The 144,179-nt window shown below is 42.9% G+C and overlaps 3 protein-coding genes and 2 long non-coding RNA genes across 14 annotated transcripts in view; 3 read left to right on the top strand and 2 right to left on the bottom strand.

Moving 5' to 3' along the window:
* CRTC3 (CREB regulated transcription coactivator 3) overlaps nt 1-10,008 on the top strand; it is an 82,876-nt gene extending 72,868 nt beyond the window's left edge. The window contains exons 11-16 of one of the 3 annotated variants that reach the window (XR_005651841.1): nt 1,103-1,401; nt 4,243-4,443; nt 4,532-4,612; nt 5,901-6,003; nt 6,457-9,406; nt 9,811-10,008. Coding sequence is in view for 2 of the 3 variants with exons in the window: in XM_039858237.1 (XP_039714171.1) it covers nt 1,103-1,401; nt 4,243-4,443; nt 4,532-4,612; nt 5,901-6,003; nt 6,457-6,665 (893 nt within the window). In the remaining variant the exon portion in view is untranslated. Of the gene's footprint in view, nt 1-1,102; nt 1,402-4,242; nt 4,444-4,531; nt 4,613-5,900; nt 6,004-6,456 lie in introns of all 3 variants that reach the window. The other 2 variants (XM_039858238.1, XM_039858237.1) reach the window with 2 other exon arrangements.
* A 17,224-nt stretch (nt 10,009-27,232) lies between these two features.
* Nucleotides 27,233-32,602, bottom strand: LOC120599278 (uncharacterized). 2 transcript variants are annotated; one of them, XR_005651845.1, is made up of 3 exons: nt 32,496-32,602; nt 28,205-28,381; nt 27,233-27,436 (listed from the first exon to the last, which is right to left on the bottom strand). It is a non-coding gene; the product is annotated as an uncharacterized LOC120599278 (long non-coding RNA). The 2 variants fall into 2 exon arrangements; XR_005651846.1 differs by lacking the exon at nt 32,496-32,602 and adding an exon at nt 31,924-31,996.
* A 16,274-nt stretch (nt 32,603-48,876) lies between these two features.
* BLM (BLM RecQ like helicase) lies at nt 48,877-110,077 on the top strand. Of its 2 annotated transcripts, none has more exons than XM_039858156.1 (22): nt 48,877-48,975; nt 57,961-58,062; nt 58,999-59,690; nt 60,824-60,986; nt 63,216-63,340; nt 66,613-66,745; nt 67,038-67,732; nt 69,542-69,733; nt 71,787-71,905; nt 72,762-72,875; nt 73,809-73,907; nt 74,113-74,261; nt 82,612-82,718; nt 84,086-84,246; nt 88,023-88,218; nt 90,415-90,605; nt 94,381-94,528; nt 98,732-98,931; nt 99,343-99,535; nt 102,067-102,189; nt 104,180-104,381; nt 107,434-110,076. In XM_039858156.1, the coding sequence occupies exons 2-22, from the start codon at nt 57,965-57,967 to the stop codon at nt 107,609-107,611; spliced, it is 4,278 nt and encodes a 1,425-aa protein (XP_039714090.1). In that variant the 5' UTR covers nt 48,877-48,975; nt 57,961-57,964; the 3' UTR covers nt 107,612-110,076. The 2 variants fall into 2 exon arrangements, with proteins under 2 accessions (XP_039714090.1, XP_039714089.1); XM_039858155.1 differs by lacking the exon at nt 48,877-48,975 and adding an exon at nt 52,782-52,893 and having other exon boundaries at nt 107,434-110,077.
* An 8,228-nt stretch (nt 110,078-118,305) lies between these two features.
* On the bottom strand, nt 118,306-122,554 carry LOC120599258 (uncharacterized). Its single transcript, XR_005651839.1, has 3 exons — nt 121,893-122,554; nt 118,937-119,027; nt 118,306-118,399 (listed from the first exon to the last, which is right to left on the bottom strand). It is a non-coding gene; the product is annotated as an uncharacterized LOC120599258 (long non-coding RNA).
* Nucleotides 122,555-141,274: 18,720 nt separating this feature from the next.
* The window catches only part of FURIN (furin, paired basic amino acid cleaving enzyme), an 11,343-nt gene continuing 8,438 nt past the window's right edge, over nt 141,275-144,179 (top strand). Inside the window, exons 1-2 of one of the 6 annotated variants that reach the window (XM_039858182.1) lie at nt 141,281-141,416; nt 142,340-142,443. The gene's annotated coding sequence lies outside the window, so the exon portion shown is untranslated. Of the gene's footprint in view, nt 141,417-141,812; nt 141,959-142,339; nt 142,602-144,179 lie in introns of those variants that run through there. The other 5 variants (XM_039858180.1, XM_039858183.1, XM_039858181.1 and 2 more) reach the window with 5 other exon arrangements.

The following is a 144,179-nucleotide window of genomic DNA, read 5'->3' as shown; positions in this document are numbered from 1 at the left end:
ATTTTATTGAAATTCATATATTTAGCTCTAGCTCTAATTCTAATTCTAATTCTTATTGGAGCCAGCCGAATCTCTGACCTTTACAGAGAGTTCAATGGTGGAATAACTACTTGAGGTTTTATCAGAGATGTCCTTCCTACCTTTTAAAAGTCATTTGCCAACTAGAAATGCCTTATTTTGTCATTTCTTCATTTCTGTCATTTTCTCCTAACACTTGATTTTTAATCAACATGTAACAATACATAGTTCTGCTCATCCTAACTGCAGGTCCAAGAATGACGGGCTGAATTTGAAACATGGGTATTGCCAGCTGAGATACACAGCAGCAGCAGCAGCAGCAGCAATGTAGCGAAGCCACTCCATGCCAGGCCCTGTGCCAGGTGCCAAGGATCCAAGAGGGCATAGGACAGGGTCCCTGGCCTCCTCGGACTGGTGCCCTAGCAACCTGTGTCATGAAAAATGCCTTTCCCAAACTCTTGCTCGTGCTAAAATTCACTACCCTCCCGCCAAAATAAAACTAAGCACCAGTAAAAGCTTCCTTTTCCCTGAATTGGAATAGACTGTGATGAACAATTTCTTAACAGCCGGAAAAACAAAGAGAAAGGAACCGTGGGGCAGGAGATCTGGAGAGTGTCCCTTCTCATGACTCTCTGATGTGCTCAGGGTATTTGAAGGGTCCACTGAGGCGGCTCCCTGAAAGTCCACCTCTCAGTAAAAGGGTGCTCTCCAGAGTCAGCAGTGCACCTGGCACAGAGGCATCAGGGCTTTTAGCAGACTTCGTAGTACAGCCTTGGGTCCTTGCCCTGGGTTGGAGCTGAGCACACTCACACATTCTCCTCCGCTACTCACGGCTTGCCTCGCCCTGTTCTCCCAGTGGTGGCTTACACAACCTCTTTCTTCAACAAAAACCATTCTTTTGCTGGCATCTTCTTGCCATCGGTACCTCTGATACGTTTCAGTAGGAGAGCTGCCCAAGAGCTCCTTCACATACAGGATCCTCATCAAATACGGATCATAGGAAGTTACGTTTTCTTTAATCTTTGGAAAACAAGCGATTCATCTGAAATTGTGACAAGTAACTTGTGAATTTGTTGTCTTCTAGGTCTCCAGAGTTCCCGGAGTAACCCCTCTATCCAGGCCACGCTCAATAAGACAGCACTTTCGTCTTCCTTCAACAGCCACCCACAGACGTCTGCCTCCAACGCCTCCGCTCTTCACCCTTCACTCCGGCTCTTTTCCCTCAGCAACCCCTCACTTCCCACCACACACCTCAGCGGCCCCTCTCGGCGCAGGCAGCCTCCCGTCAGCCCTCTCACGCTTTCCCCTGGTCCTGAAGCGCACCAGGGTTTCAGCAGACAGCTCTCCTCGACCAGCCCACTGAACCCCTACCCTGCCTCACAGGTAAAAACAAACTACGATGAAACAAACTGAAGAATACATTGCTTTCCTTCTTCGTGATTTTGGATTGAGTCCCTTACACCAAGCGTTGTCCATGAGGTCTCAAATGCAGTCAGTTCCCACTCTTATGTGAAATCTGAGAGAGCAGAAATGTGAATAATTTGGAATGCATTGACAATTTTCTAAGAGCAGATTTGTTGTGTTGATTATTCCTAAGCAAACGTCGAAGTTTGCTGTCACTGTAGCTCTTCAAATTGGGGTTGGGGCAATGGGTAAGCTGTAGAAGACACAATCCAGATGTGCCTATATTAGCTAAGGGGAACCCGGCTGGGATTTTAAAATCAGTATGGAAAATCAGTTGGCTTTCTAAGTACTTCAAACCACAAGGGAAAGCTACAGAAGACGTTTAATACCTTCCTGAAGCTTTGATATTAGACCTCTTCCCTAACTACAACTACAGATTTGGGAAACAAGACTTTTACTGTTCATGAAATACTAGGTGTAATAAGGATCATATCACTATGAAAGAACCCAAAGAAGTCTGTTTAGAAAGAGGCTGAAGTCCCAAGCCTGTTACAGAAATTCAGGGGTTGGAGTGTCATATTTTGACTTGTAGACTTTGTTTTTCTTCTAAGCACTTAGGGCGGTTCTCCTTACCAAAATCATCAATGAATATATTTTTAACCTGTTTGTTACTCCTTAGATACATTATAACGTCATTTACTCACCGCTTCTCCATAAATGAGTAATGATTTAACAAGGAGTGGACAGAACACAACGGAAGCTTTAGCAGATCCAGCTATTAGTCATTCTTTACGAATTACTGGCTACGGGATCTTGATTGTATGAGTAATCCGTTTTGGGAGGGGATAGCAGGGTATTTCATAATTGTTTTTTTAATGGTTCTGTTTATGTTATTGGATTGCCTTTGATTTTATTTTGCAAGATTATTTGATAGGATATAAAAAGTATTACTCTGCCTTCCTGGATACATTTTAAGGAGACCTTATGGATAGAACACATCCTCTTTCAAATGTTTTCCTTTTTTTGTTTACTTAATAATTAGATTTAAAAAAATAAATGTTATTCATACACAGAGTTTAAAAAGTCAGGTAGTGGTAAAGGACTTGTTATGAAGTTGCAGTTGTTTCCCCTCCCTCACTAACCATATTTCTCACTCCCTAGAGATGGCTACTTTCCACCATTTTAGCTAGTCTCTTTGGTACAACCATGTTATTTCATGCTTATTTTGTTCTAGATTTTTAGCATTAGGTATTGTCTGATGACATCCTACCGTGGAAGATGAGGCTTTAGTTCTCTTCCAGCTCTCCCGGTCCTTCCATATACACACACACATATTTCCTTCTCATCCTCCTCATTCTTCACAATGAAGTTTGTTATAATTTTGATTAGAGCGGTACTCAGAGTTCATTGTTTTCATAGTTATAATAATATAGTCAGAATTTAACAGTATAATAGATTATGAAATAACAAAATAAACATTTTTTTCTTCCTGGGAGTTAATAAATATCATAATGTTTTTTAGCCTGGTTTTCTATATATGTATTACTAATTCAGCCCAAATTCTCAGACTCGAGTTGATCTCCTCTCCATAGAGCTGAAAACAAATCCTCCAATAACTTTACAAGAAAGTATACGTGGCGTGATTTAAAGATGTCTTCATTCTCCCCACCATGTCATTAATAATTGGCTGGATATAGAAAACTAAATTTGAAATCATTTTCTCTTGAGATATTGAAGTTATTAATCCTTTGCCTTTAAGTTTCTAGAGCTGCTGTTGAGAAATCCAGTTTCATTCTGACTCTTAATACTTTGAATGAACTCTCCCTTTTTTCCCCTCTAGAGGCTTGTAGGGTCTTCTTATTGTCCCCAGTTTTATGAAACTTCAAGATAATGTGGTTTGACAGGAATCTGGATATTTGGTAGATTTCTTCAATCTGGAAACTCATATCTTACATTTCTGGGAAAATTTCTTTAATTATTTCTTTGATGGTTTCTTTCCCCGAGAGCTGACTGAGTTGGGAAAGAAGGATAGAGGGCTCAAGTTCAATACTGTATTTTCAGTAAGTGTCTCACCTGCAAGGGTTGGGTATGCATTGTCCAGAGACCTTTTGTTGTCCTCTCTCCAGAGTAGAACACTCCAGTCTCTGGGCAGGCAAGGGCTCCAAAGCCCAACTGCTTTTCACGTCCTTTGACAACATCCTCCTGGTTCGACTGCATCTTCACCCCCTACTGCCCGCTCGGTTTCTCCACTGCTAGTTAGCATTTGGCCTTCTCAGCTCTGCCAAGCCAGTCACTACTTCTCCATCTGCTTTTCATTTTCCAGATTTTGTTGCCATTTCCTTCACTTCCACTATCTTTGTCCTTGTCTTGTTTATTATCATTTTATCATTATTTAGTGTCGTTTATGAATGTTTACTGTTGTTTAACGTCGTTTTGGTGTTTTTAGTAGAGTTTTGGGAGACAGTAGAGCTAAATGTTTTTTTTGAGTCTTTCATCTTTAATCAGGAGTTTAGGCTTAAAAAAAAAAAACATGGTTTTTACTGAGGAAACTGATGCAGTTGGCTGGGTTTTTTTGTTTTTTGTTTTTATTTTTTAAGACAATAGAAATTGTCATTGAATGGGAAATGCTTTGAGAGGAAGTGAGATTTGAGAAATACTTTGAAGGAACAGAAATAGGCTTCTCAGAGCGCAGCCTAGAATGCCATGGCGAAGTAGATCTCAGGCTCTTTCCTCACCATGACATTTCCTAATCGTAAAGGACTTACTACTACAAACTCAGAAGCTAAGCTAATTAGTGGCTTATTTTTGTTTGTTTTACAGATGGTGTCATCAGATGGAAGCCCACTTTCCTTCCTGTCTGCAGAAGCTCAAGCTCAAGCGTCCCCGCCGCCCCCTTACCCCACACCTCAGGAACTCCCCCAGCCTCTTCTACAGCAGCCTCGCACCCAGGAGTCTGCTGTTCAGCAGCCACAGGCAGCCTCATCACTGCCACAGTCAGACTTTCAGCTCCTCACAGCCCAGGTGCGTCCTAGCAGGAACACTGCTCAAGAGGGAATGATTATTTTGTCTTGAGTTCCAAGCTGAATGGTCCCCTTCTTATTCCCTGAAGGGCTCATCTTTGACCAGCTTCTTCCCGGATATGAGCTTCGACCAGCAGTCCATGAGGCCAGGGCCAGCCTTTACTCAACAGGTGAGTGATTGCCCGGACCCGCCCCTTCTCAGAGCAAGAACTGTTGTTCAGTGTGCAGAACCCACACCAAACAGACTGGATACTCCAGTTTTCTGAACTCGGATGTGCTTGACAGCTAGGTGAACCTAAAATCTCTTCTAGCCCTAAAATACTGGTGCTGGCTGCTTTATTTACTGTCAGGCCTCAGCACAGGAAGAAGTCACAGAAGACTTAAAATGACACTCTAGTCATAGAATTGTAGAATTGTTCATACTGGAAGGGGCCATGGCAGTCCACTAATCGGTCATGTTGAGGAGACTGAGACACGGGGAGGGGCTTAGCCTACAGGCCTAGTTGCTGTGCCCAGCAGTGTGTGGCCTCCCAATAGAGCTGCTGTTGGCAGGGCTCCTTCCCTAAGGTATTTTCATTCATCCATTTCCTTTTGCTTATTAATATTTCACTGACACGAACCATTTTTGATATCCCTAGATTTTATAATGTTCTGTAAGTATGGATTGGGCTCTAGGATGGATTAAGGACAGAAAGAGTATTTTTTTATAACTTACTAATAACAGTAAAATAAACACAGACAGATATCTACTGAGAAGGCTATGGTAAAGCCTCACGGTGAGAACCAATAGTCCTTGCCTCCTTGTTGTCTAGAGGAGCCATTTTAGTCTTGGTGAGTCAATGTCTCCCTGAAAAATAATAGAAACTCCTACTTTTGAGAGATTTTTAAAAATAGTTTGGAAAATTAATTTCTGGAAAGGCTCCTAAGTTCTAACCAGTCTTCATAGAGGCTTTCTCATAGAGAGGGGCTTGCCTGAGACTCCTCCCTCTGTGTGTGAGAAGGAAAGGATACCACTTTCTCATGTTTCTGGAAACAAAAGAGGAAAAGAGCCCATTGGCTGCATCAGTTCCTTAGTCATCCTTGGGGAGCCCTGACAGGGTGTTTGCAGATGGCAGTTTCCACAGGCCTCAGGGTGGCTGAGGAGGCGGGGGGGTCTGAAACCAGAGGGGCACAGAAGCCATGGCTGTTGTTGTCTCCCGGGATGGCTTAGTGGGTCGGGCAGTAGATGAATGGGGACCAATCACCTACACTGTGAACCTGGAGGAACCCTGCTCCACCCCTGCATCTGCCTGCCTGAGAAGAATACTGTCACGGCAGCAAAGCAAAGCACTCTGGGATTCTAGAGAGAAGGGACTAGAAGACAGTTTTCATGTCTGGTTTTGCTATGTGAGCCTGTTGCATCATTCACTCCTTGGAAGCAGAGATTGTTCCTTGCAATGTAACCTCTGATGCTTCCAGGTGCCCCTGGTGCAGCAAGGTCTCCGAGAAACACAGGATTCATTTCCTTTGAGATCAAACCTGTATTCCAACTGCGGGAATTTCCCAAACACCATCTTGACAGGTGAGTGTGGGCCGCCCCTCAGCTGCTTCACTATTTTCATTTTGCTGGGTTTTTACAGATTCCATTGTAAGATATTTTAAACAACAACATTAGATAAAGGGAAAAAACGAAAGTCCCCCAGCTCAGCTTTACCTTTTTGAGTTGTAGGTGTCCAGCTCTAGAGACCATGAAGCAGTGAGTCTTTTTTGAAATAGTTAGTTTTAAGTGATCAGCAACTTTTCAAACGGAGAAAGCCTGCAAATAATTGAGATTTGTGGAACTGACTGGAAAGAACGGAGATTCCACAGCAAAACTGGAGGGCTGGGAGTAGTTGGGACGTAGTGATCACTGTCCTGGTTGGGAAGATGACAGGGACAGCATTTGCGGGATGTCATCAGTTGTGCCCTCTTTGTAGCCTGAGGCCCTTACGCCTCCTAATCTGCTCTTGTTGTTCCCTCTCGCTGCTGCTTCCAGAAGACTCGAGTTCCAGCCTGTTTAAAGACCTCAGCAGCGCGCTGGCAGGCATGCCCGAGGTCAGCCTGAACATGGACACTCCGTTTCCATTGGAAGAAGAGCTCCAAATCGAACCCCTTAGCTTGGACGGACTCAACATGTTAAGTGACTCCAGCATGGGCCTGCTTGACCCCTCTGTTGAAGAGACGTTTCGAGCCGACCGACTGTGAACAGAATGGAGTGGAACAGGAGCCTTTGGATCTGAAACAGCTAAAATAGAATGGAATATAATGGAGTTGCACCCCTGGGCTTTAGTTATCTCGGGATTTGGACGCAGAAGGAACCAATTCCTCGGCTCCTGGCTTCCAGACGAGGTCCTGTCCCATACACTGTGGCTTATGCTCACCACAGAGCTGTGCGCTGCCTCTCAGGCCTGTGGTGCAGGTTACGTTGCTGCGGGCAGGCTGCTTCAGAGCTTCCAGTGAGCAGGTCATCACCGTGACCGTCACATCTTTTTCTTGGCCATCGAATTGGTCAGTGTGTTAAAGTAGAAACCATCATGGAATGGAGGCCCCAGGAGCACTGTGCAGTGCTCAAAACCACTGATCTCAGTCAACACTGAAGAGAGGACTTGGCCACAGTGGGTGGCAGTTAGGTCTTCGGAAGTTGGCTTAGCATTGAACAACGGTACCACAGCACCAGCTGCCTTCTCTGATCCAGTTGTTAGAGCTGGGCACCTGCCGGCTGGTGGCAGGGATGTTCGGGGCAAAGTGGAGAGCCACAGCTCTCCCAGATGGCTTCATTCTAACATGAAAAATTGTCACCACGAGTCTAAGAACAGACTTAAGTTCAGCAAGCTAAATGCTAATTTGTTTTCTTTTCCATTTATAACCTCTCTTCTGCTGCTTCAGTTCAACTTTTCCTATGGACAGAAGGAAAAAGATTATTTTATTCAGTTACTTAAAAAAAGTTCCCTGGTAATGGACGAGCCTGAAAGGAAAGAACAGTGCTTCTTCTTGGTGGCCGGGGAAGCAAGAAGGGGGCCTGTAGGTCTCTCTCAGACACATGGCATCCTTTGGATAAGCTTTGGACAAACTCCAGACATGTACAGGCCCCCCTGTCTGCACATCAGCTGGAAGGAATGGCCAGAGGCTTGAATCAGACTCAGCCAGCAGCTGAGCAGCAGCAGAGCCAAGCTCTTTCTCTGTGGAACGGGAGTGATAATATAACTCCACTGGACCATGAGCTCCTTGAGGGCAGGGACTGTGCCTTGTTCATCATTGAACCCCTAGTACCAACAGGTGCCTAGCACTGAGCAGGTGCTGTGTAACTGCATGTCGAATGCATGAATGAATGCATGGATGGATGGATGAATGAATGAATCTGCCTGCTGTAAGGCAGTCTAATATTTAGCTATCTACATTCCTTGCCAAATATTTTCAGAACATTAGCTTTTCTAACACTTGTGCCTGTGGTTGAGCATGCACTTTAATATGCTTTTAACACTAGGTGACCAAATCCACCGTTAGACCAGGTACCTTTCCTCGAGATTATGGTCCAGCACAGGTAGGTGCAGACCGTCTTCTGGTGCGTACAGAATGGCTGAGCAAGCTAGCACCTAGCACTGAGGCCTCCCCAGTGCTAGGGCCTCAGAGGTCCTGGCAGGCCCCATTTAGAAAGATCTTTCCTCTCAGATCTAAATTGCTTTAAAATAGAGATTCATTCTTTGAGGTGGAAGAAATTCTGTAGTAAAATGACCATCTAATTCGTGAAGCCATCATTAGTCATTAATACCTTAACATAAAATAATATTACCAGATTTCCACCACTGCCTGCCCCCTCTAACTTAGGCTCGGCCAGCCCCTGATCAGAAACTTGACAGGTGGGTTTGAAGGGGGCGGAGGAGACAAGGCCTGCCAGGTACCTCTTGGGAGGGGTCCGGGCAAAATGCGGGCATGGGAGATGAGGCGGGGAGGACAGGAACAGTGAGGAGAGGTGAAAGATGCTAGAACCTTTGCTTGGACAGCCATTGCTCTTCCAGGAGAGACCAGGAGTGTCCTTGAAGGTCACTAGGCTATTCCCAGCCTAAAGAAGCATGGCCATACTATGTGGGTCTGAATGTGACACATCTGTGCCTTCTGGCAAGAGGAATCTGTCACAGGATCCTGCGCTGTTAACCTCTCCAGACCTTGTCCCATTCTGCTTCTGTCTTCAGAAGGATTGCCTGCCCTTTGACCTTTCAGCAGCCTTGATGGTATACCACTCCATCTTCTTCTGTGGAACCCAGGTCTTCCCACTTCCGATCAGCTCCCAATCCCCACTGTTGAATTAGGAAATCAAACCAGAGTCCTTGCTGAGCATTGGCTCAGGAAGGGGCAGTCGGCCTCCCCTTCTCAGCTTTATTCCCAGTTGAACGTTCAGGTCCCTTTATACTTGAGATCTCGGTGGTGGGGGGGCTGGGGTGACTTTGTTAAAGTAAAGGGCCTTTCCTCGTAATGGTTCACAGCACCCCAGTGTGCCAGCTCCTTGCTGCCTTTCCTATGTCCAAGGCCCCTGACATTTGGTCTAGGAGTGGTGCTGGTGTTGTAAGAGATTTTTATTAGAAGTGGAGGTCCCAGCATAATGCATTCTTTGCCTAGTGCCTTACCCATGGGGATCATCAGTGTTGGGGTCCCAGCTCTTTTTCTGCAAGGCAGCCTCGCCTTACAACTGGAGCCCCCGAGACCACATGATGATATACACTGCTTGGAGGGCTTTCTCCATGTGATTCATGGACATGGAGGCTTCCAGGAAAAGTGACTTGTTTGGGGGAATATAATGATGACAGTAAGGTTTAGCACTGAATTAAATTTGTCCTTAGGTCCATCAGTCCGATCTTTTCCTGTGAAAAGGTTTGGGGCATTATACAACCTGCTTTGCTTAGATGGTATCAAGGACAACCACGGACAGGTGTCGCTCTGACCTTTGGCGGGTAAGTCTGCACTCACTGCTGCCTTTGCAACAAACCAGGCATGGTCCTTGGCCTCTGAAGTGGCTGCATACTTTAGAATAAACTATTTTCAATATTTAGTTTTGTTACAAGGAATCGATGGCTGTACAACTCTCATTTACTAGCAGTTAAACAGCATAGAATTAAAAACCTATCTGTGTTTCCATTTTTTCTTTCTGTACGGTTGTGGTTTTTAAGATAGAAGGTGTTAGGAGAAAATTTTCTTGATCATATCAAGATGAACATAAACTCTCCTTTGTCCTGTTTCATTTCTCTTATGTCTGCTGTATATTACCTGAGTTGAACTGTTGTGTACTCCAGACTATTTGCATATTTGAAGACATTTCCAATTCTGATTCTCGTTGGCTCTTCTGATTTATGCACAGATGGTTCTGAGGGTGTTTCCATTGCTTCGTGATGGAACCATTACAGCAACTCATCAGACTTCCCGCCAGTGTCCTAACTCCCAGGTCCCCTGTTCAACAATATTTAAAGATTGGAATTTGTATAAAGTAGCTTCCAAGTTTTATAATGCATCATTTTACATCTTTCGTAATTAAAAGCACAATAAGGTTGTATCTGCATTTGGTGTTTTTCTTCAGCCTCGGATGAAATGAATTGGGGGAAAGCCTTTCTCACCACCTCCTGTGCAGCTCAGCCTGCAGTTAGGAATTTCTGGTCCTTGGCTTGGTGGGTCCTGTACTGACCTGCTTGTCATGCGTCTTTATTACACATGCTGTTGCATCCATTCGAGAGAAGCTCAGAAAGAAGTAGGGCACGCGGTTCCTTTGAAGCTGTGAGTACCAAGGACAGAGGGCATCCTGGCAGTGCCTCAGTGTTCTGCCTCCCTCGGCAGCGCCCCTCCCAGTCCCCTGCTCCCGCCGCCATCTGAAACCTCCTCGGAGGTTCAGGCCACAGATGCTCCTCCCCACAGTGCTCTGCTGTCTTGTACTGGCCTCAGCCCTCTCCCCCAGCTTGCCAAGGACTTTGGCTCGGTTTTCTGCCCCCGCCCTGCCCCATTGCCCCATGTCCCAGCAGGGTTCGCAAGCCAACAGCCTCACACTTCTCTCAGAGACCCACCTCTTTGGCCACACCCAGGGCTTGTCATAAATGTGACTCTTCATCTGAAATCTTACTCAGAAATTCCATCTCTGACCCTGACCCTGACTTCCTGCCTGGTCCACACACGCTCTTTGACCGCACGGAGAATTCTATCCCTTGTCCTTTCTTCTCTCTTCTCTTGGCTGCCCTTCCTCTCCTGGCTTCCCTCCTTCCCAGGCCTAGTCCATTGGGACAGTGGCCTCTATGACACCCTCACCAGCCCCCCTCCTGCTCTGACTCTCAGCCTCTCCCTATTAGCCCTGCTGGGAAAAGACATCGTCCCACACTGTCCACTAACCCAGTCTTCTCCTGCCTCCTAGGGGCACGCCAGACCTCACCGCAGGGCCCTCATTTCTCTCTGACGTCTAGAAATTCGAGGACATGGTGGGAGGAGTCAATGTCAACTATTATAAGTGTCATCTGTTGCGTGAATATGCTGTCTTTTTGAAGACAGGATACACAAATCTTTATTTTTTTTTGCACAAATATTTAGAATTACTAAATTTATACAATGCTTGCTTTGAAATACCAAACCTTAGATGAGGGTGTTTCTTTAAAATTGATCTTATTTACGTCCAATTTGCCTAATGAATGCCGTACCATTTGCAAGAATGGAAATTAGGGCTTTGCATTAAGGCAGTTGTATGTGACTGTGTCTTGATGTGGACACTAGATGGGGCTGAGACCATAAGAGTGGCTGTTAGGACTCCAGAGCACCAGATAGATCCACCCACTCTCTCACATTTCATTTCGCCTTTGGACTGGGCTGGCACCAGTGTTGGTAGCTTGCATCGTATGATGGCAGAATGTAAACAAGTCTCTCCAGTGACCACTCCACTGTGGATGACCAGGCACTGCACATCACATATCCCTCACCGGAGCTGGAGAGTGAGGCAGGGTGAGGGTGACTTCTTGGGTTTTACAGATGAGGAAGCAGGCCCAGAGAGGCTCAGTCCCCAGGCCGAACGTGGTACACAGGCTCGACACCCTCATGGCCTGACTCCCAGGATCGGTGCCTCCCCACCTGCCGGATCTCCGCCCACAGGAAGCCCACCGATGGGATGCAGGGTCCCCTTCCCCGAGGCAAAGGGCCGGGCCAAGGAGCCAAGGATTTTTTTCTTTCCCAGAAATGTATTGTAATTTTTTTTCAAGAAAAGGCTTTGCTTTTATAATAGTAGTATATGCTTATTATAAGAAACTGTAACACTGAAGAGTACAAAAAAAGTGTTCAAGTGGTCCAGAGAGCGGTAGAGACATCCTCTATGCATGGATTCAGAGAAAAGGGCACAGGTAGATGGAAATTCTTATAAGAAAGGACTCACGAATACATGCTCTTTTTGGAAAAAGTATTTAAATTTAACAGAACAAAAAAAGGAGCTTAAATGTACCTAAGAAATTGCCGAACTGCAAATAATTGTGCTTCTTAATTATTTTCTAAAAGGAAAGAAAAATATCAAGAGGCTGGATTCACTCTTTAAACCTGTTTCAACTGTAGATGGCATCTCTTGACAGCCTGCGATTTAGGATGAGGAAATGAGCTCACCCACTTCCTACCTCCAGCCCCACTCCCAATGCTGTGAGTTCTTATTTTTACATTGTCAAGGTTTGTACTGTTTGCATCCTGTCCTGTAACCATCCTTCCCAGCATTGTTTGCCCCCAGTTCTGTGTGTGCGTGGATCCCCTTCTCACGGCCAGTCCTTTTAGAATGCGTTTCCCAGTCTTCCATTCCTGAGTTCTTTATTTGACTCACCTCTTGGCTGCCTTGACTCTGTCATCAAGGAGTCTGTTTAAGAAGGGCTGCGTTGGTCACAGCTGCAGGAGTGCGGCTGCTGGGCTGCAAGATTGGAGACCAGAAGCCTGAAATGCAGGCGGATGGGTTATGAAACTGGCTGATTTATGCCCAGTGAAACGAGCAAATCCCCAGTGCAGGGACAAGCACTACACTTTCCAATATGACTCCTTGCTGAAAACTGTCTTGAACTTGTATGTAGTGACACACAGTTGAAGTTTTAGAATTTGAAAATAAAGAAACTGAATGGGGTAAGGGGCCCAGAGAGTGCTGTATTCAAAGAAAGGACATACAGGTATCTAGCTCAGGGGATCTCTATAAGCAGTCCCCCCACTGCTACCCTAAAAACCCCTACCCCGCATTTTATCCCTTGGACAGGGGTTCCCTATCTCATCTTCACTTGGAAAAAGCCAAGGTCTAGGTCCAGTGACACCTCCTCATGAAGCCTTTGAGGTTTGGTTTATTGTTTGGCCAAAGGATAAGTATCCCTCTAGGCTCCTTTGCCCTTGGACTCTGCTCTGTGACTTATGTTGGCCAGTGAGATGTTTGGAGATGAGACCTGGAGTTTAGCCTTGGCATGGGCTTGATGACAGAACTCGCCATCTTGGGCTTCTGCCACTGCCGCAGCAAGCACAGCTTCCCCACTGTGTAGCCCACTGGTTCTAGAAGAAGGAATGACAGGGCAGACTTCAACCAAACCCATGCCCAGGAGCCAGTCTAGCCAGGCCAAGCCCCAATTGGCAAGGCTGACCCAGTCAGTCTGCAGATACCTGAACCAGAAATAAATGCTTATAACAGTAAGCCATGAATTATGGGGTCATTTGTTATGCAGCATTGTTGTGGCAATAATTGACCGATAACTTTCTCTGTTCATTTTTTTGTGTGTGTGTTTGAGTTGCATTTTGTTCCCACAGCTTTATTAACTGTAGGCCTAATTTTATTGTAAAGAGTCTGCTTTTCCCCTGACCTATGAGCAATTTGAGGCAAAGACTATGTCTGATTCAATGCTGACTCCCCAGTGCCCAGCTAAACGGTGCCCAATGTCATCCTTTCCATCTGCCCCTTCTCCAAGACAGTCCCGTCTGAGTAGAGAGCCTAAGGCCTCTGCTTCCAAACTTCACCTGCAAGTTTGGACAAGAAGGTTCAAAAGCCCTAAGCTTCAGTCCCCACCACTAGGGAAAACACTCAGGACACCCTTACCTGGGAGCACCACGGACCCCAGTGGCTGCTTTTCTAGTCAAGCTAATATATGAAAACAGGGAGAAGACCCCGATAAGTACGTGGGCGTGGGAGTAGGGAGAAAACTGAGCTTTTGATCCAAATATAAACAGAGTCTTGGAGTATGGAAACCTCATAGGGCTCCCTTGCAAACTGCCCAAACGCCCAGGGACGATGAGGGCCATCTCACTCACGTAACAGAGACCCACCTAGGAGAATGAGCACCAGAAGCCAGAATTGTGGGACAGTGAGGGGAAGCCGCAGAGTGGGTTTTTCCCAGCTCTGCCCCACAGCTTCTTGCTGTGATAATCTAGGTTCCACCTGGTCTAGTTTCTTTAAAATTTATCATCCAACCAGGATACTTTTTAGAGTAAAAGGAGGCCCTTTTAATAATTGTGCCAGGACAACAGGCATAAATAAGGATGTATGGTCAGCCTGTGAATAGCAACAAGGCCTAGAGGCAGTCTTGCCAAGTGCGTGGGTTGTGGAGTTACAGAGACCTAGGTTCAAATCTGGCCTCCACCCTTTTTGGTTGTGAAGCTGGGGCAAGTCCATGGCCTCTTCATGTCTCAGTTTCTTTATCTATAAAGTGGGGTGATGAGACCCACCCCATTAGGTTGTACCTGCCCCTAATAAGCACTTCCTGCTAGCATTCTCACTGTTCCTCTCTTTATTGCCTGAATATTTAATATTGCTAGACCTTGGAAACACAACAAAAAGATTTGTTGAGAAGACTAAGCCCATACTCTGAAAAGAGCACTGAACATAGTTTTCTCAACACACAGAGGGCTCCAGTCTGACCCTCACCCTCCTCTCTAAGGAGCTGGAGTGGCCCACCAGTCTGGCCAGGCACCAGCAGCCATTCTCGGGTCTTCTCCACGCACCAGGTTCTTGGTTCAGGAGCCTCAGGCAAACCTCAAATGATGCTTATTCTTCACCTGCTCAAAGCCTGGCCTTGTAAGTACTGAATCTTCCTTAACTGGTTTCTACAGGGGCTTCCTTTTCCTCCACCAAGGCCTGCGCACTGCCAGGGGCTGGTTTTACTGGTTACAGGCAAAACCATGCAACCTGGAGGCTACTTGGCCCCTCCCCTCCCGGAAGCCAGGCTGGCACAGACCCCATCCCATGTGATGCTGGCTCAATCCACTCAGCCAATCATATGTTCTCTCCCAGAAATTAAAAGATCGAATGAGAGAGACACAGAGTCTGGAGGTCGTTGAAACTGACCCACATTGGTGGCAGTGCCCTGGAGAGAAGGCTCCCTCCAAGGCCCCTGAGTGGCTACTTTTCGGCCATCAGGAGCCTGGCTGCTCAGCAGCAACTCCAAGTACAAGTGTGGCCCACTCACTTCCTCTTAAGTCTTCTGGATCCAGGAGTTGCCTAAGTAGCTTGCAAAGTCTGAACTTCCCAGGGAGCAGCCTGGCAACTCCAGCAGCTCTGTCTCTGACCCGCTCTAGGGGGCTGGCCTGCCGTCTGGACTCCAACCTGCCTTCTCTGTCTCTTTCGGATCAGGTGGTGGCAGTGGGAGCTGGTGAAACGTGTCACTTCTTGTTTTAATTTCTTTCTGAAGATAGATCTCCCTGGCCAACCTCTGGGGAACTTCCAGTGTTACACCATCACATACCTCTTGCTGCTGTAAACAGCGCTTTTTAACCACTTCCCACCCATCCTGAAAGTCAGCACGCCCCACGGCAGGGCCCCGGCAAATACTAACTCTGTGGAATGTTAATGTGGGATATGCACAGATAGTGCTCCTGCAGGCCTGGGTACTGGCTGATTAAACACAGTGACGAGATGTCTTCACCAAAGGACTTCCCAGAGGTTTTAAACTGCTAACCCACTTCCAAGAGGTTGACATGGTGGCCAGTATTTCTCAAGCTTGTTTGACCCTGAATTCTGTTTGTAGGGACCATCTCGTGAGGCCGATGTTCTGTGAAACACACTGGGAAAGGCATGGAAACAGGTAGGGATGGATGAGGGCCAGAAGTGGGAGAGGATTAGAAACTTTGAACGGCCCAGATAAGGAGAGTGGAAAGGACGAAGCAAAAACTAAGAAAGAGCACAAGCAAAGGATGAGAGGGCACCCAGAACTTCCAACGCGGAGGGCCCAGTATGCCTAGTCTCAGGGAAGAATGAGAGATGCCTCTGACTGAGCCATGAATATTATTATGACGTCTGTTGAGTACCAATATTAATATAAATAAGTGGCTGTGGAAGAAGCCACCTGAGACTTTAATACCAACTGGAGAGGGGGCTGTTGCTTGTAAAGAGCGCCCCCTAGTGGTCTCCCACCACCTTTAGAAACCATTATGGGCACCCAGCCCAAACCATGCTGACCAGCAGCCTCTGGTCTAGAAGTTGATTTTTTTTTTTCCATTTCAAAAATGTCTGCCTGGTCATCTAGTTAGTGTGAAAGAGAGTGCGGCTCACCAATGTGAGCTTGTTAAAATGTCTTTGGCAAAATGATCATTATTTGCAGATGGCATAATTCTAGGCCTGAAAGCTTGGAGAAAATCAAATTTAAAACCACAAGAAACAATAAGAGAAATCAGTTATATGATTATGTAAGAATTAACGGTGAAGAGGTTCAGTCAAGACGGCAGCTTGAGCACTTGCGCCAACCACCCGTTCTACCCAGCCCTCTAAACATGGCTGAAAAAAATATGTTTAAAAAAATCTATGATAGGGCTAGCAACTACAAAGGGATAGCTTCATTATCAGAAATTATGAGGAATAAAAGAAAGTGAAAGGTAAATAGAAGGGATTGAAATGAAGATAAAAATCTAACATAAATGCTCGAAGAGGACCCCTGTAAAGGGAGGGGCTGGCCCTAGAGGTATGGCCAGTGCAGGGGAGGCAGATGTGGGGGGCAGGAGAGGCCAGGACAGCTGACAAGGCCACTAGTGAGGTGTGGCAAGGGCTTGCTCCTCCTCCATCCCACTGCACTCAGCGGCAGGCAACAGATGGACTAGCAGACAGCGGAGAGATAAGGACAAACTGGGAGGACCCATTTACCACATAGGGGCAGGACACAGGGCTCATTTCCTTCATAAACAATGAGCCTTTTATCAGTAAGATAAAGACCAACAGCCAACAGAAAAACCGGGGTCAAAATACGATCAGGCAGTTCACAGGGGAAAAAATACAAAAAACTGATACCCATATGAAGATTCTGGATCTCACTCGTAATTAAAGAAATGCTCATTAAAACGAGATATATATGGTTCACTTTAAGCAAAGATTTGGAAGGGCTGCCGATGCTCATGGCTCGTGAGGATGCGTGGGAAATAGGGCTCATGTACACTGCGGATGGGATGTAAGTTTGTACGGCCTTCAATTTGACATTTGCTATCAAACAATTATTAAGATACTGGAAGAAAATATAACGTAATTTTTTTTATATTCTTGGAGTGGGAAAACCTAACTAAGCAAAACACAAAATCTAGAAACCATAAATCTAAAAACTACGTATTTGACCTCATGAAAATTTTAAACTTCTTTAGGTTTAGAGACCATATTGAAGATAGAAGACCAATGACAGACGATAGGTGCAACATGCATATAACCCTAAAATAGGAAGAGCCCCTTCCTTTCAAAGGATTAAGCTTTGTATACCAATATATAAATAGTCAAAGGATAAGAATAGAGAGTTCACAGGAGAAGAAATTCAAATGGCCCCTGGTTGAGAAATGACACCTGTGCTCACTAGGAATCAGAGAAATGCAAATTTAAAAGTCCATACTACCTAGTATTGGCAAGAGGAAAGGCTCCTGGACCCTGGTAGAGTCTTAACAGGCCGTTGGAAGCACATACGTGGAAAATGTGCAGATGAACTTCTAGGAATCTGTTCTTGGGGAGCACCTGCTCAGCTGCACTTGGGTATGTGAACCAGTACGATCATCACAGAACTGTTTGTATCAGAGAAACACCGGTGATAATCTAAATAATAAGAGAGTTGGAAGAGAAAGGGGAGTTCACTTTTGATATTTTTGAATTGTTGGAACTTTTTAATATTTTTGAATCTATTGCCAAGAAAGGGGAAAAGGCTACATGTCTGATTTCAGGAAATTAGTAGAGTGAGCGGAAAGTCCAGCACCTCCAATCGCTAAATCCCATTAAAATGTCCCTGAAATCGACCCAGATGAATTCTCAGGCATAACAAGAAGGAACACGGAGGTGCTTGGCTCCATGTGATCCAACCCCTCCTGCTGGGAGGAGATGAAGAAGTGGATTCCCTTAACACAGCCCCATCCCACATGGCTGAAGAGGCCGATGTGGGTTGGGGATCTGGCCATAACCACACGGAGGAGTGTCGTGGAGGCAGCTCCCGCAGCCAGCCCGTGCCCTGTGCCATATACAGGCTGAGCGCTCTGCACAGTCCAGAGGAGAGAGCCAGGCAACAGTCCAATCCTCCAACATCAGGTTCAGAATGAGGTCGACCACTCACCCATATCACCCCAAGTGGGTGTTTACGGTGAGAACACATAAACCTGAGTACAGCCCGGATTCAGGAAGAGCCATGACCATAGTCAAGTTGGGCTGCAGATCTATGCTCTGTCCTCCTCCAAATAGCTTGAGTGACTCAGCCCTCCCAGCGTGCAGCTTCTCTCTCTGCCTCCACCATTTGGTCTCATTCATGACTCTGTGCCATTACTCCTGCTGACAGTCAAAATACTAAAGCATGGGCACCCGCCAAGCAAAACAGACACCGGCTGTGAACAATGGATAGAGGTAGCAGATTACCCCAAAACTCAGTGCCTATAACAACAAACATTATCTCGCACACTTATGAGACAGGAATCTAGAGCTGCTTAGCTGTGTGGTTCTGGCTCAGGGTCTCTCATGAAGTTGTAGTCAAGATGTCAGTTAGAATCTGGATCATTTGAAGGCTTGACTGGGGTTGGAAGATCCTCTTGCAAGATGTCTCATCACGAGGCCGAGGCCATTGGCAGGAGGCCACCATGCCTCCCCGGCAGGCAGCTTTCCACAGGGCTGCTTGAGTGTCCTCACGACATGCCGTCTGCCTTCCCCAGAGGGAGCAATCCAAGAGAGCAAAGCAGAGTCTCTTGAAGATGGACACCACCATTGGGATGCCTGCTGCTGCTGTAGGATCTTTTATGACCTAGCCTCGACAGTCACACACTGTCATTTCTGCAATATCCTAGTGGTTACACAGATCAGCCACATTGTGTGTGGGAAGGACTACACAAGGATATAAATACCAGTGGGGGCATCAGCTACCACAGGTGCCATATCATCCCCCTAATGGCATCCCACCGCCCTTAGAATGGAATATAAATGCCTGGCCTTGGCCTGCAGGCCTGGCGTGAATCGGCCCCTACCCACTCTTCATTCTCATCACGTCCCTCTTTCTCACGTGCATTCAACTCCAAACACACCAACTTTTCACCTGTCCCTCAACATCCCACGCTCATCCTTTATATTTTTTGTTCCTTTTGCGTAGAAGTCTCCTTACTCAGATCTTTGTGTGGCTGGTTCCTTCTTATCTTTCAGGTCTCAGCTCAAATGTCATCAGACAGCCTTTCCTGACCACCTCATCAAAAAATAGTCCCTACCCCTTCCTGTCACTCTCACATCACCTGGTAGGTTTTTCTCCCACTGTTACAAATGTGTAGACGCCACGTGAATGATGATACGTAATTACATTTTATGGTTTGCCACATGCTGTCGGCACCGATGTCATGCCACACTTCCCTCGGGGATGCTGTTCACATCACCGTGTGTTAGCTTCTTCCCAGCACTGACCTCTATCTGAAATTAGCTTGCTTATTGGATTAGTGCCCTTCTCCCTTCAAGTACCAGTAAGAGCCCTTGCTTATAAGGGCTCCTGTCTGTGGCTGAAGAGGAATAGATCAAAGGATATTAGGTGCCTCACAAAATTTCCAGGAAAGCAGAGAACCAGGCTTGGAGGCCATTTGCATTGATCAGTCCTCATATGAGCCCTACAGCACACACATTGCTGTCACCCCAGCGGTCACATGAAGATGGACACCACCATTGGGATGCCTGCTGCTGCTGTAGCATCTTTTAATCTTTATCGGTGAAGATTCCTTGGCACTTGCTTCTCAGTGTCACTTAGCCTCATACGTGTGCATCTGACTGGTGGTGTCTTATGTCACTTGCTGTGCTCAGTCTACAAGCAAGACTGGGAAACTATCTGGCTTCCACCACGGGGAAATGCAAGTTCATTAGGTGGGGATTCTCCGAACATAGGGCAACTGTTCCACGGTTTGGGGAAGCCAAAGTTTGAATTGGTGACATATATCCTCCACAGTCTACTCCTTTAGTTACGTAAACCTCATCAACCCCACTTCCTCCCTACTTTAACTTACAAACAACAACGGAACCCAAAAGCAAGCCAAGAGCTGTTTCTCAAAGAGAAAATAGTTACTTGTGAAAAGAGTTTATGGCTTCACTCCAAAACCTAGGGCTTTCTGCCATTCTCTGCCCATCTTGCTCATGTATTTATTCATTGCTTGCGCGAGCATCCCTCCGGGGAAGTGCTAGGACAGGAATCGTGTTCATCTCTATAGCTTCAGTACCTAGAACACATTGCCTGGCGCGTCATCGGTACCTGTAAATGTTAAGTGAATGAACTGTGTGTGCGAAGGCCCTCTAACACCAAATACGGTTGACCGGTGTAGCCAGTAGGACACTGCAAAAATGACAGTGTGATTTTGAAGCCTCAGCTCCCATTGGCAACTGCCTCATTTTTTGGCTATTCCCAATTTCAGATGCCAGAGAGGAGGAATCTCATTGGCTCATCCTGTCATAAGTTGTCAAGGGGCCTATAAATTGGAGGCTCTAGGAAGAGACATCTGCCCGCTTTAGTCAGACAGCGGGACTGTGGCACCTCAGACGTGCAGTTCGCATGGCTAGGGCACATCTTACCTGAGGACTGGATTCTAAAATCTCCATGTAAAGCTTATGAAAACCCTTAAATTACCCATAAATTTCTCTACTGTACAGTAACACCTATCAAAATTCCAGTTCAGCCAATTTTTCTTTCCAAGTGGGAACAGATGGCTGTTTCTTTTTTGCTTGAGCACCCAGATGAAGTAGTTGGTTTGCCTTATGGGTCTTGTATGAAAAACACACATCTTTCGACATTAAAGTCCCACTCCTCGTGATGACATGCTCACAGTATAAAAGGCACGTGGGACCCTAGACCCACACAGAACCACAGGTCCCCAGCGGACGTTCCACCTGTGCTCACAATGGGGCATGCACTGAGTAGAAAGCGAGACAGCCTGTACGGCACTATTTAAATTGTTCCCTCCTCTCCTTCCCGTTTTCCTCCCTCTCCTTCATTTTGAACACATATATACTACACACACATACTACAAGATTTAGAGATTTAAAAGCAAATCCACTTGTGCTTATTGTACCGACACATGAATTGCAAGGAAGTCTAAATATAAGAGGAAGAAAATGAATCTGATCCCAGCAAGAAAGCCCTGAGCACAGAAGTAAAAGCAGAAAGCAGTGAAATTGTGTTGATAATCCTATTCTCTGAAAAGGCCTCACATGAAATGAAAGATTTTAGGAAATAGCTATTACATATTCTCAGGGCGATTAGACAAGGACGGTGCAGGGGAACCAGGTGCCCTGTCACATTAGCTCATCACTGGAAGCTGTGATTAATAGGATTACAGGAGACTGAATTATTAAACAGAAGACAGACAAGAGAAACCTAGGTGGCAAGTGGGGGAAATTAATGGGAAAATGAAAGGAAAGCTGGGAAAATGTCCGATTTTAGGAGTAAGTGGGAAGATACAGTGTGGGGGGAAAATCCCTGACGTTTCTGAATGAATCAAGTAGAACAGAATCAATAATCAGAACTTCCTTATTCTCTCTCTCTCTTTCTCTCTTACACACACACACACACACACACACACACACACGGGCAGTGAGTTTTGTCTGTTTTCTTAATTGCTGTCTCCCCAGAACTTAAAATAGTGCCTAGCACATAGTAAGCTCTTAATATTTGCTAAATAAAAGAATGAATGACTTTATAATGAACCAAATGGCTCATCTTATACCAATTAAAATGAGAAGCCAGCCTGACCCTACGATAGATCCTAGTAAAATTCCTAAATGTGATGGAAAAATAAATACTTCTTTTAAATTTCAAGCAGAAAAAAACAAAGTTGACTTTCAAAATTTTTGATAATCAAGACAGCTTTGAACTTCTCAGGCAACAGTTGCTGCCTGAGACAGTAGACTGTAAACCACAGAATCCTTAAGGAAAGAGTGCCTCCCTGGACTCCTGATGCCCAGGAGACAGCTGAAGGAAATCCTGGACCAGAACCTCAGGAAAATAGCCTCAAGGGCCTTTGGTGAAAGGCAAAGACTAAAGGACACCTGAAAAGGAAGAGCTCTGGTCACTCCCACCGAGGTGGGGCTTGCCGGGCCAACTCAACTTTCCCCACAGGACAGCTGGGGAGTTTGCAGCCAGCTCGCCACTGGCAGCTGCAGCTCTGTGACGTGGCAGGCCTCTTGGCCCTTAGATGGTGCCCTGCAGGACAGTCTTCCCAGTTCTGTGAGCACTGTACAGCTGGAATGAGCTCAGGCTGGGCACACATTACCACCCCACCCCACCCTGAAGAAGTGGGGCAGGGACGCTGGACGCAGTGAAGGGGCTTGAAAGCGATGACATCTTTGGAGCCCAGCGTGTTCATTGTGACAAGAAAGGGCAGCCCACATCTCCCTCTCTCAGACTCCCCTATGGCTCCCACTCTCGTGAGCATGACCCTCTGAAGCTGGAGCCACCTTGTGTCCTTTGATGAGAGCCAGAACCGCAGTGAGCCTGCTTTCTCCCCTTCCTCCTGAGCCTCAAAGTCCCAGAGAAGGCACAGCTGAAGACACACTCCAGCCCTATGCAGGTGGGCATAACAGCCAGCCACGTGGCGGGAAAGGGGCCACCCAGGGGCCTGGAAATGGGGAGACCCCTGAAGCCCAGATCTTTGGCCCCCTGCTTTCCTTCCTCCTACTCCTGCTACTAGGGCCAGGTTATATCCACGATCTCCTGTTTGTATGACCCCTGTTCATTCTTCCAGCTGTGTTTATTGAGTAGCTACTGTGTGCTACAAGCTGGTTAGCGGAACAGTCTCAACACCTGCCATTGTGGGGTTTTTACTGTGCAGAGATGACCAAGGCATATCTCTCCATGGATCAACCGTTCGTTCCCAGCTCCTTGAAGCTCCAGAATAATCGCCTTGGACACAGCGCCCAACCTGTGCACAGTAAGAAAGTGAGCAGTACTTTTTGTACCTTGGGGACAAAAATAAAAACCCAGTCACTTAAGTGTCACTCCTACAGCAGCAGTGACTTGATGACTGGAGTTAGGAAAAAAAAAATATCGTTGTCTGAACAAAGAGACATACTTAGCAAGTTTTATTATACTGAGTCACATGCTTAATTCTAACCATCCCTTTGGGGGAAAAAACACACTGAATGCCCCGTCCCCCAAAAAGTATAAAAATAAATTACCAGAACAGACACAGTGCAGCAGCCCTAGTTCCCTTCAATGCCAAGCACTGTCTGGTCACTGACTCACGCAGGGATTTTGCTGAAAGAGAGTCTTCCACCAGGCTAAGAAAAAATGATTTACCTGATGAGAATGGCAGGCCCAGCTCCCGGATCTGGGCAGAGGGGCAGCCTGGCCTGGGGTTGGGGGGATGTGTGGGGAGCCAGTGTGGGGCTCCTGGTCCTTTTGTCTTCCTTTCAGTCTATACTTCTGTCATCTTTTTTTTTCTCCTTATTTTGTCTTTGTCCTTCCATCCTCCTGTCATTTGGTCTCTGTCTCCTGGCCTCTGTTGGTCTCGGCCTGATGACCTGTCTCTCTCAAGACCAGATCTCTCATCTCTGCTTCCCCAGCATATCTACTTTTTCCTCTCTCCCTCTCTTCACACTCCAGCCGAAACATGGCTGGCCGTCTGATGACCCTAACAAGTTTGGTTCCCCGTACTAACTGACCCTGTCTCTAGGAGTCCCAATTCCAACCCCTTCCCAGCCCGGAGCCCAGGCAGAGAGAGCAAGTGGCTCAGCCTCTGGAGTACTTCCTCCGAGCCAGCCATCCCTTTGAACCATGGCTCTCTGTGAGTGCTCCTGGGTGTTGGGGGAAGGCGCAGGGCTTGCTCTTGGGAATGGCAGTGGGTGTGAGAGTTCTCAGATAAAGGACAAACGGTGGGGACAGGCCTCAAAAAATTCTTTTCTGTTACCCTACAAAAAGAGGTGCTCCTGGAAACTCCTGGAGCAGACCCCCAATGTAATGCTCCCTTTTGCACTTTTTATAAATATATGAATTCCCAAGGCTTAAAAAGGACATATTTCACATGTGACTGTGAAATAAGATAGTAAAAATATGTCCCTGTTCTACATGATTCAAGCTGAAAGTTTTTCTAAATGCAGCATGTTGCATTAGCAGCTTCATGCAGCGTCTTCCTCATTTAAAGATATTATAATTACATACCATGCATTGACATTGCTGGGAATCTATGTAAAAATTGGCCCAGGAAGCATCTAACCAAGATATGCAATTTCCTTGATTTAAACTGGCCAAGATTGTGTCTGAAAAATTCTACATATTATCGGAGACAGCCCTGGGAACAGAGCTTTCTCTTATGAGCTTTGTCAAGGCCTCCTCCTCGCATTCCTGTGAAAGTGTAGGACCAAGAAGCAGGACCAGGAAGACACATCTTCAGCCAGGAGAAAACACTTCAAAAAGACATAGCTTCTCTAACATGGGCACCATGACCATTCGTAGGTTTCAGGCACTGCAGTCTGGGAGAGAGACTCTAAGATCTGAATGTTGACTGAGGAAACCACAAAAGGGAGATGTCTGCATTAGCTTTGCAGAAACTAAATGCAGCAAAATTCTCCGATCCTGAATCACAGAGACGCTAATTGTAGTCCAAGAGGCTATTTCTCATGGAAGGCATTTGGCGGTTGTCTGTTTCCTGGGAATTTCTGGAAGCCATGGTTTGTCTAGTTTCCGGTTATGATGTGAGAGTCCTAGGGATGGGTGGCGGCCGGAGTCATCCTCTTAGCCCAAGCAGAGCGGCTCTGATTTGATCTGTGTTATTAATTTTCCCGATTTAATTTTTATTTGGTCCGTTATACAATAAGCATCGGTTAAATAGTAACAGTCCCCTAATCCAGCCCTGCAGAGTTCAAACTTTTTAAGTTCTTTTAAGTCATATAATTCTTAATAATATGTTCATCTGATTATTGATCGATTTTTCAGTTCGAACTGTCATCTCCCGATTTCCACCCTCCTCCTATGAAAGATGGAGATGAAGCTGTCTTATGGTGCACCTCTCCCCTACACACTCCCACACCCACACCCACGTCAGAGCTGCCCCAGGATGCAGTGCTGCAGACGCTGGGGAAAGGGAGGCTTTCACACAGGAAGAGGCCCCAAACGTCAAGTGGCAGTAGGAGGCCGAGAATGATGAGGACTGATAGAGCCCACTGGATAGAGCAACCGGAAGTTGGTGAGGTCCGAGGGGAGAGCTGCTGTGGCGGGTGGATGGGAACCACAGATGTTGGACTCCAGAAAGGAAAGGAAGGAATAGGAGATGAGAAAGTAAAACACAGTGCTTTATAGACAGTGCTTTCTAGAAACTTGGCTCTGAAGATAGTCCAGGGGCCCTGTGGTTAAATTCAAAGGCCTGAAAACCGTGTAATACCATCATGCAGCTATATTGTTTTCTTCTCTTTCTGGAACAAAGATAAACAAAACAAATTATGACTGTTTACGATTCAAAGTCCCATCGAAATCTGTGTTTCTCTTTCACACAAAGACACAGTTAACATTTTTGGTACAAATTGAATATGGAATGTTTTCAAAACTTCCTAAGAAAAAGGCTTGTCCCAAAATTGTGCCAGTTACTGAACATAGAGGGGCCAGCCCTGATGAGGAAATGGAGCTGGGATTGGAAGGTGCTTGCTAATTATCTCTGCTCCCAGAACAGGCTAGAAAGAGATTCGGGAGATGCTCTCCGTTTGAAACAGGGCATTTGGTTGTGGACACGCTGTGTCAGCTCCCCCAAAACTTGGGGATCCAATTCTCCTTGGATATTTTTTTAAAGAACCCAGGAGACCGACACCAGTGTGGCAATAACCAGATCTGTGTGATACCGTTGTAGAAAGCAAGGGAACATAGAATATACCCATTGGACTGGTGTCCGGGTTTCTTGGTGTCTAGGCATTTCTGCCTCATTTCTTATTTTAACAGAACTAAAATTCAGGGTGAGCGTAGAGAAGGGAACTTAGGGGAACAGAGCAATTGAAAAGAGTAGGAGGGGAGAAGAAATCAGGGGGACTACTTTTAATGGAAAAGACCTGAGCTTGTTTAAATGCTGATGCAAAGCGTAGGATTGGGAGGGAAGAGGCTGACGCCAGTGAGAGAGGCTTACTGATTTGAGGTTACAGAACCAATGGGTTCTTCGCTCTGTTCAATAGGAAGAGAGGGAGTGTGCTCGGGGCAGCAGCAGGGAGATGGGGTGGGGGATTGAGAGAAACTTTGGAGAAGCTGATTAAAGAACTGACCCGGAAGAGAGAGAGCAGGGCGGTGGGCCTCAGCATCCACTCTCCCCTTCTTCCGTGGCGTGGCGGTATTTAGCAGTCACCCAAGGACCAGAAGCAAGGTTGGGGATTTGGGGTCTGCTGGTTTGCTTGTTTATTTTTCCCAGTCTGGCCACGTCTATCATGCGCCTCCTTTTTAAATCGGTGAGAAGCCCCCCAACACCCTGACAGAGACGATGGTGTCTGCAGCCTGAGCAGTGCACACAAAATACCAGGCTTTGCTCTCTGTAGCAAGGGCGACTTCTCCCAAGACTCCAGACCCACTAGCACAGAGGTTCCAGCACCCTCGATGGGCCCAGTCTGGGAGGTGCTGCCGTTGGCCTCAGGATCCTACTGGGGAGATGGTGGTCTCTGCACTACAGCGCGGCGTGAACCATGCCCTGCAGTGTCTGTGATACCATGCATACCGACCTTTCTTTGTATGACTGTTTTTTACAAAGCTTTTGTGAAACCTGATACACAAAAAGGCATAAGGAATAATCCCGCGAATGGACAGCCCACAGGACAGTGACGAAGTGAGGGGGCCTGGACCAGGACTGACCCCTCACAGCTACTCCTGGCCAACGTTTCACCACTATCCAGGTGAGGAGGGGTTACCATTTTATACCAGAGTAAAGTCTTTGCGGTACAGTGCATCGCTTTTAGAGGTGGTATAGTACATTCTAGCTGGTAAATTGCACTGAGTCCATCCTGTGGCGAGGGGTTAGTTTTTGCTAACAAGTCAGTGCTCAGAGAGGTGTACCCACAGGCTTCCGTTCGGATCAGGAACATAAAATGAAATCCCTGTTAGATTGTTGGGACGTCTTGGAGCACTTCCTAAGGGACAGATGAGTGAGAGGCTGTTGGTTGACATTTAACTATGGTTCCAAATTTATCGAACATCTCCTTGCAATAATGTCCAAGGCAGCCTGGAAGTAGACTGGACTTCGCGGCCGGAGGGGCTGCCTGTTTCCCAGGCTGTGCCGCTGGCACTCTCCTCCCACCCATGCTGGGCCTAGGCCACCTGCTCGTACTGTGGGCCAGCTGCCCACACTCCCTTAAAGGGTAGTTTTTTTGTTCAAAACTTCTCTCTCCATTTTTTGTTCTCGGTATGGATCACATGGTATATTAGTCTGCTGGAGCTGCCGTCAGAAATCCCGTAGATTGGATGCTTTGACAGAAATTCATTTCTCACAGTTCTGGAGGCTGGGAGGTCCATTATCAAGGTGCTGGCTAGGTAGGTTCCATTCTGAGGCCTCTTCTCCTGGCTTATAGATGGCCACCATCTCGCCGTGAGCTCACATGACCTCTTCTTTGTGTGCATAGGGGAGAGAAAGAAGGAGAGAACTCTGGTTTCGCTTTTTCTTCTTATACAGATACCAATTCTGTCAGACTAGGGCCCTACCTTTATGTCTTCATTTAACCTTAATGACCTCCTAAAGACCCTAGCTCCAAATATAGTCACATTGAGGGTTAGGGTTTCAACATATGAATTATAAGGTGATACAGTTCAATCCATAGCACATAGACAGCCCAACCAACTGCTCATAATCTGAACTGACTCCATAGAGTAGGAAGGGTAAACCTGTAAGTATTGCAAATGTTCTATATCTAGGTGGTAGTTACATAGGATGTGTGTGTTTGTTTATGTGTGTGTGTAAAAATTCATTCAGGCATACACTTAAGATTTACTTTACTATATGTACGTTATGCCTTAAACAATTAAAACACACACACACACACGAAAAGAGAATCCAATTAAATCTCTGAGGCCTTTGGGAATGAAGAAGATGTGGCCCATGGTGTCCTTAGGCTAATAGGTGACACCAAGGACCTAACCTGCAGGAAGGGCAGGAACCGAACTTTTTTTTGAACATTTTGGTTAGTCAGGCCAGTTTGGGCTATAAGAAACAGAAATTCGTTCACTGTCTTCCATGAATCCAGAAGCATCTGAAGAGCTAGGCTTCACAAGAGACAGAAAATTGGGGTGCTCTCTCATTTTTAGCGCTCTATCTATCTCTCTTTATGTCTCACATAATTTCTGCCTACGCATCTGCCCCAATCCCCTCTTTGGACTCACTTTCTCTCTTTTCTCCTCGTGATTCCAAAACAGCTGTCACAGCTGCATAGTCACTGTGAATCTCCATCCTCAGCTCCCAACATCAGTTCTTCCTTCCCTTTGTATCTCTGAGTTCCACCTCCTGAGCAGGCCATCTGATTAGGTTTCAGCACAGTCTCCAGACATAAAGTTTAATGGCTGCAAATATATGGAACCAGGAAGAAGAAGGTCATGTGCTACATACAGTTCAAGGCCATGTAAGGTCCAGATTCTGGGTCGGGATAACTTCTTTTCAAAATTGCTGTAGAGGGGCAGGCAGCAGTGATGAGTATCTCCGGAACAGGTGCCACTTGGGTAGCTGTTGGGATTTTAAGGATTTCTACATATTTTCCTGTAATATCTTTGGTTTTGGATTTAGAGTAATGCTGGTATCAAAAAATGAGTTGGGAAGTATTTTCTTCTCTTTAATTTTTCTGGAAGAGTTTGTGTAGCAGTGGCATTATTTTGTCTTTAAATGTTGAGTGGAATTCACCAGTAAAGCCACGTGGGCCTGGAGTTTTCTTTGTGAGAAGGCTTTTAGCAACCAATTTAATTTATTTAATAAATATAGGGCAATCCAAATTATCTATTTCTTCTTGAGCAAGCTTTGGTAGTTTGAGTCTCTCAAGGCATTTGTCAATTCATCTATGTTATTAAATTTATTTGCACAAAGATGTTCATAATATTCCCTTATTATCTTTTTAATTTCTTTGTAATCTATAGTGATGTCCCTTCTCTTATTCTTTTCTCTCTTTCTTTAATTTTTATTTTTCAACCAACGTTGACATTCAATATTATTTTATATTAGTTCGGGTGTACAGCATAGCGGTTAGACATTTATATAATTTACAAAGATCTCTCCGATTACTCTAGTATCCACCTGGCACTGTACATAGTTATCACAGTATCATCGACTACATTCCCTGTGCTGTACTTTACATCGCTGTGACTATTTTGTAACTAACAATTTATACTTCTTAATTCCTGCACCTTTTTCATCCAGCCCCGCAATGAGACCCCACCTCATTCTTGACCTTGGTAGTTTGCATTTTGGGTTTTTTTTTTTCAATTATTTTCCTAATCAATCTGACTATAGGTTTATCAATTTTATTGATTTTCTCAAAGAACCAGCTTTTGGTTTTATTGATTTTTCTCTCGTTCTCATTTTTCTTTCATCGATTTCATCTTTGACCTTATTTTTTTCATTTGCTTATTTTGGATTTAATTTGCTCATCTTTCTCTAGTTTCTTAAGGTATAAGCTGAGGTCATTGATGTGAGATCGTTCTTCTTTTCTAATATGAGCGTGTAATGCTATGGGAACTCAAGTCCGTGATGACATTCCTGACCAGTGGGTCAAATCTCATCTAGGCCAGTGTAATTGTCAACTCTGGCTATACATTAGAACTACCCACTAAGCTTCTAAAACTACCCAGACCTGGGCCCCACCCTAGGCCAACTGAATGAAAATCTCTGGGCATCATATTACTAGTTGTCAAAACTCACCAGGTATTCTAATGAGCAGCCGGAATTGTAAATCACCACCCTAGGCCAGTGCTTCTCAAACTGTCTATGATAAAGGCAGTTTTGTTTTTTGTTTCTGGTTTTATATTGCTGTTATCTTATTGCCTGATACTTTTGTAACATGCAATACAACTGAACCACGTGGCTTCCAATGGACTCTCTTATAAAAAGTGGTACTTCCCGTTGCCTCTTAAACCCAGGTGTTCTCATTATTCTTTAGCATTAGCAACAATGGAGGAAAGGAAGTTTGTGGAAAGATGGTTGGGCACATGGTTGTTTCAACAATGTAGTCATTATGTATCATTGTAGACCAATAACAAACTTGTAGACACTGGTCCATGACCATGCTAGTAGTAGTGCTGTCTAGACATTCTTGATTATATGTTTCAATAACTTCCTTTTATTGTTTGAACTCACGAATGAGAAAACTAAAACAATTTAGTAACAAGTTTGATGTTCTTTATGTGAGAGGAAACAATCCATGGACTGGGGGAGTGCAGTGCTTCACAAGCGGTGGAGCACACTTCCCCAGGGAATTGTGGCAAGAGCGAGTTTTATAGGGCAAAAGAAGCAGCAATGGAGAAATGGGGCATGGGTGGCTGGGGTTGCACATCTGACCTTACTCAGAAAGGTCAAGGAACAAGGAGATAAGTATAGAACCCAGAGTTGGCTTGGCGTTTGGGGATTGGCTGACTGGACATACGGCGTTTCTGGTCACACGGAGCATTTACAGGAAAACAAGTTTGGTTTGTTGACATGGACTTCTGGGCAGGAGCAGCTCCATCTTGGGCCTAGAAATTAATTTCAACTCTTCTGAGTTGGGTTTTCGGTTCTAGAGAACAATTCCACCTGAAGCATGCCATGGATGTATCCGACTACTCTGCGATCACCTGTTCACACTTCTCTCTCTCTCCCTCCCTCCCCCCTCCGCCCTACTCCCACCCCCAGCCCAATGAGCTGCAACCTGCAACCGTCACAGAGTATGTTTACGGTAGTGGTTCATTTGACAATGACAGTGTGATCACTGTGCACCCTCATTCTGGCTCCTTTTCCGGAGCAGCTTCCTTTCCTCCATTGTTGATAACGCTAAAGGGAAATGAGAACACCTGGGTTCAAGAGGCAATGGGAGTATTTTTTTTAAATAAAGGAAACCTCTAGAAGCCACAAGATCCTGAGGTAGCTTTTCATCTTTTGACCACAAGGTTCTCTTTCAACTTGCAGATGTGGATTTTAACATATTTGCATTTTTCTTTGTAATGCTCCAAATCATCCCATATTTGGCCAGAAGAGAGTCCCTTCAGGTCAGCTCCTGTATCCTTTAATTCTGACCCCATAGCCTCTGATGCCTTCGTCGCTCATCTATCCCAGCTCTGGATCGGCCGTTTCTCAAGAGCCTTGATTCCTTTTAGTGGAGAATGGTATTTAGAGACTAGGCAAGACATATGTACTGTTAAAACACAGCAATTACATGATTTTTCAAAAGATCTGTTTTTACCATATCTAGCATCCTTTTCATTAAGTCAGTTAATGACCTGAAACCACCAAGTCACTGGGGATTTGGGATCAGTTTATATTAGAGTAGACTTTCTCAACCTCAGCTCCTTAAAAATTTTGGGCTAGAAAATTCTTTGTTGTGGGGCCTGTCCTGAGCACGGTAGATGTTTAGCAGCATCCCTAGCCTCTGCACACCAGATGCCGGTAGCACCCCTCCAGCCATGGTAACCAAAAATGTCTCCAGACACAGCCAAATGTCCCTCGGGGTGGCAAAACCATCCCCCATTATGAACCACAGGGTGGCCTTCTGGGATTCTGTGGAAAACTTCTTGGAACAAACCAGAGAAAACCTGGCCCCTGATGCAACATCCACATCAGTCTCCTGCCTCTGTTTACTCATGTGTCTAACTGGGCTAATGGCTACAGGATAAAACACATCATGGGAGCAGTTTGACCTCCAAGGAGTCATTGACACGAAAGTGAGGAGCAGACACTACGTCATGGCAGCACCTCGCTGAAGCCGCATGTCGGATTTTGCTAACTGCTGAGACGGTGCAGCATCTGATTGAACTGACTCAAGTTTTGAAGATTGCTCAAACTCCGGTGTTCCCACCAGGCCGTTTTTTAATGTTAGCCTTGTTTAAGATTTTACTGTCACCAAGAGAAAGTCCCACTTAATTCATACCAGCTGCTGAGTGAGTCGTCATGAATCAATACAACGCCGTCCAGAAACCACCAATATGAATCATAAGGACAAACAGGACTTTTTCTCCCTGGAAAACAGTGACTAAAATAGTGTCTTACCCTTTTAGAAAAAAAATTTACAAGATTAAGACAAGGCTTAGGGCCCTGCTTGTGTAACCCATGTGTCAGTGGGCGTGAAATGATTAAAATATAGGTCCCCAGAGAGACAGTGTATGAGGCCTATCTCTGAGCCGGGCATATGCCAACTATGGGACAGAGACTTCTATACTGGGGACTCTTGGTAGGGGTGCGGCAACCCCGGGAAACTGCTATGCAATCCCGTTTCCATCTGAGCTGCCAAGGTGTCTGAGAGATGAGAGCTGGGACTCTGTGGTGGAGGAAGGGTCTCTAGGGAACTGTGGACAGTCTTCCAGGAAAGGGCAGATCTCTTCCCGATGGAGCGTTCCCGTCCTTCTCAGACTCAGTACTTTAGCTTTCTCCTTTCTTTTGTGAGGGACTCATATCCTTCCAGTGAATTTCGTCTGTAGTCAGGGTCAGTTTTTTGTCACTTACCACCACAGCACGAAGTCATTTCTGTAAAGGCACTGAGAGTTGCACCTCCCACATCTGTGTCTCATGGACTTGTGCAAGAGCTACAGCCGTGCTGGATGATATTTATGAGGTGCAAGTTAGAAGGTCTCTTCTTTGTAAAGGCAAAATGGGAACAAGTGGGCTGAGAGCTCCCTCCAGTTACTGCATTACCACTGATAAGGACACAGTGACTCATCGACGAGGGACACCAAAGGTGGACTAGTAGACCACCAAGACCTACAGCAACACAAGAAAGTGAGACTGTTAACAGACACCCTCGGTGCAACTCAGGTTTCAACAGTGCTCTGCTGAGGGGTCCCCGTAAAGGCCCCTCCCCCTGGGTGGCCTCTAGGGACCTGTCCTGCCTCCACCTCTGGACCTCTCCATTCTCTGATATGTTTGTCTGGCAACCCTACTATGGGTCACCTAGCTCCCCCACTCCTTAAATGACGATCTCAATTCTTCATTCTTTCGACTCTCCATGACCCTGCCATCTCCCTCACTCTGGGCAGGAGATGCATATCTTATTCCACAGAAAAGTTTCGACAGTCATATGGGGACTCCTTCTACTTCCCAACACATAACCTACGCCTCCTCCGCTCTGTGCTGCCCTGTCATGCATTGTAGGCTAGTTAGCATCCCTAGGCTCTGCCCACTGGATGACCCCCACTAGGAGCACCCCCGTCAAGACAATTAGAACTGTCTCCAGACATTGCCAGGTAAGAACCATTGACCTAGACCAACCACTGGCCACTCTCGCATTTGTGACTCATGTCCGATTCACAGGAAGTACACACATCTGACCAGCCTTCACCTACCTCTCCACTGGAGCCCTTCATAAAAGCCCAGCAACTGATGTGCAGCCACAGCCACAGCCACAGCCTCCCCTGCAGATTTGTAGGTGTAAGCGACACCCCTGTGTCTCCCTGGGTCCAGGGACCACCCTTCAGATTCTCCAGGTGGCCCCTCTCCAGTGATTTTGGGAAAAGTAGGAAGCACGCCTCCCCTCCCCATGGGCTCCACAGTGTAAACCTCTCCTACAGACTCTACCTTGTAATCTCTGGCTCCTCCCTCAACCTGTCCAACGTCTTTATTCTCTGGAGGGGGTGGTCAATACAATGACTCAGAACTAGTTCTTGGACACCTTCCTTCCTGGTCCTGCTTAGGTGGTCTGGCATCCGACACTGGAATGGGGGAGTGGCTCCCCGTCTTGTGAGGGGGGCGCCGCAGCCAACCTTGAGGCAGAAAGAGCTCATATCAACATCCGAGTGCCCATTAGAGGAGCCTTCACTCCTCTCAGGATTCCTTCTCGCTCCTACTTATTCAACCTCTCCTAACTTAAACCCTCCCTCTGGCACATAAGCATGTTTAAATGCACACACACACACACAGCTTTGACCCTAAAGCTTCTTACAGCTACCACCCTAATTCTCTCCTCCCCTTCAAAACCAAACTTCTGAAAAGCAGTCTACATCCACTGTCTCCCTTTCCTCACCTACCACTCATTTCAGTCTGCTTTCCACCCTCAGAAACAGCTCTAAGACGGACAGGGATTTCTGTAGAGCTGAGCTGAGGCCAGAGAGTAGGACACAAGCCACAGGAGCAGCAGCAGGGGACAGTGACAGTTGGCATTACCCACGGTTAGGTAACACCAACACATACCTGCCTTCGTTCTCCATTCATTCATACACTTATTTAATCTTTACTGAGCACCACTTGGGCCAGGCACTGAGGTCAACACTTGGTATATACCTTATGAATGATACAGACATGGTCTCCACCCTCATGGAGCTAACCATCTACTTGGAGAGGTGGGTATTAGTCAAAGAGTCGTGAAAATACAGAACGTCAACTGAGATGTTTCATAGAGGAAAAGTAGAGAGTGTATAATGAGACCTGACCTCATTGGAAGGTCAGAAAAGAGATTTTTAGGCTGAGATCTGACTGATGAGTAGCTAGGCCAGGAGGAATGGGCAGGAAGAAGGTGAAAAGAGGTGGGGGAGAGGAGTTAAGGGCAATCTCCTCACCTTCCCCCAGCCCAGGGGCTCCACAAAGTGGCAGGGACCAGCAGAGGGCAGGTGGGAAGGGGTGAGATGCACTGGAGAGAAATTAGATTTTTTTTTTCTCTGCCTCACAGTCTTTGTGCCCTGCCTTGTTCGTGCCTCACTGAAGGATTTTAGCACCCTTGGTTCCTTGTATGTGGTTAACCTTGGTTCACCCCTTTCTCTCCCCTCTTCTCCCGGGGCTGTGTGCTTCATGACCTAGCTCTCACATGTCCCTTCTCTAACCTGAGTAACTCCACAGAGTTCTACCTAGGCCTTATTCTCCTCCGTACTCTTTTTTTCTTGACGTTGTCTCCAGTCCCTTCTAACAGATCTCCAGTCCCAGAGCTCTCTCCTGACATACAGATTTATAGCTCTATTTGCCCAATGACCATCTCCACCGGATATCCTGTCAGAATCTAACACAGTGGACCACGGTTAGAAAATGTCTCACTTTTGTTGAAAAAAAAGAATGTATAAAATTATATAAAGTTTTTATGTGATTTTTCTCCCAACCTTGCTTAAAAAGGGATGGACTAAAACAAAGAATCTTGAACAGAGCATAAACATTCATTCAACCTGGACTTACAGAAACTTAGTACAAATGGGTCAGTGGTGAATAGCCTCCCTTTATGCTGATGAGGAAACTGAAATTTAACAAAGAGCTTTGATTAGCCGATTAATGAAGTTGGATAAAGCTCCCAGTGAAGCTAAATTTAATGCCCTGGTTTATATCCCAGACTACAGGCTTCCTCTTTTATGATTTCTTCCAACTCAATGTAGTTGGACTGTTCAGGCTGGATGATTAGTATATGAGGGGATTATTACACTATTCTTCTGTGTATGTTTTAAATCTTTTATAATAAAACTCTAAAAAGGAAGTAACATCTCTCATTTTTTTGAAAAAGTCTGTCTAAACTGGTTGATTAGTACTTATCTGCAATGTAATCCTTAATCTGGTTCGAGAGAATTGCCTGGACTCATGAATGTGATTTTTGCAGGAAATCATGTGACATGAAACATATAACTATGCTCTGAAATTGCAAATGACATCATCAATGAGTTATTTTTCTTTGTGGTCCTTTTCTTTGTTCTTCTAACCATATGTGTATATAAATGTGTGTGTGTGCTTGCGCACTCTGAGAATTTCTGAGCAGGGAGGAAGTGGTTCAATCTGCTTGTCTCTGAGCAGCTGTTGGCTTTTAGAATAAAGAAGTGACTCTGCCTAGTTTCTGATTCAGATGCAATATGAGACTTTCATCCACCTCGTCTAAATTTAAATGCCTGCCTTCTCCTGTGAAACTTAATCCTCTTCCCCCATAACATTGTAGAAAAAAAAAACTTGGCTTCCCAAGTGTTTAGATTAGAGCTGCAAGAGGAATTTTAAGTGTTGAGTACAAGAAACATCAAGGAAAGATGGCAAACTGGCATGGAACCCTGAAGCAGCTCAGAAAATTCCATATGACAAAGACACCGTGTGGCATGTGTGGGCATCTGGCTGAGAAAGGCAGTGCACTGGAACCTAAGCGGTGGCGGGCATCACTGTCGTGTACCTAAGGACTCAGCCCTCCTATTACTTCAACCAGAGCTTTTATTCCTCCTCACACTTCTCCCACTCCTATCTTCATTTCAGCAGAAAAAGATAATTTCTCTTGACCAATATTTGAAGTATTCAGTATTATCAGTGTGCATATTCACTCACTTTAAAATTTTTTGATATGGTTTTTTCTTTTTTGATATTTTGATATAATTTCAAACATATAGAAAACCTGTAAGAACAGGATAAGGATCCTCCATGTATCCTTTACCCTGGCCCTACCTTTATTTTCTCTCTCTCTTTTTTTTTTTCTCGTTAAGTCTTGCCAGAGTTTATCAATTGTATTATTTTTTTCAAAGAACCACAATGGTTTTCTCTATTTTTATATTATTACATGGTTTTTTATTTCACTCATTTCTCCTCATTTTTATTTTTTTTCTTTCTGTTACTTTGGGCTAAATTTGTTCTTTTTCTAGCTACTTAAGGTGGAAAGTTAGATCATTGATTCAAAACTTCTGTAATGTAAACATTTAAAGCTGCATATTTCCTCTCTAAACATAGCTTTACCTGCATCCCACATATTTTGATATGTTGTGTTATCATTATCTTTCAGTTCAAGATACTTAAATTTTTTCCTTGTGATTTCTTCTTTGACTTGAATTAATTAGTAGTGTATTGTTTGATTTCCAAACATTTGGGTCGTTTCTAGCTTGCTTTTTGTTATTGTTTCCAACATAATTCCATTGTTATCTGAGAACATACTCTGCAAGATATCAATCCTTTAGTATTTATTGATTTACTTTATGGATTTACTTTATGGTCCAGCATATGGTCTATCTTGGGGAATGTTCCATGTGTCCTTGAAAAAAAAGTACATTCCGTAGATGTTGGGCATCGTGTTCTAGACACAGACACAGAGAGAAGATGGTGTGTTCACATGATGTCGGCCATGCCTCAACCTCAGCCTCATGCAGTAGGGAGTTCTGAGGGGTAAGTTACACCTAGGAGTTTGTCCCTCCACAAACAAAAGAGTTTTGTTTTGTTTTGTTTTTTACTCCTGCACCAGTCAGTAGCCACTCACACAGAGAGGCACATACATCCCCAGGCAATTCGCTTCCTTTATGCACTGGTGTGCAAAGCCACCCTAGTAGCTCAAGGGTGATTTTCCTAACAAAGTCACAGGTGAAAGCAATTGAAAATAAAGGGCACAGAAGCTAGAGGGTAACAGAACTGAAATGGCGAAAAAGATTGTGATATAGTGATTTATAATAAGAGATATTATTTGGTCTTTGTCCCTGTTCCTGGCACAGAGCTCCTAAAATCCTTGGAATTTCCTAAGTGATGAGAGTGATAAAGGTGTCTTTTAAGCTTATGTTAATGTGGTAACTTGGGAAGCCCCTAAGTCACCAAAGGATGGGCTGGTTGCCAGAAGAACCAACCTTGTGATTAGAGGTTTAGAACTTTGAGTCCCACCCTCCCACCTCCAGGGAGGAGAGGGGGCTGGAGATTGAGCTCAATCACCAATGTCCAATGAGTTAATCAATGGTGCCTACATAATGAGGCCTCCATAAAAAAAAAAAAAAAAAAAAAAAACAAACCCAAAAGGATGGGGTTCAGAGACCTTCCTCTGGGTTGAACACCTGGAGATGTGGGGAGAGTGGCAAAGAAGCTCCACACCCCATACGTTGCCCTATGCATCTCTTCCATCTGGCTCTTCTTGAGTTATATCCTTTAATAATAAACCGCTAATCTAGTAAGGAAAATATTTCTCTGAGAGAGCCACTCGAGCAAATTAGTCGAACCCAAGCAAGGGGTCATGGAAAAACTCTGGTCTATAGCCAATAGGTCAGGTGACAACCTGGACTTATGATAGGCGTATGAAGGTAGGAAGGCAGTCTTATAGGACTGAGCCCTTAACATATGGGATCTGATGCTATCTCCAGGTCGATATCATCAGAATTGAGTTGAATTGTAGGACATCCGGCTGGTGTGGGAGAATTGCTTGGTGTAAGGGGAAAGAAAACCATGTTGGAATTGGAATCAGAGTTGGAGGGACCCAAGGGGATATAGGTGAAGCACCAAGAGTATTTGCTATGGTAGGATACTTAAGAATGGAAGGCCTTGACATACTTTTTTTTATAAAAAAAAACAAAACGCTTTGCATTACCATAGTAAAATGTAACTTAATATATGATTTATTTTAAGTGGGTTCCCTGGGAGTGTAGTGGGAAGTTCCATAGTCCAACCCATTAATATTTCAAGGTAATAAAGTCTTATCTCTTCGAAAGCTATGCATCTTATACTTGCAAGAACTAAGAGTAAGATCTAGATTGTTTGACTTAGGTTTCTGCACCTGTTGTGGCCAATTTTGTTTTCAAAATCCTATTTTGTCATTTTTATCCCCCTGGCTGAATCTACCATGAAAGTAAGTAGTGAAATTCTTGCTGTTTCTGAGAGGCTTCACTGACTTCCTTTCTAATTAGACTTATAAAGTGTGTCCCGTTTTATTAAAGGACAGGTATTTCACATCTGAGTGTGAAACCTTTTCATAGCTCTTCAATGACAGCAGTATATTATATCTTGCATATGGCAATATGTAGTCTATGTATTCTGTGAACATACATTTCTATTTATGTGATCTGTATTTCTTCTTCTGAATGCAAGTCAACAGAATAACCCTGTTGTAGATTGGGCCCTTCCACTACATGCTTTGTGGATGAAAAAGGGGCCACATACTAAACCTGACAAGCTCAGGGGAGGCTCTCAACCCAGAGACTCAAGTAACCACACAGGGTTACTAAATTCCTAACAAAAGCAGATCATGGTAGGTAGTCACGTCCTAGGCCTGTAGCTTCTTTGACAAAGGTCAGTCTTGAACTTTGAAACTGTCTGTCATCTTTGTGCATCTAAGATAACATACTGTGAAATGTCAGAGTGATCTTTCTTGCCAGACCCCTTGGAGACACAACTGCCAGCACCAGAGCATGAGGCCACATTGACTGTATCGTTACCTTGTTGCCCACATAACATCTCTACGGTGCTGTAATGTTAACTATCCTGTACCCACCAATGTAAAAGAAGCAGGTCTGTTTTACCTTTTGTCAATCTCAGAGATTTCCCCGCTTTGCTTTCTCCTGCCTCCCTAACCTACCACCAGTGAATTTCATGTAACCCTCCTAACATCTCCTCCTCTGATTCCAATATATAAAATAAGTTTTGAAACTGCCATTCTCCGGAGCATTTTCTCAATCCATTTCGATTTTGCTTCCTGGTAATTGTCATTAGTGTGGGTCAAATAAGCTCTCATAAGACTTTTTCTTAGGCTGGATGCTCTTTCCTTGATAGCTTAAAAACAGGTAGGTGTGACAGTACTATCCATGATCCACAGTGGAACATGCTGGAACACAACAACAATTTTTATTAGACTTTCTCTGTCATGCCCCCTTTATTCACGTGAGACATTCCATGGATCATGTGAGTGAAGTGAAGGTGAAGATTCTTGGGCGCCATCAAGTGGCCATCTAGGGAATACCTAAGGTGAGCTGGGTGAAGACCATCGGTCTACAGATTTCTCCTGAATTTGGGGCCTGGTTTGGGAGCAGAGAACATCCAAGAAAGTTGTCAGAGGAACCTAGCTGGAAAATAAAGCACGGCCTGAGAAGAGAGAAAATGGTTGCAGTAGCCAAAGCATTTTCTGCTTGAGTATCTCGTAAGGCTTCTTTAGAAGGTAGTTGTAAAGCATGAAAAGTCATTAATCTAAAGACATTTAGAGATTTGTTTCTCTTCATTGTTTTCTCAGTTGGCCATAAATATGAAGAACTCAAAGATCAGCTGGAATCAATGAAAATATTGGCAGATTTATTGCAAAGGTATATGTTTTGATGAAAGCAGTTATTTCATCAACTGTGCAGATGTGATACATCAAAGGGGAACATCACCCTACCTCATGCTCTGAAACCAATGAACAGATCCGTCTCTGTAAAAGATGACAGATATCTTTGAGGCCAATATAGGTTCAGTCATGTGGACAGTAACTGCATCAATTGCAAACACAATGCATTAGTCAGGGTTCCTGACAGAAAAGAGGTGGCACACTCCAAAGGGGACATTTAAGAGAGTCTAATGAAGGGATTATTTACAAAAGCAGGGTTTAGGGAACCAACAAGGGATGGAATTAATGACAGAGGGAAGTGAAACGGCCCCCTCCCCCTCCCCCAACCCCGCCATTCCCATTTAGAGAGCAGCCAAGACAAAATTAGAAGTCTCCAACAAGATAGATGTCCTAGCCACAGAACACAGGCTGGAGGCACATCTGGTGCTACCAATTGCACGCAGAATTATAATAGTCAATAGGGAATTGTCTCCATTAGCCTTTGTACAAACAAAGGTAATTTTTTTTTTTAATAGGGGAAAAGAAGGAAGTACTAGAATCATGGATACCTAATGCTGGGGCTCACAGGACTTAAGGGAAGAAAAAGCCTTTTTAGATTTAAGTAATACCTAAGTAATTTAATGTTGTTAGCTTAATGTGTTAGATGCAAAAGAGGTTTTATATTTGAAGTTTAGATTTGAAGTTTATATTTATGATTTAATATTTACTGTCAGCAAAAAACAGACATGCCCAAGAGTGTATGCATTTGTGAAACTGGTGAGCACAGGTCCCTTGAGGATGGCTACTTCTCTAACAGAAAATGAGTGTCTCTTTTTTACTGATTTGTCATGTGCAAGTAATGGGCTTGGGGACAGGCATAACTAGTTTATTTTAGAGGCTTTTTGGCCCTTGAGGGCACAAGAAGAAAAGGAAATTAAGAAATCTTACTTGAGGCCTTTAGTGAGGGGGAGGCCAACAGAAGGCTAACATATTGGATCAGAACAGTTTCCAGGAAATGTTATGCTTTTAAAATTGTTTTTAAGAATTAGTACAGGAGTTCCAGGCTGAAATTACAGATTAAACATGCATATCTAGATTCATTCCCTCTAAAATCCCTACTAAAACCATAGTAAAGTTATATTTTTTTTAAACCATAGTAAGTCTACAAGGATGAGGAGGACAGAGAAAACAACAGTAACAAAATTCTGGAATTTTAGACAGAAGAAGAGAAATAGTGACTTTCCTAGTAGACTCAAGAAGGGACAATTCCTGTGATAGTAGTGGGCAAAAGTGAAAACCAAGCCAGTTTATACCACAGAATCCTAATAAAGCAAAGCCTTTTTAGACCCTCCAGGTACCTCTGGAATTGCGAGTGAAGGAAGGTCTAAAATACCGAAGATTGGATAAAATCAATTTGCGAGCAATAGATCCCTAGATCCCATTACCCACTGCATACCTTCAGACTTGGTTTCCCATTAGTGCGTTCATTGTGACAATATTTCAGTTCTTTGAGCATACTTTCTTATAGATTTTTGACCATATTTATAATAATTTCCTTAATTATCGGCACCATTTTTAGGCCAGTTTCTATTGACTCTTTGTTGTTTTTACTATGGGTCACATTTTCCTGTTTTCTTGCATGCGTAGGAATTGTAGATTGTTTAATACTGTGGATGATACATTGTAGAGGCTCTAGATTCTGTTATCTGCTTGACCTCTAGTATCTGTTTTACACTCAACTATGTAGCAGCCTCTCTCTGGGAAGCCTCAGGTAGTCTTTCCCTACACATGTGCATCCCAGCCCTGACCTGTAGATTGCACCTGAACCCTGATCTCTGCCTCTTCAACAAAGTAGGGCATCCTTACTCTGCTAGGACTCCAGCTTGCTGTGCTGCGGTTGGAAAACTGTTCCCCAGCAGAGGGCCAAAGCGATCTGGGGACACATCTCATGAGTTCCCCTTCTCCCAAGGATCACTGTCAAGCCTTGCCTATTGTCCAGTGCCTAAGAATGGTCGCTCATATCCTTTGTCCAGTTTTATGGTGGTTTGTGGTAGGAAGGCTAATATGATATACCAGGGATTACATCATAGCAGGAACCTTTACCTGATACATTTTTATTTCCTTCTGGTGTCCACCCTACTCTCCTCTTCATCTATTTAAGCCATTTCTGTTTTTTGGCTCAGATAAGAGATGAAGAGTAATGAAAGCAGAAAACAAGAGTCCGAAAACCAAAGCTTATTAAGAAGGTAGAGTTCTCTAAGGAGACCAGATAAAAGCCCCGTAAGCAAGAAGAAAAAGAAATGAGGAATGGATTTGTGAGAGCAGTGATGAGGTAGGTTCAAGAAAGAGAGGCTTGGGGCCCTGCTTCCTAGGCAGCATCCCCGGGAACATGACAGCAGAGATGGCTCTACTGTCCAGGGTGTCTAGGCAAGCAGTGGCACAGGCAGCCTCTCCAGGTTTCCATGCCCTTATTTGGCACTGAAGTAGCAGAAAGACCCCAAAGGCCCCCAAACTGGGAACAGAAATTGAGGAGAGAGTTCACTGAGGAAGGCATATGCACAGAAACAAGATACTTCTTTGTGACTGATGAGCAAGATGATAAGGACCAACCACCCTCCAACCCACACTTTGGCACAAGGTAAGCCCCTAGAACTTAGACACCATCCAGCAGAAAGGAAAGAAAATCCCCAATTCCTGAGATGAATTTGCTGTCACTCTAGCAGATTAGGAGCTCAAAACATAAATTATTATATAAAAATAAAGAAAATACTATTTATTGCACAGGCGAGTTGGTAAACCGACATTCATTTTATAATAGCAAAGGCCACCATTTATAAGGACTGTATGGAGAGCTTTATTCCATTGTCTCATGTAAGCTCATCTCATTTAATGGGAGTCCATTAACTCATACTCCCTTTGATGAGTCTTCTGACACAGCAGATGTACCTGCCGGAGGAAAAATTAATAATAAAAATGTACATTTACTCTGTGCCAGGCATTATGCTAACGGCCTTATGTCACATAATCCTCATGCTAAATTTATGAAACATGTACTACCACCATGTACATTTTACAAATGTGGAAACTGAAATTCAGAGTTGTAAAATGAGGGTGGTTTTTATATGCAAACCTGCTAGAAGCTTTACTTTGTTACTTGCAATCTGTGAGGAGAAAACTAGATTAAGGCGTCTAGTGGAAGCATACACAATGTGATTTACAAAGTGAGTTTATTTACAGTTTAAATACAAAAATTCCCTTTTATTTTTTAAAACAAACATTCTAAGATTAAATGAATCTTCTTGGCTAAATATTGTATTCTAGGAAGACGTTAAACAAGAACTTTTTAGTTAACATTGTTCTTTCTATTCTTTTATCTTTCTGTACTTTAGTTTGGATATTTTCTATTGTCCTATCTTCAAGTTCACTAATCTCTTGCCTCTGTTGTATCCTGTTTGTTGTTCAGCCCATCTGAATTCTTTATTCCAAATACTATATCACTCAATTCCAGAATGTTCATTGGTTTTTATATATTCCAATTCTCTGTTGAAGTTTCCTACCTTGTCACCATTTTGTACATTGTTCCCACTATTCTCTTTAACATATTTAAATAGTTGAAGTCCTTGACATCCTGATCAGGTGTGGGTCTGCTTCTGGTATTGTTTTTTTCTCTAAGCAGGCACATTGCCCTACTGTATTAGTTTCCTCTTGCTACTATAATAAATTACTACAGATTTAGTGGTCTAAGACAATACTGATTAATTATGGTTCCGGAGATCAGAAGTCCAAAATCAGTGGACTAGAGCCAAGGTATTCGCGGAGCTGGTTCCTTCTGGAGGCCGTAGGGGAGAATCCGTTTCCTCCTCTTTTTCAGCTTCTAGAGGTGCCTGTATTCCTGGATTCTGGTCCCTTCCTCGAATAACTCTAACCTCTCACATTGCCTGCTACTGACTCTGACCCTACTGCCTCCCTCTCATAAGGACCCTTGTGATTATACTGGACCCACCTGCATAAGCCAGGATACTCTCTCCATCTCAAAATCCTTAGTCACATCTGCAAAGTCCCTACATTCACAGGTTCCAGGAATAGGACAGAGACCTCTCTGGGAGGCCACTATTCAGTCTACTACACTTGCTTTTTCTATGACTTATATATTTTTTTGTATTATTATACCAAATATTGTGCATAAAAGAATAAGTTAAACATATTTTCCCTGCAGGGTTTACCTATCCTCTGTTAGACAATGTAGCTTAAAGGGATGATGCCTAAATCCAATCAGGAATTGAGCTGATTTGTGGTGAGTTGCAGCTTAAGTTAGACTCAGTCCACTTCTGTTTTGAATTATCTTGAGAGTGAGACCTGTCTTGCGTTTGTTGCAGGACCTTCCCTCCAGTGAGACACCATCTTCCAAACACCAAGAGACTGCTGATCTCACTCAGCCTTCCCAGCCCAGGCCCTAGCCAGGCTCTCCCTTACCCACCTCTCCTCTCCCCCAGTCTACCCCAGCACTCAGCAAATATCCTATGGGGAAAAAAAGAGCCTCATATCTAGATTTTAGTCTGTAACGATACTCTGAGTGTCCTCAACAGTTCGGTGGTAAACCAAGCCCAATCTTTAGCCTATGCCTAGACTTCACAAATGACCCAGGGAGAAAAACTGACCAACAATCTCAGCTCACCTAGAATGTATCTGATAGAATAGGATTTGTTTATCCTAAGGCTTATAAAATCCATTGTAACCTCTAGTTTTTAGCATTTTTAAAATTCTATCATACCATGAATAGGTAACATTTTCAAATGTGCAAATGTCAAAATATATACACAGGGAAGTCTTTCTATGACTCTTTCTCCATCTACCCAGTTCCCACTCCCCAACACCTATCCATGGTTATTAGTTTCTTATCAGAAAAATGTAAATGCATATATACAAATACAAGCAGATACATATAAACATTGTTTTCTACAAACAGTAGAAACAGTAGTATATGATGTCTACTATTTTGTACCTTGCATTTTTTTTTTTTTAAAGTATGAAAGAGGCTTTATCAGCTCCTGTAACTGAAAACTCCATGGCATGGCTGACAACACCACAGGATCTTGGGCATCAGACAATCATATCAGAGCCATTTCTTTCCCTCTCTTGCCTGCACTTTCCTCGTTGGTGGCTTTATTCTCAGGTTAGTTCCCAGCCCCCTTCTGTGAGGCGCTCCCCTCCCAGTCCCAGCTCCAGGATGATATCCTAATAGTTTGGCAATCCCACGGGAAAGGACATGCCTCCCATGTTCCCAGTAAATTGTAGCAAAAGTCTTGGGGAGAGCTCTCATTAGACAAGCTGGAGTCACAGGCCCATCCCTGAACCAATCACCGAGGCCAAGCTTGGGAAGACATGTTGATTGGCCAGGCCTAAGTCACATGACTACCTCGGAAGCCCTAGACAAGAGCAGTCTCATATAGACCGAGAGTTGGGAAGGGGTGCTCTCTGAAGGGTTAGCAAGGTGCCGTGAGCGGAAGATCCTCTACAGGTGAAAACAGATGTCTAGTGCAAAAGGTGCTATTTTGTTGTCTTTTTTTTGGCTCTTTCATGCCTGGAAGCTGCATGTGTGGTTGAGGCCACCTAGGGCCTGCTAGCGTTGGCTGTTTGCAAAATACCCCAGGGTGGAGAGGGGCTGCTCTAACAGTGTTTTCTTTGGTTCTGTATTTGTCTATTTGGCCTCTATTAACTACAGGGCAAATTAATAACCAAAGTTGTCTACTCGATCCTGTGATACTGCTTTTGCAAACTTGGACAGTCATATTACAAACCCTCCAACAAATCCCAGGTTCATAACCACAGCCACCTCCTTTATGTAACCCCACACAACACACCAAGATTTCCCCTGCCCTAAATCAACCCAGGGCCAGGTAACAAACATCTAGGGACAGGGCCTATGCCCCAAGTCTTGCTAGAATTATTCAGACTAGGAGTTTATCAGGTAAACACTGAAAAGAAAAAAATAAAAAAAGATTAGGGACAGACAAAAGACATTTAAAACAGGGGAAAAACTTTACCCACCTGGCGATACACCAGCTTGGTTGTTCTAAAAGATTTTAATAGGGGAAAAGGGGTGGGGGGCAGGGAAAAGGGGACAGATTAGGCTGAGGACAGGGAGAGGCTGCTAACAAGAAGCACAGGGCCTTTTCTCATCTCTTTCCTCTTATCAGCCAGAGACAGAAAGTAGAAACCACAGCTTCATGTGGCTAAAAGCCTAAAACAGGAGACAGGTAGGCAGGGAAAAAAAGAAAACAATAAAACCCTAATACAAAGGTAAAAAATAAAAGGTAATTAAATAAATTATGTGTGTATTTTTTAACATAAAATATGACCCTTAATTTGACCCAATTGGAAATTCAAAATTTATATACAAAAATTTATATACTAAAAGTTTATATAACAAAAAGATAAAAGGGTGCTCATTAGCTTTTGTGTGTCTACAACTTAGGTTCTGAATTAACTCCAGCATTTGCTAAAGTGCACCAGTTGACAAAACTTTATTGATTTAATCAGTACTGGGGCTCAAATTATATTTATATCTGGGGGTCCCACTAAATGTAAACATTGTGCCTCTATAATCTTAGTTAAGTAACTAATATAAAATAGAGGGAAAAAACAGGAATGCCTCATATTATAGCCTTGTCTAAATTTCCCATAGTTATAATACCCATAGCTCTAAAAATATCCCCTATTGGGCATACAAACTCTAACATAATGAAAAAAAAATTAAAATCTTTGGCACTTACAAATGGGCTTGATACAAGGGGACCCCAATGACCCCTCTCCTTAGTTAAAATAGTTAATGAAGGCCCAATGTAAGTTAAAATAGGGCCTTCAAGGATCAAAACTTATTATATAACACCTAATTAATAAAGGGGTGATAAGCCCCACTGCTTCTCCACCTGACAGCCCACTTTTGCCTGTTTTTAAACTTGGAAAAAAACTTAGGGTGTTGTATTTGTTAGCCTAGGTTATCATAACAAAATACCACAGATTGGGTGTGACTTAAACAACAGACATTTTTTTTTTTTTCACAGTTGTGGAGCCTGGAAAGTCCAAGATCCAGGTGCTGGCCGATTCAGTTTCTGGTCAGGCCTCTCTTCCTGGACTGTGGACAGCAGCCTTCTGAACGCTAAGTCCTCACATGGCCTTCCCTCAAAATGCCACAAGTCCTATAGAATTAGGGCCCACCCTTATAAACTCATGTAACCTTAGTTACCTGCATAAAGGTCCTACCTCTAAAAACAGTCACATTGGGTGTTGGTACTTCAACATATAAATTCTGGGAGGATGCAAACATTCAGTCCATAACAAGAGCCCCATGGTGGATAATGTTACTGTAACATTAATGCTCTAGTCCCACCCAATGGGGCCCTATACCCAATAATCAATAGCATTAAAATTACTGACTCTATCTGAGCAACAACCAGTAAATATTTTGCTCTGATAAGTTTGGCTAATATGTTCTATGGAGTGCCTATCTCAACAACTTTTCAGCTGCAATTTGCCTTCACCTCTCAAGGGACACAAGATCACTTTTCCAAGCATGGGGTACCTCAATAGCTTTGCCATCACGTAACAATTTTTGTAGATGAGAGCTTCACTGCATCCAACTTTCTCCAGGAACATAGGTATGACATCATATTGATGACATCCTCCTCCAAAGGAGACTCACTTAACACTCATTATGGACATTAAACATCTTTTAGTTGTTTTGGGTCTGGTGGCAACATAATCTTCCCTGACATCTCTTACCCATCTCTCAGGTGTGAGGACACCTTTTGACAGCCTTACTTAACCCTGCAGATCTGCCTATGTGTCTCTCCTGAGTGCACCCATAACATGTCCGCTTTCTTGTGTCTTACGTTTGTCATTATCAGTGTACAGGTGTCAGCCTCCTTCACAGATGTTTAACACTGAGTTCCAGGAGGAAGTTCTCCAGGGCCTAGTACAATGCCTGGTACTAGAGGTGGGCACAAAGTTGAAGGATAGTGAAGAAAAAAAAAGAATTTAGGCAGTGCGTGGAGCAGGCAATTTCAGCTGTCACCCCTCATTTGGTTGTGACACGGATCCTACTTAATGTTGAGTTAGCGGCTTTAGTCTTTTGGTAAATTATTCATAACTCGTACTTTGTCTCTACCCTGCTTCCTATTTGACCATTTTGCCATTAAAAATCTGCTTAAATTACTGATTTTTTTTTTTTACAGAGTAATTTAACAATGAATTTTTTGTAACATTTAAAAATTGGCAGACTTCACACATAAAAAAGGACAGCTTTTCAGCTTTTCTTAAAAGGGAAATGAAGGGAGGAATGAAAGGAGAAAAAAGAAAAAAGTAAGATCTGGCATCACAGGGCCACATTCTTGCGTGGCCACAATCGGCTGGAACCGCAGCCTGGCTTCTCACTCAGGTATTGCACGTGTCCCTGAAGGGATCTGAGTTTGCGACCCCTTCCCCAGTCAGTGACCACTTACAGTTGTTCGCGTGCAGGACTGCGGGTGGGGCAGAGGCCGGCGTTACAAAAGGGGTGGAGAGCAAAGATCGCCGAAGCCCCGCAGACAGAAGGTCAGAGCCTAAGAGCCGCGGGCGCAGAGCCCTGCAAGTCTCAGGCTCCCCTCAAACCCCGAGGTTTTCATTCCCACCACAGACCCGGCTCCCGTGCCCGATTTTAATAAACAGCCCTTACTGACACTAGCAAATACATCAGAAATAGAGCCCCAAGTAGCACCGGGATCCCGGGGAGTTAACCGTAGTCACCTGATCTCCCATTCTGGGCTCTGATTGGACTTTAGGAACACGTGGCCTCGCCCACGGGGGCGGGGACAGGTGCCACGGGGCGACGGTATTGGTCAGTTTCCCCAGAGCGCAGCCAATCGGAATTTGCCGACTTCTGGCGCGAAGTGAGTCAGCGCGCGGCGCGCGGGCTGAGGCGGTGGCGCGGGGAGTTTGGGCTCCGGTTCCGCCGGCTCGGAGCCTCAGGTAGAGGTGAGTGCGGCTCGTGGACTTCGGACCGGTCCGCCCCGGCCCAGCTCGGCTTCCCGGCCCAGCCGGACAGGAATGCCTCGCCGGCCCTTCCTTTGCTCTCCCCAGTTCGGGTGGCTGAGCCCTGTCGCCCGACGGGCAACCTGGGGGAGAGCAGAGACGATTCCCTGAGGCAATTGGGCCCGGGGCGGTGGCGAGCTGTGGCAGGGTCGCCCAAGACTTTGGGGCCGAGCCGGCCTAGCGCCCAGTGTGTAGTCACCGGCTGGGCTCAACCCAGGCCGCTACCCCTGCCCCTGTTTTCCTCAAAACTCCGCACTGTTCTGTGGCCTTCCACAGTCGTGAAGCGGGCTAGTGTATTTTGAGTGTCTGCTGTGTGCCACGTGCTTGGCACCCGCTGTCTTAAAATTGTAGCTTCACAATCCGCCAGTAAAGGGAAGTGGTTAGGGACCCAGACTGCGTCAGATGCCCGGGTTAGAATCCCCGCTCTTTCTCGTACCAGCTGTGTGATTCCGTGGTTACTTCAACTAAGTACCTCTACTTGCTTGCGTCACGTGGGAAGAACGATTGCTTCTACATCTTTTTTTTTTTCCCCCCTCAGGATTAAACGACTTAGTATATGCAATAGATGTCAAAGAGTACTTGGTTCATAGTAAGGGCTCTATTGTTACTCAGTAGTCCTTACTGAGTCCTTATTGTTACTAAAATCGTCTTTATTTTAGACAGGGAGAGTCCGAAACACAAAAAGGATTTGCACTAGAGCTGACTCCAAAGCATCTTCCTCAATATCAGGCGTTCTCCCATACCCCTCGCCTGCCCTTAAGTCACTCAAAACTTTGGCCACCTAATGTCCTGAGAATCTGCAGGTGCTTGACAGCTCCTGGTGCCTCCCTCCAGTGTAGGTGGCACTCCTGTGTCCCTCTCAAGCGTAAGGACCAGTCATGGGAGAGACTGAGAGATCAGAAACTGAAAAGGAGGAGGTGTGGGGAGTAGTAAATAGAGGTGGATTGAACCAACATTTTGTTAGCTGGGCTGCTGTCAGAAAGTAGCTTGTAGTCCAGTGGGAGGAGAAATTCCTAGAGAGGTAGCTGTTGTCTTCATTTTACTGATGAGGAAACCCAGAGTCAAAAAATTGGGCAAAGGCCATAGTATTGATGTGTCATAAAAGAACAGTATGCAGGGAAGTTAAACATCCGCTTTAGTATAGTCAGTATGATCTATGAGAAGGGAAGGAATAAAAGGGAGGAGATAAGGGGAGTGAGTGGGAATTTAACTATAGTTGAAATGTTTTATGCTTTAAAGGAGAAATAAGACAAGTTAACTTCTTAAATGTGGTTGGTGGGTACATGGGTATCATTCTGTTTTTCGGTCCTTTTCTGTTTGAAATGTCTAAAATTAAATGAAATGTAAATATAAATGTGTATATTAAATATAATGTTACTATTAATTAGATATATATTTATTTTAGTACCTATGTATTTTTTATTTTTTTTAATGTATTTCCCTTAAAAGGGAAAAAGGGGTAGAATAAAGTAATTACAAAATACTTTTGGGAACTAAACGTTGAAAGCCCCTGTCAGTCTCCATTGCCTGATACAAATCATTGTACAAGTCATTGCACAAATAGTGCATAGACTGCCCTTCTTTACACTTTCACCCTGATTGGAAAGTCCTGTTTACTTCAAGCTTGTCTTTTATTTTTCTAAACATAATAAGTTTAATTGCTTTATATTCTTATGCCTGGTACTATTTACTTCTTTTTTTCCCCCAAGAGTTTAAATTAAGTTTATTGGGGTAACATTGGTTAATACAATTATATAATTTTTAGGTATACATTATAATTTAACATCTGTATATTCTATTGTGTGTTTACTACCCAAAGTCCAGTTTCCTTCAGTTACCATATTCGATCGCCTTTACCCACTTCACCCTCCTCCAACTCCCTCTTTACCCCATCTACCTACCCCACTTCCCCCACCCCATACCCTCTGGTAACTACTAATCTGTAGTCCATGTCCATGAGTCTCTGTTTGTCCTGTTCATTTGCTGCTTTTAGGTTTATATCCCACATATAAATGATACCATGTGATTTTCAGCTTTTTCTGTCTGGCTTATTGCGCTTAGCATGATTATCTCGAAGTCCATCCATGTCGCAAATGGCTGTATTTCATCTCTTCTTATGGCTGTGTAATATTCCATTGTATATATTGGTTTACTTCTGTTACAACTAGTTCTCATTCTTGTTTCCTTGTGTGTTTGGCTATTTTTGTCTGTTTGGTTCACATTGTTTTGGAAATTTATCTGTGGGAATTATTTAAGGCTTAAGATAAAAGTGTATTTCTCCAGAGATGTTTTTGCATTTGCTTCTGCCAGGTGCCTTGGAGTTAGGATCATTTTAATCTAAATTTGTGACTCGAGTTGTTTTTTTTTTTTTTAATTATGCAGGTTGATAATTGTTTTTGAAAAGATTCTTGGGCTTGTGGTTTCAGGGTCTGTCCCACTCAATCCCTCAGCAACTGGTAATTTTACTTATAGATAGATACCCTGGGATGGAAGTGAGGTTTAATTTTGCTTTACCTTTTCCCAAATGATATAGCCTTTTGGGGTGCTGGTTTTATAGGGGAATACTTCCAACCTTGGGTGGACCCTAACTTTGATTCAGAATATCTTTTCTTCCAAATCTATCAAAACTGATGTTCAGATTCTCAGGATTAGACAGCCGCCCTCACAAGAAAAGCAACTTCAGTGCCCTCCTTACCTTTCTGGGTTTCTACTTTGATTTAGATTTTGACCTGATAATTATTTAAGCTTCTTGTCAAAGATTTGATATACTTAATAATTTCTTATTTTATCCAGCAACAATCTAGATTATTTATCCAGCAACCATCAACAAATCTTTTCTGTAAAGGGCCAGATAGTAAATATTTTAGGCTTTGCAGACTAGGCATTCTCTGTCATAACTACCTGACTGTGGTGCTAAATTACCCAACTATGGTGCTAAAGGAGCCATAAGCAGGATGTGAGCAAATGGGCATGGTTGTGCTTCAGTAAAACTTTATTTACAAAAACAGACTGCAGGCCAGAGTTGGCCCATGAGTCAGTTTGCCACTAGAGTATCTAGATCTAGAGTATATGGCTTATTGATTATCCCAGTAACATTTTTTAAATATTCTTTTCCCTATTTTGTTGTTTTTGCCATTACACATTAAACATATTTTGGAGACTAGGGTTTTTTGTTTTTAAAGATGAGTATCATGCCAGTTTAAATTATTGTTACATTTAATACGATTATAATATTTCTAATGCTAGTTGCCACTGCAGTATTATTTAGTATTCGTGTGCTTTGGTCATGAATTTTAGAAGCATTTTTGTTGAGTTTTGTGAAATATTCTGTGGTGTTCCGATTGGAATTTTGTTAAACTCATTTAATTTATGAAGAACTGTTGTCTTTGTGATATTTGAACCTTTCATTTAGGAACATGAAATATTTCTTTACTTATTCATATATTTTTTTATTTCTTCCAGTAATACTTGGTCATTTTCTTCATATCATGAAGATGTATGTCTTTGTTAGGTAAATTGGCAGTTTAATATTTTCATTGCTGTTATTAATTGAATGCCTTTTAAAAATTGTATTTTCTACTTATTATTACCACATGAAGATGCATTTGACTTTTGCAAATTTACATTTTATTTAACCACTTTACTAAAGTTTAATTTTCTATTATTGGGACTGTTTTTCTTTGGATTGTGTTGCTATCCAATTAAATTATCTACATATAATGATATTCATGTTCCTTGTTTTCTAGTATTTTCCTTTTTGAATGTTTTTGCACTGGCAAGAATGTCCAATAGAGAGTGAAAATAAGAGAACAGTCTTGGTTTTGCCTGTATTTTTAATGGATTCACCCCTCTTGTAAAAATGTAAGATATTATATTGGATCTTGATTTTAAATACTTCTGATTCCGTTTTAATGTATCTATTAGACATGGTTTGAATTTATCAGATACCTTTTCAAAAATGCATTGATGATACTTACTGTATGATTCCATATATACAAATGAAGAAGTTCAAGAATAGACAAAACTCACGGAAATAAAGTCAGATACTGATTCCATTTGGGGTGTATTAACTACGAAAGACACAGGAAAGCATATTGAGGTGCTAGAAATGTTCCGTACTTTGATTTGAATGTTGTTTACACAGTTATATACATAAGTAAAACTGTATTGAGCTGTACGCTTAAGGTTAGTGTACTTCTTGTATGTTTTACCCCAATAGAAATACATTTTTAAAATTTTTTGATTTTATGTTAATTTTTATTAAACTATTAAGATGATATATTAGTGGTTTCACTTAATTTTAAACCAGCTTTACATTTCTAAGATAAGTCATAGTTGATCACAGTCATAATCCTTCTGCGACATGCTTTCTATATTTTTTAACATTGTTTTTTCTTTCATTTAATAAATATTGATTAAGTGCTAGGTGCTTAGAGATGCCGTGGGTTATAAAACCATTAATGGCCCATATTTGCATTGTGTTTACAACCTAGTAGAAGAAATACCAATTAAATAATTACAAAAGTGAATGTAGAATTGCAACTATGGTAGGAACTGGAATTGAGAGGTATTTGTTGTTATAAGACTGTATTATAGGGAAGTTTTTCTTTATCAAACATATATTGCCTACTATCTGACAGATACCATTCTGAGTACTCCACAGATATTAATTCATTCAAATACCAACCATATGAGGTGAGTTGGCATTATATAGATGAGGAATCTGAGGTATCATTATGTCCAAGAGCACTTAGCAAATAAGTGGCAGTCAGGATACAAACCCATGCTCTTAATCATTCTTATGTGACTACCTAAGTATAGAGTTTTCCTTAAGGAATTAATGGTTAAATTGACATGAAGGATAAGTAGGAACGAACTGTGTCAAGAGGGTCTGAAAGAAGGCTTGTGTTTCAATGAGGAGCATGTAGTCAACTGTGTCATATGCTAAAGAGGTCAGGAAAGTGAAGAATTGAAAAAGGCTATTGGATTAAGTAACTTGGAGATCATTAGTAACTTGAGTTTTGCATGTACTCAGGATAGAAGCCAGATTTGTGTGAGGGAGTGGCAGGCAGAATGGATAAGTCTTTCAAGTTTGGCCCTGCCCTGACTTGGAGAGGACAGTATATATAGGGGGATAAGGAGTCAAATAAATGTTGAGTTTTGGGGGCTTTTTTCCCCCAAAGAGAGAAGCTCTCACATGTTTAAAAACTAAACAAGTGGAATGGAAGTCATTGGCTGAGAGAAGAGTAAAAGTTTTGAGAAGGTGATTAGATAAGGTGAGAGAGTAAGTTGACCAGAGAAATGTAGTTTTCAGGGAAGTGTTGCAGGGACCCTTTGAGGTTGAGCATAAACTTGTTTCTTATTTTGTTCTCAGGATGTTTTAAGATCAGAACCATGCTTGTTTTATAGAATGAATTTTGGTACTTTTAAAAAAATGTTTGACATTCTTTCTATTTTGACCGTTCATCTTGATTTCCTGCTTCTTGTATTAATATTGATGACTTGTATTTTTATCAAAAAATCTATTTAATTTAGATTTTCAAATCAACTATTATACTTAATGTTTTTATGTATTTTTCTCTTCTATTTCTTTTCTTTATATTTTACTTTTTACTTTAATATTTTGTTTTACTATTTCTCCATTTACTCTTCTTTCCAAAAATGACCTCTCGATATTATCAATTCTCCTAATTTTTCTTTATTGGCTTTCTTGCCATTAAAAAATGTTTTTATTTGAATTGTTATTCTGTGCTTTTTCTAAGATCTCAACATACGTATTTATAGAGAGACTGCAGGGGAGAGAGAGAGAATTAATTCATTATTTTTCTTTCCTTTGGCTATATCCAAATATAGCAGATTCTTATCAAAGGTATAGACTCTTGGTGGGACTCAGAACCCCCTGAAACAGATTACAAAATTTGTTCATTTTCCCGGACAGAGGGTCTCTCTCTTTAATCAGATTGTTACCAGAATCCAACCCAAAATGTTAAGAACCACTGCTGCCACTAACAGTTCAATGTGTAATATTTTAATTATCACTCTTTAAAAATAGTATTTTATAATTTGGGATTTTTTTCTATGTTCCAGTTGTTTTATTAAGACCATATTTTAACATTTCTAAAATTTGCTTATATTTTTCTTATTGTTTTTATTAACTTGTGCCTCTAGTTTGAAATGGTGTAAAATCTTTACTTTTTTATGTATTATATTTTTCTTTGACAGTTTTTTGATTGTTTATCAACATTTTTTAAAGAGATGATATTCTCTAATCTTCTCATTTTATCCCTCCCAAATACCTATTAGTTCTGGAATCATAGGAGGCTAATTTTAGAAGGAAACAGAAATTCTCTAGCCCGACTTTCTTATTTTAGAAATGAGAACACTAGAGAGAATCATTGAATTCTTCAAAGCCACATGGTGAATTTGTGGCAGAAACTGATCAAAGAACCTGGATTTTTAGTACATTTCTTATTTCTACTAGTCTTTTCTTTTTGTAGTAAAGTAATACTGATCTCCTTACAAATTCTGCCTCTTTCTGTTATTTCTTCTTGTATTTTTAACAGTTTTAGCTTTCTACATTTTCTTGCTGTGTTGTTTGGGTCATGTAAATTAAATACAGTTTGGGCTTTTTATCATCTGCATTTATTCCCATTGGTTTGAACTCTTTTTTGATATAATGTGTAGATCCTTTTTATATCTCTTATCCATTGTTTTGTTTAATTTTACCTATTATATATAATTGAAAGATAAATAAAAGTCTAAAAGAAGGAGAATTACTTTAAGTATATTTTTTTAAAAAAGATAATTAAAACCTATGTAATAAAAACTGTAATATAAAAGATCCTTGGAAAAATATAAAAGACCTGGAGACCATCTGATACCTACTAATTAATAAATTTCCATTTCTTATGGGAAATAATGGGATTATAAATTTTGACAACTATTTTTCTTAGGTAAGCCACACAGAGATCTATATGCCTCTTCCCGGAAAATAAACAATATATGATGATAAAGGAATAGAACATGCAATGTTTATGAAATCCCTGTTAAAAGTCTGTCTAGAAATTGTGTTTGCTTGTTTCATTTGACTAGAGAAGAGGGAATTGCTTGTCCTTAGTGCCCTCTTGAGGTCAAGTTGAGGTTCCTAAGGTTATCTCAAGCTCACCATTTGCCCTGGGGAGGGTAGCTCCTCCCCTTTGAACACTAACCTAGTAGGGTTCACAGAGCTTGGCTGCATGTTTCAGTAACCACCCCCTAAGACCACAGAAATGGGAGGTGTCTTTGTACATGCAGGAATTATGGTCTTAAAATATTCTCCATTAAGAAATATCAGGGCTCCTTGGAGGAAGTGGCTGATTCTAAGTCTGGGGGGAAAAAAATGCACAGGATAAACCTGGAATATCTTGTCATTCCAGATAGTAAGGAAACTCTCAAAGACGACTAAGGTAATGTCAGAAGGACTGAAGAACCTATCTGAAAAGGCTTCCACTGGCCAAACATGAAACGATTTGAGAATCAATAACTGTATTGAAACATATCTAATATGTTTAATCTGTGAGTTTATAACTATACCAAAAACAGTTGACCACCATTGGAAGTTGTTAGAGAATGAACTCATTATTTTGAAAAGTCATAAACGAAGGGAAAGAATTCAACATTTCTCCTATCCTTCCTATGCGAACTGGACTCCTGGGTATATTTCAGCTAATCAGTGAAGAAGGAATGAAAAAATTAAAATATCACCATTTTGATAGGTCAACTTCCAGAATGATGAAGTAAGGACTTTAAGATGTCTATAGATGAAACAGTATTGGATGGGTTGATAATTGACTCTGGATGGTAGGTATGTAGGAGTTCATTATACCCTTCTGTCTACTTTTTAATGTTTTATTTTGGTAGGAACTTGATTAAGATATAATTCAATGTCAGTGTGAATTATTCAGTGTTTATTAATAAATTAGCTATTTTAAGCATTTTAAAGAGGAAAAAGAGGCAGAAATCTTTTCTTCTTCCGGAGAAGGTGGAACAAAATAAAATCTATACCGTAATCATCTTCCTTATGCTCAACACATGGAGGTTTCTCAATTGAATATAAGTTTCTTCCAAGTTTTTCTTCTTTTCACTGTTATCTAAAATGAAGAGTTAATAAGCATAGGCAATTTTAATTAGTGAGTGGAATGTAATTTATGTAAAGCTTCATATTTCCACAAACATCTAATGTTAACCCTTCCTCCTAAGATATATGTTGTAAAATAAAAGTTGATCTCTGTTAAATATAGAATGGGAAAGGGGTTATATAACTATCAGCCAAAATGAGAATTTTTTACTATCCATTGATTTTGGCTATCCTAAACTGTAAATTATCCCAGACAATAGCTCAGCAATATCACAGATTGTTGCACAAGGGATAAATTTGCTTGACAAAAGTATTCTTTTAGGCTGAAACTAGATTATGAAGCACGGTATCTTGCTGGTGAACCATTGCTCTCATTGGTGGTGCTCTTCCTTCTTTTCCAGATTTTCCTCTTAGGTAGAGAATTCAGTTATTCATTTGCTCTTTGGGTTTTCAGTATGCTTTGATCATTTTCTCCTTCCTCACTCCCTGTCCAGTTTCTATTTATTCTTCAAGCCCAGGGCAGGTCCCATTTTTCTGCAAGCCCTTTCCTAATAATCCCTTCCCTAAAGTCTTTTGTGCTTATTTTAGCAGTGGTGGAAAGCAGGTCATTTTGCTATTCAAGTGAGCCTTCAGTTAGTTAAACATTATATATTTCAAATGTCACCAGTTGTAAATGTCAACACATTTATTGACCAAAAAAAAGCCTCATTTACTTTGGGCACAGTTAGGACAGTGCTCCCCCGGCAAAAAAAAATATTGTGATTAATGCAAAATACATAACTCCACTAATAGTTTTTTTCCTCACTTTGTAGGATCATGGCTGCTGTTCCTCAAAATAATCTACAGGAGCAACTGGAGCGTCATTCAGCCAGAAAACTTAATAATAAATTAAGTTTTTCAAAACCAAAATCTTCGTAAGTATTTTGGTTGGTTTGTTGTCATACATGCATTAACACATAGTATCATACAACTGAGATATCTGCCCTTTCAACCCTTTCATTATATATATGAGGAAGTGAAGGATGACTTTGAGAGTTCAATGATTTTCCCAGTTTGCAAATTAATGGTAACCATGTGTTAGCAGCACCAGGTAATAAATTGCACGGTGCTTTTGCACAGTTCCTGGCACATAATACTTACTCAGTAAATGTTTTTGAATGAATGAGTGAATGAATGAATGAATAATGAATCTTGTAAATTTGGGCCAATAGGTATTTTTAATATTTTAATATAATTTTATATCCTTTCCAAAAAGAGTTTATAAGGAAACTATACAGCTCTCCAGTTCTGTTATTTCCTCTAAGCTATAATCCAAACTCCTTTTAATGATATCTGATAGTAGTTTGCATTCTTTATGTGCCTTTACCAGGTTCTAGACACTCTTCTGGATGTTTAACTTAAAGTCACCGTTGACCTTCATGTCACTAAATCCAGAGATGTCCAGGACTCTCTTACTTGTCCTCCAGATCTCAGCATAGATAGCAGTTTTTAACCCTCTTTCCCATAGAACTATTAGAGTAGCAATGAGTAGCCACATTTTTTTTTTTTTTTAATTTAATGCTGTCCCCTCTCTCTGGAGTTGCTATTAAGAACTACCAGCCTGAGAAATAAAGTAGTGGGAATGGCCTGGATACTCTCAAGACTGAATAGTGGCCCTTGAGTATGAAGAATCAGAGCATAAGCATAATGTAAGTTCCCTTATAAATGTTAAAGTCAGAGAGGGAAGTAGAGTCTTTGCTCATTTGTGATACAATGAAGGTAAGTTATATAAATTAGTAAACAATGTAGAGCTTTGTATAGTTTTAGGTTTGTTAAAATTGATCTAATTCCGATTTTCAATTATTTTTCAGAGGTTTCACTTTTAAAAAGAAAATATCTTCAGCCAATGATGTATCTGTGACTAGTGTGTCAGTAGCCAAAGCACCTGTGTTAAGTGATAAAGACATTAATGTTACTGAGGACTTTTTCTTCAGTGAACCTTTAGCCCACACCACAAGTCAGCAGACAAAGATCGATGACTTTCAAAATGCTCCAGCAAGACAGCAAACCAAGAGAGCTGGTTCACAACCATTACTGGCAGATTTGGTGCAGGAAGTTTTACATACTACCCAGAGCACACCGATTATAAAGGAATCTCGTGATCCTACTTTCAAGAAATTAGAATTTAGTTCTTCATCAGATTCTTTTCTTACCATCAACAATTGGGATGATATGGATGACTTTGATACTTCTGGAAATTCAAAAGCATTTGTTACGCCACTCAGAAATCACTTTGTAAGAGTAAGCACTGCTCAGAAATCAAAAAAGTCTAAGAGAAACTTTTTTAAAGCACACCTTCATAAAGCAAATACAGTAAAGGTTGATTTGACTTCTTCCTCCTCTGAAAGCAAGCAAGTATATTCTACTAAGGAACAGAAGGCTGACTCCAAATGGTTAAATAGCGGTGTGATTTGCATTGATGACAGCCCCAATTCCCAAGAGCTTATAAATGAAGATTCTCAGGATAGTCACTCTTTAAAAACTCATTTAAGAGAGGAAGGAGGTAAAAATTATATTTATTTTATCTTCATTTCAATATGTCGATTGTATTCATTCATTCAGAGCTAAGCTTTGGGAATAGTAGCAAATATGATACAGCTTTTTGTTCTTAGGATCCATAGAGGTACTTATTGAACAATCTGTTGGCTACGTTCTCAAGGCAGAACATACTGATAAAATGAAAGATTTTATTCTGCTAATACGATTTTTATATTAACACCAAGGATAGCTCTGTGATATTACATATGAAGAAAATAAAGTCCATAGAAGTTAAAATGACTCATTAATGGTCTACTGGCTGGTTAGTGGTAGAATTGGGAAGTGAAACTAAACTAAGCCTCTCTATTATAATTCCTTTATGGCTTGCTGCCACCTAATATTGATATATATAATATGATCTAATCATGCTATTGAAGTATTATAAATAGCATTCAAATGATTTTCTGTTTAGGTCTCGTAGTTATTGGATGTCCAGAACTTGATAACTGAGATTAGCCATATGTGGAACTATCTACCTTATGAAATAGTTGTAAATATGAGACTAAAATTTCTAAACACCTGAACCCCATTAAGGTTACTTTAGAGTGAAAGAGGACTAAAAAGTGATGATAATTAAGCAAAACAATAGTTTAATCAAATGTGTTACTGTTTATGAAGAGAAAATTTGGTAAAAGGTAAACTAGAGAACAACAATTTGGCATTGTTTTTTTCCTCAGAGTCAGGAGAAAGACACTGAATCTGGTAGATTTAAATCACTAGGAAGCCTTAGTGGTAAAGTAGAAATAGTTTATCTGCACAAACAACAGTGTTTATACAATTATCAGACATATTTAAATATAAGTAAAAAATAGAAAAACAAGAGTGATTATACTATGGTTTCATAGTATAACTGGAGACAACCATAAAAACCCTTAAGCATCTTCAGCCTTAATCCAGCATTCATTGGACTTAGTCCAGTTGACTCAATAATCATTTATGAAGAAACAAACCAACATTAATGTGTTAAAAGAGACTGGTCACGGAATGGTGTTATTGTTTATGACTTTCCAGAAGCACTCACTTTTCAGTGCTCATACCTTGTTCTTTCTGTCTCATCAATTATTAAAATAACCTATTTTTACCAACTGCTTACTTTAGATAATAGTGAAAAGAAGAAAAACTTTGAAGAAACTGAATTATATTCCATCGAGAAATCACCATGTATTGAGCTTGATGAAGATGATTATGATATAGATTTTGTTCCACCTTCTCCAGAAGAAGAAATGACTTCTGCCTCTTCTTCCTCTTTAAAATGCTTTAGGTAAAGTAACTAATTAATTAATAAACATTATTATTTGTTTCTTGGATATCTGAAATAATTTAATTTAGTTATATGGTTTCTATATAAATTAATTTCATGCTTCTTCACAGTTTATTACCTCCAAACAATTGTATGTAGTTGATTTCGACACGAGGAATGTATTCTTAAAAATATTATATTTCCACATTCCTGGATCTGAAATGACACAAAGCTAACTCCTTATTTGGGAAATTATTTAGTAAGTGATATGCGCCCCTCCCCCCCTTTTAAATCCTACAGATTAGAATTGCCATTTTATTTGTCATTCACTGAGTTTTAGTAAATTAATGTCATGCTTGTGTTAGTAGTGTTATGGGAAAAATTCAGCTCATCAATAACTATTGTTACCTCCATCCTCACCCCAATCTAAACCACAGTCCAGTCGAGTGGTGGAGTATATACTATGATATTAACCAATATTTTGATGAGAACTAGATCCCTATATGATATCACCTTAATTAGGAAAGGAAGGCAGGAAGTAGTTTGTGTGCATAATTGAGTTTCTCAAGGTTTGTATTTTAACAGATGTGTTGGGATGTTTGAAGAGGCAAGAAAGGTTGAAGCGTTATTACAATTTGATGACAAAACTAAAATACTATAACTGCTCCCCCTCCTCCTCTTCCTTCTGATAGAAGTTCAGACAGAATTGTACAAAGTAAAGAACTGAGCAGAAGTTCATATAGAATCTGGATTCTAAGTCAGCATCCTCATTTAGGGAGGGGAAACAGCTTAGGCCCAGGGAGGAGTAGGTGATGACTCAGGATAATAAAATTAATGGCAAATGGATTAAGATCCAGTGTAGTGCTATTTCCTGGCTTTTTTCTTTGTTTCTTGAAAAAGTGTATTGCACAAATAGCACTGTGACCACTTTAACAGGATGCTTACTTGTAGTCTCAAAATTCCTACAAACCAAACATTTTCTTTAGCCATTTTTTATTCTGATTTTTTCCTTAATATTATTTTTAAAACATTTTTCATATTTGTATTTCTTTTAATGGCTACATAATTTGAGTTGCCATACCATAATTAACTTTACCTAGATCTTCAGCACTTGGAAAGGGGTTATTTCCAAGGTAGATTCTATTTTCCATTGCAACCTCATATACATATTTATATATATTATAAAAAGAATTTTCACAAATGATACTTTATGTGCAGAGCACACTTAAATTTTGTTTTTATTTAATTTTAAAATGCTGGTTGTGACTTCTGAATTAATTTCAGAAGTGTAATGGTCAGATAATATATAACAAAAAGAGAAATATGTTTTTGTATCCTTGTATTCTTAAACCTCTTTAGCTGGTGCTCTAAATCCTTCATCTTCAGGCCCCAAATTACCTTTCACCTTTATCACCAGCTGGAAAACATTGCTAAAAAAAGTAAAGCCCTTTCTTTAATTATATCATCATTTTATAAAACTATATAAAACATGGTTATCCGTCCTGCTTTAGAAAAGTAAAGTTTGATTCCTAGATATCGAATGGATAGAATTATCTTTTTTAGCCCTTCTGCATAGTCTGTCATTTCTCATACCGTCTTTCAAGGTTTCTTCCAATCCTACCCTCCTGGCAAAGCCTTCTCAAGTTCCAGAAAGTGTGATCTTTCTTTGGATTTCCACAGTACCTTCTCTTTAACGATTAGTACTAATTTATTTTGTTACTGTTAAAATATTTTTATATGCAGTCAAACTGACCATGTTTACATGTGTTAATATATTTTTGTATGATCTGTAAGAGTTAATTATATGTACAGATCCACACACATATATGTGTTTGTATCAGAGAAGGCTGGATAAAATGTTTTGGAATCTCAAAAGACAGAGATGTTAATAACCACCTGCCAAAGAAATCAGAAAAGTAACACTTGGATTGGGCCTAGAAGAACAGGGATGATACGGGTGAGAAGAGATTGGAATGGCGGGTTTTTCTAGCTCGGAGAACAGAGGCAGAAATTCTGAAGTAGACAGTGCAAGGCTCATGTGAAGACTGTTAAGTCATGCGATTGGAGCCTGGAATTACTGAAAGGGCATAAATAGAGATAAAGTTGAAAAGGTCTCTTGGGCCACAAGGTGAAAGACTTTGAGGGCCAGCTAAAGAGGCTTTAGAATAGAGAAGATATGAAAACATTTTTCTCTTTTCTATTATATATCATCTGACCAGTTGGACTGGTTTTATATTTTTTAATTTGTAGTATGTTAAAGGACCTTGACACCTGTGACCAAAAGAAGGAAAGTTTTGGCACATCAGAGGATTTGACAAAACCTGAGAAAATGCCTACTCAGCAGTCTAACGAAGAAAGCAGCACAGACTGTGACGGTACAAAAAAGTGTTTTACACATATCACATATTTCAACTACTTACTTTTGAAAACAAAGTTAAGGTTATATTTTTACTTGTGACTATATAGTATAAGATGGCAAATTTATAGTTCCTTTTGCTGTAATATAGTCATCCCTGTTCATTGGTTAGCCAGGATTTGCTTGAACAACTTGTAAAATCATGTTCTCAAAAGATAATTCATTCTCTATTTTGAAAACACTACTTGTTAGAAAGTTCTATCTTATATTAAACCAAGATTTGCCTTCCTATAACTTAATCCTTGTGAAATAGGTCTAAATATTCCAGAAGTTTTTTCGTTTCTTTGTTTTTATTTTAAGGCTACATATTATTAGGTCTTTTAACTCTTCTGTGTAGATATAGATTTCTAGACCTTTCATCCTCCTATTTCTCCTCGTATAGACTCTGGGTTGGGGTCTTAAAGATTAATTTTTTTTGCTTGTTGGATGTTTCTTAATTCATTTAAAATTTTTTCTATTAAATATCTAGTATAAATAATCCGATAGTGCTATAAGACTTTGAAAAACAGCAGTCTTTTTTCCCACTACTAATTTCAATTTTCCAGAGCCTCTTTCAGTCTAGAAATCTGTGTCTTGTTTTGGAAATTTTTCTGGTTTTTCCTTTTATTTTCTTCTTTTTGTTTTCTCTTACTTTTCCTGGAACCTCTGTTATTTGGATATTAAGCTTCCATTAATTGTCTTTCTATTTTCCATGTCTTGCTTCTCTGCTTTCTGGGAGAGTTCCTCATATTTATCTTTGACTCTTCTATGGAGTTTTTAAAATCAGTTTCCAAGTGCTCTTTTTAGTCTTTAAATATTTCTGTAACACATTCTATTCATGTTTGCTACATGCCGTACTTACTGTATGTATACACGTGCACACACGCATGTGTAGTGGTCTCTGTGTTTCTGCTTGCTTTGGATTTCTTTTTGTTAAGTGCCTTACAAAGTTAACTAATTTAATCCTACACAATGGCCCTTTAAGGTACTTTCTGTTATCCACATTTTACAAACAAGGAAACTGAGATACAGGAGAGTTAAGTAATGACACATGGTCATAGAATTAGACAACAGCAGAGCTAGGATTCGAACCCAGCAGCCTTGAGGATCTTAAGTTTGCACTGTTTGCCTCTGCACTATAATGTTTCTGCATCATTAAGTTTCACTGATAAAATGATTGGCAGAGTCCTACAGAATATCAATATAGGCCTCCCTCTCAGCTGACAGTCCATTCATCACCACTTCTTGTTCAATAAGTTACAAATCTACTTTCAGGCCATGTTTCTGACCTTTGTACTTGGGGATGCAGAAGTCTTGGTCATATAACTCTCAGAAGTTCAAGGTCTGAGACAGCAAGAGGGAATGGATGGATGGGACATTAGCTCTAGAGAGATGCAGTCCTGAGATACAAATCTGTCTCCTCCTCCTCCTTCTTCTCCTTCACAGGACTGTGTGGCTGTGGGAAATTAGTTAAACTTCTCTGGACTTCAGTTTCTTCTGAATAATATCTGCCTTGCCGGGTAGTCGTCTAGATTCAAGGTAAAGTACCTAGTGTACTTTGGCCTTCAACAAATGATAGCTATTGTTAACTGCCAGTCTAGTAATCCTTTCAAAGAAGGAAGGACATTAAGATGGCTGGTTTATTTCTATGAACTCTTGCTAACTCTACAATTGTTTCTAATCCTTCTTTGAGCTCACAAAGCAGCCATTTGATAACATGTTCTAGAATTTTGCCTTGAATTAAATCAAGATCACCAGCCTGTAGCTTTTGCCAATCACTTTACAATTTTTTTGAAAATTAGAACAGTGTTTGCTTGTCTTCACTCTCACATGTGCTCAACTCTGCTATTCACTAGATGCCTCAAGTATCATTGAGATCTTATTTGCAGGTTTCCTTTGTATTCTGAGGTGTAATCTGTCTGACAAGGAGACTTGAGCTCCTTTCCAATGGCTGTATCTCTTTCTGAGCCTGTCTTGGCTTTCATTTCCTTCAGATCATTGTTTATTCTCCTCCTTTTATGCCCATTCTCCTTGCAAAGAAAACAGAATTAAAATAGGAATTCAGCAGTTCCACTTTTACCATCTTATACCTCACATTCCTATTTACATCAGTCACTAGAAAAAGTCCACATCTACCAGTTCATTCTCACATGGATGCTTGTTCCCACATTGCTCTGTACACCTCTGATTTGTTCTTTCTTTCTCTCCTTCCTGCCCTTTAGAGCCTTAACTGACTTCTCGGCCAGCAGTTTCCCAGCAGCCTCATCTTCTTCTCTAAATACTTCTTCCCCTTATTTCTCTGATTGTCTTCTGCAAATGCTGTTTCCTCTGCAGCCCATCTAAACCTCTTATTTCTCCTTTGTACCTTAGGCCCGAGGAATGGAGTAGGCATCTTTCTTCCTTGCTTCCAATACATTTTTTTCTTTCCTTCATCTAAAACTTTGCCTTCTTTGACATTCTGTTTTTTAGTTGTTATACGGCTTAAACAAAAATATGTAGAGTAGGCTGGCTGGATTCAGATACCCAAATATTGTAATCAGGGATTTCTCTCTTACATACCTGCCTTCTCTCTCCTCTCTTTCATCTCATCTCTTTATCTCAGCCTTTCATTATTTTCTCTCTGTTTTCTGCTTTCTCTTGTACTAGCCTTATTTCCAAGCTGCGTTTCCCTGTGGCAGAGAGGACCACCGCAGCTTCTCCAGCTTGTTGAAAAGAGAGGCCCTCTCTTCCGGCCAGCCAAAATACTTCTAGACTTGACTCTCATTGAGCTGCCTTACATCAGATGCCCACTGAGGCAGTGGGGTAGGGTGGTCTCCAAAAAGAGTCTGGGTACTCTGCCGTTACCATTGAAAGAAAGCCTGGATGCCAGGCAGACAACAGCAGTGGCGGGGCAAGGCGGGGGTCTTGCCTGTGCAGCCCTTTATGATATACTTTGTGTGGGTGTGGTGAGATTTACACCTGAAGTTAGTAAGAAATCATAGTTAATTGATAAAACTTTCTATCCTCCAACAACCCTAGTTACCCTAAGAGAACTATTAATTAACATGAAATTAAATGATAACATAGTTATGAGCTCTCATGATATAAAATAGAGACGATCTGATTTGAAATTGGTTCACAGGCAAATAATTAGGACAATATATGGTTGTGTATAATCTTATTTTTAAACTACTTCAGATTTGACACACATGACTTCAAAAATCTTGTCTTTTGTTTTCAAGGAAAAATATTAACAATATGATTACTTTATAGCTAAACAGATAAATTTACAGCAGCAGCTTATTCGTGTGATGGACCACATCTGTAATTTAGTTGATACTATTCCTGATAATGAGCTGAAATCTTTGGATTGTGGGAACAACCTGCTTCAGCAGCGGAACATAAGGTATCTTGATTTTTCTCCTCCTGAAATATATCGAACTGTACTTCCACCACTCAAAGTTAGAAATGTACAGGGCAAAATTTCCAGGCATTCTGAATAGGATAAATTGTCACTATGTTTTAAATTTATTTACTTTTTCAAACTGTTCCTTTAGCATTTGTATTCAAGTTTTTGAGATTGGAAAAAAGAGGATATATATTTTGCCATAATTTGAGATGAAACTAAAGATATACTTGTGTGGCCTACCATGATAGACTACTGGTACTTAATATGGTGTTCTGTGTTCTCTCTTCAGAAGGAAGCTCCTAGCCGAAGCAGATTTTAACCCAGGCGATGCCGGCGTTCTTGGTGTAGTGTGGAGGTGTAGGCCTGATGCGCTTGGTAGCCTCATGGGGGATGTGGCATCTGTTTCCTCACCTTATGCATTTCCAAAGGGTGATTTCTGCCCTAGGGGGAATTCTGATGAGTTCAATTTTCCACTTGTTCCCTCAAATTCCATTTCTACTGGGGAATGTTTAGTGACTACTACCCCAGGAAGGGCAGGATTCTCAGCCACCAGGAAGAATCTCACTGAAGGACCATCATTCATTTCCCATGTACAGCAATGCTTTGTGAGTAGTGACCACGCTGACACACCAAGGATAGAAAAAAGAAATGAAAGCTCTCATTTCCCAAGAAATGTTCTCACAAGCACTGCCATGACAGATCAGAATGAACACATTGCTTCAGTAGACTTAGAAAGAGAAATCCAGGCTTCCTATGATACTGATAATTTTGACATAGATGGCTTTGATGATGATGATGAGTGGGAAGATATAATGCATAACTTAGCAGCCAGCAAATCTTCCACAGCTGTCTATCAACCTATTAAGGAAGGTCGGCCAGTTAAGTCAGTATCAGAAAGAGTTTCTCCATCCAAGACAAACTGTCTTCCAGTGGCATCTACCCCTCAAAATAAAAACTTCTCGGAATCAATTCAGAATTGCAATGGTAAGTTTAAAATAAATCAAATGCTTATATTTTATATGAAAACAAAACTGTCTAAAATCGTAAGTAACTGTGTAAGAAAAACTATAGCAAGTCATCACTGCCTCAAAACTACATTGTTTCTATGCAAATTTCTTCTGATAATATGAATTACAAATCAATTTCAAAAGCAAGTTGCTCTTTTGTCTCTGTAGCAGCTGTAGTTTTATAAAATGTGTAATTATAACCTATTGTAGTAAAGCTCTAAAGTCATTACAAATGTGCTTTGCCTTTAAATTAACATTTTTAGTCCCTAAAACAATAAAGCTCATGAAGGCCAAGTTTTTAATGATTTGGGGGATGGGCAAAAGCAGAGCTGAGTTTATATGTTAAAAATGTGTGTGTATTTTTAGAATTCTGGATTAATGAGAACCGATCAGTTTATAAAGCAGAGAATTGTGTTTTGTGTCTTAAAATATTAAAATTTCAGACAATCTAAGAAAGATATGAAGTCAAATTTCTTAAATCAGTCAAATTCTCTTTTGCCAAAATATTAAAATTTCAGACAATCTAAGAAAGATATGCAGTTAAATTTCTTAAATCAATCAAATTTTCTTTTGGCTTAGAATCTTTTTAATTCAGTCAACAAAATATTTATTGAGTGCCTACTATGTGCCCTGTTCTGTGCTAGGTTCTGGTAATAGATGAATAATGAATATTTCCTGCCCTCCTAGAGCTCACAGATTAATGAGAGAAGTTTTTAGAGGAGTGAAATTAGCCACTAATAAAGGCTGCAGAGAAAAACCAAAATTAATTTAAAACCATTGCATCAACCTTATAAAGTTATTACAAGTGTTTTTTTTTTTTAACACTCGTGCAAAGTTCTATAAAGTATAGCCTCCCTATTTTTGCTATTGATGACTTAATACCACAGAGGTTATTCTTACAGTTACACTGTTGAACTTTAACCATTAATGGATTTATTTTTGTATCATGTTAGAATGTGTCATACCTGAAGTTCACAATTATCTTTGAGGCAGTCGAGCATTGGGGTTGGAGTTATTGCTAAAGCTGGCGTGAGCTCCTCTCGTTCTCTCTGCTCATCCAGAATTGCGACAGCAAGGATGGAGAACAGGGGGCGGATGTGAGAGACATTGTGGAAGGAGAATCAGGAAGCTGAGATGACTCTGAGGTTTCTGACCTGGTGACTGGGAAACTGTGACACCATTAACATAGGGAAGTCAGGAGACAAGCAGATTTGGAGAAAAGCTGAGGAGGGCTATTTTAAGACTTGCTGAGCTTACAGTGCTTGTTGATAGTCATTCAGGCAGAAATGTCTTTCAGACAACTGGAGATGCATATAAGACTTGGAACTTAGGAGGGGATCCATCTGGTCTTAAGAAAGATCTAGGTATTCTGTGTACATAGGTGATGCTTAAGATAATAAGATTAGGAAAATTCCAAAAAAGAGCTTCTAAAGAGCCCAGCCCTGTCTAAAAGACGCCTAAATTTAAGAGGCAGGTGGAAGAAGTGGAGCCAAGAACAGGGATTTAAGGCAAGTAGAAGATCCACAATCGTCTTGAAGGTCAAGAGAGAAGAGGAAGGAGAGAATACAGAGTAGCGGTGGTGCTGTAGAGAAATCAAGGAAAGACCTGAATTTGGCCCTTAGGAAGTCTGGTGGCTTTGACACTTTGCAGGAGGAAATCTGGTAAATGGTTAAAGAAAGAATTTGCTGTCGGAAAATGTATGCCAATGATTGTCAGGGCAAAGGGTAAATGCTAAAACTGACTTGTGACATTAAAGCACTGATGTTACTTAACACTATTTTTTTAGATGAGTCGGCACAAAATTTACCATCTAGACATCTGAAACATGAGCGTTTCCAAAGTCTTAGTTTTCCTCATACAAGAGAAATGATGAAGATTTTTCATAAAAAATTTGGCCTGCATAATTTTAGAACTAATCAGCTAGAGGCGATCAATGCTGCACTGCTTGGTGAAGACTGTTTTATCTTAATGCCCACTGGTATGTATTTTTAGATATAAATTGGCAGGAATCCGTTGGCAGATGTGAAATGAAAGCCCTTTAATAGAAGTAAAAAAAAAAACACCGACACAGTATTTCTATCATTTAGGGGCCTCTAAATCTCTTGTGCTGTAGTAAAAAAGTATATTTACTACATCACACCCTCTGTTCTAGTTGTTGACATAATAACATTTATAGCCCTTTAAGATTTTCAACTCAAAGCTCATTGTGTTGAACTGATCTAGAATTCTCTTTGGGAGTTTTTCTTTTTCCTGGTCTAAAGTAATCTGCAGCATGAACAAAAAATATAAGACTGGAATAGATACATGACCATTTCTGGCAGTTTACTTGGTACAGTCTAGTGTTGCATGGTAGTTAAAATCATCAGCTCTGGAGTGATGGCCTTTAAGCTGCCCTTAAAGTGCAGCTCTACCACTTATTAGCCGTGTGACCTTGAGCAAGGAACCCCATTCCCTGAACCCCATGTGTGTAGTGGGGATAATAATAAAGCACCTGCTTCACAGAGTGTCATGAGAATTAAATGAAGAACATTTTCTGTAGTTCTTTCTTGGCCTGTTTTGAAGAGATCCAGGACTTTTCATTGTGCTATTAACATTTATAACAGCTGTTCACTGATTTATAGTCATCCAAGTCAGAATATTAAAAAAGCAGTTAGAATAAGAGCATGGGAAATTTGGAGTTTCAATACATACACATGTAGTCTTCTCCTTGCCTTATTGTGACCATAATTACTACCATCATTGTTAAATAGTGTTGGCTAGGCATCTGAATTTTTTCAAACCGATTTTAAAATTCAGACGATGTTAATAACATTTCATATTTCACTGACTTGTTCACTCTGTGTCTTCTGTTTCAACTCCAAGTTGGTACTCCAAAACTAAAGCAGGAAAGTACCCTTGCTATACTAGTGGTTTCCAAGGCTTTTCACAGTCTTTTGGAGTTGCAAGGGGGCATTTTTAAAGTTCTTTCCACCCCAATTTCAACCTCTTGATTTATGTATATAAAGATTCCAAATAAGGTTCTTTCAGGCCAAATTTTGTGAGCCACTGAGCTAGTACATTTTACAGGTGATAAAATTGAGGCATGGTAAGGTTAAATGGCATGTCTAAGTCACATAACCATTAAGTGGTAGAGCAGAAAATAGAACTCAGCTTCCTGCTCTTGCCTTGACATTTACACATATATACCGAAGTGAAATTTACTTACTACATATGCAGAAAAGATGGAATATACTGTTTAGTTTTAAAAAAATTGAAGTCCTAGAAACTGCCTGTTACAAGTTTCTACCATTAATAGGTTGGTGAAGTCGAAAATAGGGATTAATCATTTTAGTTACCATAAAATGTGTCCCAGTTGTCTCTCTCTTTTGAATTAGAGTTACATGGAGAGAGACTCCCACTGCTTTGGTTTTGAAATTTCCTTCTCTTCATCTTCTGTTCGTGCACACAAATGTAGTTCTGTTTTGTTTCGTTTCTTTTTTTTTTTTTTTAAAGGAAGATTGGGACTATTACTTTACTTATGAGAGTATGGGGAGTAAAAGTTCTGATATTCATACTAGTGGTTTAAAAAAACTAAGATTCTAAAAGTTCATTAAGAAATATTCTGGTTCATTAAGAAATATTAAACCATAGGGTTTTGTGTTGTATCTTATCACATTTTAACTCTTTAAAAATTAAATATTATATAAAATAATTATTTTAATATTGGTATCATCTAATCAGAGTAGCCCCTGTACTGCATTTGGATTTCCCAAGTAGACTTTTAAAGCACTTCTGTTGCATTTAAGTTTTCTGCCGATTCTTGCTTTTACTGTCATATATACCTACATGAGATGTCTTAAAAGATAAACGTTTACACATTTAAATTGCCTAAGTATTTTGGCTCATTTGAATATGCAAATTGTTGGTATCATGGGAATTATCCCTTGATATTCTATTAGTTAATTACTTTAATATTATATGTGGTTTACTTTGTAACTTTTGCCTTCAAGCTCTCAAGAAAGAACTGACATTTTTTGTCATTTCTCTTTCAGGAGGCGGTAAAAGTTTGTGTTACCAGCTTCCCGCCTGTGTTTCTCCTGGGGTCACTATTGTCATTTCTCCCTTGAGATCACTTATAGTAGATCAAGTCCAAAAACTGACTTCACTGGATGTAAGTTAAAACAAAACGCTACCTATTATGTAACAGTTTATGAATTATAAGAATAAAGCACAATAATCACATTAATTTGTACATTTAAGCACAAGTCGTTGAAAATTCTGATACAGATAACCTATAATTCAGTCTGATTTTATTCTGGAAGAATGTATTTTACTAAGAACTTTTAACTTATATTTTGCTGATGTAAATTATTATTTTTTAACTAATCTGAAAGGATTTCTTTTTTTCCTACTGCCAGATCAGCATAGTTCTCACTCCCTTAATATCTTAAATTGCACACACATGCACGTGCCCACACACATATGTCCTTTTTCCTTCTGGTTAAGGTTAAGAAAGTGTATGAATGCTTTCTACTAAATCCTACATACTGTGATCAAACAGAACTATATTCAGGGTTGTGAACCGCCACCCCTCGACAAGACCAGTGGCTTGATTTTCCTTCCAGAGAACATCTTTGTGGAGTGACGATAGCCACTGTTCAGCCATTTGTGATGCTGCAGCTCGTTCATCTTCGTTCCACGTTGAACCCTGAAAGCACGTTTACCTAGAGAAGCATAGTGGTGCATTAGGACTAGAATCTCTTGGATGCTGAATTCATATTTATCTTATTTACAAATAAGCAAAGGAAGTGAAGAAAAGAGAAAAAGAAAAGTAAACAATGAGAAGATTTCGAGTTATAGTTATTAAAGGTTTTTAAATATGTACTGATTATTTGTTAGTTATACTGAGATTATCTTTGACAAGTTTGATATATGACTTGTGAAATATTTACAAAAGCTAGGGATAAATATAAGCTGAAGTCAGATTAATATGTAAAGTTTAAATTGTTTACTACTTTTATACTTAGATTCCAGCTACATATCTGACAGGTGATAAGACTGACTCCGAAGCTACAAGTATTTACCTCCAATTATCAAAAAAAGACCCTATTATAAAACTTCTATATGTTACTCCAGAGAAGGTTTGTATTTTATCATTATTTTAAAATATGATAGTAAAGCTATGTTAGAAAAAAAAAATCCAATTTCCCCCCCATGACATAGAGAAAAACCCAGTCTTTCCCCGCTGTGTTCCTCTCCTTTAGTATTCACATAGAATACTTCATTCTGATCAACAAATGTGCGGAGGTTTTTTCCTTACACTGAGCAATTCTATCGATGATTCCCCATTAGTTATTACTATAATGGATGCCAAATGATTTTTTAATTTAGTAGGCATTCTACTGTAAGGAAGAGCTTTCCCTTTACCTACATATTTATTTATAGCAATATGAAATCGTGGATTTTTAATTTATGCAGTGGGCTATAATCAGTTATCATTATGTATTGTGTTGTTCTAATTGTCTTGGATTTGGCCAGTGGGAGATGTCCATCAAAGTGGCTTCTGTGTCATTTTGACATGTCTCTGTCAAATGTGGGTGCCAGATATGGTCGTTGATACTGAGATGTCATTGCTTCTAGGCTCGTTCATGGACAGAACTATGAAATATATACATAGACAAATATATATGTACATAAGTATATATACACATAAATTATATATGTATGTATGTATCCCCTCTCCCCAAGTAACGTGCACACAGGTAACATATCCATAATCCTGTTTTCAAGGTAAATGTGTGGTGGGCCTCAGATATATTGAGGACTAGGAAAAAAATTTTAGAACCACCAACTTGATATATAACTGTTTGCTAAATGGGAGCAAATATTCTAAAATATCTCTGCTATTTTCTTTTACTTCTGTTAATTCTCTTCATAGATTGGAATAAGAACCAATTTTCTGTGAAGGTCTTAATGCAACTTAAGTTGTAGTGGAATTTAAAAACAATTAAATCCTTGAAGTTATGTGGTATTTACATGTTTTTAAATGTCTAATTAATCTATTTCCGGTCTAGGTCTGTGCAAGTAACAGACTGATTTCTACTCTGGAGAATCTGTATGAGAGGAATCTCTTGGCACGGTTTGTTATTGATGAAGCACATTGTGTCAGTCAGGTAAATACTGTTTTATATGTCTTGAAATGTCAATAAATATGTACTATATATATTTTCAGGACTGAAGAGATAAAAACATTGGGCGAATTATTCTGCTGTTTCACTGAAGAATAATGTGGTTCTTAATACAGTGGCAGTGTTTGCTTTGTATATACGAAAGAGTCAAATAGTCTGAAAAGTGATGTTTTTTTTTCCCCCCACCTAGTGGGGACATGATTTTCGTCAAGATTACAAAAGAATGAATATGCTTCGCCAGAAGTTTCCCTCTGTTCCAGTGATGGCTCTTACTGCCACAGCTAATCTCAGGGTGCAGAAGGACATCCTCACTCAGTTGAAGATTCTCAGACCTCAGGTGTAAGTTGTTGAAAGTCATAAATTTAAAACCCTGGGGTACCAGTTCTCGGATTGCTACACATTATAGTCACTTATAGAGCTTTAAAAATCCCAATGCCCAGGTTGTAGTTGATGCCATTTAGGTCAGAATTTGGGGGCTGGGAGCCAGTATGTTTTTAAAAATCCCCGTGATTTCAGTGTGCAGCAAAATTTGGGAACTGGGGCCCTGGGGCTTTCTTCACTTACTGGAATGAAAACTCACTCCCAGTACCTATTTTGTAAGGAGGAAAAAAGTGCATGCTGTCTCTGTTAGATGTGACATAGTCCCAGTAATAAATTAGCTTTTATTTATCTAATTTTGACCCCCGTATGTCCTAGAGTATATATACATCATGAAATGAACCAATGGCCCTGTTTGGTCATTTTCCCCTGAAATTCCAGTTACATCCAGGTTGTTGAAAACAGTCCAGAAACTATGTATAACAGCAAAGGGCTCCTTCTTGCCACCAAAGCCACAATTATTCAATAACAAAAACTACAACAGAAAAAATATCCACACATTTATAGGTTGTACTGGATTACTTTATACCTGTACATGAGTTTGTTAGACACAAGTGCATTCTCTGATAGGTTCATTCCATTAAGGCAATGTTTACTTAATGGCTGTTGTGTACCAAGGTTAAAATACTTTTTCCTTCCAGTTTGTTAGTGGGTGCTTTGAGTTTGAGGAATGTCTGTAGGAATAATGACTAAAATATTGGGGTGAATTTTTAAAGCACACCTTTCATTCATTTACAATTAAAGATTGTAAGCTGGCTCTATAAATATTGTAATAAGTAAAAACAGTAACAGCATCTCTGAGGGTTATGAGAACTGGAAATGCCATATGAAGGATATGAAGGGGTCATGAAATTAAGGTAGCTACAAAGACCTTTTCCGACACAACTGGCGTTCTTGAGTGCAAGAATTTTAGAGCCCTCAAAATTTTGTGTGTGTGATCACAAAATTAAAAAATATTTTAATTTAATCTCACCTGCAGAGTGGCATTTGTATAAAATTTGGGGGGAAAATATATTTTGCTTCGTAATTGATAAACATATTTAAGGTGTCATAGTTTAGGTTTTAGTGAGTAACCTGTATGCTGGAAATTTACTTCTACAAATACTACATTGATCTCTGAAAGCCTTTCTTTTTTAATAGGCAATGTTTTTAGGTTTTTTCCATCAATTTAGGTCAGAGGCAATCTACTGTTCTTTTAGGTCAGTAAAATTAATTTGCCAATGCCCTTAGTTAAAGGAATTGATGTAAGTTCAATTCACCTTTTTAGTAACTCTTTGTAGGTATAGAATTTATCATTGGTGTTTGAGTAAACATTGCGCATACATATTTAGAGGCAGACACCTTTAATATCTTTTCCTAGTAGGGTGAGGAGATCTGCTTGGAAAAGCAATAGCTTATACATTTCCTGAGTCTAGCATGTGGTGCCCTGTGCATAATTGGCTTTCAGTAAGAATGAATAAATGAAACATATGGAGGAATTTTGGTAAATGTGGGTAAAATATGAAAATTTAGGCAAGTCTGTTGATTCTTTAATATATTTGGTACTTCTATATTTGGGAAGGTTTAAAGCCCTGAGTGGAAGTAAAAGATTTTAATGAACACTTTCTGGTACATTTTTCCCTGATCTTTTCTGCCAGTAAACCCTTTTTGGATTAAATTTGCCCAACTGCTACTGTGGCATGGCCTGGTGAAGGCAGGTATCCATACAGGTAGAGCCATGGTCCCCATGCTCCTTTGATACTGCTGTTATTCTTCCTCCTTGGGAAATACAAGGATGGTTAATAAAATAGACTTTATTCCTTTTCCTTAGGGCCTTAAGATATGAACTGAGAAAGAGAAAAGGCATAGACATGTAGACAGTTAATAGTAATACTTTAATACAAAAATAATAACAGTTAACACTTAAATATTTAGCCTATACAACGTGCTGGACACGATTCTTGACATTTTGTGTGTATTAACTTACCACACAAAAGTCTTACAAAGTAGATACTTCTGGTTTTCTCATTTTATAGATGAGGAAACTGAGGCACAGAGAAGTTAAATAACTTCCATAAGGTCATATACCTAGCAGGTATTGGAGTGAGGCCTTAAACCTAAACAGTCTGATTTCAGAACCCTTTAAAATCTACAACAAATTGTGGAATGAAGTTAGTGGTGATTAGAGATATAAATTATGAGTGCAGGAACTCAGCAAGACAGGATTAGCTATAACCCAAAGTAACAACTAACTGTTAATGAGGAGGAGTCAGACAGGGTTTTATAAAGGAAGCGGACTTTGTAGGATGAGCGGTGTTTTCTAAATTTTAAACATCTGTATTGAGATACAATTTGTTCCTAAAAAATATACCATCCTATGATTTTTTTGTTTGTTTATTCACAAGGTTGTGTAATCCCACCACTACCTAATTTTAGAACATTTTTGTCTCTTAAAAGAAACTTCAAATCCATTAGCAGTCAGATCCCACTATCCTCCATCCTCCCAGCTCTAGGGAACCTCTAATCTACTTTCTGTCTCTATATTTTTGCCCACCCTGGACATTTTATATAAATAGAATCATGTACTATGTGGTTTTCATGATTGGCCTCTTTCACTTACTTAGCATGTTTTCGAGCTTCATTCATGAAGAAGTATATATCAGTACTTCATTCTTTTTTTATTGACAAATAATATTCCATTGTATGGATACTCTACATTTTATTTATCCATTTATCATGTGATGGATATTTGAGTTGTTTCTGTTTTTTGGCTATTATGATTTATGCTGCTATGAGCCTTTGTATACAAGTTGTCATGTTGGACATATGTTTTCATTTCTCTTGGACATATACCTAGAGGTAAAATTGTTGGGTCATGAGGTAACTACATTTAACTTTTGGAAGAACTGCCAGATCGTTTTCCAAAGCAGCTGTGCCATTTCATGTTTTCTTCAGTAGTGTAGGAGGGTTGCAATTCCTCTGCATCCCTACTGACACTTGTTACTGTATGTTTTTTTGATTATACTCATCCTAGTGGATATGAAGTGGTAAATAAATGGCATTTTAGCGGGTCAGGAGTGAATTAAGGGCCGAAGCTTCTAGCATGAAAATACAGGTCAGGGCCAAGGAATGGTGAATAATCCATAAGTTAAGTGGCAAAATAATGAGAAGGGATGACCGTAGAAAGGTGGCTTGAGGCCAGGTCTAGAGGGCATATCATGATGTATTTATTCTGTAGGTATTTTGACCTGGGAAGTGACTCGATCTAACCTGTATGATAGAATGATAACCCTGATAGTGGAAGGTGAAGTAGAAAAACAAGAGATTAGAGGCAAGATAGCTCTTTTGGAAACTTATTGCAGCCATTTAGGAGAGAGATGATGATGGTGGCAACAGTAGAAGAGGAAGGAAGGGACAGCCAGGAGAGAAAGCAGAGCTGAATCAGCAAGGCTGGCAAGTGATGGGATGAGAAAGATGGACATAGCGGAAGTTTATACTGATTTCTAGTGTAGGTTTCTAGTGTAGCATTAAGTGTAAATGCAGGAGGGGAGAAGGGTAGGGGAAGGGATGATAATGAATCTGATCATAGGTTTTGGTGTTTGGGATGTTTAAGGGCTGAGTGCAAATGGCCAAGACCGTAACCTTCATACTTTCTTTGGTCACATGTGCCACGTAAAGAATTTTGGAAAACTGTACCACTGTACAGGTAAGTCTGACACCTAAAAATTGTCAACATCAGTTTAAATAAAGAGAACATGGTCTGTTGTAACATTTTTAAACAAAATTGTTACCTAGTCTTTTTAAATGTATCCAGTAGAATATTAGTATATAATAGCAATTCTGTACTTATCACTCACTTGCAAAACATATTCACATTTTTTAACTCTTTAACAGATGTTTTACATTTTTTAACTCATATATCTTCTTCAGTTTCCACACAGAATTTTACCCTAAGATAATATAATTTAATGCATGAAGTCTTGTTGCTTACTGTATCATACTTACCTGCAAGAAAAATAAGTATGTAAATTAAGAATTGTTTTTTAATTTTACTTATGCCAAAATTTTCTTCTGGATTGAATTATTATATTATAATTATTAGTACATTACTGATCAGAATAGCTTAAATATATTTTTTAAATAAGTTTTGATTGGTAATGTATAACTCAATGAGAGAGGACTTTTTTTCAGTTACATCATATATCTCTGGATGAATCCAATCAGTTCACATCTCTTACTTTTATAGATATAAGCATTGAGAAACATTACTCACATAAAAATACAGACGGGAATGGAAAACATTTTTTTGTAGTAATAACACTCAATTAGTTGAATTCCTTCTGATGTATATGCCAGAATTACATAATGATCTGTCATCAAAAATTATTTTTAATATTTCAGCTGACAACTGCAAATTTTGTGGACAGCAAAGAATAGTAAACCATCTGACTTGCAAAATAAGTCAGATCATTAGTTACTCACTTTACTTTTTCTGGGAAATACACCCTAAAATATGTTTTACCAAGACCTATCCAATGACCATTAAATTTTCTTGTTACTCTTTCACTTAAATGAACCTTGTATCCATTATATTTGGAAGAGTTGGGAAAATCAAAATACTGTAAGTTTTAGTACACCTTTCCTAATATATTTTTGACATATATTATTATTATATAATATGCTTTTAAATAATAATTTTCTCAAAATGTCATAGCTGCTGATTACTTCTTTCAAATAATTGGATATGACTGCCATGTAACCTATTGGCAAATCTATTTTTCATTGCCAAACCAATTGGCCAAATTAGACTTATTTTCTTATATATAAAAAAGAAAATTAATTGTTTTTTAATTTACATAAACTAGTACATATCCTTGTGACAAAAGTTTTTGAGTTCCAAAAGCAATAAGAGTGGAGCACAAATTGATTCCATTTCCTGACACATCACTTACAATGACGTGCATTTGACACCCTAGACCTAATAATATTTTCCATTTTAAGGGCAACATGAGTACGCCCTTAGTGAGGATATAATGGAATCCCAAACTTTTTTTTAAAAAAATAAAATCATTGTTGAGATATAATTGACCCACCATAAAATTTACCCATTTAAAAGTTAGAATTTAGTGAGGGATTTTATGTTTTCAGAGTTGTACAATCATCCCCTAAATCTAAGTTTAGAACTTTTTCGTCACCCCAGAAGAAACCTGGTGCTCATTAGCAGTCACTCCCCACCCTCCACCTCTTGTTCATGCCCATCTTCTTTCACTTAGAATAATGTTTTCGAGGGTCATCCGTGTTGTAGCATGTGTCAGTACTTCATTCATTTTTATGGCCGAGTAATCTTCCACTGTATGGATATTCCACATTTCATTTATCTATGCATCAGTTGATGGGAACTATCTCTAACTAGAATATTTGGTAATTCCAAATATCCCACTTTCCAACAGGCCAAGGAAGATTTGTTCTATGTAATGAACTCTGAGAGACTTACCTTTTTTATTTTGACAAATTGTGGGAATACTGCTTTTAGTTAGGAGCTTAGCAGTCCTTTTGCAAAAGAGGTATTTGTTTTGGTTATAACTGGATTTGAGCAGTTCTCTTGGGTGTATACCCAGGGGTAGAATTGTTAGTCATATGGTAACTGTACTTAACCCTTGGAAGAACTGCTAGGCTGTTTTCCAAAGTGTCTGCACCATTTTACATTTCCACCAGCAGTGTATTGGGTTCTCATTCCACAAGCATGTGACCCAGACTTTTTTTTTTTTTTTTAATGCATGAAACATTCTGAAATTAAAGTATAAAATGCAGGAAAAAATAATAAGGCCATTTTTGTGCAGTCATTGCAGCATTTCTGTCGGTCGGGAGACTTATACACCAATCCCAACTTAAGTCCAAATCAACTCAAGTAACTTTTGAGATTATCTACATCAAGGGTCCCCAAACCCTGGGCTGTGGACTGTTAGGAACTGGGCCGCGCAGCAGGAGGTGAGCGGTGGGCAGGAGAGCCAAGCTTCATTTGTATTTGCAGCCACTCCCCAGAGCTAGCATCACTGCCTCAGCTCCACCCTCAGATCGTCAGACATTAGATTCTCAAAGGAGCAAAGTGTCAACCTTTTTGATACTTTGTCCCTGGTGTCAAAAAGTTTGGGGACCACTGATCTATGTCATTTGTATTCTTGAACAATTCTTTTTATGCCATAATTTTATCAAGAGTGCACCTTAGTATATCTGAAATCAGAACATCGCAAAAGAGGCTGAAATACTTCATACCTGATGTTACACTTTACTCCTAACAGAAATTTGTAAAGACATGAAGCCCCACCAAGAGTTTCTGGTTCTTTGATTAAAGAAAGTTTCGCCTACAACTGTACTATATTCAGTTTGTTTTGTTTGGTGTTCTGGAGGTTTTTACATCCGGAACAGTGCATAGTAGTAAAGTTCAGAATGGGTCAAAAGCAGAGTTTATTTGTTTTTAGAAAGTGAGAAGACAATTGTGAAAAGAACACGGAGGGGCAAGAGTAACCAGCAGGATGTCTTGACTGCAGGAGCATCCTCACATCAGTCTTTCCGGAAAAAGCACATGTGAAGATGCAGGATCTGGAAATCGATTCCTTTAAAATTATGCTTACTCATGTGCCTTCAGAAAGTCTTTGTGAGCCTTTATGGGTATGCATACCCCAGTTTTAGACCACCGATCAAAAAAGAAGTTAGACTGTGGTTTAGAAATCCGAGGTCTAAGAAAAAGGGGTCTAAGCTGGGGGCAAAAGTTGGGACCCATGGGAATGGTATTCGGGTGCTGTTTAAAGCAGAGAGAATGGTGTCCCTGAAGAAGATAATGTGGGGGAAGAAGAGGAGGGCCTAGCATTTGGGGGCTCATTGTCACTTAAGGAGTAAGCAAAGGAAGAAGAGAAGATGAAGAAATCAGAGGTAAAGGGAATGTAAAATAGTGAGAGCTAATAGAGGTTTTCGGTAAGGACAGCCAACAGTGTGGAGTGACTGAAAGGTCAGCGAAGATGAGATCTGAAAAACCAATGTGAAGGCCAGACACAGGTGGAAGGTTACCACTGCCTCCTGTGTGACCCTCTCACCTGTACAGAGGCCCTTCAGGAACGTGGCTGCCCTCCACATGTGAGGCATTCTTTAGTTCTAAAACTAAAGTTTTTCCTACCAATGACAACAAAAGTCAAACCCATCTAGTTTGGATTTAGACACAAAGACAGAAAGCCAGTGGTTTTTATTCCCCGTCTTTCCTCCTGAGCCCCATCCCCTGTAACATTAGCCGCCTCACCAAAGCTGTTGTAGTTTGTGGTCTCTGCTTCTTTCTGTCCACCCAGGCACTGAGCAATCTTTATGCTATAACACTACCTTGTTCTACAGTGTTCTCTCTCCTTCCTGTGGAGATGTTGGGACCTGTGGCAGTGGAAGGTCCCTGCAGGGCCAAAGACTTTGTAACAATTCCCTCACCTTTCTTTAGTTTTAAAAGCTTTCATAAAACAATTTTGGTAGAATGATGATGGGAAGATCCAGAATGGGAGTGACGAGAATGAAAACGGATGTATAGTTAGTTGGTTGGGGACATAAATGTCTTCTGAGAAACTTGCCATTGTGGGGAAAGAAAGAGGTGGGCTGCCAGCTACAGTGGAGCATAGGGTCAAGAGAAGCCTCTGTTGTTAGGATTGGTGGTCTTAGCACATATTCAGAGATGAAAGGGAAGAATTTGCAGGAGGGGAGATAATGGAGAGGAAGAGCTCCCTGAGGAAGTGGGAGAGGAGGTGGGATACCAAGGGCCAAAGACCAGAGGGAGAGGAATGTATCTGTCTCAGCATCACCCACGTTGTCTTCGGGGTGCAGAGCCGAAGTACAGTGCTCCATGCTCTGTAGGGCTTTAGCTCATATGGCTGCCCTGCAAATGGCTGTTCATGTACACAGTCAAAATTTGGGAACATTGGTGGCTTAAAAATGTATACGTTTTTTCTTGTGATTTTCTTAATCTTTTAAATAATGTTTTAGCCATCTCCGCTTTTAATCGACCTTATCTCGGAGACTAGGCTCCTGACTTACCTGTCTTTTCTGCATGTTGTTCTCTTCTATAGGTCTTCCAGTTCTTTGTCAACTAGTCCCGTAGACATTCTCTGTTTGTCACCGTTCTTTTCATTAACCCATAACCTGACTTCCATTTTATTGTTCTATTATGTAAACTGCCAGTGACAGTATTAAATTTAACGCAACCTGATATAGGTTTGCACTGCAAAAAATCAGTATTTAATTTTTGAAGGTGGCTAAAACTACATTTTCCCTAATAAAATTTTATGTTTGGGACTTTTTTTAGGTTTACCATGAGCTTTAACAGACATAATCTGAAATACTATGTGTTACCAAAAAAACCTAAAAAGGTGGCATTTGATTGTTTAGAATGGATCAGAAAGCATCACCCACGTGAGTACAGCCATGTGATGAATTATGTCTAGAAGTAATAAAGGTCTTTTTAGTACCACAATAGAATATATAATATTGCATATTAAACATTCCTTATTATGCTAGCACTGACTATTTATAGAGCAGAATATTACAACTCTCTCAATTCTGGAAATTGTAAAATCTCATTTGGTTTGATAATAATAAATCCTAACAAAAAACATATTAGCATACTCCCTTTTACATCCCTATATTATAATTTGTGTTTTCAGTGTCTTTGTTCTGGCTTCTATCAGTGTACGAATTACACAGGTCTTTGTTTTAGTGCCTTCTCCCAGGTGCATCTGTCTTCAAGTTATATTAACTAAAACAAGATTATGAAATTCATGGTAGTTTTCCATGTAACCCCTTTTCCACTTTTCCATGGAGAATTTTTTTTGTTAAACATCTTTATTTCATTTTTTAAAAATCGGTATACACATTTGCTTGAACAAATCAGATAATGCAAAAGTAGACCAGGGAAAAGGCAGTCATACCCCTCTCCAGGCCCCGTCCCAGGCAGCCGATACAAATAGCAAATAGCTTAGTGTGTGTATATCTACCTTTGACTCTGCTACAGAGTGAGGACTTTTTCTTTAATACCTTTTATTTTCTGATTTAAAAAATAACATACATAAAAACAATGAATATAATAAATACTCTTTGAAGAAAATTTAGAAAGCATCAAAAAGAAAAAAGAAGCAAAAGATAAACCTTAGCACAAGTCCCTGTTATTACTTTGCTTGCTTCCTTCTAATAATTTTTGTATGCATTTTTCTTTCTCCATTAGCATACTATACCTACCGTGTTTCTGTCCTTAACCTGTTTTATATCTTGAGCATTTTCCCATGTCTTATTAAAACTTAGAAAACACTTGATAGTTATACTATATTTCATTTCATAATTTCATATCTTAATTATTCCTCTAATATTGACCATTAAATTTTTTCTAATTTTTAAAATTATAAAAATACTTTTTGCACAAGTCCTTATATCGCTTTATTTTCTACATTGGTTTTTTGTAGAAGGAAACTGAACCAAGGCAGAAGCATTTCTAGGGTTCCTGATGTATATTACTACATGCTTTCCACAAAGTTTATGTAAAGGTGCCTTCCTGTTTCCTAGCCAGGGTTTGTCCCAGTCCACCTCAGGAGTCATTCAGAGGGACAAGATTAAAGGTCAAATCTTGTCATTTCCAGTGTACACAAGTTCCTTGCTTGAATTACTCTACCTATGTGATTTTCCTCTACTACAAGAAAACCGTGGAGGTCTGTTTATGGTTCATGTATTTCTAAGAACATAATGTAAATGGGTTGCTATTTATGTTACAAGTCCTCATTTCTTGGCAGATGATTCAGGGATAATTTACTGCCTCTCCAGGCGAGAATGTGACACAATGGCTGACACCTTACAGAAGAATGGTCTTGCTGCTCTTGCTTATCATGCTGGCCTCAGTGATTCTGCCAGAGATGAAGTACAGCACAAGTGGATCAATCAGGATGGCTGCCAGGTAACATTTTTAAGATGAACAAAGAAATAACTATTTTATAGTATCTAAGCAAACTTGCACATGTAAAATGAAAATTGTTTTTTTACCTTTTGTAGTACACCTCAAAATAAAACAAATTGAAAAACATGATTTTTAAGATTTCTAAAGTTGCTCTTTCTTTCTTAAATAAAAAAAAGTTTTTTATTGAGATGTAGTTTACATATCATAAATTCACCTTTTCAAAGTTTGCAAGTCAATGATTTTTCACATAGTCACAAGTTTATGCAACCATCACCACTAATTCTAGGATATTTCATCATCTTTAAAAGAAACCCCATACCCATTAGCAGTCAGTTTCTAATCCCCCATTTCCTGGCAACTACTAAGCTACTAGCTACCACTAATCTGTCTCTCTAGATTTTCCTATTCTGAACATTTCATGTAAATGGAATCGTACCGTCTGTTCTTTTGTGACTGATTTCTTTTACTTATCATAATGTTTTCAAGATTTATCCATGTTGTAGCATGTATCAGTACTTCATTTCCTTTTTGTGGCTGGATAATATTCCATTGTATGGATATACCGTTTGCTCTCTCCATTCATCAGTTGGTAGACATCCGGGTTATATCTACTTTTTTGGCTATTGAACGTTCATGTGAAAGTTTTTGTGTAAATGTGTTTTCAATTCTCTTGGGTGTACACCTAGGGTGGAATTGCTTACTCATATGTTTAACTTTTTGAGGAATTGTCAAACTTTTCCAAAGCATCTATAGAATTTGACATTCCCACCAGCAATGCATGAGGTTCCAATGTCTCTTCCTCCTTGTCCACACTTATTATTGTCTGTTTTTTTATTATATCTGTTCAAGGATGAATTTGAGGAAAAGGACTAATGATTTTTTTTTTGTAGCTTATGAAGTTTTTAGCTCTCATAATGCACACAAAAATCATTACCCTAAAGATATAGAGGAAAAATATCTCTCAAAATTGTTTTCTAAGGGAAAACAGATGAAAATCTTACAGGATATCAGTCTAGTACTCTCAGAAAGATGTGAAGAGACTTATATGAAGTAGAAACAGTTTGCCATAAGAAGATCACAGGCTACAATGAAGGGAGAGATAAAAATGCAGATAAGAAAACGGAAGAAAAGCAAAACAAATAGAATTATATATCAAAACGCAAATGGTCTGACTCAGTGCAGTCATTTGAATCAATGATGTATTAAATAACTTGAGAATGTGAAGGGGAAGAAAAACAGATGAAAATTGAAGAGGAGAAAAAACAAATTTATTTGTTGGTGACAGGGAATAAGAGTTTAGCCTAAGAATAATAAGTGTACCCAAGAAAAAAATCAGGGTAGTTGATATAAATACAGTAGTCAAATGTATTACAAATATATAATGAATATGTAATAAATTTAAAAGACAAACCACTGGGGGAAAACTTACATGTTGATAGTTTAGCACTTTAATTTACAAAGCTAAAAAAACAGTTAGATTAAAAAAAATGTGTGAAAGAGAACGTAAGCTTAAAAACAGCCCAAAAGGAAGTAATCACTAGAAATGATTAAAAACCTAAAGAACTCAACACTTTTATATCGATAAAATTAAAGGTAACAGCATACTAGGCAATGTATCATCAGCAAATAAAACATTTTGATATGGAAAACATGAGTCTTAAATAATAAATTACCCTAGGCTATTGAGAGACTATTGGATAGGAAGAACTACAAAAGGCCAAATTCAAGTTTATTTTAAAGAGCAACTTTGCTATTAAAAGAATTCAAATTTAAAACAGGAGATCATTTTCACCTCTCATATTAGCAAACTTTTACTAACTGTTGGGAATAATGTTGTAAGAGGCTGATTCCTATAGTACTCATGACAACCTTTCTGAAAAACAGTATGGTAGACTCTATCAAGAGCTTCAAGTCTGAAATGTGGGCATGGAATTTGTATCAGTGTTATCTTTAATAGTGAATACCCTAATAGCTATTTACTACTGAATAGTCTAAAAGTCCTGAGAGAATGATTGTGCATATTATGGTACTACATTCCCGCCATTAAAAATGGTTTATGAAGAATTTTTAATGATATGTAAATGTTCACTGTTACTGATGGACAAAGTTAATGAAAAATAGAATTTAAAAGTGTGTGATCTCAATCATAAAATAGAATTGAATAGAAAAATAGACAAGTAAAGAAGCCAATTTTTTCATGTTTTTAAAATCTTTGTACATAGTGTAGTCTACAGTATACGTGCATATATATACATATTTTTATATATAAAAAAATACTGATCAAAACTATGGTTTTAAAAATTGGTGAGGGTTTTTTTTTTTCTTTTTCATCTAATTGTTTCTGCTCTTAGACCAGCTAATCTAACTGGACAGCCTAGATAGATTTGTGAAATAGAATAAAACTTGGTGGTTTTTCTTTACAAAGAAATGATTGTAGCCTGAAGTTTTAAAAGCAACACAGAAATAAAGAAGGAAGTAACAACCGAACAAAGCCAGTTTTCCCCGTTACAAGAAATAAGGACTTCAAAGAGAGTTGGCATCATCAGTGGCCTTGAGCCATGTGCCCACCCAGCCTGGAGAGATGCACCCGGGCTTCTTGGAACCCTGTGGGCCCACCGTGCAGGCATGGCTGGGACATCTCTCCCCACAGCCTCTCCACCTGCTCTCCACCATTAGAGGCTTCTGTAGACTTCCTCTTTCCAGGGAGCTTTGTCTTTGATCAAAGCACTGTAAATTTAGATGGATGACTAACCTAGAGTGCAGGCTGCTGCCATTCCAGCGTTGATAAATGTACCCATTTGCCATCCACATGCTCCATAGCTTGCAGTTCCTTTCTCTGGTACTCGCAGTCACTGAAATCATGTCATTAGCCTCAGTCTGGCTGCCAGATAGTTCAGTTGCTTTTGAAATACTGTTCTTGCAGTAGCGATTCATTTATTTAAGTACTAAAAAAAGGCTTACAGCTTTATTTATATAATATAATTTTGCCTAGAGATATAATGTTTTTGTCTGGGTTAAATAGGTCCTAAATTTGCAACTGAAATGGATGTTCTTGAAAATTATTTTTTTACTAAATACTGATTTATCAAGCTCCTGAAATTTAACTATCACCTTGCTTGCACTTAGTAATTTGCATAGGCCAAGATTGATGATCCCCGGCCTTTTTTTTCTTAGAATAAGCAACCCTCAGAGTTCCAATAAAAATTTTACATTTTGACTTTGAAATAAGCTGATGAATAAAAGGAGCTGGTATATGATCAGCTGTTGCCACTGGGAAAATGGATGGTAAACACTGGAACATGTGAGAATGCCATTATTCCTGAATCACTGAAAAAGCTAGCAGCAGTGACTTCTGAAAGCTCAGGCCCTGAGCTCCCGAGCAACACGTTCCTGATCACTGGCCGGGATATCCTGGCTCTGTGAGCAATGCCCCTCGCACCTCCATGTCAAAACCATAAGAGAACAGTGACAACACCTGGAGAGGTGACTGCTATTGATTGTAGCTCCCTTATGTGATAATACCAACTCACACAAGAAAGTGCCTGCCTGCCATACCAAGCTTCTCTTTACCGTCTTGGGTCTTAGTAGAACTACAAATTGTCAATATGAAAATCTCATATTAGTCATGATAAATAATGGGACCAAGTTAAGATATTAGATTATTGTATAGAGTACATTTGAAAGTAAAATAGAAGATAAAGCTTTTAGAAGCATCTGTTATTAAAATGTTTCTTTAAGTGCATTATGAGTCTAATAAGCTTTTGCTCTTACACCAGGTTATCTGTGCAACAGTTGCATTTGGAATGGGGATTGACAAACCCGATGTGCGTTTTGTGATCCACGCATCTCTCCCTAAATCTGTGGAGGGCTACTACCAAGAATCTGGCAGAGCAGGACGAGATGGGGAAGTATCTCACTGTCTGCTTTTCTATACCTATTATGATGTGACCAGACTGAAGAGACTTATACTGAGTAAGTCCTCTTCAGTCTCATGATAATAGTAATCTACTCCTGCTGTTGTGGTAATTTAGGTCCACTTTTCCTTAAATAGTCATAGAAAAATAGAGGTTTTATTTTAGTCATTTTTATGATAAAAGTATTACGTGCTTGTTATATAAACCTCAAATGATAGACATGTATCAGACAAGATTTCCAAACCATGTTTTGAATACACTCCTGCCCTAAGAAATAACTCCAGTTATTTGTTGCCTTTCTGTCTTTCCAGACCTAGTTTCTACATGTATCCTTACATATAATGCATTTTTCAAACATGCAGAAAGGTAAAATGGGAAAAATAATGAACTCTCACAGGCCACCATCCAAGTTAAGAAATAAAAGCTTCTACATTTCCCCCTGCTATATCATCTCTCTACCTGCCGATTAGAGATAAGCAATATCTTGTATTTGGTGTTTACCTTTACCAAATGTATGTATTTTACAATGTAAATAGGATTATGTTATATGTGCTTTTTTATATACATAGTGACCTGATTTTTTTCAGTCAACACTAGTATAATTATGACTCCAATTAATAAGCATAGCTTGACTACATAGAATTCCATTGTATGGTTATTCGTATTTATTTAACCAAATCCCTTTTAATAGATACTTAGATTGTTTATTGTTTTTCACTGTTATCAAAAAATAGTGCAGTATTAAATATCCTTGTACAGATATCTTTGGGCATTTGTGCAATTATATAGGATAAATTTCTAAAGTTAGACTTGCTGGGTCAAAGTGAATACATATTTTAGAGTTTTATTATGTCCTTTCCCATTTTTCTACTGGGTCGTGATAGTTAAGTACATTTCCTAAATATATGTGCCTATTTTGAGACCACTTTTGAAAGAACTCTGGTAGAGATACTGAGCCTGGGAAATGGCACTTACCAAGCCCTGTGCCAAATAATGTATCACCTTATCTGCTCGTAACCACTGGCTTTTGAGATAGAGTTAGTCCCATGAGAAAGTGAGCTTCAGAAAGGTTTTGTAACTTGCCCCCGACAGCACCAGTGTGGTGGCAACAGCAGCAGTGGTAGGTGGAATGGTAGTGCTATTTAGAGATAGCATTTCTCTAGCACTTACCATGTGCTACTGTCTTAAGTACTTTACATATGTCATATCATTTAATCTTCACAACTAAAAGATGCTACTATCACTCATTTTACAGAGAAGGAAAATGAAATACAGAGCTGGTAAGTGGCAGAGCCTGATGGAACCCAGCTTCTTCAGATTTCAGAGTCCATGTCCCCTGCACTGTACCAAGATGATTCTCAGTGAAAAAATGAAACTTAAACCTAGTGTGTCCATTTGTGTTTTTAAGCAGAACCTATATCAAGTTAGGTCCAAACATTTTAATAAGTATGAAAGTCCTAAACACTTAGCAGCCATTTGGAAAATATAACTCATAACTAGGAGAAAAATTTTTTAAATTTTATTCTTAACTAACCACAATTGTTTACAAATGGAAAGTATGTACATGTTATTCTCAAAACTTGGAATCAGATTGGATACCACTACCCTCATTTATTCTCTGCTTCTCATTGATTCTCTGGAGGTACTTGTTTTTTTCAAGAATTGCCAAAAATTCAGCTTCACAAAGATGTCATTGAAAGGAATGTAGCACACCAAGAACTAGCTCAAATTAGTAGATTGTGTGATGCTCAACAGATGTCAGGTATTGCTGCGTCTCCCGAAAATATGAAATACCCTGCTAGTGCCCTGTGAGTTCACTGCAGCACCCTGGGCTCCTTGGCACACAGTTTGAGAACCACTGCCTTAATCACTGTGACCCCAAATACTCAGGGAGGTGCGTGGCTCACTAATTAGTTCCATGCTCTGCTTTCTTTGGCTGTTGAGCACGTGCTTGTCTGATAAATATAGTAAACATAATGCAAATCATCATTGGGAATAACAAAAATTTGCAAAAAAAAATTTCATGTACTCCTGACAATGTACATTTATACCTATAAAGCCAAAATTTTGAGGGATGAACATAAATATTCAGTTAATTATAATACAAAATGAAGTCACGTTGATACATATGCTATTAATTTTATTTCATTTAATATTTAAAGCTATATGAATCTATTCTAAATCTTTCTGTGATAGTCTCTTATATTTTTCTGCTCTTATAAGTATATTTTGCTATGTTCTTCATCTCTTTTAGTGGAAAAAGATGGAAACCATCATACGAAAGAGACTCACTTCAATAATTTGTATAGTATGGTACATTACTGTGAAAATATAACAGAATGCAGGAGAATACAACTTTTGGCTTACTTTGGGGAAATTGGATTTAATCCTGATTTTTGTAAGAAATACCCAGATGTTTCTTGTGATAATTGCTGTAAAACAAAGGTAAAATAAGAAAGTTTTAAATTCTTTGTAAGGAAATTGCCAAGATTTTTTATTCTCTTAATTTACAAAAGTTAAATGACAGTAGTAGCCCTCAAGGGATTAGACAAGGGAAAGAAGGCTTCCTCCCTATAGTAGTTTATTGCTCAATTTTTTTTTTAAACACCCACAGCACCTGGTATTCCTAGGTGGTATCCCATCCAAGTACTAACCAGGCCCGACCGTGCTTAGCTTCTGAGATCAGTCTCTATAGTAGTTTAGGATAGAAACATTTTAATATTCTGTGGAATATCTTTAGAATTAGAAGCCCATAAAAAATATACTGGATCTATCCAAAATACTTAGGTTGTATATATACACTGATGGTTATGGGATTTTAGAAATATCGTTAATCTGTAAATATTCAAAAAATCCAACATGGGCAGATAGAATATTTTTAGTTCAACTCTAATCTGTACTGAAAGACCTCATTCTCAAAAGAAGTAAAATAACTAACTGATGTACAGTGTGTTTGGATTCAGATCAATTAGATTACTCTATAAATTGGTTTTTTGAAAAACTAAAGAATAATGGCAATAGCTTCTGTATGAGTTTGCTATCAGATGTTCTAAAAAACCTTGAGAGGTAGTTAAATTTAATTATTGGACACTTTATTGTACCTATTATGATAATTCTATGTTTAAATGTCTACTGTACTTTCCAGTTTCACACTTGATATATTACTTGAAATGTTCGTGTAGGGTGCTGGGCATTCACAAATGAACGAGGTGTGAGCAAATTCATAGACTGGAGGGGAGTTACATATATGTATTAATATCATCATACAATGTGGTCAGTGTAGTTACAAAGATACGTAGCACTAGCCAGAGCAAAGGTGACTGTGACTTACTCTCTCGGGATGGAATCTGCGGACTCATGGCCATCTCCACTCACTGTACCTCACTCTGCAGACATTGCTAATCAGGTCCTTCATTCAGTAAGTATTTATCGAGTGACTGCTTTATGACAGGCACTGTTCTAGGAGTTTGGGATACATCACTGAACAAAACATAAAGATCTCTGCCCTTAAAGAGCTTACATCTAGCAGAGGGAGGCTGAGGACAAATAATATACATAATAAGCACATGTTAAGAGGTAAGAACTGTGGTGAAAAGCACAGCAGTGCAAGGAGTCAGGGCTAATGGATGGAATGTGGAATGCAATATTAGATAACGTAGTCCAAGGAAGTCTTATTGTGAAGGCGATGCCTGAGCAAAACCTTGAAGAAGGGAGTTAGCTGAGCAGCTCTCTGGATATGGGCATTCTTGGCTGAAGCCAAGAACAAAGGTGCTGAGGTAGGGACGGGGGCGGGGGAGGCATGCCTATTTGAGGTATAGTAAGGGAGACTGTAGCTGAACAACGAGTTAGAGAAAAGGTAATGGCAGACCAGAGCAGTAGCTGGAAGGCTCCGTAACTGAAAGAAAGGAGTGACCCTCAGCCGAAATGTTTAGGGAAGGCTGTCTGGCAGGGATGTTCATATTGAGTTATTGTGTCTCTTGGATCCAGGAATTCTGAAAAGAGGCTGGTGGTTATACATTTGGGAGTGGTTAGCTTATAGATGGTAATTAAAGCCATGAGAGTAGATGAAATCTCCAGGGGTGTAAGTTTAGACAGAAGAAAACCAAAGACATTAAGAGATTGAGGAAAAGAGAAAGAACTAGGAAAGGAGACCAAGAAAGAGCTAGTGAGATCAAAGGAAAACCAAGAAAACTAAGTGTTTCAGGGAGGAGGGAGTGCTAACTAGACAAGTGCTGCTGCTAAGTCAAGTACAATAAGGACAGGGAATTCACCACTGGAGTTAGTACCGCAGAAAGCATGGTGACTGACTTGACCAGTTTCGGTAGAGTAGAGAAAAATTGGAGACAGTGAATGCTTCAAGGATGAACAGAGAAATGAAACAGTAGCTGACAGAGAAGTGGGGTCAAGAAAAGACATAAACATTTGTATGCAGATAGGAATGTTCCTTCAGGGGATGAAAAACTGATGTGTATGGAGAGGGGAGAATTGCCGAAGCAATGTCCTTGAGCAGACGAAGAGCTTGGGGTCTAATACGTAAGCAGAGAGATTGGCTTGCTTGGGTAGTTCATCTCTAATAACAGGAAAGATGAGAAAATACGGGGCAGATGCTGGTGGTAGGTGTAGTGAAGCAAGTTTGTGAAATCTCTCATTCTGATTGTGTCAGTTTTCTCAGTGAAGTAGGAAGCAAGGTCGTCAGCCGATAGTCAGGATAAGAGAAGGGATTGAACAGAAAGAAGAAAGTATGACACAGTCATCTAGGACAAGGATCAGCAGACTTTATCTTAAAGGGCCAAAGAGTAAATATTTTAAGTTTTGGGGCCTTAGAATCGTAATCCCTGCCATAACTACTACTCAGTTCTGCTGTTTTAGCCCCAGAGCAGACATAAACATAAGTGCATAAATTTTCCATGGCTGTGTTCCAATAAAATTTGATTTATGAAAAACTAAGGATGTATGATGGTTACCTGGTAGCATTAAGGGTCTGCTTGAGGTTTATGGCCATGTATTAAAAGTGCAAACCATCAACGTGGTTGTATGTGTTTCTCAAGCCATGTTCAGCTACGAAGGTACAGGCATGGATGGTGGAGAACTGCATCTAATGCGTTTTGTCAGACAATGTGATGAAGTGACCTAAGGGCAAGGCAGCTGAAGGTTTATAAAAGGCAGTAGTGTAATGATTGGCTGTGGAATTCAAACTGAGTTAGAACATCTAAGGATGAAGTTCAGTGGATAGGCAATTCCAGTGGACTGTTGGAGTGAAAATACTAGATGGTGTGAATTGGAAAGGTAGGAGGTAGTGGTCAGAGAATGAAGGGTTGCCATTATTAATTAGGCAAAGGTAGTGGGTGTGACAATGGGAGTGAGTGGCCGAGGTATGTGGAAGACAGGATCATTGCAGCAGAGGAGATTAAGATGCTGAAGGCCAAGATATAGAAGAATCATTTCTGTGTGCTAAGTCACCAAGAAGTAAGGCAGGGATGACGGAGAGAGTGACAGGGCACTCTTTCGTGATGATTATAGATAGAACCTCAGAATTAGTACTAATTATTTGTGTAAGACAAGAAACCTAATAGTCTTCAAGTTATTGGAATATAGCAGATGAAAAACGGATTAGAAGATGGAGGAACTAACTGCATATTTAGAAGGACAAAATTGTGATACAGCTTTTGAGAACTTCAGGTGGTTAATATTAGTTCATAGAGAACTACGATAGATTAAAGCAGAGAGATCACATAGTAATGGGGGGCTTTAGAAAATAGGCAGAGTTTGGAGACACCTGAGGGGAATGAGAAAGGGAACGGACAGAAAATAATAAAAAGAATTGACTGTGACACCAAATGCCCAAAAGAGATTAGAACTCATAAATTTGCTTGCTTTTCATCCTGGGATTCAGTATTCAGTGACAGAGCACTGTTCAAGGAAGTATGAAGGTTCTTGTTTTGTTTTTTTTTAAAGAATATTCTTTAAGGTACTATCAGATAATTGAAAAACAAGATGTATGTGTGTGAGACATAGTAAAATAGATATAGTAGAGTGCTAATTGTTCTAGACACAAGGCTAATATAAGAACTTAGAAAAGAATAATAAACATCTGGAACTTCCTTGGTTTTTGGTCTGAAAATAGTTTATTATGGTTTAATATTACAGTTAGAATTAAACCTTAGCTATCTTGGTATCATTATCTTAATTATAGTGGAAGGTAATCTCTTTTTATTTATAGGATTATAAGACACGAGATGTGACTGATGTTACAAAAAACATTATAAGATTTGTTCAAGAACATAGTTCATCACAAGGAACAAGAAATATAAAACATGTAGGTCCTTGTGGGAGATTTACTATGAATATGCTTGTCGACATTTTCTTGGGTAAGTCAACTGATTTGTTATATATATAAAACGTCTGTTCCCATTGTATCCGTTGAAATTGAACATCTAAAGAATTCATTATGTACATAGAAAAAATCTCTTTTGTGTATTTTCTTGCAGAACTTAAGGATTTCAGAGTAAAACCTTTTCAAGTAACGAAAAAATCAGCTTTAACAAATTATGCCAATTATTGTTATAGAATTTATAAGTCACTAGGATAAGGAGTTCTCACATACCAAAAAAAAGTCATAAAGCTTATACAGTTTCATCTGAGTGAGTGGAATATAACTTGCTTAGGGAATTACCCATTGACTGGCTTTCAGTTCAAGATGGCAGCATGAGCATAAAAGTATCTCTTTTTTTTTTGCTTGAGCCCTTGTTAAAATAATGGTAAGGAAGTAAATTGAGGAATTAAATCCATAATGGCAAGGAGAACCAGAGAGAGACCATCATCAGAGTACAGAGTTTTTTAAAATCTTTTAGGAAATGGAGAGAAGCATATTGACAAGTGGAATTAAATGCAGTAAACCACAATGCAAAATAAATGTAGGAGAGAACTGTAGCAGAGGAGGGACTATCAACCAGGCAAAACCCTATTATCAGTATGCTTAAAGTCTCGAGGTCCAGAGAGTGGGAGTGAAAGCAGGGGACGCAAAAATAGGAGGGGGCAGTTAAAAGAGTATGCCCACAGAAGAACTGCATAGAATACCAGCCTGGCACTGATTCTGGAACTTATAAAACTGCCTAAAGACAAGAAAGGCAACTGAGAGACCAGATCCCCCTAAGTGGCATTTGAGGGCCACGCAGCCCACCTAAAGTCTGGTCCCACCTACTTACTCTAAAGCAAACCTGATAACTGGATATCCCCATTCATGGGAGGAATTTGGAGAGAAATAGATCTAGATATAACAGAGGAAATGTACCTAAAAAGTTTAACCTGGACCCTGAAGGTTTTATATAAATCGACAATCAAGAGAAAGACCGAATAAGTGGAGTACTTGACCCTGGGGATAGAGATAACTTAGAAAATAGACAATAGCTAATAATAGAACGTTATGGAAAAGAAAAACGAATGAGAAATAACTATTAAAAGTTTTAAATGGTTGACAGTAAATTTAGTGGAAATGTTGGAAGATAAAGTCTAGGAAGTCTAAGACCTGAACAAAAAAAATATATGGAAAATAGAGAAAAAACATAGATCAGTTCTTAAGAGATATGAAATCTGAAAAATTTTTTGAAATGGAAAATAGAGGGAATTATCAAACCAAAGATATAAGAAAATTTCCCAGCGTGAAAGAGAAAAAAGCTTTCAGATTAAAATGCCCACTGAATGCCAAATCAGATGCTTTATAAGATGAGATTTAAGAATACCAAGACTAAAGAGATATTGGGGATGAAAAACTTCCTCTACCCTGTTATATTTAGTATTTGGGGGCCTGCAAATTAAACTGGCGAAAGACAGATTTAATCACGTATGGAAGGGAGTTCACAGAAAAATGTAACTCAGAGGGGCAGTTAGACTTTGGGGCTTGTGTACCATCTTAACAGGGGAGGATGAGAGGGGAAAGGACACTTAGAAGATAAATGATTTTTTGGAAAGATAAATGGGCCCTTAAGAGAATAGATAGGAGGGAGATATGATAGCTTTTGTGGCAACGTCTATTTAAATGTGATGTGGAGACTTCTCATCTCCAGTGATAAGACTCAGTCTTCCTGGTGGCTCCCAGGGAGGGGATTTATGACAGTTGAGTTCTTTAGGGGATCTGTGCTATCTGGCAGGTAAGAGATTTTTATATCACCATGGCACATTCTGGACCCCTTCATCACTAATCTCGAAAGCTTTGGAATGCAAAAACAGAAACCAAAACCAAACTGGCATCAGATTAATATCAGCAACCCTGGAGACTAGAAGGCAAAGAAAGTGAGTGCACATCATAAACAAAGGAAGTGACCTATGGGTCCAGTGAGAAGAAGTCCCAGAAACACAGCTATGCGGCAGGTTTAGTAAACATTCTGTGTAGATTGTAACAGAAAGTCAAGAAAAATGGGTCCCAAGCAAAATCGAACTAAAGTATAAGAATAAAGAAATGAAATTTTTTACTGATGACAGTGAACACAAATATTACTTCTTAAAAAAAAAAAAGGAGAAAGGCACTTAGAAACTCCAGGGGAAAGAATAGACAGGAGAGCCAAGGTCCAATGTAAAACAAAGGAAATTATTACACAATTTTGAGTAATTGATAAGATCTACCAAAAAGTAATCCATTTGTCTAGATCCAGTAAACATCTTTCTTAGGGTTGTACAAGATGACATTCCAAGTGAGGAAGGAAACTTGTCGTAAACACCGTTGATTCGCTACAACGGTTGAAGTCAAACTTGTCGTAAACACCGTTGATTAGCTACAACGGTTGAAGTCAACGAATAGCCTTAAACATGGTTAGAGAACAGGACAGGATATAGGTGCTAATCTTGATGACATAAAAATTAAAATACAGTAAATAAAAATAAAGGAAAGGAGTACACAGAAGGCCTGGAATGCTGATAACCTACATAGAGTGGAGGGAGAGTGGTCAGCGGTTCCATCTAAAGCTACAGAATTATTGAATAGATGAACCAGTATTATATAACTAGCAAAACTGGGGGCAGGGTAAAGTGACAAGAGTGATGTGAATGAGATAAAGCCTCATCTTTCATAGCTGGGGCATGGTCAATAGATGAATGTCAGGTGGTGCCTGGCTAGTGGAATGACAGCAAGGGTTAGGGCTCAGTGTGGAGGTAACCACAAGGACCGAAATCAAAAGCTGTCTTGGAAAAGGGAAGTGAGGCTGGGGAGGGCAAGGTGGGACAGAGGAATGTTGCATAAGAGTGATACACAATCAGTCTACATTGCAATATGTAGAAAATCAAAAAATACAAATAACTCTAGAAATAACTGCTAATATTTTAATGGGTGTTTGCTCACAATCACGTATTTATCATATTGTACATATATCATTTTTACATAACAAGATATAAGCATTTTCTTAATTTTTTATTTTCAAGTAGTTTTTAATTATATTTTAGCATAGTGATGAAACGTATCTAAATGATCTTATTTTAGGGCATATTTTTCTATTGTAAATCATGGTGTGTTAAATAGTCTTTTAAATACACATTTAACTGTATCTCTGATTCTACCTTTCATTTAGGTACCTAAAAAGATTACTAAATCAAACATTTTTATGACACATTTTTCATTTCTCATTAGCTCTTTTATGTTTTTAAGAAAACTGTTTCCTCCAGCTTTCTTAGTTATCCTCACTCCAGGGTTGGTCCACATCGCCCAGCTCACCATTACCAGAGCAGTAGTCCTGTAATGTGACATTCAGGGATAGAAATCACTTGAAAGAACAACTTAAATCATTCAACATATATGACCAGAAATCATCTGAAATTTATAATAATGTAGTTATTTGGACCTCTTAAAATAGAGCTAAAGCTTTACAAAGTAACTTAATTCTGATCATCAGTGTCACAAGGCTTCCTGACTAGATTGTTGTAATAAAATAGTGTTTACAGTGCAGACATTAGTAATTAGAGGAGCTGGATGTGAAACCAGAGATCCAGCCCAGTGTGGTGTCCTCAGCCAGCAAGGGGAGGAGGGAAGTGTGCAGTCAGTGTACTTTGGTCTGGAATTTCTGGAGGCTTCATTTGTGAGGATGACAAAGAGTTTGGACTTAAATACTTTGATTGTAAACGAGTGGTGATCTCAGTATAGAACCATAGATAGTATTTATAAAATTGATCGTCAAAATTTTTTTGTAACTAGATTAGTAATACACAGTTATCCTAATGGAGCACAGTGATGTGAAGCTGTTAAAAGTTTACATAAACTCTTTCTTTGATTTCTTTGCTCTGATATAATTTCATAAGCTATAAATGCAACATCCAAAATGATAAACTTTAATCTGCTGCTGTTTTTCATAAATGCGTGTTATAAAAAGGTGAGGAAAAGTACATAGAACCATAGAAATTTTAGAATTTTACTCATAGATATTCTCATTTTATGGAAATGAGTATCTGTGCCATGGGTTTTCCTGTGGAGTAGATTTTTCTGTTCCATTTATCCAGACCTACCCATAAATTACTTTTTAAGCTTCTCCTATTAGAGGTTTATGATGTACCTACATTTACTGATCTAACTTCTTATACCTTCTCCCCAGGGAGTAAGAGTGCAAAAATTCAGTCAGGGTTGTTTGGAAAGGGGTCTACGTATTCACGACACAATGCCGAAAGACTTTTTAAAAAGCTGATACTCGACAAAATCTTGGATGAAGACTTATATATCAATGCCAACGACCAACCAATTGCCTATGTGATGACTGGAAGTAAAGCCCAAACTGTACTAAACGGGCATTTAAAGGTACGGTATTTTAAATGTTTATTTTATTATTTCACAATGAGTGGACAAAAACATATTACCACAAATTAAACTGTCTTTTCCAAAGCTTCTGGATGCTGAATTTATTTATACTGTCCTATATGAATATATCTGTTCCTCTTAATTTGGGAAGAGATCTTAAAATTGAACTCAAGTAATATAATACCTGTCAAAATGAATTTAATGGGTTATCAGATCACTAAATTGTTTGCTAAATAAACATTTATCAAGAAGTTAGTCTTTGCTAGACCTTTAAGGTATAAAGGTGGACAGAGCCATAACAGAAATAAAAAACCAAACAAAAAAAATACACAGTTAAGCATTAAGTAAAGCCTCTATTTGGATGCAAGTATGCATACACCCACTCTGATGATCTCTTTCTCTCTCACAAAGGTAGACTTTATGGAAACGGAAAATTCCAGCAGTATTAAAAAACAAAAAGCCTTGGTGACTAAGGTGTCTCAGAGGGAAGAGGTGGTTAAGAAATGTCTTGGAGAACTTACAGAAGTCTGCAAAGCTCTGGGAAAAGTTTTTGGTGTTCATTACTTTAATATCTTTAACACTGCTACTCTCAAGAAGCTTGCAGGTAGGTGTGTGTGAGTCATCTGTTACGTGGCATAAATTAATAGGCCAAAAATTAATCTTGCTAAAAAACTTCTTAAGTGTATAAATATATATCGGTCTTTTGTATTATTTTCATTTAACCTCTAAATTGAAAGTTCAGAAGCAATTTAAACTTATTCTTGACATAAAATATACTCTGTGAGATATATACAGTAATTTGTTATTTAGACAAATTTTATGCTTTTAATTTTATATTTTCCTCTAATGCTGGATGTTAGAATATGGATAATTGCAATCTTGAGCACCAGATGTCACTTAATGATTTTGTGTCCATTTTTTGCCTGCTTTTATGATGTTTAGCTATGCTGTGTACAAATGTCTTTGCAATGAAAAGCTAAAACATAATCTCCTTATGAAAAGAGATTATGTTTTATGTTTCTTTGAATCTGGGTCTGGCACACTTCTATGTGTTTAGTTAACAAATACTTGCTGACCTGAGTTATTTCCATAACTTCAGATAGTTCAGCCAGAATTCTAATAGTAAAGTCTCTGGAAAATAAGTTGTCCCATAGTTGACTGAGTAGTGTACATTACCTTCCATGGTCTTCCTTATAAAATTTCATAATCAATACCTTCTCTCTTTTCTATTCTCCTACCACCACAGGTCATTATGGTACTTCATCAACTCTAAGATGCCATCTATTTTATGAACTATTAAGAAAGAAAAAATTCTGCTGATTAAACTGTTAACAGTGCTTGTATTGAAAAAATTGTTTTGACTTATTTAGATACAGATTTTTATCATATATAACTGCACACACATGAAGAATGCATAAAATCAAAGTGAGTTAATTTAGGTACTTGTAAAAATTCACGTTCAAAGCCTGACTCTTCCGAATAATTTTTTGACTCAGTTGTCCATGTCTTTGTTTTTCCTCATATTGCTGAGAATGTTAGTGATACAACCTTTTTAGTGTGTTCCACCCTTTTCCCAAATATTTTAATCAAAACCCTGTCACCCATTCTGATTTGGTGGTGATGTGTTCTTGATAATAGCACGAAGTGTCAACGGAAGTTTACACATCAGATGTAACACTGCTTTATCCACTTTAGGCATCTTTTTTTTTTAAGTCATGTAAAGCACTGGTTGTTGCTTGCAAGAAACTATGGAATTGTGGTCATTTCCTCAAAAACAGATACTTGTTTTATTAATGCCAAATTTATTCCCCATTACTCTGTTTCTGAGGTTTTCTGCATTTACAGTTACTTTTTCAACACTAATCACAGTTTAGTCTCTTGATAGACATTTCATGTGACATTTAAACTCAGCAAATAAGGAACTATCACTGCAGTCACACTGTAGACATGTTGACAGTACTAGTAGTTGTGACTAAGTTCTCACGTGCACAGGCAGTAACAACCGCAGTACAGCTACCATTCAGCCATCAGCACTTGTAAGATATATCCTGACCACAGGAAAGCCAAACCATGAAAAAGTGTCTTAGAATTGATGAAATGTAGGCTTTTGTTCCTCAGCTATTAGTGTGATTTCTTAACTGTTCTTCTTAACTCGAGAGATGAACATGATATGCATTTTAATCTTTCAAAAACTCTGCTAAAACTTCAGCAGCTCTCCAGATAAAGTGCAAAGTCTATCAAGGATCTGCATTTCTACTTGCCTTTCTCACTTATCTTCCACTAGCCCTCTCCTTAAACCTTCTGGTCTGTCCCACAGGTCTGTTCCTTTTCTTTTAAACATAGAAATGATGTGAAAGTCACAGATTCGAAACCCACCCTTTGCCCAGGGCTAATACATAGGAATTACTACTCCCTCACTCTCCATAGCCAGTGCATCAGCGACTCCTACAGACTCGCCTCCAAAACACATCCGAATCAATCTTTTCTCCATCTCTACTTCTGCATCCTAGTTCACTGCATCCTCGCTTGCTCCTCTGGCCTCCCAGTTTCTACTCTTTCCCTTACAGTCTATTTTCCATACAGCAGCCAGAGTGATCTTTAAAATGTCAGGCTTGTCCACACTGATGCAGTCTGTATGCAGAAGTCTCAATGGCCTACTCATTAAAGTCAGAATACCCACTTCACCTCACATGCAGAAAGACAGGGAAGAATGGGACTGGGTTGTGGGGGATGTAAAAATTCCTTTCTGAGGAGGATATACGAGTCTAGAGGAGCTGGAAATATGAATGCATTCGCCATGGTCTTCGTTGTGAGGACAGAGTAAGGTCTGGTTAAACTCTGAGATACGCTGCACAGGTCCTCCCTCTGGTGTCCTCCACGTCCTGTGCTCTCGCCCCTTCTCTGCCCTGACTTAACACACCTTTGCTGCTGGAATTGGTTGATGGGCTCCTGCCCTCTGGGCCTGTCTGCCGCCTCTGTTGGCACCAACAGCCTTGTAGAAAATTAGCCCATGTGCCCAGTGCTCTGCAGTTAGTTGGCACTTAACAGACATGTGCTGAATGGATGAATGAGCACGAATTCAGTGGGTTTTCTATGGGTGGTAATTTAAATTCCTAATTTTATGTCCATGCACAGAATCTTTATCTTCCGATCCTGAGGTTTTGCTTCAAATTGATGGTGTTACTGAAGACAAACTGGAAAAATATGGTGCAGAAGTGATTCCAGTATTACAGAAATACTCTGAGTGGACATTGCCAGGTTCAGTATATAGCCAAATAAGTATTTTTTAATAGCTTGTTTTAATGTTAAGTGATGCATCTCACCAGATTAGAATTCTGTGGGTACCGGGTTGTATTCATGCTTCCTACACCTTGTCACACTGACACTCAAGCGCTCTGGGCAGCCCCCACTGGTGTGCCAGGCACCTCTTAGAGGACACTGGTGCTTAGGTCCCTGGGTGATGCCAGCTACTGAACCTAATAGAACCCAAAGGGGGACCCTTTAGCCCAGGAGTTGGTGGTTCTGTTAAGGCAAATGCCCGAGGAGTCAGGAGCACTGGGTGCAGATCCCAGGACTGCCACCAACTCGTTCTGTGGTCCTTGGCAGGCCATAAATAACCACCCTCTTTGTGCTTCAGTGTCCTTATCTGAGGAAGGAACATGATATCTGACAAGCATGTCTAAAGATAAAATTCAAGTGTGGAGTTTAGATATTTTGGAAGAATGAACGTGGACTGCTAGATGATCTTATCAGCCATTGAAAGACTCTGCCCAAGTGAGTCATCATTAGCCGATGTTCCCAAAGGTTACATTAGGCCTGTCACGAAGACCTCTAATTACAAACCTTGTCACTGAGCTACAGAAAGCACTGACTAAGGGAAAATCGAGAACAAAGAAAGATGTTGTAGGAGACAGGACAGGTGCAAAAGTCTCATCGCCTCCTCTAACATACTGCTGCACGATAAGACTCAACAGGCTAAGATCAATGTTTTTCCTGTTTTTGTAAGGCACCACCGTGGGGGATTTTTCTAGAGGCTAATGGTAATGGTAAACAGGCTGAGAAATGAGTGAGCATGTGTTTCAAGTCCTGTCTGTTCATAATTGTTTTTTATCCATTAACAAAATGCTGAAAAGTAGGGTTTTCCTAAATTCCTGTGCATGGTTATTATTCTGTTGAAAGCCTTGCTTTGGCTACACTGACACTCTCTCAGTGGGAACATGTTTGTCTAGTACAGTAACTTGTTCGGAAGGGATTTTCCCACATCAGACAGGGCTGCTCTGTGGAAACAGCCAGTGTGGTAATGGTCGCTGCCACTACTCACAGGCACTGTGCCAAGAGCTCTGCCTATTTTGTATCACTCAATCCTCACAGCACCCATTTCACAGATGGAAATGGGTGAGGCTTTTTCATGTCCCCAAGGTCACACAGCTGGTATGACAGCGCCCTTCGCCCCAGCTGTAGTGCCTCCCTGCATGAACCATTGTTGTGAACCAGTGTTAGGGGGACAGAGTCCTTTGTGCTCTTCCTACCAGGCAGCATATCCCGTGGGTGAACCAGACCAGTCAGGAAATACCTTCCTTCAGAAAATGGAGATGGACCACTGTTGACCTGTAGGGAGATTTCATGTTCTTTGCGTGCCTTGGGATGTAAATGCCTGTGAAAATGACCATCTTTTGTGGAAATGTGTGCTTTCATACAGACCTCTTTCCTGCTTTGTACGTGAAATGTTCACAACTATTATGCAAAGAGATGTTTTGTCTTTGAAGAATAAAATGTCTAGAATTTTCTGATACTCATTTACAAAGTAACTGTTGTTCAAAGGTGAGGTGCAGAACGTAGTTGGTTATGTTACTCTTATACTGAGTTATTTTTTCAGCTTGGCATTTATTTAATGCGTTATACTTAACAGGATTTACTGCCCAGGCAGTAGCAGGGATGCAGGCCATACACACTAGTATGAGTTAAACCTGACATCTCTAGTTAAGTTAAAGAGTATCACATATTTTTAAATAAATTCTGATCCTCTTGCTTTAAAAAATAAATAGTCACTGAGCACTTTGGGGCTTTGTGAAGTAAAAAAAGAAATGATCAGTTCTTGCGGAATTGTCAAGTCTGTGTGGCAAGAAGACGCCAGGAAAGCAGGTAGGTGTCGGCCGAACTGTCTCCTGTGTTGTGCGTCTCCATGTAGACTGACAGCACTGGGACCAGCAGGGTATTACCAGTAAGTGTCTGAATTTTCCATTTGTAGCTGAGGACAGTTCCCCACGAATGAGCCCATCCAGCAGCAGAGGGACTGGAAGAATTAGCTCTGCGGAGTTCTATGAGGAAACACCCATATCTTCTCACTACTTTGCAAATAAAGCCAGAAATGAAAGAAAGAGGAAAAGGATGCCAGCCTCCCACAGGTCTAAAAGGAGAAAAAGTGGTTTCGGTGATCTCAAGACAAAAGCGTAAGTTTTGAGACCTGTTCTGCAATGTGTAAGGGAGAAGAGTACAGAAGTATAACTGCTCCGGTTTGCATTGAAGCATTTATTAAAATACACCATCGCTAACTGTTGCCTCTGCAATTAGTAGAGTGATTGTTAAGGTTTGATCTCAAGCAAAAACATTTGTTTCAGACTTTTAAAATACTTATTCCTGAGTTGATTATCACTAAAGTTTTCTAGTTTGTAAAAACTTCTCCAGTTTTGACCTTAACTTAGAAAAAAGCCTTTTTTTGATAATTGCTCTTCTTAAGAGACTTTTCCACCTAAAATACTACATACTAGCTGAATAAGCAAAGAGGTTTGCTTCCTCCTTGCTTTTATGATTTCATCAGTACTTGCTACACTGCTTTTATTGCTGCAGAATCTACAGGCCTCCAGCCCCGGCCCTTCACGAATACTAGGGAGAGCCCACCTCCCATCCTTTGCAGGGCAGCACAGGGGAGGCCACAGCAGGAAAACCAAAAGATGAGTCAGCCGGGCCTCTCTGGGGCTGTGTGAATGGTTTCCATCTTCCCTTTTCTACACGTGCCTGCCCCCTGGGCTGGGATACATCTGCTATGGGGCGCTATCTGCATACCCAGGAGGAACAAAGATAGCGTTGTCAGGTCCTGGGTGATAATCTGGGCAGCGTTCTTCATATGGCACTGTTTCTTTTCCTGTATTCTGCAAGAGCATCCTCTGTCCTTACCTTATAGGTAAGGTCTGGCAGGATCGTGACCATCCCATCAGTCTGGAGAATGTGGCCCTCAAATAACTGCAGGTTGTCACAGAAATGCGTACAGAAAAAGGGAAATAAGTCCTCAGTGAGCTCCTGCAAGCCCTTGTGTTTTTCTTTTGCAGTTTTTCTACCTCTTTCCTTCTGATTAATAAAAAGGAAAAATTGAGGGAAGAGAGGGGAAGGCACATGTTACCAGATTGTCATTTTCTTGTTAATTCCATAAACAAACATCTTGTATGTGCTAATCCTTCTGCATGGTACAGAAATTACAGGCATTAGTAAATGTTAGTTTAATTTTGTGGTTTTTAATACGCAAGTGACCAGCAGATGTTCTTCAGTGGAGACATGTTATTTTCTTCATTTAGTTCTCTGTTTTGGGAAATATTCATTTCCTTAGGAGCCCACACAGAGTAGGAGTCCAGCCCCCTGGGGTTTATGATGAGGAAGTTGAGGTCTGGCCTGAGGAAGGCTTATGCCGGGCTGTCCCCAACCTGGTCTCAATTTCACAGGGAGTCTTGCACACTGACTCGCCCACACCTGCCCAGAGCACATTTCTGCACATTGTCCATGGCGATTCCTTAAAAATGATTATGATTGTCTCGTTTTTACTTGTTAGAGCAAACCGTATTTTAGTGTTCTATTCATTGCCATCGGCTCCCTTATTCAGTTTTCACAACTTTTGTTTTTAAGAGTGAAGCACTTTGCCCTATGGCCTAGAACCTGTTCTAATAAGTAGGAAAGCTTACACTTGTTCCAAAGACAGTCCCAATTTTGATGCTAGTTTTTAATTAGCCTGTATATCTACGATGGAATTCTTCTCTAATCCCTGCTGACTAAAAACCAGTAAATTTCGTAACTTTTTTTTACCCTTGTAACAGCCTCTTTGTATCAGTGCTTCACTCTCCTCATTTCCACTGAAGTTTCCCACAGTTTCCACTCTGCTCACCTGGTTGAGAGTCTCTGCACAAGGACAGAATAATTGTGGCTTTTTGCCAGGGTCCTTAACTCTCCACCCTGCCCTCAGAGCTTTACATCTTCAGAATAACACACAATGAACCAGTTGTGTTCCTGTTCTCTAAGTGGGAGTAAAATGGATGGCGTGGTGAGATGGAGGCTGCTGCTGGCAGATTCATTCTGTAAATCAGCATAAACAGGTTTTTGCTCGGGGCTTAATTTCTCTGCAGGAAATCAGGGTAGGGAAGTTTAGGGCTGCTTCTCTGTGGATTTAGCAGATCTCTGCCAGTTCTGCAGTAACACTGCCCTGAAGCAGGAGATTAACAATGTTGAGAAACCGCTTTTCACCTAGCCCCACCAGAATGTCATTAACACAGAGTGGTGGCCCCTGAATTCAGAGATGGTAGGCCACTTGCTTACCCCGATGCTATGGAATTAGTGTTGGGCATGAATTCAGCCTAGTTACAAAGCAGCAGGAAATAGTTGTGTAGGAAAAAGGCTTCTATAGAGAATGCAGCTTGCTGTTATCCTTATAAACATGCCAGCCCTATGAATTTTTTTTTTCCATTTTATTTTGGGGGGAGGAAAAACATAGCTGTTATCTCCAGGTCAGTGAGGGAAGTGAGGTGCTGGAAGGACTTTGTAATAGGCTCTGGGCGGAGCTTCTTCCCCAGTTTTAAAGGCACTGAGTGGGAGATGCAAGCGTACGGAATTGGGAGGAGTGTAGGCAAGCCAGCGAGGTGCTGGCAACATGGCTGTGACAGAGACTTGCCAGACCCGAGCTACTCAGCAGGCCTCCCCAGGGAACCACGTCTGCAGCCTTCCCCCAGCTGGGGCTGGGCATGGACAGGAAGAGGCTCAGCTCTGCCCTGCCCCACCTCCACTCACCCGGCCCTTTCTCTGGTCTGTGAAGCACAGTAATTCCAGAGTATCAATTGTCCCGGGCACTGGGGGCCTTCAAACAAGGTACTCTCACTTTCTTTATTTGGTCAGAACAGATCTGGGAATGTGGATCTGGGCTGTGTTGTCCGGAGGGAGGGGTCTGATGAGAGGCTGTGAAAGGCGTGGGTGGAGAGAAGGCACATGGGGTTTGGTCTCAAGTCACAGAATTCAGAAACAGTTCTGGACAATTTAGGGAGACACATTTGTCTGAAGGGCAGTAGTCCTTTACCTCTCGAATTGTAAAGGAAACTGACCTTACCCCCAGGGGTATTTAGAGGCAGAAAATGCATAGAGACGTATAAGACCAAGGAAAATCATGGGTTATATAGCTCCGTCAGGTTACGAGAAGACTATCCACTTTGCATTATATTTAACATTTCAATTTTCTTTGTCACATTTTAGGGGGTCCACAACATGCAGAAAGACATCTTCTAAAACTAAATCCTCTGGTGTATTCGGACCGAGTTCAGCTGTGCGTGGTTCTCAGGCAGCATCAGGAGCCAGTAGAAAATTGGGGCTCATGGCCCCACCAAAGCCTGTAAATAGACCGTTCCTCAGACCTTCATATGCATTTTCATAACAACTGAACCTCAATGTACAGAGATTTTATATCTTATTTGTCAGCATCTGACCATCTGTGAATATAAAGCTGTTAGTTTCATTATACCGTTTGTAATTTTTACCCGTCTCTATTAATATTTAAATAAATGCTTGGGGTGACAGTTCTTATTTTTAAAATAAACATTTTCTTTTGAATAAGCATCATTTGCTGCCACTGCAAGCTTTGTGGCTGTTGTTTCTGAGAACGTCTGAAGCAGCAGCTGAATCATCTCAGTGAGAGAAATTCTCAGCACGACATGAAACACAGAAGCTGAAGGAAAAGACATGCATGGGATGTTATGAAACTAAAACTTTCTGCAGAAGACGAAATTAGAAGACAAATGACAGAGAAAATAGGAAAAACATATGACAAAGGATTAATGTCATTAATCCTTTAATGATGTTAAATCATTAAGAAAAAAAGGATAGCCCAGTAGAAAAAAGGATGTGAATTGGCTCTTCTCAGAAGAAATAAAAATGGCACACAAACGTGGGAAATGCTCAATCTCCCTAGTTATAAATATAAATGAAAGCAATGAGATGCCATTTTTTTGCCCATCGAATTGTTAACACTGAATAACATCTCAAAGTCTGGGATCAATCAGCGAGAACATGGTCAGCTACTCTGTTGGTGAGAATATATTAGATGTTAGTGTAGTCCTTTAGTATTGGGGGGCCTTACTTTTCAACACCCTCCATTAATAGGCTGATTGGCCAGAAAGTCTTAAAGTAGAATTTTGGCACCTGTTTTCAGAGCTCTAGTACCTCGTTTTTGGAGATATCTTGTCTCTTAGCTGTAGGTAATCTTAGTGACCTATTTGGGGCCCACTTCTCTCGACCTCACTCAAGAGGATAAAGCTGAGGAGGCCCTGCCTGGGCCAGAGACGTTGAGGACGGAGTTGGCTGGGAGCCTGTGGTTTCTGCCTGGAGACTCAGTACTGAGATGGACCTTGCACCCACCCCAAGGGGCCACCCTTGCAACTGCACACCTGCTGCCCATGGCCACTTGGGGCTTTGGGCTCTTCACTTAATGGAGGAGACTGGCTAGACAGGAGACTGCGGATGCCTCCCAGAGCTGACATTTTCGTGAAACTATCTTTCGAGTGAGTCCTGACTCGAGTGGCCAGGAGAACCTTCTCGGAGCTAGGGGAGGAAATGAAGGACCAAGTAGCCAGTAGTTGAGGCTCTTGGGATAATGTCCCCAGCGTGAGGTCACCTTGCAGAGTTGATGATGCACAAGGGTATCTGGCAGAAGGTCATACCCTTCCACCTACAGCAGCTCTGGCTTTGAGACGTGGGAGGCAGCCTCCACATAGAGCTGATGCTACGGATGTCGGGTCACTTCCTGGCTCTGGCCTCATTAATTCCGTTACTGAGGACCTCATCTGCCTGGACACTGGAGAAAGCTGTCACCTTAGAAGTGCCCACTGTGCCTCCAGAGACTCCCTGGGCAATGGGAAAGATGGATGAAGCAGTGTAGTGGGAGCCCCAAGGATAGAGTGCAGAGACTGTGAGCAGCCACAGCCCTGTCACCTGCGCCTTTCACCGTAGCCATGAGGACAGAGCTGACTCAGCGCCCCCTCAACAGGAACCTGAGGTCTGGAGACCTTTGACTAGCCCCGTGTCAAGTGGCAGAGCCAAGCCCCACACCCAGCTCTTTTTAAAAGTTCTGGGTTGGAACTGACTGCTCAATTTCTCAGGCTCCAGGAGCAGGCACAGAAAATGCAAGCGGCCTCCTTTGGTTCAGCCTCCAGTCTTTCCAGAACGCTGGAGAACGCCCCTCACACAGGGCAGTCTCAGGAGGACAAAAGCACACGGATTTGCCCTGAAACAAAACTGGGGCCTCTGGCAGCCACAGAGAGATAGTGAAAGCAAAGCCGCTCCAGGCTGGGCCCTGGTGGGGGCCCTCCGTGGGCACAGAAGTCACCGGCACCTGGAAAGAGGGTAGAGGACAAGTGCACCAGGGAGTTCCAGCCTAGGATGCTTCACTGGCCCACCCCCGCCATCACCCTCTGGAGGGCACTGGAAGGATTGGACTCTGACTCTCCAGCTGTACACACCCCCTCCCACCACGGGAACCCACTCCAGAGAGCCGACAGGTCCTTGCTCTTAATCTCCAGGGACAGAGAAGAAACTTGGAGAGCCTTCTCTGTGGCCAGGGCAGTTCCAGGAACTTTCATATAATTTAATTTACTCCTTTAATCCCTCTACCAGCCCTGGGAGGCAGGCCTGTGATACTAGGCTTTTTAATACAGAAACCAGAATTCAGAGAGGTTATGTAATTGCCCAAATCCACACAGCTAGGAAGCAGTAGTAAATAGAGTAACATATATCTTGTTTTGCCCTGAAGAGTCCCAGTACATATGCTGCCCTGGTGTAATAGTTAACAGTGTCCTTTCAATCTCGAAAATGCTCCAGTTTGGGCAATAAATTACAAGGAATCCAGGTCTGTGCTCTTTCCCTGGACAATTCAACCTCTCCCGGTCCACTTTTTCCATCCAGAACTCCAGAGCCCACCTGCTCAAAACTTTGGGCCTTGGGCCAGGCTCCAGGGACAGAAGCTGTAGAATTATCAGCCAGCACAGCTGAGCTGTGGTTTTTCTCCAGAAGGGGAAGCCGAGGCTGTGGTCTAGGCCCCCTTGCTCTTCTTAAGAAACTGCTGCTTCTCCTCCTACAGCTTGGAGCTGCTCCGAGCTCCCCAGCCCACCCTATCCGTGGGAGGCTCCCAGAGTCCCAGCCGGGCTCTCCAGCTCAGAGTGGCAGACATGGGGTTCACTGAGGCCTATGCTCCCACTCTGGCAGAGGCCTCTGGGCAGAGAGGATGGTAGCCTGTGGGCCCTTTATAGAGGCCAGGAGGGAGTCCCCAAGAGGCTCTAGCAGCCACTTGTCCCTCAGTGCAACAGCCATAGCCCCATGTAGTCTCAGGGTTCAAAGAAGCAAGCTGGTGGGATATGCTCAGGGACTCAAGCTCTGACCAGACCCTGCTAGGGGCTCTAGTCCATGGGTTCCGTCCTCGGTTGCCGTGAGGCAAGGACTCAATTTGTACAGCTTCGCAAGGCACCACCAAAGCTAAGACAAGCACCAGTGGCCTTTAGAAAGCTGTGCTCTTTTCTCCTGTTCTTCCCAGCCCCAGGACGGCTTTCCTTAGCCAGACCCCTGTTCTCTGTTGACAGGAGAGGAAGAAGGGAGGGAACAAAATCCCACAGTGGTTGTAGTGGGTGGCCGGGCCCCTGTTCTGTTCACTGTAGAGAGGATAGGATAAGAGGGGAATTAGAACCCCGAGGAGGCAAAGTGTCCCCCTGTCCCCGCCCCAGGCAAGGGTGAGGGCCTAAGCCTGGGTTCCTATGGCCTGAAGCTGTGGAAGATGGAACTTTGGTGTTATCACAGCATAATTCCACCATCCCACAAAGGATTCAGTGACTTAGATGGCTCCTAGGCCCAGGTGGGTATATGGGGGAGGGACAGAACTGTCAACATGCTTTGAAGATGTCCCAGAGAGACTGTGTTCCTGCATCAGTGATACCAACAGTCCCTACCCCTCTCAGGCAGGAGGACACTGTTGCCTGAAGGGTAAATTTGGAGGCTCCTGGTCTCATTTCAGCCCCCTGGGCTCAGGATCTATAGTGTATTGGGAGGGGAGGGCGTGTAGAGAGAAAAGTTGCTCACCAAAATATTAACAGTGGTAATTTTTACTCTTCTGAATGGCCTGGCTTTTTATAAGCTCTTTATTGGGGGTGGGGGGGTGTATATCATTTCCATAATGAGAATAAAGCAGGGGGACAGCCACTTGGCCACCTTGAGGACCCCATTCTTGAACAGAAAGCAATGCTTCCCCACTTGGCCACCCTCCTCACTCTGAGGGGACAAGGGCCCTGGACTGTTCATCTGCCTAGTGGCCATGGGGAGCATAGCAGGAACTTCAGCTCAAGTAGAGGGTACTGCACAGGGGAATTGGGACCCAGCTGGCCTGCAAGGACCGCTACTCCACAAGTCCTGCCACTCCCTCCAATCTTTCGCTTAGGTCTGCACTTCGCCCCAGACCTGGGTTCTGGCCCAAAAGACCTGGCACACAGCAGGTGCCTAACAACATTTGTTGGATTGGTGGGTGGGTGGATGGGTGAACGAAGGGAACCACTGTGAAGGCATCTGCCTAGACTGCCATCCTCATGGGAGAATGGGGCCTGGCGCCTTCTGCCCTTCAGACTGTCACAACACTTGGCAGTGCCAGGCCTGTGGAGCGTGGTGGTAGGCCGGTTACTGAAGGCTTCGCCCTCTCAAGACTTCTGCAGGCTTTGCCAAGATAAGTGAGTGGCCTTCTACTTGCCTCAGTATTTACTTAGATTTTCATGTGTGTGTGTTGATGTTTTTGGTTATCAATGTCTTATTCTCAGAAAGCTAGCCGATTTTCCCATTTATTGATTTGGAGATGCACCGTTTACCAGGAGCTAAGAGTTGTACAAACACCAGTGTCTGTTTCTAGCTCCCTGGTCTCTTGTGTATTTGGAGTCCACTCCCGTGTAGGAAGGCTTTGGGGAAGGACCAAGATGCATGCTGGGGTTGGAATTCAAACTTTAGTCATTCCTGCCTCTATAGAGCTTCATATCCCAGCCAAGAGGGCGGAGGCCCCAGACAGTGGTTTTCAACAGCTTCAGCTGACAGCGGGGCTTGTAAAACACAACTTGGGAGTCAACAGGTCTGAGGCGAGGAGCCCAAGGGTCTGCATTTCTAACAAGCTCTCTGGTGATGCTGCTGCTGCCCACTACCTGGCCCCACATTTTGAGAACGACTGGCCTTGGCAGAGGAGAGGGCACCAGGTATCAGCCCTCTGGGTAAATGCGCACCTCATCTTCTGGGAATTTTAGCTTTGGTCCTCGGGTAAGGTCCCCTTCTTTCTCTTTCAGCTTTGGTTTCCCATGATGGCTAAGCTACCTCAATCTGCATTCGGGTGAGTCGGAACCATCCAAAGGGTGTTTAAGAATGTGGGAGTGGAACAGCCTTGCTTAGTGGGAGTCGTTTGCAGAAAAGGGTCTTGTGTCACAAGGAAGCCAGGGCTCTAAAGCTGCTTCCAGCACCAAAATACATCTCGGCCACAGCGAAACAGAAGCAGAACCATCATTCCCAGCAGGCACTTAGCCGAGTGAACTGAAGGCAAAGAAACTTCCTTAAAAACAGTGGAAACAAGTGTAAGCTGACATTTCCCAGGCCTTGCCAGCCTGCAGTGTCAAATGGGGTCACATTACCCCCCCCAAAAAAAAATTTGCCTGAGAGCAGAGTTCTGTCTCCCTGCCAGACCAGGCAAATGCCACTTCATAACGCGGTCTGTTGGGGACTCCTAGACAGGGGGCCTGAAGCACCAATGTGTTACAGAGGCTTTCCAGAAAAATGCTGTTTCCATGTTTACTTAGAGCCTGCTCTCTACCTGGACCCAACAGAGCCAGCTGCTGAGTTGGGAATAAAGTCTCAGAACAGAATGGGGCCAGCCTCCCCCAGCTGTGAGTTTCACCAGTTCATAGGCAGGAAGACCATGGCTAGGAGTCAGAGTCCTTGAGGTCAGAGGCCAGTTGGGTCAATTTACTGTGTGACCTTCAGTAAGTTACTTAACTTTTTTGCCCTCAGATCATAATAGCATCACCCTACAGAATTGATTGTTATGAGGATTTAACAAGATGATGCATGATCAGCATGTAGCACGGTGTCTGGCACTAGCTGTATGTGAGCTGTTGTTATACCATAGACCCACTCTCTCTATATTTGTTGTTTGTTGCATCTATTTGTGACTGATGAATAAACTGGACTGAACATAGTTTCCACTCAGTGGGTTCAGCCATTCTCAAATTAATCCTTTTTATAAAATTTCTCAAAAAAAAGCCTCTTTCAGGCATGGCCACACCCAGCTATCCAGCCATCATAAGCATCTAGATTCTGGGGTTCTGGAGACTGGCAGACAGCAGTACCCCACAACATAGCAGATCTCAATGCAGATTCTAGGAACCCCTGGAGGATCAAAGCATAGACATGCGAGTGTGTATAAAGCCCTAAATCATATGTACTGATGTTTGTCTGCAGATTTCTGGGACAGCGGCCATGACTTTCATCAGAGAGGCTAAGGATGGCCTCAACAGGCTCCCCGGGCAGTGCGACCGCTCCCAGACACACCAAGTCACTCTGAAATGAGATGCTGGGACAAAGATGGGAGTGGCTCAACTCTGCATCTCCTTCCAAGAGAGCCAGGCCTTCTCCAGAATGAGGAAGGGACTCAACACAACGAAATGGTGAGCGCAAATTAGGAAATGTAAAGCCTCAGGCAAAAGTATGATAATTCGTCATAATAACAAACTGCCTGCAATCTTGTCAGGGAGATGAGCCTCATGGAACAGTGAGCAGACCTGTCCCATCACAGACCAAGCAGATGGCAGGCGGAGTCCATGGCGCAGCTTCTGCAAAAATGGCCAAAGGAGCCACAGAATGGGTGAGTCCATAGCTTTGGCTTATCAATCTCCTGAGCCCTTAGCTTTTCTTCGCCTCGCTTCCTAACCTGAGAAATGAGATTCTGTGCGACGGTAATGGCCACCGTGCTGTCTTCCTCTCAGAGTTGCTGTGAAGAGCAAGAAGCCCGTGAATGTGGGTGATATGTTTAGTGTCTGCCTCAGAGCAGCTGGGCCTGGGCAGCCTGAGTGTGAATCTGAAGCCGGCACTTCCTCCCTGGGTGCGCCTGTGTCTAATGGGATACTTTAAGTATTTCCCAGAGCGTGACAAGCTGTAGCCACCTTCATGATTTATACACTCCCAGGACACACTTGGGTGCCACTGTCAGCCCTTCTTTCGGGAGGGCTGGGCCAGAAAAGAAGGGACTCTGGGGACAGGTAGGGTGGGAGAAGAGGAGGACAGGGAATTCAGCAGGGAAAGAAATGTCCCAGAGAGAAATTACACTGCAGCTCTATGAAAATGGCGAGGTTCCTTTTCTCATGTCCTCACAAAAAAAAAATGTCCAATGAACTATTTCTTGTTACCTCATGGAATGGATCTATTTCGGGCTCAGTGGCTCTGTTACTGAGTGCTGGTGCTTCCTATGTGCCATAGTCCTCACCACAACCTGTGAAGAGGATCTTGTTATTTTCTTGAGGCAGCTGAGTTGTAGAAGGCCTTGAAATAAGTAAGGAGTGGACTCAGTAAGAGGCTATAAGAGGCTACCTGAGGTCTGTCACCAGGCTGATGGGGCAGGAAGAGAACACAGCCAGGGGCTGACAATACCTGGACACCCCCAGCAGCTCGACCCAACTGCCCTAAGGGTCCTGGCCAAGTCGTCTTGCCAAAGGGTCAAGCTGCAATGCCCAGTCATGGCCCAAAGTGCTCTGGCAGACCCTTCCCTGGGGAAATGGGGACCCTCTCAGAAAGACCTGGCCCATCCCCTCTCCAGCGCTAAACCCAGATCCCCCAATTTTATATCTCTGCTTTTCTTACCAGGACGACTCCACTGGCCACCTAGTCTGAGGTCATTGCCAGGCCCTCGTGCTAAGAGCTGGGCTACCCAGCAGTGCGTGAATGGGGTGGGACAGCATGAGGGGAAGTAGAGTCACTCCTTCTGGGGCAGCTGGAACTGTTGGTTGCCTCCTGTTTGGTCACCCTCTCCAGTGAAGCTTGAAGTTCCTCAGGGACAGGGTCACAACGGTTTCTTCTCCGTAAGCCCTAGAGATGGGAGGGGGCTCCTCATGCCGTGGACAGAGGCTTTCCTGCCCTCGGAGGTAGGCTACCCTGATCCCCAGGCCCCAGCTCTGAGGCAGACATTTTTAAATCTTCCAGCCTGTCTGTTGCTAATTTTCTGTGTGATCTTGGGCAAGTCACTTCCCCTCTCTGGGCCTTACCAATAGAATGAATGGTCATTTGCCCACCCACTCAGACATTCCAAAACTATGAAATGTTCAAAGCCATGTCCTTTTGCTTAATCAGAACTGCATTCCTTTAATTTGACAAAACTGTAAATGTCCCTGCTAGGTGACTCAGCAGTCCTCAACTCCAGGCCTGCTCACCTATATGACTTCAGTCGCGGAGGGACAGGTCCCACCTAGACCCATAGACTCAGTCTCTGTGGGCCTCTGGGTGGGCAGCACCTGGAGATCACCTAGGAGAGGAGCTTAGACTTTAGAAGGCAGAGTAAGAGGAGAACACAGATTCTCCCTACCCCAATACCTGACATGATGAATCACGATGACAAATTGCTTATAAAACGAATGTGCCAACAAACCGAAAGAGGATCTCTACAGCGGTGGCCTCCAGGGCCCTCTGTTCTCATGGTCATGGCTGCACTGGATGTGGGACTAGGACACACTCTGGGCTGGGCAGGGGGGCTGAGGTGCAGGGCGTTTCACAGAAAGCAGGAAAGAGAAGACCTATAGCCCTCAGCAAGGGTGGCCTCAATGGAGTGACTCTCTTATTCCCTCCTCCCCATAAATGCGAGGGGAAGGCAGCCTGGTTCCCATATTAGAATGAGTAGAATGTCCGCAGGAGTTGCTAAATTAACTGAGCAAGATGGAAAGAATGTGCAAGGCCACCCAGGAAGGGGAAGGAAATCACATGAGGGCACAAGTTGAAAGGGAGCAAAGGCAGCTTCCTTGAAACTAATGTCTTCAGGATAGAGAAAAGTTAAGGAGGATATGAATCGGATATAAAAAAGAGCACAAGGAAGAGACAATTAAAAAATAACGACAGGAAATGCAAAGAGAGCTTGCTGAAGAAAAGACATTAACGACAAAACAGGATCATTACACATCTAAAAACTGAGTTACAATGTAGTGCACACACCTGAAAAGCAAATTAATAGAGAGAAACTTGAAATAACCACAATGAATCCACACAGAAAAGACAAATACATTCAAACAATTAGAAGACAATCATCATGGAACCCAGACCTTCCAACATGTGCGGGATTGGAGTCCTTGAAGTAGATTATCCAACAGCTAAAGCAAAAGAATGTTTAGAGAAATTCTCCCTGAAACGAAGGAAGAACCAAGTGTATGTGTTATGTGTTAAGAGAGCACAAAAGAATCATCAGCATCAGAAACAGACTGAATCAGGCTGAGTTACTCATCTTGAAGATAAAGAAAACAACTCTCCAGGTACTGGGAGGAGACACCAAGTCACCAACAAGGGGAGAAAAGCCAATCTGGTCTCAGATTTTTCCACAGCAGCAGTCAATATGAGAAGACAAGGGAGCTGAGTCTTCCAAGTTGTGTAGAAAAGGGGAAACCAAGACAATTACACCCAGAGATGTTGTTCCAATTTATAAACAACATGGAAAGGGTCAGGGAAAGTAGCACCCATGAGTCTTTTTGGAAAAAAAAAAAGAAGAATTACTCAGCAGTGAGATTAGCTAAACTTTAAAAAAGAGTCAAGTTTTTTAGAGGTATAGTCATGACTCATACGATATAAAGTGAATACATGTCAAAATTTTATTTAACTAGTTAAATAATTAGAGAACAAGTAGTGTTCAAAAGAAAATTGGAACAACACACACATACCTAGGCAGGTGAGGAATACTAACATGAGCACATACGTGTAAAACTGATCAATAGCTGCAGAGTGACCATCAGTTGCATGCCACTGGACAAAATTCACTTGCATTTCTATGAATGGGAATAATTTGCTTTGCTGTAAGTTTTTCTACAACTTAGATTTGCTCAAAGACTGAAAACCACCATGGAAAGCATGGGTCCCCAAATACAGGACACCCCATAGTCTTTTTTGGGGGGAGCGGGGTCCATTTTAAAGTCTTTCTAATTTTTTCTGATGTGAATAAGAGATGATTTCACATACAAAATTCAGGGACAAAATGTGCTTTAAAAAATGCAATGGAAAAAAATGCAATGGAATCTATTTAAATACAGGACTAAGATAAACTACTAGGAGAATTATGGTTGCAGAACAGAATGGAAATGTTCTAAACCTTGATGAAGTGAACATAATAGAATTAAAATCAGGAGCTGGGGGCGGGGAAGGGAAGAAAGATATGTAAGGAAGTGGTCACCTTTTTCATCTCAAGATATGATCAAGCTTTCCCCAAGTGAACCAATTTTTCTTCTTCCCCAAGACTCCAATCTCAATGAGTTTCATAATCTTTTTTCTTAACATTAGAGAAATTCATTATGAACTAATCTCTCTTGTGGAAAGTAAAAATTTATCTAAAATTCAGCAATTTTTCAGAATTTTTTCCTATTATACTCAAGAAAAGTTTAATACTTTCAGTTTAAAATATAGTAGATGTGGTACAGTTCCATCTTTTAAAACTATTTGGACCTACTTACCTTTCTCTCTACCTATACCTCTCTCCATAGCTCTCTGTGTGTAGATGACATTCACCAGATGCTAATTAATGCTGGATGGTGGGCTGTATTATGCATCCACTCTGCCAGGAAGGTCTACGTGTGGGGAAGAGAGTAGAGAACAGGACAAATAAAAACCCTGCCCTCAGGAAGCGGCATTCTAATGGAGGGGGGGGATTTTTTCTTTCTTCTTTGTACTTTTCCGTATTGCTCGTTTTGTTGTTTGAGAATGAGCATGTATCATTTTTATAAAAACAGTGGTTATTATCTTCACACAGACACACCCCTCAGATGATTCTTCTGAACTTCTGAACAGTCAGAGTTGAGAACCACTTGAGTTGAGAATACGCATTTTAAGCGGTATGAGTGTTGATATTTTAGTGTAAATAAAGTTTTCTGGAAGACAGTGTGAGTATCCAAAGGTTCTGCAGGTCCCATCTAGGTACCTGAATCTTGGGAAGAGCCAAAGAGGGAATTCAGTCCCTCTCAGCTGAAAGATCCATTGAGCTTGTCTCCTGGGCCTCTCTTGCCAGGGGTTCCTGTTCTGTGAGATAGATGCCCAATCTAGCTGGCACCTGGGGGCCCAGCCCATCTTTGATAAGTATCTGGGATATGCCTGGCCAAGGCTCTGCTCCCTGCAGCCTTAGGGATTCCCGAGTCCTATCTTAGTCCATTACCCTCATCTCTCACTCCCCCCTTTTGAGCAGAGCCCTGACTCCTCCCCCTCTCCATTTGTACCCTCGCCATAGCCACACTGCCTAACCTCGCCTTTCCCTCACCACGGGGTCTTTGCACATGCCTTTTACTCCATCAGAATGTCTCCTTCCTACCTTCCTTCCCCGACCCCAGGTCCCCGGGCTCCTCCTCTGGAAGCCGTCCCTAACATACCTCCCAACCCTGTGGGTCAGGCCCCTGCCACCGAGCCCCCCGTGGGCCACCTTCTGGGAGGCAGGAAGTCACATGCATGAGACTGGGCCTTGGCCTCTTACCAGCAGGTCAGCCTCAGCCCCGGTCCCTTATCTTCACTGACTGTTTCTTCCTCTGTAAAATACGAACATGGTAAAGTCTTCCTCATGGGTCCTTAAAAGGAATAAAGAAGATAATTGTATTTTTATTTTAAGGTTTATTAAAAGAATTACAACGAGATATGAGCTTAAAGGACGGGCGGGGGTGATGAGGGAAATCATCAAGTCAGTGAAGAAAAGTGATAAAAAGTTTAATTGGAAAAAAAAAGTCTAACTTTCCTGGGAGGATGAAGGCTCACTCTGGAATCAGGCAGTGTCAGACGCCATTGAGGATTCCGTGTGGGCTGGGGCCCTGGCCTCCAGGCCCAGCGGGAACTCTCTTCTCAGCCTCTGTCTCTGTTTTCAGACAGAAAGAGTTCGTCCACCTGGTGCTGGCAGGGCCTAACACTAAACACCAAGAATTGCAGTAGAGAAAGACTGGCTGTTCTTTTTTATGACTGGCAACACCCAGGAGAACAAGAAGCTAATGCTCAGAAGCCCGAACTCCCCAGTGGCATGTAGGCTACAGATTCTGTAGGACAAAAATCACAGGACACCATGGGGTAGGGAAATCGGGGTCATGCTGGGAGCTGATTGGTCAGAGGTGAAGTAAGGGTAATGAATCGTTTCTTCAGGTCTTGAGGACAGTTCTGAGGTCTTTTCCAGCATCTCTCTGTCATTCTACCTTAGGTCTCAGGAATTGAAACAAAACTTAGGTCCATTTGTTATCTTTAGCCTGCCAGAGGTCCAGACCTTGTGACAATTAGCCAGGTCTGGGCGACTGTCTTCTGCAAACAGGAGAAAGGCTGGGTCTCTGGGGGCAGGGGGAAAGAGGGAGAAAGAGGATTTCTAGAGCTAGAATTTAAAGCTAAACTTAATTAAAGTCATAAGGACCCTTGGTTTCATCTCCTTTAGCTCAGCCCCCCATTCCCTGCAGAGTCTCAGGAAACATTGTCCCACACAGTGTCCACCAGAAGTTCCCCCCAAATCATACTCTATTTATGTAACAAGCTCACTGAGCAAACACTGCTTAGGGCAAGTCCCAGGCACCAGTGGGTGACCTGAGGTCACCCCCACCTCCAGTAGTGCCGGGTGAACCTCAGGGCAGGCGGGGGTGGGGCCAGGGTTGTCACTGCTCTGTCTCCTGATGTACCTCCTCCTCCCTCAGGAAATGGTGGCATGAACTCTTCCCCTCAGAGGTGCGTCGTCTGCTGTGGGGGTGGCCTGGGGAGCTGCTGCTCAGTGCCCCCCAGCACGCACGTGGAGCAGGTGACTAAGCCACCACTCCTCCCGGGATACCTCCCCAGCCTGGCTCTGCCTCTGGTCTGCACCCTGTGCCCTTCTCACTGGGCAAAACTTAAGTCACAGTCACTTTTATTAGACACTGTGTACCAGATTCTCATCTCACCTATGAGGGAGGTCAATTGTCCTCATTTTACAGATGAGGAAACAGACCAAGAGCCATGAACCGGTTGCTCAAGGCCACACAGCTGGGATTGGCAGGCCCGCCTGCTCCTCCTCTGCCCCAGCCCCAGCGTCAGGCCAAGAATGAAGCAATGCAAAGCAGGAGGCACTGAGTGAGGATGCTGGCAGGGGTCTGAGAGACAAGAACCAAGGCGTTTGTAGCAGCCTCTGGGGGCATGGGATAGGCAAAGTGTCCACATGGAGGCGCAGGAGTTGCCCCCTTTCACATGAACACTCAAAGCCCAGAACCACCGCTCTCCCCCACCCTGTACCCATTGTCAGACATGCAAATTAGTTCTAGTTTTTTGCTAAGACAAGCAGCCTGATGACTCTACCCTTGTCCTACATCCCTTTGCTTGTGAGTGTGTGTAGGATAAATTCTCCTGGGGCTGGGCTCCAACAGGCCCTACAAACAGGACAGGGTGCTGGGCCTCATGCTAGGAGGGCCTCTCACCTGAGACTGACCCAGACTCTCATCAGAGCTACTGGTCCCCAAGAGGTGATTCCCAGAAAGACCTCCCAAGAACCACCCAGAGGCTTTCTTCTTTCCAGAATTGTGGTTGGTTGGGTTTTTTTGGCCAGAGGGCGGTGCTGGGCTCCAGCCCTGAGTACAGAAGGTGTGCACCAGATCTGCAGATTGTTATGCAAATCAAAAGAGGAAGCAGAGCTTGGGGAGCAGAGGGTTCCTGTTGGGCTTCCTGCCAGGGAAGAGGCTGACCAACAAGGCTGACCCCACTTCCTGCGTGAGGGGTCATGAAGGAAGGGCTCACTGACCACCCAGTCTCAGGGAAATGGGTCCAGCTTTTGCCCTAGCCCCTCTGCACCCTCCCTGTCATCTTGGAAAGGCCCTCCAGAGTCTGTGTGAGCTTAGAATCCAGTCTGAACAGGTACTGAGATGGGATGGCTGTTTACTTCTCCATCAGCTCTGGCCTCTCAGCTGCCTACACAGCTGGTGCCCTCCAGTGATGCGGAGCTCCTCTGTGCCCAGAGCACCTTGGGCGCCCATCCATCCCTGGCCCCTCCACATGGTAGTGTCCCCTTAACCGTGAGTTCCATGACAGCAGAGCGAATCCAGGTCACTATTGCCTCCCTGGCACCCAGCGCAGAGCCTGGCACATCATAGATGTCCAGTGCTGTGCACTGAATGCCCAGCAGCGCCACACTGATGGTGAGCTGGGGATTCAGCAGTGCCTGCCTGGCCGAGGGGCCCCCCAAGCAGGGCCCGGCCTGGGGGATGACAAGAAAGGGGGCTCTACCATTAGTACTCCAGCTGGAGCTGCCAGGGAGGAGAAAGAGGAATGAAAGGATTCCACCCCTCCCCCCCAGAGCTTGAGGCTACCCCTGGACAAGGCCGAAGGCACCCCAGCCAATTTCCCTCAAATACTGCATATGTCACACAGCATTCCTAGATGGAGAGTCTAGGGTTTTTGCCTCCTTTTCAGGAATTTTTAGCTAATTCACTTAAGGGCCCTCGTACCTGGGACTGACGGCTCTAACAAGCATTTGTGGAATCTCTCTGCTTTCAGACACAAAGCTTCCTGTGTCCCGGTCACCTCCGCTCTTGGTGAGTTTTGCCTGCGTTTGTGCACAAAGTGAGCTCAGTAAACATGGCGAGGAATTGCCACTTCACTGGCAGCGTCAGAGATTCGATGGATTCCACCACAGAAGTGCATTTAGCTCCCCTGCAAACAGCAACCAAGGTAACACCGAGTTACGTGACCGCCGGTTGTACAAGCACGTCAATGCCTGGCAGTTGACCAGTATGCTTTCATTTTACTTAAGCTGTCCCCACCCTTCAGAGTGGGGGCTGAAAACCAGCCTGTTCCCATGGCTCCGGGTTGTCTGTTCTGATAAGCATCTGCGTCAGGCCACCCGTTGCTCAATGGCAGCGCTGAGAGCTGGCCTCCCGGCCTTTGCACACGGGGAGCCTCTCACTGTCATCCTTTAAAAAGTGGTGAATCTTGACTGTCGTACATATATAAAAATGAATACGTTAAAGAGTTTATGATATTCCTAAATCAGTGAGGGAACCAACCAGGCAAGCACTTTTACCGGTTCCAAGACAATGGGAAGAACAGACACATTTATTGACCAAGAACACTGAAATGAATGTGAAAATGGAATGAATGCAAAACTGGGGAGAGGGACGTCAGTTGGCATTCCACAGGACAGTTCAGAATCTGCCGTCAATAGGCAAGAAGATTTTGAATCACTATCAGTTACCCACAATCTGCAGAGTTTGTAAAATGACCTTCATAGAACGTGATCAGATAACATAAGGGGTGTCCCTCAGAGTTGAGGAAATGCACAGCTTTTCCGCAGATGTACAGATATTTTCCTAGAATCCTGAACGCCAGAGTCCTTCCTCTGGCTACCTTAACCCACGTCTCTTCCAGGAATCCTGCCTGGATCCATACTAGGGTACTGCCACCCACTGTGTTCCCCGAGTCCCTTCATCTTCTGATCATTTAAAACAGTTGTGTCTTTTCTACTTCTCATTTTGCCTGTTTGAGCTCAAGAGATATTTGTTGAATGAATGAATGAGAAAACAAATGAACAAGACGGGGTGGTCCACGGGGTACCCCAGAGACAGTCAAAGATGTGTAGTGCCTCGTGAATATGTGTAGGTTTCAAGCTTGAACTTAATAAGGGCTCCTCAGAAAGAGGGCTCCAGCCAGCTTGGAAATGCTAGTTAAACACAAACAGCTTGTTTGCTTTTTTCCTTTTAACCACAGCAATTATGAGAGCCTTTAATACATCAAAGTGTCCTATGAATCTCTCAGAAGAAGAATGCAGTGTTTCAGTGTTTTCCATGCTTATCTGATGGTGACGCATATTTTTTTAAATAGAGCAAAGATGAAGGTTCTAGAGAATTCACATTGAGAAATATTAACATAATCCAACCGGCCGGATTTACTTAATAATACATATATTATTATTGCCTGGGTCAGAATTCTGGCTCCAGCATCAATCTCCCTGTGGCCTTGGACAAGTTCCTTAATGTCTCCGCAACTCGATTACTTCGTCTATAAAATGGAACTGGAAAGAGAACTCTCCTCAAAGTTACTGTGAGGAGAACACTTAGCATAGAGCCTGGTACAGTGTGTATTCAATAAATGTTAACTGTGTCATTATTATTTATGAAAACACAAGGTACTGTTTATGGACTGCTTGTCTTTGCATCATCTTGCTTGATCTTCAGCACATTTGTGAGGCCAGAAGAGGAAGAGGAAGATGAGACACTTAGAAGGGCCAAGGCCTTGCAGCCAGCAGGAGGCCCAGGCTCTTGGACCAAGCACCAGGCCCCAAGAACAAGCTAACTGAGGGCTTGGCATGAAGTAGATTCTTCATAAAGGCTGGTTTCTTCTATTCCACCCTCTTCCCTCCTTCCCTTCCAGCCAGGAGTCATGCTGGGCCCTGGTCTGAAGGTCACCTCTGACCAAGGTTAAGGTGGGATGGACGGGCCAAGGGCTCCCAAGTGCACGGGCAGGGCAGGACCCAGGCCAGCCTGGCTTCACTCTCCACCTCAGCTAAGACCCTCCTTTCCCCTCTGTACTTCACCTTTCTCACCTCGCCCCTCTGCATAATCCCTTTTATTTGGGGATTTGAGAACCCAGCAGTCTCTCCCTTTTCAGCCATCCTGGTGACAGGGCTCCACTCTCAAAACACAGAAGGAGCTGAAAATTGTTCTCGATTCAGTGAAGAAATGACGGAAGCCAGTGCCCTGGGGCTTGAGTGGGCCTGCCAGGCCACCTGAGGCTGTCCACAGGATAAACACAGAACCACACAGAACCCCACCCAGGCCTAACCAAAAATGCTGCTCAAAGAAATGACTCAGCTCCAGTGCTCAGACGCAATTTTCATGTTTTATGAAGTAAATAAAGGTGTTTTCATAACAGCTGGGGATGATGATCCAGCAGCAGGCTGTAAACAGAGCAGTGATCTATTCCAAATGCTGGGCCTGAGGCAGGGCCATTGAGGCTAGAAGCTTCCCCAAGGCGGGGGGCCTCCTTCACACCCCGGTGAAGCCAGCTCCTTGCTTCAGCCGAGCAAATAGCACAGACCCCCTCCAGAGTGACACAGAGACTCACCCAGGCCACTTCCTTTACTGAGGAGGGAGGCAAGTGACAGAGCCAGACCTGCACCCCAGGGACCTGATTCTGTCCTCCCCAGATGCCTCTGGCCTGCTGTGGGACTACAAGCCTTTCATGAGCCAGTGTCCTGGCACTAATACTTTGGGGGCCCAGTGCTGAGCCAGGGGGATGCAGCTGGGGAGGAACCACCACACAAGTAAGGAAGATGTCCCACCCCTCCAGCAATGGCAGTCATGCTTGGGGGCCATGACACAGATGCCCTGAAACAGCTAACAGTGTGAAACGAGGATGGTGCTTAATCCTCCCTAGGGACTCAGAAGGAAGAGCTGCAGGAGTTGGGGAGAGGGTGGCACCACCCACTCACCCCCACCCGCCCCTCGTTCTTCATTCGGTCAGTTATCTGGCACTTTCTAAGGGCCCATCTGTCAGCTTCACCCCAGGCTTTCCCATCTCAGCAAATGGCAATACCATTTTCTTAGCTGCTTGGATCTTTGATCCCAGTTTTTCCAATGCATCAGCAAATCCAGTCGGCTTTATCATCACTACACATCCAATGTTAGCCTACTGCTCAGCCACCACCAAGGCCAAGCTGCTCACCTCTGGCTTGGACACTGCAGCAGACATCAGCTGGACTCTTGACCCTTCAGCCTTGGCATCTAAATCCATCTCCAACTCATCAGGCCTTGACACAGCATCATTCTGACTATACATTTCCTGTCTTCAAATCCTCCATTGAGTCCTACCAAATATCAAAACTTTTTAAAGAAATTAAGCAGACTGGGTTTAGCATCAAACGATAAAGAGATGAGATGAACAGGAAAAGGGCACAGAAGCAAAACTATGCGTAATGAGAACTTGCTATATTGACAGAGAGGCGTCACCAACCAGTGAGGAAAAGACAGACTCATATAAATGGTATTGAAACAAGTGGTAATCCATATGGAAAAAGTAAAATTAGATCTCCACCTACCTCCACACACACAACTCCAGGTGGATTCAAGGCTTACGTGTGAATAACAAAATTTTAACACATTTAGAAGAAAATCTAGGAGAATATTTTTACGGCCTCAGGGTAAGGAATGATTTCTTTTTAAAATAAATTTTCTGTTAATTACAATATGCATAACGAAAAGTGCATGTCATAAGTGCACAGCTCAATAAAATTTCACAAAGTGAACCCGGCTTTGTACCCTGCACCTATGTCAAGAGGTAGGATGCAATCAGGATCTGGGAAAGCCCTTCCTGCCTCTTGATAGGAAAGGGTATCTTAGGTACAAAAAGCATAAGCTTTAACTGAAAAGATTGAAACTGACTTTAACACTCAAATCTTCAAACAAAAAAATACCGTCAGTATGATTAAAAAATGTGCCACAACCTGGAAGGAGATATTTGTAAAACATACAACCAGCAGGAGATTAGTTTCCAGAATATGTAAAGAACTTCTGCAAAATCAAGAAGAAAGACAGCCAACCCAACAGAAAACTCAGCATAATTTGTGAACAAATACGTTGTAGAAAAAGAAACCTGGAAGTACAATAATTATATGACAAAAGAGGCTCTACTTTGTTGGTATCAGAGAAATGTAAATTAAAACGAGACATTATGTCTTACCTTACAGACTGACCAAAAAAAAAAAAAAAAAAAAGCTGATGCTACCACGTGAATATATGCGGACCCTAGCCTTAAGCATGGCAGGTGGAGGAATAGATTGGTAAGGCCATTTGGCAGGGGCATGAGGTAGCATCTTGCTAGGTTGGAGGCGAACATATCCGTGACCCATCTCTTCCTCCCCCAGGTACACACGCTACAGAAGTTTTCATGTGAGTGTACCTGGAGGGAAACTGGAAACATCATCAAATTATAATACAGTCTCAGTCGTGCAATGGCGATGTCCTGAATATTAAACACAATAAGTGACTTATCAATAAGATACAGCAAGACGTGTATACAAGGCAGAACATGAGGCAGAACAAGACTAGAGGCTTTGAGAAGACAGAGACCACCCCCTTCCCTCAAGGGCTGACTTTGGGGAAGACAGACACAGGCTGGGCACTAGAGAGAATTTGTGCACAAAGAAGTGGGAGAAACAACAACCATTTGTTTTTTTTTTGTTTGTTTTTGTCTCATTCATTTTATAGGTAATAATGGTAAGCTCCAAGAAGGAAAATGACTTGCCATGTTGGCACCCAAGCTGAGATGATAACTGAGCCTTATCTATAATTCTGTTTCCTTTCTATTGTCCAGCCCCCTCCTCCAGGCCTGATGGCCCCTCTTCACTGAGGTCTGGACTGGTGCAGTAGCCACTGTGCCTGTTGTTCTCCACTTCACACATGGCCCGAGAACTTTCTTAGCCTAGCACCATGGTCACACCGCTCCCCTGTTTAAAAACATCCAGCAGCTCCCCATAGCTCCTGACTAAGTTGAAACTCGGAGTGGTCTCCTATTCAAGGAAGTAAAAGTTATTAGGTTCACAGGTTCTGTGGGCCAAGGATTTGGACAGGCCCCAGAAAAAACAATTTATGTCTACTCATGACATCCGAGACCTTAGCTGGAAGACTTGAAAGCTCGGGCTGGAATCCTGAAGGCTTCTTCCCTCACAGAGAATGGTTGATCAGTGGAGATCTTAGCTGGATATTGGCTGGAACTCCTACATGTAGCCCTGCCATGTGTCCTGGGCTTCCTCATAACTTGGTGAGTGGGTTCAGAGGGAGTTTGGGGACAGAGAGAGAGAGAGAGAAAGAAAAAAAGAGAGAGAGGGAAGCCCCATCACTTTTTATGACCTAGCGGTAGAGGCCACACATTTTGTTTATCAGGGCAGCCACAAAGGCCTGCTCAGTTTCACAGAGAGGGGAAATGAACTCCACCTCCTGTGGGAGAGCAGCAAGGTTGTAGAAGACCATGTGGGACCGGAAATATTTCTGTGGCCATTTTTAAACAGTACACATGGGAAAATAGTCATATTTAGAGCTGGAATGAGTCAGGACAGGATCAGAGCAGGCCTTGACTAGGAGCCTCTCAGGGCATGTGCAGAGTGGAGAACAAGAGGCAGGAAGGCCAACAACAGGCCTACTGCACCAGTCCAGGCCTTTGTGAGGAGGGGCCATAGGGCAGGAAGGAGGGGATGGGGCAGGGGGAAGGGACAATAGAAAGGGCCCACAATCACAGGCGATGCCTACTTATCTCAGCGTGGTCACCAGCATGGTAAATCATTTTCCTTCTTGGAGCTTACCTGTATCACCTGTAAAAGGAGTGAGATAAAAAATGAATGGAGGAGGTTTCTTATTCGTACTGTGGAGCCTTCGAAAATCTGATGAAAGGAATGAACCCTCTCCTCACGGGAGGAAAGATGCACTGAGACGTGTACATGGGACACAGAGCTGAAAGTTTCAGAACGCTCAGACTCAGCCAAGCTCCATGGGAAAGGATGGGGCTTCTGGACCTCCAATGTCTGGGCACGAATCCTGCCTCCACTCCTTATCAGGGAGGAGACCTTGGGCAATTGACTTGACCTCTCTGTGCCTCTGTTTTCCCACCTGTAGCAATTAGGAATGCACTCGGCTGCAGGTAACAGAGAACCCCAGTATTCGGTGACTACAGCAAAATGGCAACTGTTTCTCTCATGTGAAAAAGCCCACGTGTGTGTAGTTGGTGGTGTTGGTTCAGGAGGTTGGACAGAGGATCTTTGTCTCTTCTTTTCGAAAATCTCTCTGCCCTGAAGACTCTTCCCTCCTTAATCTCATTGTTCAGAGTAGAGACATGTGACCAGCCTCCCATGAGAGAGCATGAGGAATGGCGCCTTGGCTAAGTGGTTCTCAACCAGGCCTGCACTGCAGCTCTTTGGGATGTTTGCAGATGTGTGGGGACGGTTCGGGTCGTCACAGTGATTGGGCATTTAGTGGGAAGGGGCTGTGACCATGCATGGAGCAGTCTTACATGAAGAACTGTCCCCCTAGCAATGCCAAGAGCATCCTCCATTGAAATCCTGCGAAGCCCTTCCTTTCTCTGTAGCTGAGGCAGTGAAGAAGGAAGGGCTGGGAACGAGGGTCGAGTCCGCCACCCATGGCATCTGCCACCATGTCCACCTCTCGGGCTGCTGTGATGAGACTAGGTCAGTACTCAAGTCAGTGCACAAGCCAATGCTGGAGACCCTTAAAGGTCAAGAGACCACAGATGAGGTGCTCTGAAATCAGAACACCCAGGGGCTCAGCCAGGCCTTGGCCAAGGCCTGAGAGGAGACTCTGCAAAGAACCAACCACAGGCCCAGGAGGTGGACGCGTGTGGGGCACAGAATGTCTGTGCTCTGATTTTCCTCGAAACTTCTTTCCTCTCTTTGAAGCATGCCTGGCACACACATCCCTCTGTGTCATGCCACATACCCCCCCTCTTCCGTCAGTCCCCAAGGGGACCCTGATTCAGTAGCAGATGCAGCAGGGTAGGTAAAAGGAAGTGGGAGAAACGTCACTGTTGCTTGTCACCACGTCCGTCCGCCTGGCCCAGTTCCCGGCAGGCAGGGAGTCGGCCCCCTGGTGGGTGTGGACCAAAGCCACAGCTCCATCAGTGGGCCAGCAAGGTGGCCGGCAGGGCTGCTGCCACCTTCAGGACTTGGGGACAGGAGAGGTCTGTACCCGATCCCTGGCCCAAGGGAACTTCTGGGCTGCTCTTCAGAGGGGGCACACCCTCATCCCTTTTGCCCTTCCCCAAATTCAGAAGAAACCAATTTTCTCACCCTCCAAACCTGGCCAAGCTATTTCAGTTCTGATGACTATGGAGCCAGTGTGGGACGGACAGTTTCCCACTGGAAGGTGTGGGTTACAGGCTGGGCTCTTAGAGCTGGAAAAGTCCTCAGGTGATTCCACCTGCCCTCCCTGAGCACCTGCTATGTGCCAAGCATTTTTATAGGATTAGTCCATCCCATGCTTATGGAATCTCAGCAGGGGAGGTATCATTATCCACATTTAATAGATGAGGAAACTGAGGCTCAGCAAAGTTAAGCCACAAGTCAGCTTCCTCATTGATGGATCAGGCATCTGAGGTCAAGAGAGAGGAGAGGACCAGCCCAGAGTGGGGACTATCCCAAAGCAAGGCTTGTCCTCGTGGGCTGGGCCTGGCTGCTTTGTCGGAGGGTACTGGGAGTTCGTTCTGGACACAGGCCAGGGACTAAGGCTCACATGGAAATGTTGGGCTGGCAGCCATGTTCTGGGCACTGGGCCTCCCCAGCATCTGCCCACTGCTGCCCTGCTGACTCATGGAGACCAGAAAGTCCAAACTTTATAAGGTCAACCCTGGGCCTTTACACTCTGTACTTGTTGACATGTGGAGCTAGAACAGCTTCTGCTGGGCATGTGAACATGGGGACACGTGCCTTCTGTCTCCTGGACCAACCGTTCAGTCACAGGCTACAGCTTCTGGGCCAGGAGTAGGAAGGCCAGAGCTCCAGACCCACCTTCCACTACCAGCGCCCCATGCGACCTTGACCAGGTCTCACTCTCCCTGAGCCTTGGTCTCCTCATCTGAGGAATCCTAACCCTGCGATTCCAGAAGGGCAAGGATGGTGGAGACACATTTTTTTGCCCCACCCTCAGCACTCACTCTTCTACCTGCAATAGCCATTACGTTCCACCCCTGTGTGAATTCTGATAGATTAGCAGTGACTGTCGGGAACACTGTAGGGAGAAGGATTCCATAGCTGTGTGGTGATGGATTAGCAATGTCTGCCATGGGCCAGGACCAGGAAGTGGGGTACGTGTGCTGTGCATTTACTGTAACTGTGATCTCCCAAGCGTGCTGTTCCAAGTGAACCCTCAAGGAGTTCCCCAAATGTTCCCCAGAGGTGAGGTGCCCTAATAACCCCATTTCTGTGAAGACTGAGTCCATGGAGACATTACTCAGCTGTTGAGAGGGGATTTTGCATTGGTTCATGCTTCGTAGAGCCACTTCCTGTCCCAGATAACCGGCTCCATTGCCTACTCTGGGGTTTATCTGTGAGGCCACATGTGCTGCCTCGAGGCCTTCAATTCTGAGGATTCCTGCCATAGAGAGCAGCACTCTCAGACTGCCTACTTTCCTGGCAGGGCCCCCGCTTCTAAATGCCCCCATTACCCCATTACACCCCCTCATGACCCATTCTCAGCCGACATGCAAATTTAGACCTGGTTTATGTGGCTGAGGTAGCAGCTGCTTGGTTCTCCCAGGAGTGTTTTCTAAAAGCATAAAGTGAAGTCTCTCTAATGATGGAATTCCAGACATTGTGGCAGGTTGATGAGGACACATCTGAGGATGCAAGGGTGGCCTTGACTTTCTTCAGATCAGCCAGGCCAGTGAGTGTCCAGGTCATCTTGACCCCACCTGTCACTATTTGCTGAGCCGTGAGCAAGTCTGCTCTCTTTCCTTCCGGGACAGGCTTGTTTGGCCCTGATAGGCAATTCCACTCCACCCTGCTTCCTAAACCTTCTGGATCACAGGGTTTCCCGCCCAGGACTGAGGCGCAAGGGAAAAGCCCTGTGCTGGTCATTGTCTCTAAATCGTAGAGAATGGCTTGGGGCAGTGGGGAGTGTTTTGCAGGATCCCAGAATTTTCCTGAGAGAAGACACCTCACTTCTACCTAGCGCCTGCCTCCTTTCCACACCCCTCACCAAGTGGATGCTCAGCTTCCACTTAAGTTCCTCCAGAGACAGGGAGCTCAGTTGGAAGGGCTGGAAATTCTAGGCATCTTTTATTTCTTCTTTGTGTTTTTATGTAGATTCACGTTTTCTATAATTGAATCATTTATTCAACAACTATTTACGAGTATACACTATATGCCAGGCACTATTGTAGTCACTGGGGATACAGCAGTGAGCAAAGCAGACAAAAACCCCTCCCCACATAAAGCTAACAGGCTAGTAGGGAAAGAAAGGCAACAAACAAACCAACAAGAATATAGTATCCACGGTGAAAAGTGTGAAGAGGAAAAATGAAGCAAGGAAGGGGGATGGGGAGTGCCGTTTGCATTTTAGCCTGCTGTCGGCAGTGAAGGCAACATTCTAGCAAAATCCTGGAAGAGGAGAGCAGGCATGGGTGCTGTGGAAGAGAGGTCCTGCTAGAATGGCCAGAGCAAAGGCCCTGAGGTAGGAGTGTGGTTGGAGAGAGAGAAACAACATGGAAGCCAGTTTGCTGGAGCCACATCAGGTAGGGATTGTGGGAGATGAGAGGATGGTGCTTGCCTAAGTATGGCTTTTGTAATGCAAAAAGCCACATTTTTTAACTAGGAAAGGCTTAGAGTCTAGTTCAAGCTCAAACTCCGGCAAAAAGAATACTCAAATCCGGTCATGGTGAGCCAAGTGAAGGCCACACCAGGAACTGCATGATGGGACCAGCATTTCTGGAGCTTTAATAGCATCACTTGGAGCCAAAGGGACAGGGTAACCTTGATTTTACAATCAATCATATCGATCTAGAAAAACGGAAGCCACATTACTATGTGGGGTAAGAGGCTTGAAGGAAAGGGCTGGGCTTCCTGGGGCCTAATCAGGGGTGAGGGGAGACTGTTAGTGTTCTCAGGCCTAGATTTGAGGAGGGGGTATGTAAGTGGGCTGGGCCTTTATCCTCTCCTGCTCCCTTGGGCCTCTGGCTACCTCCCAGGAGGTAGGAGAGCCACTGGCAGCAGGGGGAGTCCTGGACATTGGGGAGCCCAGGCATTTGTTATGTTAAGACCGTAGTGTGAGTCAGCCCCAGCAGCCTGGCCTGGGAAGGAAACTTCCACCTGGGGGGCCGTTTAGGAGGCTGACAGCTAGCTCCCAGAGGACTCCACATGTCCTCTTCTTCCCCAAATTATCAATATGGCCATTGACCAGGAAGCCTAGTGCTCAGATGTGCTCTATATCATGATAGCTAAGCTTGGACTGAGGGCTCCGGCTTCAGGCCCACCTGCCCGCCCTGTCTCTCCTGGATTTGGGCCTATAGGCTGAGGCCGTGACAGGGAACAAGGAACCAATAGGCAGGAGAGAGGGTGGAAGAAGATATGAGGCAGGGCAGGGAGAGAGGGAGGTGGATGGCCACAGAGTCTGTGGCCATCTTGGCCACAGGACAGCCAGCCAGGGACCATACAAGAACATTTGGAACTTTCGGTCCTTCGCCAGAAGCTGACAGAGTGCCATTGTTACAGTCACGGACATAGATCATTCTCTTCTAAATGGTATTTTTGGCGTGTGCATGTTTATTCACTTCGATATTGGGAGAGAGGAGGCAGGATCACATGGCCAGTCTTGGCGTTCTTTCACCCAGGACTCGGGGAGAGGGCTCCGAGGGAGTCCAGGCCCTAACAAGTGACTGTGACTCCCATAGTCCCCTTCCACCTACTGCCCCAGACTCCAAATATCCTGCCCAGCCCGGCCCAGCAGGGCACAGCCACGGCGAGCAATTATGGCCAGAGAACACTAAGGTCCCTGTCCCAGCTACCAGCCCTTAGAATGGTCATGGGGGTCGGCCTGACACAGGTTCAAATTCTGACTGTACCACTTCCTAGACATGTGATCTCGAGCAAGTTATTCAATCCCACTAAGACTAAATGTTCTCATCTGTAAAATGGGGAGTACTTACTTTATAGGGTTGTTTGGAGGATTACGGAAGACCCTGCATATACAGTACTTAGCATGTTGCCGGCACATGGCAAGTTCTCAGTAAATGTTGGCCATTATGATTATTTTCGTCCTCATTACTGTCAGCATGACCACCTTACAATCTACTGTTGACACAGGATTTCACTGCCCGAGTGTGCGTTTCTGTTTATGATTCTGTTGGCACCAAGCAGTCCTTTTTAATTGCTGCTGGCTAACAAGAAAAGAACAGAGGCGGATTTAATGCGTAAATGATGCGTTGAAGCCAAGAGACGGCCAAATGATGTAACAGCCCACTGTGCAAACAGAAGTACTGCAGTAATTCAAATAGAGAAAAGTAGTGGGAGAACTGAGTCACCCCCCAGCACATGGCAACATTCACGGGCACGTCAATCTCAAAGGGAGACCTGCTCTCGTTGGTAAGTCCCATATCGCCACAAGCAGCAGTTCGGTTTCAGCCAAGCAACATCATCCTTCCCACTGAACTATTTAATGAATTACGTTGGGTTTGTAGTTTTGTTTATATTTATTATGTAAATTTCTCCAGAATGTATTGCAAAGTAAAAAAAAAAAACAAACACATTATAATATGCTACTTTTTGGTAAAAAAAAGGAAAAGTAAATTAAAAGAACAGAGAGAGATAAACAGGTGTGTGTGTGTGTGGTGGGGTGGTAGGTAGGTAGGACATATATATATATACATATATATATATTTTTTACTTTTTTTGCAGAAAGAAACACTGAGAAGATAACGCAGATTTAAGAAAAATTGGTACTCAGGTGTGGAGAGGGACTGCATAGAAGGGACAGAGGTAGGAACCAGATTGCTTTATGTGTATTTTTCTGTATAGTTTTGACCTTTGGGTCATTTTGGGTGGATGCTTGCATGAGAGCTATGAGGAATGTATACCTAATACAACAGAAATAATTTACCTCATTCAGCATTGAGGAGGCTGTGAGAGTCTCTTTCACACAAAGGGAATGAACAAAACTCAGGTTAGAGACCCACGGTCAGGGATAAAGAGCCCTGTTGCCTCCCAGGAGAACATCTTCCTAGAATACTATCTGGAAAGTATTTCTTCCTTCTAAAAACAAGAAGGTCAGGAAGATCAGCCCTGCCAGGATCTATGAGAAAAGAACTTAGTGAGCACAGTGATTTGGCTAGTGCTGGGAAACAGAGTAGCCACCTGTGACCAGACCCCGCCAGGTGCCCCTTAGAAAGCACAGCCCACTAGTGTGCCTGAAATGGGTTCTAGAGCCTCCCGCCCCCACGCAGGTATCAGGGCATGGGGCGGCCGCTGCCAGCAGGGCCCCGCTAGCCTCCACCAGCCTGGACCATTCACTCCAGCCAGCTACCCACACATTCTGCAAGTCATGAAGTGAACAAATTGGGAAACACTGCCACAGAGGACTGTCAGCTGACCTCTGACCTCAGAGGCAAGAGGTCAAAGGAACAGACAGCTTACAAAATGGGTACGAGGCACCTCGCGGGTCACCCAGGGACCAGGCCACACCAAAGGCTGCTCTGAGCACAGACAGCAATGCGGGAAGGCTGGCAGCTGTCCTGCCTAGGAAAAAAATAATCTAAAAGCACCAAAGGAAGAGCTGCAGTGAGGGCAGAGATTTTTATCCATGAAAGCCTGGATTTAGGCCAATGTGGAAGAGTTAGAAAAGCCTCCACGGACAGCTGGCCAGAAGAACATTCCTGTCTCCGAAGGAAAGAGGAAGTAACTTGATCACAGAGGCCATCGTCGCAGGCCAGGCACTGTGCTGAGCCCTTTACAGGTATCACCTGTAAATGGGTAGCTTGTACCCCATTTTACAGATAAAGAAACTGAGGCCCCAGGAGGTTAAGCATTTTGCCCAGGGGACATTCAGACATTTTTCAGAGCTGGATCTGAGCCCAAGGCTGGGCTGGCAACCTGCATGTGGGACCACAGCCCACAAGGTTTGTGTGGGGGAAGGGCAGGTCATCCGTTCAGTGGCACACATGTTATAGGAATATCAACGAGGACAACGGGGAGGATGCAGGTGAACAGCCTTGTCCAAGAAAACATCAAATGTGAATCAGAGCAGAGCCGCCCACCTTGCAGTGCCTGAGGGAACCGGCTGCTCTGTTCAGCCAATGTTCTCCCTCTTCTAGAGGCAGAAACTTTCCATTCTCACTCCCTAGGTTCAAATCTTGGATCTTCTTCCTAACTCCCTGCAAGCTCTCTAGGCCTCAGTTTCTTAATCTGTTAAATGGGGATGATAATAGTGCCTGCCTTAGGGTTACTATCAGCCATAAATGAGGCGGTCAGCATACAATATTTAGCACAGCCCCTGAGATTGAATGAGTGAATGAGCACTCTGTGAGTTTTAGCTGTTACCTCAAAGAATCCCTTGTCAAGTTTCCTGCTAAAGATGCCCACATAGGTGTGGTTTAGGAAGAAGCACCAGAGCCCACCCAAGCAGTTGAGCAGTGGGACCCCAGGCCTGGCTGGCCAGCCCTCTGCCTGCGAAAGCTCTGGCTTTCCAGGGCGATGGGTGCCACCCTGTCCTTCCCAGGCCTGCTCAGGACCCCACAAACCCGCTTACTGGGTGATGAAAGTCACTAGACTTTCCCAAGCCTGTCCACCACCCAATGTGTGACAGGGGAGGGCCATTAATGGTGCCTCCTGCACAGGGCTGTTGGGGGGCTCCCACTCTTACCCCTACATGTCTCCTTCCCCACGGTTTTCATAGGGGCCTTTAAAGGGGTAAGTTAGTAAAACTCTCCAAAAACTGTCCACTGCTCTGAAATTCAGGTCACCATCCTTCCGGCCTGCCACATGCTCCATGATCTCGACCTTGCCTACTCTCGTCTCGTCTCATCTCTCTCTCCCCTTGCCCGCTCCTTCCGCACTCTGAGAAGTGTCTGCTCTCCCAGTGCACAGACTCACAAAGGGCCAAGCCTTTGCCCTCCTGATTTCCCGCGCCTGGGACACCCTCTCTCTGCACGCCTCAAACCTTCACTTTTACCTCTTTCTTGAGCCTCACTCAGGGGCTCCTGGGAATTTCCGTGGAGTTCTCCTTCAGCTAAAAAGCCCTGGAACTGTCAGCGAGAGGCCCCTCATCGTCTGCCACCCACAGCTCTCTTATCTGGCATCTCTGGCACCCCTCTTTGCTAAGTATATCCCCTTGGGCACGAGCTGTGCTGGTGCCTGTAATGTGCAGGTGGCACAATGCAGCCTGCTTCCCAGGTGTGCCATGCCCCACTGAGGGATGGCACCCGCCTTCTTTCAGGTATTAACTGACTTTTTCCCCAGCAATGTTTGTTTTAGGGATTAAAGGTAGTGAAGGAGCCTTTTATTTCCAGAGCCATTTGTTTCTTTCCTGGCAGCCAGCAGTACATTTGTTATTTTATTTTCTCAAGCCCCTGATAATACCATTCTAGACACATTGGTGTGATAGCATCGTCCAACGGAAAAACTCTCAGATGCTTCCCCTAGGCCAGCCAGTGGGCAGACTCCTGGGAGAGAGGCCTGGGCTGCACGTTCTCGGCACCCTTTTCCCTCCTTTCTCGGATCAGCCTTGAGGCCCGTGATCATTTTCTCTCTTTTCTTTTTTTCCTGTTTTATTTTTAAGTACTACCATGATTCCACTACCACCACCTTTATCTGGCAGTGTCAAGAAATGGGCCACCTCAGGTGAGTAAATTTTCAAAATAATGCCTTTTAAGCACTAAAACTTTAAACAAATACATTTTTAAAAGTTTTTCGAGGTATAATTGGCACGCTATAAACTGCACATAAAGTGTACAACTTGATCTGTTTTGACGTTCGCATACACCCGTGAAATCACCACCACAATGTAGATAATGAACATATCCATCACTTCCAAAAGGTTCCTTCCTTCCCTTTGCTCCCCTTCTCCAGCAACCACCTATCTGCCTTCTAAACACATATTTAATTCAAAGCTGTCTCACGCACTTCCCCACCCTTGTGAGCAGAGTGTGATCAACATGATTGTTCGTCTCCTTGATTCAGCATGATCATGAGCGTTACTGAAAACCACATCCTCGGATGTCGTGGAGAGACATAAGACTGTTTGCCCCGAACACTAAATGGCTCATTGTTGCATCGCCATGCCCGGCGCTTTGGGGTTTGGGAGTTTCTCCTTCGCTGCCAGCTGCCACTTTTATAATAAAAGTGCATAGTTCCCAACAGACAACTCCCGCTGCCTCGCTCACTGCACACTACCCGCCGCCCGCACCTGTTCCGCACTCTGGATCACTGGTTCTGAGCAGGGATGATTTGGCCCCCAGGAGACATTTGACAATGTCTGGGGACATTTTTGGTTGGCATAATGGGGGTGGGGGTGCTACTGATACCTAGTGTTTTAAGACCAGGGATGTTACTAAACATGCTACAATGCACAGGACAGTCTCCATGAAGAAAGATCCAGCCCGAGATGCCAATGTGCGGAGGTTGAGAAACCCGTTCCAGATGACAGAACTGGTTGCAAAACTCAACATGAAGTCATGATAATTGACTGTTTTACTTTTCTGGATCAAGAGAGAGAAGAAAGGGCAGAGATTTCTTGGAGCTGCAAGGCGACACAGTAGGACACAGATCCAGGAAGATCCTGGAGGTCTCGGGTACCTTCTTTCAGCTCTGCCAGACGTGGTCACTGGCTTCCTGAGGACAAGCTCTAAGGACTCAGCTCAAGGCACTAGGTCCCAGCACTCAGCAGGTGCTCAATGAATGTCAAACTAGATTGCATCCACTGCACCTATTCGGTGCCCAGCTGTGGGTAGCACTGGCTTGGCATCGAAGGCGAGGCAGAAGACAGAGCCAGCAGAAGGGAGCCATAAACCGACCAGTGAGCTTAGGATTCGGCAGAGTCGGCTGGTAAAAGGTAAGTGCAGACTCACCCCAGTAACTGGGAAAATGAGGGCTGGCCATGCTGGGATCCTGTCCCAGCAGGACCAGATATATCACCACCAAATCTTTTCTAGCTCCTCCCCCCACCCACAGACACCCTGTTCGCCTGTCATATAAAAGGTTTTCCCAGAGTGGTTTAGCTAGAACTGGAAGGGCCCTGCTCTGTTTGGGGATAGAGAAGCCTGACTGCAGTGTTCGGGATGGACCCTACGTGTGCTGGAACTAGATGGTGAAGTATGGGCATGCTTTATTCAATTTTGCATGACTTTGAGGTTTAGTTATTACAAAAGTTATTGCAGACATTCCTGACAACACATTTACCTGCAAAAACAAAACAAAAAACAAAAAGCTCACAAATCCCACCCTTTCAGAGAAAACGCCAATGAAATTTCGTTGTTTGCGCTTCTATGCATGTATGGATGTGGTGTAGACATTTTGATGAAAACCAGGTGCGGGTGCTATGCCGAGGGCTTGGTCTGAGGTGCCAGAGAGTGGGGAAGAGGTTTTGAGAGGAGTGGACCCACGATAGCTCTCCAGCGAGACACTGAGAGCGCCTCGAGTGAGGGTGCCGGGGTGGATTTGACTGTAGGACTAGGGTTGCTGTCAGGAGCCTCCCAGATTAGCTCCAGCTCCAAGGATTAAAAGGTCCTGCGGCTGGATCTTTCCTCCTGGACTCCTGCTGGGAAGGTGGGGACCCCATCACAATCCCTTCCTCCCTCAGGGTACATCAGACCCTACTCCTCCTCACAGGTCTTTCTCCCTCCTGTTGCCAGGCTTCTGTCACATGGTACCCCTTATCCTATTGATGGTGTGTAGAATAAATCGTGTAGAGGCCCTTGGGTTCTTAAGGCTCCAAGTCAGGGGACCTGGGCCATTTTAGCTCCCTCTGGCCTTAAGGCTTCAGATACACCCTTGGGAAAGACAAAGAGAATACCTGCGCATAGGACTTGTTCCAGTGACATAAAGGAAGAAGTTGGCTAGCAGTCACCAGATGAGGCCACCTGGGGCTCTCTCCAGAGGGCCGTTCTCTCCCGAGGGGTCTCAAACAGAGTAGCTTCCAAATTCTTTTTAGCAACAGAATTGTAGTAAAATACAATGCATGTGAAGCTCTAAAATAGGAGAGGGACAAAGTTGAAGCTTTGAGCCAAGCAAGGACAGGTGCTTACTTGCTCAATCCTCTCCTCTCCCCTCCCCTGTGATGCACCTCTGAGCAACAGTTTCAAAGGATTGTGCCTTATGACACAGGCAAGATTGGAAGGCCACGCTGCGGGGAGAAACTGGGAAGCTCCAGTGCCTCTGAGAGGGGGAGGGAGGGGATAGCAGCCATGTGGGACAGAACTAGCCCTTCCTCCTCCTCAGACCCACTGTTCCCCTGGGCCCAGCCTCCAGGATGGGTGGGGCACCTAGAGGCAGCGGGTATTGCTTTCTGTCTGGGCTGACCTTTCTTCTAGGTCAGAGGACCTGTGGGAAGGGCACTGGAAGACTCTGAGGCTAGGTGGGGCCAGCCCTGTCCCAATTTCCCCTCAATGGGGTTCTCTTGCTCACAGACTGAGGAAGAACTGTGACTCACTTCCTGCTTCGCTCAATCTGACTACAGAAGCATTGTTCTCCCAATAGTGGCTGGTGCTGATGGGGCTACCCCAGCGTGGTCCCTACAATCTTAGCTACTTGTTGGGAGAAGTTCCCACTTCCAGAGCTGGCCAACCAGACTGATCTCCCAGCTCGGTTTTCAGGACCCCACATTCTTCCCTGAGTTTCCAGTATTTGTAGCATTTGTAAGGGCAGCCAAGTGGGTACCTTAACCTATTAGTTGAGTATCGTCTCCATTTTACGGAGAGGTAAATTGAGGCTCAGAGAGTTAAGTCATTTGTCTAAGGTGGCATAATATAAAATAGTGCCACAGGGATTTGAAACCAGGTTTGGTAGCTGGCTTGTCACAGTGATTCCTTAATATCACTTAATCTCTCTGGCCTCCGCGTGGTCATGTGTAATATGTAGGCAGTGATACATAAAAGGTGCCCTAAGGAAAATGTATCTATACCCACCTCATGGGGCTTGTGGTAAGGAAGAGCTCAGAACAGCACCTGGCTCCTAGTAAGTACAGGGTGGTGGTCATTTTTTGTCACTGTCCCCAAACCTGTGTTGAGACCACAGGATAATACTGTGCTTCCAGGTTATCTCAGTGAACAGGAAGGTATGGGCAGAGACTGCCCTGCGACCTTGAAACAACCTAGCCTGGGGAGTTCTCGGCCACATTTCCCTTCTTTTCTTTGTCAGCTCAAGCAGTGGTGGCCTCGCCAAGTAGCACAGACGTTTTCTAGGACAGGGACCCAGGGAGCCAGCAGAGTGGGCTGGCTGGTATATTGCAAGCACTAGGGTCCAGGATCTGCCAAAGGCCCACACCTCTTCCAGGTTCTGAGGCCTGCTAGTTGGAGACCTTGGGCAAATTATTTAAACTTTGTTTGCCTCAGTCTCCTTATCTGTAAAACGGGGTTAATAACCTTGAAAGGATTATGTGGATTAAATAATGTACAGAAGGAGGCGATAATGTAAAGTGACTGGCCCGGTGCCTGGGAGGCGGTTGGCATAGGAAAAAAAAAAAAAGTTGAAAGGCGATGATGGGCTTCTCCGGCTTATTCACCTGTCTATATATAGACGCAAATAAGGTCGTGGCTCCTCTAACAGTAGGTCCTGGAGTCTGCGACGCCGCTCTTAAGTCGCATCGCAGGTGAGGTGCCCCAGGTCTGTCACCCAGGGCACTTACCCGGTCATGTCCACTCACGGCTCAGGAGTGAAGCGCGGGGGAGAGGGCCAGCCAAGATCGGGCCCGAGCGACTCCTCGAGCCCTTCCTAACCAGGCCGAGGGTCCTCTCCGCGCCGCCCGGGAGCTCGCGGCCCGAAGAGCCGAGCCCGAGGGCGGGGGCGCGCCCGCCCGGCTTCCCACCCGCCACTGCCGGGAGCCGGAGGCGGCGGGCGCCCCGGAAGGCCGTAGGGCCGGCGCTCCCGCTCCGAACGCGGGCCGGAGCAGCATGGGCGGCGGGACGGCGGCGGCCGGGAGCGCGGAGGTGGCGCCGCGCGGGGGAGGGGCGCGGCGGCGGCGGAGGAGGAGGAGCCCGGGCCGCCGCAGCCGCTGACAGCGGCTTGAGTAAACAAGCCGCGCCGCCGCGGCCCGGCCGCTGCCCCCGCCCGCGCCGGAGCCCGAGCCCGAGCCCAGGCCGAGCCCTGCCCTGGTCGCCGGCCGGGCCGAGGCCGCGCCGCCGCGCCGCCCGCCTCCGCGCGGTGACGCCGCTGCCGGGCGCGGGGAGCGCGCCGAGCCCAGGCCCCGCCGCCGGGCTCTCTGCTCGGCCGAGGGGCGCCCGAGCTGCCGCGGCGCTCGCCTGGAAAAGTTTCCCCGCCCGGGCTCCCCGCGGTAAGCGGCGAGGGCGCGGGGCCCGGGGAGCGGGGGCCAGGCCCAGGGCAGCCGCCGGCCTGGGCCCTCCGCCGGAGGAGCGGGCTCCGCGGCCCGGGCGCCCCGCCGAGGAGGATCGGAGGCGGGGGCGCCGGGGCCCCTCTGGGCCCGGCTGTCGGAACTGACTCCCGGGCCGGCCCCGAGGGTGGAGCCGCGGGGAACGGGCAGGGCGCCCCGCAGCCCACCTGAGCGCGCGCCCGCCTCGGCCCGGGCCCTGCCCGCGCCGGTACTTTTCCGCTGTGGCCCGGCCGAGCCCGCTGACCTCAGGAAGCGCCGCGGGGCCCCGCCGGGGGCGGGATGGGGCGAGAATTCCAGAGGCGCCGGCGCTCCCGCCTCCCCGCCGTCCTCCGGGGCCGCCGCCTCGCCCCCTCCGCTCCTGGGGAGGGAGGAGCCGCCGGTCGCGGGGCGGGGGGTTATACCCGGCTCGGGCCTCGCCCCCGCTCTCACACCTGGGCGGCCAGGGACTCAGGTGCGCGACCCGCGGCGCCGGGAGGCTGGCTCAGGTAGGTTCTGGGGCTGCTTTCCAAGGAGGCCTGGCCGAGGCCCCTGCTGTCCCCGTGGGGGCGGCCGGCCTGCCTGCCGGACGGGTCTGACAGCGCTCACTTAGCTGCTCTCCTGCCGTCGCCTACTCCCTTGCCCTGGGGTGCAGACCCTCGTTAGCCAGAGGCTGTGGGAATTCTCCGCCTTGGACAGTGCGAGAGGAATTCGCTGATGTGGCCTAGTGAGGGCTGGGCAGCTGCCGGCCAGGTGTGAACACAGCAAAGAGTAGTGAAGCCTGACCCGTCTCACCTACAGTGGCCCCAGTGTTACTATTTACTATATTATTTACTATGTTGGGCTTCCACACGACATTTAATGGGTTTTTTTTTTTTTTTTTGAAAAAGGATTCTGTGGCTTGAAGTTTGAAAACCTCTGGTCTAGCAGTTTTTACCACCAAGGAAACTGAGGCTCAGAGAGCAAGTGACTTATCTAAGGTTACATAGCAAATGTGAGTAGAGCAGAGACTGGAAGTCAGAATTTCAGGGGAGCCTTTCGAACAGGAGGTGGCTTCGTGTCTTTTTGCCCGGAGGAGAGACGGATCGGGTTTCCCAGGCAGCCTTGTCTGCGCCAGACCCCCGGTGCCTGGGAAGCAGCCCGGACCTGGGGGTAGGTTCATTGTGGGTGCCTCGGAGCTGCTGGCTGTGTTGCGGGGTTCCTAGGGCTGGGGAAAGGGCTTTGGCTGAGAGTGTACACAGCCCGGAGGAGCGCCCACAGCTCTCTCTGGCCACAGCCGGGAAACGAGTCCCATGTGAGACGGCATCACGGGGAGCTAGAAATACAGCAAGAACTGGGACTCGGAGGGTGAGTCAGAGCCTGGATTGGGGGTGGGGAGGAGCCCCTTCATTCATTGTTCTCAGTGCCTGCCCTTTTGGGAAAGAGGGTTCCTCGCTCCCTCCAGGATGCTGAGGCAGGGCTGTCTGCGGCGTCAGGGCTCGGTGGGAGCCCTGCCCCGCTCCCATGGCTGGGGACGCTGGGCAGAGGGAGCACGCCCTTGCTTGGGGATTGTCTAGTTGTGCCTGGAGCCTGCTTTCTTTCCGGGTGCTGCAAGGTAATTAAATAGTTGTTTAATCACCTTTAACGCCAAGCAGCTCTCGCTCCATTCACAGTCAGCCAGAACCTGGGCTAGACCCTGATGAACCCAGCCTTGCTTTGGGGGCTCCAGTAGGGCTCAGAGCACTGTGGTCAGAGGGTGGCTTTGCATGACGTCTTAGAGCTAAGGCAGCTACTGTGGCAAAAAGGGGAAAAGAGACCTCGTTCCCATCCGCCTGTGCGCCCAGGGCCCCATATTCTCTGTTAAATGGGGGCTTGGGGGTCCCTTAACCTCCTTGAGCTGATGTCTGGCTGCTCAGCCGTTGCTCAGACCAGCTTTCTGGAACTTGGCTGCCCAAGGCACCCTGAGGCTATGGCTTCCAGGTGGGCCTGGGAGCCCTGTGGACTCTGCCTCCCAGGGTGAGGAGGAGCTGCACTGTGGATGCCTCCTGCCATCAGCTGTCAGGTTATTTTGGTGTAAACTGAAAATACTCCAGGAATTGTGTGTTGAGTCTCCCCCAGCCTGCCTGGTGGGACTGCAGGAGCAGAAGTACAGCTGGGGGGACTGGTTGTGACTAAGGACAACTCCCAGAGAAGCAAGGGGTTCCCAGTGGGGAGCCTGCCTGCCCAGCTTCCAGGGTCCTGGGTGAGCTAGAAGCTTCATTTTGCCTCTTGGCAGAGTGGCTTCCTTTGAGGTTGGGCCGCGGGAGTGGTGAGGGCATCCTGGGTCCTGTAGGCAGGCGCTGGCACTGAGACTGGGTACCTCCAGCAGCCCTGCTGGGACCACTCCCAGCTTCTCCCCACCCCAGGGGCTTGGCTTCTGGCTAGTCAGGGGCCCTTTGTGGGGACAGTTATGTGGCCCTGGACAGGGAGGTCCTGCTGTCTGTTTGCTGAAGGAGGAAAAACAACACATGGACTATTGATTCAGCCTCACCTTGGCGCTCCTGGCTCAGCAGCCAGTGTTTGCCCTGGTTGCCCGGCTCGTATTACGCAAGGCTGGTGGGCGTGGAGAGAGCAAAGGGGCTGCTGGGGAGCCTCCAGGCCCAGGTGGGACCGGGCTGGGCAGCCCCACCGTTCCCCAGGAAACAGTTGAAAAGAGCCTGGGCCCCTGACTTTGATGATGGCTGAGGGTCTGGGCCATAGAAGGAAGGGAAG

This window comes from Pteropus medius, unplaced genomic scaffold, assembly GCF_902729225.1.
Source record: "Pteropus medius unplaced genomic scaffold, Ma_sr-lr_union100, whole genome shotgun sequence".
In the NCBI taxonomy this organism is placed as follows: Eukaryota; Metazoa; Chordata; class Mammalia; order Chiroptera; family Pteropodidae; genus Pteropus; species Pteropus medius.
Note: the sequence above shows the minus strand (reverse complement) of the source record. Positions and strands in the feature narration are given on the sequence as shown.

Coding starts and splice junctions, on each gene's coding strand:
- BLM (XM_039858155.1), top strand. Junction 99,536..102,066: donor TACTCTCAAGAAGCTTGCAG/GTAGGTGTGTGT, acceptor GTCCATGCACAG/AATCTTTATCTTCCGATCCT. Junction 102,190..104,179: donor CTCTGAGTGGACATTGCCAG/GTTCAGTATATA, acceptor TTCCATTTGTAG/CTGAGGACAGTTCCCCACGA.